We start from the raw sequence: 144,179 nt of genomic DNA on the forward strand, positions 1-144,179 counted from the left end.
AATATACTCATATGCTTCAGCAAATGTAGGGACCACAATGGAAATAAGTCCCTGACTTGATTGTGCAGTCCTGGTCACTTTTTAAATGATTTGTCTAAATATGTATATTTTTTTTACTGACAAATGAATTCAATCAATCAATCAGCGGCACAGTTGACATAAGTATTTGATACATCAGACAAGCAGAACTTAATATTTGGTAAAGAAACCTTTGTTTGCAATTACAGAGATCATACATTTCCTGTCGTTCTTGACCAGGTTTGCACACACTGCAGCAGGGATTTTGGCCCACTCCTCCATACAGACCTTCTCCAGATCCTTCAGGTTTCGGGGCTGTCGCTGGGCAATACGGACTTTCAGCTCCCTCTAAAGATTTTCTATTGGGTTCAGGTCTGGAGACTGGCTAAGCCACTCCAGGACCTTGAGATGCTTCTTACGGAACCACTCCTTAGTCGCCCTGGCTGTGTGTTTCGGGTCATTGTCATGCTGGAAGACCCAGCCACGACTCATCTTCAACGCTCTTACTGAGGGAAGGAGGTTGTTGGCCAAGATCTCGCGATACATGGCCCCATCCATCCTCCCCTCAATACGGTGCAGTCGTCCTGTCCCCTTTGCAGAAAAGCATCCCCAAATAATGATGTTTCCACCTCCATGCTTCACGGTTGGGATGGTGTTCTTGGGGTTGTACTCATCCTTCTTCTTCCTCCAAACACGACGAGTGGAGTTTAGACCAAAAAGCTCTATTTTTGTCTCATCAGACCACATGACCTTCTCCCATTCCTCCTCTGGATCATCCAGATGGTCATTGGCAAACTTCAGACAGGCCTGGACTTGCGCTGGCTTGAGCAGGGGGACCTTGCGTGCGCTGCAGGATTTTAATCCATGACGGTGTATTGTGTTTCTAATGGTTTTCTTTGAGACTGTGGTCCCAGCTCTCTTCAGGTCATTGACCAGTTCCTGCCGTGTAGTTCTGGGCTGATCCCTCACCTTCCTCATGATCATTGATGCCCCACGAGGTGAGATCTTGCATGGAGCCCCAGACCGAGGGTGATTGACCGTCATCTTGAACTCCTTCCATGTTCTAATAATTGCGCCAACAGTTGTTGCCTTCTCACCAAGCTGCTTGCCTATTGTCCTGTAGCCCATCCCAGCCTTGTGCAGGTCTACAATTGTATCCCTGATGTCCTTACACAGCTCTCTGGTCTTGGCCATTGTGGAGAGGTTGGAGTCTGTTTGATTGAATGTGTGGACAGGTGTCTTTTATACAGGTAACGAGTTCAAACAGGTGCAGTTAATACAGGTAATGAGTGGAGAACAGGAGGGCTTCTTAAAGAAAAACTAACAGGTCTGTGAGAGCTGGAATTCTTACTGGTTGGTAGGTGATCAAATACTTATGTCATGCAATAAAATGCAAATTAATTACTTAAAAATTATACAATGTGGTTTTCTGGATTTTCTGTCTCTCACAGTTGAAGTGTACCTATGATAAAAATTACAGACGTCTACATGCTTTGTAAGTAGGAAACACTGCCGATTTTGCAGGTTATCAAATACTTGTTCTCCCCACTGTATTTTATATCATTACAAATGTGGCATCAACATTTTTAAAATCTGATTCCCCCTAGCTGATCATTGTCTGCAACCAGTTCTGATCGTGAAGTAATGAAACAGGCAGGGCGAGTGAGCTCATCTGTGGTGGTCGGCTAACTCTGAACCTTCAGGCCGTAGCCCTGCCTAGCATCAACTGTGCCACAATAGCATGTTGCAAAGTTGATATCAACATTTTAAAACGTAGGGTCGCGACATTTATTGTTATTCGTGGTCGTAAACATTATATTGAGTTTATTACAAGGGGGGAGGGTCATGTGAAAATATTTTTCAATTTGGGGAGGGGGGTGATATTTATTTATGACAGCTTTAGTTCGACAAGCCCCCCCCCCCCCCCCCCCCCCCCTACATTAAAGATTGATTGAGGCTGCCTGCTCCCATTTTGTGGGAATCGGCTGTCTATTTTCCAAACCAGACTGAGGTTATTATTTTGCCTCCTGGCGTGAAGCAATACGAATCTACATCTTTAGGGGCCGATGAATAAACGAGATGATGAACGAGAACGACGAAGTCGCGCTTGTGGGATTGGGAGTTCACAATAACAGCTGGACTGTCCACTCTGTCCACGCCCGCTTGTCATTGAATGACAGTCACTGAGCGGAAGACAGAGAGAGGCGTCTCCACCGTGCGGCGCCACGATCGATGCGACACACTACACCTGAGGAGTGAACCATACCTGCGGAGAGTAGACTCTTCTCCAAAAGCAGCCCGCCAACATGGGGTTATCGTCTTCTAGTCTCCTAGATGAACATGGATCCAACTACATACGAGGTAAAGGAACACTTTTCCAAAATGATTATGTGTGCTCATACTTTGTCTGCTCCAGACGCGGTTGCGTGGTAGTCTATACCTTTTCCGCTGACAAATTTTACAAACCAATTTATTGAAGTTTTTTTTTATTCACACCGTCTTCAATATTTTGTTCCACTGTCGCATAGGCTGCTACCCACTGGGCACAGACGTGAGTATAACGTCTAGTTTTGATTTAGGTTCATTTGGTTGAGTTGTCAAATAAGGTTAATTCAACACAATCAACAAAAAATGTCGTCCTGTTTTTGGATTTAGGTTAAATTGGGTGTAAAAAATCTGAAATTCCCTTATGTTAATGACTTTTTAAAATCCAATCAGTTTTCCACATTGATTCAAAGACATCATATATTTTGGGGGGGTTGAAATGATGTGGAAACAATGTTGTTCAACCAGTTTTTGGCCATTGGTTAGCTTGATTTGGTCTTTCTCAGTGGAACTGAGATAAGAACTATCTTATCACCTGATATGCTTGGTCAAGAAAATACAAATACAGTGCCTTCGGAAAGTATTCAGACCCCTTGACTTTTTCCAAATTTTGTTACGTTACAGCCTTATTCGAAAATTGATTACCAAAAAAAAATCAGCACCAATCCACACACAATACCCCATAATGACAAAGCGCAAAAACATGTTTTTAGAAATTTTTGCAAATATATTAAAAATTAAAAACATAAATACCTTATTTACATAAGTATTCAGACCCTTTGCTATGAGCTTCGAAATTGAGCTCAGGTGCATCGTGTTACCATTGATCATCCTTGAGATGTGTCTACAACTTGATTGGAGTCCACCTGTGGTAAATTCAATTGATTGGACATGATTTGGAAAGGGTACACACCTGTCTATATAAGGTCCCACAGTTGACAGTGCATGTCAGAGCAAAAACCAAGCCATTAGGTCGGAGGAATTGTCCGTAGAGCTCCGAGGCAGGATTGTGTTGAGGCACAGATCTGGGGAAGGGTACAAAACATTTCTACTGCATTGAAGGTCCCCAGGAACTCTATCATTCTTAAATGGAAGAAGTTTGGAACTACCAAAAACTCTTCCTAGAGCTGGCCGCCCGGCCAAACTTAGCAATCGGGGGAGAAGGGCCTTGGTCAGGGAGGTGACCAAGAACCGATGGTCACTCTGACAGAGCCCTAGAGTTCCTCTGTGGAGATGGGAGAACCTTCCAGAAGGACAACCATCTCTGCAGCACTCCACCAAATCAGGCCTTTATGGTAGAGTGGCCAGACAGAAGCGACTTCTCAGTAAAAGGCACATGACAGCCCGCTTGGAGTTTGCAAAAAAAGGCACCTAAAGAAACAAGATTCTCTGGTCTGATGAAACCAACATTGAACTCTTTGGCCTGAATGCCAAGCATTGCGTCTGGAGGAAACCTGGCACCATCCCTACGGTGAAGCATGGTGGGGGCATCGTGCTTGTGGGGCTGTTTTTCAGCGGCAAGGACTGGGAGACTAGTCAGTATTGAGGCAAAGATGAATGGAGCAAAGTACAGAAAGATCCTTGATGAAAACCTGCTTCAGAGCACTCAGGACCTCAGACTGGGGCGAAGGTTCACCTTCCAACAGGACAACGACCCTAAGCACACAGCCAAGACAACACAGGAGTGGCTTCGGGACAAGTCTCTGAATGTCCTTGAGTGGCCAAGCCAGAGCCCGGACTTGAACCTGATCGAACGATCTGGAGAGACCTGAAAAAAATAGCTGTGCAGCAATGCTCCCCATCCAACCTGAGAGAGCTTGAGAGGATCTGCAGAGAATAATGGGAGAAACTCCCCAAATACAGGTGTGCCAAGCTTGTAGCATCATGCCCACAAACAAATTAAGAAGGAAAGAAATTCCCCAAATTAACTTTTAACAAGGCACACCTGTTAATTAAATGCATGAAGCTGGTTGAGAGAATGCCAAGAGTTGGCAAAGGGTGGCTACTTTGAAGAATCTAAAATCTAAAATCTATTTTGATTTGATTAACACTTTTTTGGTTACTACATGATTCCATATGTGTTATTTAGTAGTTTTGGTGTCTTCACTATTATTCTACAATGTAGAAAATAGTAAAAATAAAGAAAAACCATGGAATGAGTAGGTGTGTCAACTTTTGATTGGTACTGTATGTTTGACTAACACTTGAGGATCCTACTATGTAAAAAGATCAAATCACCAATTGCTTGGTCAATGTCATCTGAGAAAGATCAAAAGTTCAAAATCCGCAGGAGGCGTGGATGGTCACTGGTGTGATGTGATGTGGCTGTAGGATACGTCATGCTACATCACTAGCCTGAGACAGACTGGAGATATGGAGAGAACAGCAAATAAATATACATCGGAGCATAGGAGGATGTCATGGGAATTATACAGTAGCCTCATAGAACCTTCCTGAAATAACCTTTTGGAGTTTCACCCTAGTCCTGGTTCTGCTGTTTGTCTGTATCTGGCAGGGCTTTATCAAGTCAGGTCACCCTTTCTAGCCTTGCAGGCAGCTGAAAAGTGAGAAGCAGTCAAAAGGTTCCTGGACCTGTTTTACCTTTCTCTATTCAGGTTACCATGGTGTCTATTGAGAAACATATGGGTGGGGACTGTGGACAAAGGATTATTATCTCTCTCTTTCTCTCATTCATTGTTTGTGTGTGTGTGTTAGCAGGTGCTAATGGACAGTGCTTTCGGATGTTAAGCTTTGGCCATGTCATTCTCTACCATAAACAACTATCTGAAATGAATAATAACATAGATTTGCATAATTGTACATTAATAGTGATGCGCCGATATTACATTTTTGGCCGATACCGATATCCAATATTTTCCTTGCCCCCTCAAAAAACGATATCGATACCGTTAACCGATATTTATAATTTTAGCTGCCTTTTAAGCATTCTAGTACAGTTAAATAGTTAACACACACAGATGGACGCAGCGGTCTAAGGCATCTCAGTGCAAGAGGTGTCACTACAGTCCCTGGTTTGAATCCAGGCTGTATCACATCCGTCCGGGTTTGACCGGGGTAGGCCGTCATTGTAAATAAGAATTTGTTCTTAACTGACTTGCCTAGTTAAGTAATTTTACACACACACACACACACACACACACACACACACACACACACACACACACACACACACACACACCACACTGACCAAAACGTTATTTTGTTGGCATTTACATATGTCCCCATTACCAGTAAAACATAATCAAAACCTCTTTCTTTCACTTACTTGCGGTGCTGTTTCGTTGTTCATTTGTTCAGTCGTTTCATTCTCAACCAGGATTTCATCATACATGTCAAGCAGTGAAGTTTCAGCTCTGTCTGTCCGTGGCCTCTCTTCCTCGGTGTGCACTGTCACTGTGTCTGTTTCCATCTTGTCCAGCTGTGTATGTAACATTTCACATAAACCCTGTTTCTTGTCTGCATCGAAGTAGCGGTCCTTGTACATAGCATCGAGCATGGTGGCGACACAGTAAAGAGAGAATGCCACCGAATCGCTTGTGCACAGTCTGTCGGCAGTTTTGCTGAGCAGGCGTTTCAATGCCATGACAGAACGTATCACGTCTGCTGCAGGCACAGTTGATGAGCTTATTTCTCGAGTCAGTTATTCGAATGGAGCTAGCTAGTGTGTTCATGTTTCCATGTTTCAAACATGTTCTCAAATGCCATTGAAATGGTAGCAGCGGTATGACAAGCAGCACATTCATGAGCATGCAATACGACTTTCCTCAGTACGAAATCCTTGACGACCCACTGTGCTGTCAGACTCAGCATGCTCATGGGGCTGATATCGCTGGTCCAAATGTCAGTCGTGAAGCTAATAGCAGTTACTGTGTAACTCCGGTAGGACAACATCTGAAAAATAGCGCACTTGGTAGTGTGTAATGATGCTCGACCAGTCGTCGAAAGCCAACATCACCCACGACAGAGAATGGTTGATTGTCAAGGGCAATGAATTCCATTATCTTGGTGTTAATGGATTTCGCCTTTGAGTTGTCTCGCTGAAATTTTCTTTCTCTTTCAAATGACTGCTCGACTTGTTGACTGCTCCATCCACACAGCAGACATTGTGGACTAGGTTAGGAATGCTGTGTTGCAGGTGTAGCGCAAAATTTTACGTGGCGTCATTACGTCATGTACCGACGTTATATAGGTATGCACATCAGCTTTGACATTGGTTTTGCACATCGGCGTTAAACTAGACATCGGGCCGATTACGATATGTTAACCGATATATCGTGCATCCATTCAAATTGATGCTAAAGATTCCTTTACATATATGATATGACAAAGAAAAAAGGTCAGATGAAAGTATGTGAGTTAAGTCCGTCACTGATGTGTAGATCAGGGTTTCGCCCTAGCAATACACCGCTGATTCACAGGTTTTGGGAAACCCTGCTCTAGATCAATGTAAAGACCCATCCCCTGGAGAGTGAGATTTCTCCAAGGTTAAGGAAACATTCACTGTTGAAAGGCCAGGCCAATTTAATGACTGGCCTTATGTTCTCACGAGGTCATCGTTCTGAGCTCTCCCCACTTGGCGAGTTAAGACTATATATATATATATATATATATATTCAGAGAGAGAGAGAGAGAGAGAGAGAGAGAGAGAGAGAGAGAGAGAGAGAGAGAGAGAGAGAGAGAGAGAGAGAGAGAGAGAGAGAGAGAGAGAGAGAGAGAGAGAGGAGAGAGAGAGAGAGAGAGAGAGAGAGAGAGAGAGAGAGAGAGAGAGAGAGAGAGAGGAGGAGAGAGAGAGAGAGAGAGAGAGAGAGAGAGAGGAGGAGAGAGAGAGAGAGAGAGGAGAGAGGAGGAGAGAGAGAGAGGAGAGAGAGAGAGGAGAGAGAGAGAGAGAGAGAGAGAGAGAGAGAGAGAGGAGAGAGAGAGAGAACCATGTTTTGAAGCTATACAGTGTACAAACAATGGAGTAAACATGCCTATTTTGGGTTCTGATGGGGTAATACCGTTGATAAGCGAATGAAGCACTTATAAGTTAGATTCTTGTACTGTTCACAAATTGATAGCATAATTTATACATAATGTCTTAACACATTATCACAACCATCTACACAAATTATGTAACGTGATCACATATAACCATGTCTCATCACTGTTTTATTGTGACTAATGAGTCACAAGAGCTGGATAGTCTGCTGACGATTTTTTTCACACAAAAAGGGGTGTGTTTCGGCACTGCACAGCTTTAGCATTATCTGTGCCTGACTTACCTATCCAATTACGTCTACAATTGGGGTAGGTAAGGTGTCTTATTGGCAAGTTGAGAAGTACCAAAGATATTGCCTATGTGGAAGAATTTAGCAACCGACATTGTTCTAATCTATTCTGAATTCAGCTTTCATGTTCGTTGAACCGAACTAACATCATATGTGTAACTTCACATCAAGAAATGCTCATGTCAGAAAACTCCCCGAATTGCGATCTGCAATTACACCCTTCTTGAAAAAGTGGCTGTTTATAAATGAAAGTGACTCTGTTTTAATTTTGATTGAACAGAGCCAAACTACACTGATGCAGGTGAAGGGAGAAATCCTCCTTCTATAGGGCCAAACATTAAAGGAATGCCGGCTGGTATGTAAATGTCAGTTTTCCACACAGGCAAGCTGCAATGTGTTTTTGTTAACATGATGCCAATGTATGGTACTGCTACGACACAAGACAAATCAAAATCAAATCAAATCAAATTTATTTATATAGCCCTTCGTACATCAGCTGAAATCTCAAAGTGCTGTACAGAAACCCAGCCTAAAACCCCAAACAGCAAGCAATGCATGTGAAAGAAGCACGGTGGCTGGGAAAAACTCCCTAGGAAAAACTCCTGAGAAAGGCCAAAAACCTAGGAAGAAACCTAGAGAGGAACCAGGCTATGAGGGGTGGCCAGTCCTCTTCTGGCTGTGCCGGGTGGATATTATAACAGAACATGGTCAAGATGTTAAAATGTTCGTAAATGACCAGCATGGTCAAATAATAATAATCATAGTAATTGTCGAGGGTGCAACAAGCACGTCCGGTGAACAGGTCAGGGTTCCGTAGCCGCAGGCAGAACAGTTGAAACTGGAGCAGCAGCATGGCCAGGTGGACTGGGGACAGCAAGGAGTCATCATGCCAGGTAGTCCTGAGGCATGGTCCTAGGGCTCAGGTCCTCCGAGAGAAAGAAAGAAAGAAAGAGAGAAAGAGAGAATTAGAGAGAGCATATTTACATTCACACAGGACACCGGATAAGACAAGAGAATACTCCAGATGTAACAGACTGACCCTAACCCCCCGACACATAAACTACTGCAGCATAAATACTGGAGGCTGAGACAGGAGGGATCAGAAGACACTGTGGCCCCATCCGATGATACCCCCGGACAGGGCCAAACAGGCAGGATATAACCCCACCCACTTTGCCAAAGCACAGCCCCCACACCACTAGAGGGATATCTACAACCACCAACTTACCGTCCGAAGACAAGGCCGAGTATAGCCCACAAAGATGTCCGCCACGGCACAACCCAAGGGGGGGGCGCCAACCCAGACAGGAAGACCACGTCAGTGGCTCAACCTACTCAAGTGACGCACCCCTCCCATGGACGGCATGGAAGAACACCAGTAAGTCAGTGACTCAGCCCCTGTAAAAGGGTTAGAGGCAGAGAATCCCAGTGGGAAGAGGGGAACCCACAAGGCAGAGACAGCAAGGGCGGTTCGTTGCTCCAGCCTTTCCGTTCACCTTCACACTCCTGGGCCAGACTATACTTAATCATAGGACCTACTGAAGAGATAAGTCTTCAGTAAAGACTTAAAGGTTGAGACTGAGTCTGCGTCTCTCACATGGGTAGGCAGACCATTCCATAAAAATGGAGCTCTATAGGAGAAAGCCCTACCTCCAGCCGTTTGCTTAGAAATTCTAGGGACAATTAGGAGGCCTGCGTCTTGTGACCGTAGCGTACGTGTAGGTATGTACGGCAGGACCAAATCGGAAAGATAGGTAGGAGCAAGCCCATGTAATGCTTTGTAGGTTAGCAGTAAAACCTTGAAATCAGCCCTTGCCTTAACAGGAAGCCAGTGTAGGGAGGCTAGCACTGGAGTAATATGATCAAATTTTTTGGTTCTAGTCAGGATTCTAGCAGCCGTATTTAGCACTAACTGAAGTTTGTTTAGTGCTTTATCCGGGTAGCCGGAAAGTAGAGCATTGCAGTAGTCGAGCCTAGAAGTAACAAAATCATGGATTAATTTTTCTGCGTCATTTTTGGACAGAAAGTTTCTGATTTTTGCAATGTTACGTAGATGGAAAAAAGCTGTCCTTGAAGCAGTCTTGATATGTTCTTCAAAAGAGAGATCAGGGTCCAGAGTAACGCCGAGGTCCTTCACAGTTTTATTTGAGACGACTGTACAACCATCCAGATTAATTGTCAGATTCAACAGAAGATCTCTTTGTTTCTTGGGACCTAGGACAAGCATCTCTGTTTTGTCCGAGTTTAAAAGTAGAAAATTTGCAGCCATCCACTTCCTTATGTCTGAAACACAGGCTTCTAGCGAGGGCAATTTTGGGGCTTCACCATGTTTCATTGAAATGTACAGCTGTGTGTCGTCCGCATAGCAGTGAAATTTAACATTATGTTTTCGAATGACATCCCCAAGAGGTAAAATATATAGTGAAAACAATAGTGGTCCTAGAACGGAACCTTGAGGAACACCGAAATTTACAATTGATTTGTCAGAGGACGAACCATTCACAGAGACAAACTGATATCTTTCCGACAGATAAGATCTAAACCAGGCCAGAACTTGTCCATGTAGACCAATTTGGGTTTCCAATCTCTCCAAAAGAATGTGGTGATCGATGGTATCAAAAGCGGCACTAAGATCTAGGAGCATGAGGACAGATGCAGAGCCTCGGTCTGACGTCATTAAAAGGTCATTTACCACCTTCACAAGTGCAGTCTCAGTGCTATGATGGGGTCTAAAACCAGACTGAAGCGTTTCGTATACATTGTTTGTCTTCAGGAAGGCAGTGAGTTGCTGCGCAACAACTTTTTCAAAATTTTTTGAGAGGAATGGAAGATTCGATATAGGCCAATAGTTTTTTATAATTTCTGGGTCAAGATTCAACTTTTTCAAGAGAGGCTTTATTACTGCCACTTTTAGTGAGCTTGGTACACATCCGGTGGATAGAGAGCCGTTTATTATGTTCAACATAGGAGGGCCAAGCACAGGAAGCAGCTCTTTCAGTAGTTTAGTTGGAATAGGGTCCAGTATGCAGCTTGAGGGTTTGGAGGCCATGATTATTTTCATCATTATGTCAAGAGATATAGTACTAAAACACTTTAGTATCTCCCTTGATCCTAGGTCCTGGCAGAGTTGTGCAGACTCTGGACAATGAAGCCCTGGAGGAATACCCAGATTTAAAGAGGAGTCCGTAATTTGCTTTCTAATGATCATGATCTTTTCCTCAAAGAAGTTCATAAATTTATTACTGCTGAAGTGAAAGCCATCCTCCATTTGCGAATGCTGCTTTTTAGTTAGCTTTGCGACAGTGTCAAAAAGAAATTTCGGATTGTTCTTATTTTCCTCAATTAAGTTGGAAAAATAGGATGATCGTGCAGCAGTGAGGGCTCTTCGATACTGCGCGGTACTGTCTTTCCAAGCTAGTCGGAAGACTTCCAGTTTAGTGTGGCGCCATTTCCGTTCCAATTTTCTGGAAGCTTGCTTCAGAGCTCGTGTATTTTCTGTATACCAGGGAGCTAGTTTCTTATGACAGATGTTTTTAATTTTTAGGGGTGCAACTGCATCTAGGGTATTGCGCAAGGTTGAATTGAGTTCCTCGGTTAGGTGGTTAACTGATTCTTGTCCTCTGACGTCCTTGGGTAGGCAGAGGGAGTCTGGAAGGGCATCAAGGAATCTTTGGGTTGTCTGAGAATTTATAGCACGACTTTTAATCTTCCTTGGTTGGGGTCTGAGCAGATTATTTGTTGCAATTGTAAACGCAATAAAATGGTGGTCCGATAATCCAGGATTATGAGGAAAAACATTAAGATCCACAACATTTATTCCATGGGACAAAACTAGGTCCAGAGTATGACTGTGGCAGTGAGTAGGTCCAGAGACATGTTGGACAAAACCCACTGAGTCGATGATGGCTCCGAAAGCCTTTTGGAGTGGGTCTGTGGACTTTTCCATGTTAATGTTAAAGTCACCAAAAATTAGAATATTATCTGCTATGACTACAAGATCCGATAGGAATTCAGGGAACTCAGTAAGGAACACTGCATATGGCCCAGGAGGCCTGTAAACAGTAGCTATAAAAAGTGATTGAGTAGGCTGCATAGATTTCATGACTAGAAGCTCAAAAGACAAAAACGTCATTGTTTTTTTTTTTGTAAATTGAAATTTGCTATCGTAAATGTTAGCAACACCTCCGCCTTTGCCGGATGCACGGGGGGTTTGGTCACTAGTGTAACCAGGGGGTGAGGCCTCATTTAACACAGTAAATTCATCAGGCTTAAGCCATGTTTCAGTCAGGCCAATCACATCAAGATTATGATCAGTGATTAGTTCATTGACTATAACTGCCTTGGAAGTGAGGGATCTAACATTAAGTAACCCAATTTTGAGATGTGAAGTATCACAATCTCTTTCAATAATGGCAGGAATGGAGGAGGTCTTTATACTAGTAAGATTACTGAAGCGAACACCGCCATTTTTAATTTTGCCCAACCAAGATCGAGGCACAGACACGGTCTCAATGGGGAAAGCTGAGCTGACTACGCTAACTGTGCTAGTGGCAGACTCCACTAAGCTGGCAGGCTGGCTAACAGCCTGTTGCCTGGCCTGCACCCTATTTCATTGTGGAGCTAGAGGAGTTAGAGCCCTGTCTATGTTCGTAGATAAGATGAGAGCACCCCTCCAGCTAGGATGGAGTCCGTCACTCCTCAGCAGGCCAGGCTTGGTCCTGTTTGTGGGTGAATCCCAGAAAGAGGGCCAGTTATCTACAAATTCTATCTTTTGGGAGGGGCAGAAAACAGTTTTCATCCAGCGATTGAGTTGTGAGACTCTGCTGTAGAGCTCATCACTCCCCCTAACTGGGAGGGGGCCAGAGACAATTAATCGATGCCGACACATTTTTCTAGCTGATTTACATGCTGAAGCTATGTTGCGCTTGGTGACCTCTGACTGTTTCATCCTAACATCGTTGGTGCCGACGTGGATAACAATATCTCTATACTCTCTACACTCGCCAGTTTTAGCTTTAGCCAGCACCGTCTTTAGATTAGCCTTAACGTCGGTAGCCCTGCCCCCTGGTAAACAGTGTATGATCGCTGGATGATTAGTTTTAAGTCTAATACTGCGGGTAATGGAGTCGCCAATGACTAGGGTTTTCAATTTGTCAGAGCTAATGGTGGGAGCCGTCGGCGTCTCAGACCCCACAACGGGAGGAGCAGAGACCAGAGAAGTCTCGGCCTCCGACTCCGACTCGCTTAATGGGGAGAACCGGTTGAAAGTTTCTGTCGGCTGAATAAGCGACACCGGTTGAGCATTCCTACAGCGTTTCCCTCCAGAAGCCATGAGAAAGATGTCCGGCTGCGGGGACCGTGCGAGGGGGTTTATACTAACGTTACTATCTGTACTTGCTGGTGGCACATTCCCATTATCAATGACCAGGTTTGGTTCAGTAAGACTTTGTATGACAGTGGTGCCGTTGCGCTTTCTTCACCACACTGTCTGTGTGGGTGGACCATTTCAGTTTGTCGTTGATTGTCGAGGAACTTAAAACTTTCCACTTTCTCCACTGCTGTCCCTTCGATGTGGATGGGGGGTGCTCTCTCTGCTGTTTCCTGAAGTCCCCGATCATCTCCTTTATTTTGTTGACGTTGAGTGAGAGGTTGTTTTCCTGACACCACACTCTGAGTGCCCTTACCTCCTCCCTGTAGGCTGTCTCTTTGTTGTTGGTAATCAAGCCCGCTACTGTTGTGTCGTCTGCAAACTTGATGATTGAGTTGGAGGCGTGCATGGCCACGCAGTCGTGGGTGAACAGGGAGTACAGGAGGGGGCTGAGCACGCACCCTTGTGGGGCCCCAGTGTTGAGGGTCAGTGAGGTGGAGATGTTTCCTACCTTCACCACCTGGGGGCGGCCTGTCAGAAAGTCCAGGACCCAATTGCACAGGGCGGGGTTTAGGCCCACGGCCTCCAACTTGATGAGCTTGGAGGGTACTATGGTGTTGAACGCTGAGCTGTAGTCAATGAACAGCATTCTTACATAGGTATTCCTCTTGTCCAGATGGGATAGGGCAGTGTGCAGTGTGATGGCGATTGCATCGTCTGTGGGTCTAGGGTCTAGGGTGGCCGGTAAGGTGGAGGTGATATGATCCTTGAATAGTCTCTCAAAGCACTTCATGATGACAGAAGTGAGTGCTACTGGGCGGTAGTCATTTAGTTCAGTTATCTTTGTCTTCTTGGGTACAGGAACAATGGTGGCCATCTTGAAGCATGTGGGGACAGCAGACTGGGGTAGAGAGCAATTGAATATGTCCGGTAACACACCAGCCAGCTGGTCTGCGCATGCTCTAATGGCACGGCTAGGGATGCCGGCTGGGGCTTCAGCCTTGCAAGGGTTAACATATTTAAATATTTGACTCACGTCGGCCATGGAGAAGGAGAGGCGTGGCGCAGTTCTTGTTAGTGGGCCGCGACAGTGGCACTGTGTTATTCTCAAAGTGGGCAAAGAAGGTGTTTAGTTTGTCTGGAAGCATGACGTCGGTGTTCGTGACGTGGCTGGTTTTGTTTTAGTAGTCCGTGATTTCCTGTAGACCCTGCCACATACGTCTCGAGTCTGAGCCGTTGAATTGCGACTCCACTTTGTCCCTGTACTGGCATTTCGCTTTAATTGCCTTACTGAGAGAATAACTACACTGTTTATATTCAGCCATATTCCCAGACCTCTTTCCGTGGTTAAATGTGGTGGTTCGCGCTTTCAGTTTTGCACGAATGCCGCAATCCATCCACAATTTCTGGTTAGGGTAGGTTTTAATAGTCACAGTGGATACAACATCTCCAATGCACTTCCTTATAAATTCACTAACCGAATCAGCGTATAGGTCGATGTTATTCTCTGAGGCTGACCGGAACATATCCCAGTTTGCGTGATCAAATCAATCTTGAAGTGTGGATTCCGATTAGTCAGACCAGCGTTGAATGGTTCTAGTCACTCGTACATCCTGTTTAAGTTTCTGCCTATAAGACGGTAGGAGCAAGATGTTGGTTGGATTTGGTTGGATTTGTCGAAGGGAGGGCGGGAGAGAGCTTTGTATGCATTGCGGAAGTTAGAGTAGCAGTGGATTACCCCCGCACGCAGTGCAATCAATATACTGATAGAATTTGGGTAGCCTTGTTCTCAAATTTGCTTTGTTAAAATCCCCAGCTACAATACATGCAGCCTCAGGATATATGGTTTCCAGTTTACATAGAGTCCACTGAAGTTCCTTGAGGGCCGTCGGGGTATATGCTTGAGGGGTAATGTACACAGCTGTGATGATAACTGATGAGAATTCTCTTGGAAGGTTATATGGTTGGCATTTGATTGTGAGGAATTCAGGGTCAGGTGAACAGAAGGACTCGAGTTCCTGTATTTTGTTATGATTACACCATGAGTCGTTAATCATGAAGCATACACCCCCGCCCTTCCTCTTCCCAGAGAGGTGTTTATCTCTGTCGGCGCGATGCATGGAGAAGGCCGGTGGCTGTACTGATTCTGACAACATATCCCGAGAGAGCCATGTTTCCGTGAAACAGAGAATGTTACGATCTCTGATGTCTCTCTGGAAGGCAACCCTTGCTCAAATTTTGTCTACCTTGTTGTCAAGAGACTGGACATTGACGAGTAGTATATTCGGGAGTGGTTGGCGATGTGTACGTCTACGGAGCCTGACCAGGAGGCCTCTCCGTCTGCCCCTCCTGCGGCACCATTGTCTTGGGTCGGCTTCTGGGATTAGATCCATTGTCCTCGGTGGTGGTCCAAACAGAGAATCTGCTTCGGGAAAGTCTTATTCCTGGTCGTAATGTTGGTAAGTTGACGTTGCTCTTATATCCAATAGTTCTTCCCGGCTGTATGTAATAAGAATTAAGATTTCCTGGTGTAACGATGTAAGAAATAATACATAAAAAACAGAAAACTGCATAGTTTCCTAAAGGACTCGAAGCGAGGCAACCATCTCTGTCGGCACCATCTCACAAGTGATAGGCTAATATTGTCACTCATCAGACTATTCTTGATTTAATCTTGTCTTTACATTAGAGGTCGACCGATTATGATTTTTCAACGCCGATGCAGATTATTGGAGGACCAGAAAAAGCCGACGCCGATTAATTGGCCGATTAAAAAAAAAAATGCATTTGTAATAATGACAATTACAACAATACTGAATGAACACTTATTTTAAGTTAATATAATACATCAATAAAATCTATTTAGCCTCAAATAAATAATTAAACATGTTCAATTTGGTTTAAATAATGCAAAAACAAAGTGTTGGAGATGAAAGTAAAAGTGCAATATGTGCCATGTAAAAAAGCTAACGTTTAAGTTCCTTGCTCAGAACATGAGAACGCAGGACACGCTAGATAAACTAGTAATATCATCAACCATGTGTAGTTAACAAGTGATTATGTTAAGATTGATTGTTTTTATAAGATACGTTTAATGCTAGCTAGCAACTTACCTTGGCTTCTTGCTGCCCTCGCGTAACAGGTAGTCAGCCTGCCATGCTGGCTCCTTGTGGAGTGCAATGTAAGGCAGGTGGTTAGAGCATTGGAATAGTAACCGGAAGGTTGCAAAAACGAATCCCCGGGCTGACAAGGTAAAAATCTGTCGTTCTGCCCCTGAACAAGGCAGTTAACCCACCGTTCCTAGGCTGTCATTGAAAATAAGAATGTGTTCTTAACTGACTTGCCTAGTTAAATAAAGGTGTAAAAAAATAAATAAATAATAAATAAATAAAAATCGTCCACAATCGGTGCCCAAAAATACCGATTACCGATTGTTATGAAAACTTGAAATTGGCCTTAATTAATCGGCCATTCCGATTAATCGGTCGACCTCTACTTTACATACACTAAATAATAAATGTGTGACATTTATTTTGATTTAGAATGGACCATTATCATGCACCTGTCTCGAAACAGGGGCAGGGCGAAAAAAATGCATGCCATCTATTCACTTAAATAGCGAATGGAGGACACTATCCCCGTAGTTAATTTTCATGCCAGCCAGGTAGGCTATACTAATGTTATAAAGATAAGCGATGCTCTTAATATTGGGAAAGTTAATAAATATATTATGCCTAGCCTATAGAAAGCTCATGGGATCATTCTCCTTTTAATTGAAGCCACCACTCTGTTTTCTCTCGCAATTGCATAGCCTATAGAAATGTTGCGCAACATGAGCTCATGGGCTCTCATTAAGTGTTTGATTAGATTTTTGATTACATTTGCAATGCTGTCAGAGTGATTAGAGGGATAATAGAGTGCTGAGTACCAGGCAGTTAGCAAGTTTGGTAGACTAATAATGACCATCAACAGCATCAGAGCATGGAGGAGCCTTATTACCACAACTAAACGGTCACGCGGAATTTGACTGCCTTCATGACTTGTGACCTCCTGTGTGGCGGTAATACGGTCACCGCAACAGCCCTAGTTACACTACGTCATTTCAACATGGATAATTGGGTAATATTTTGATAAAGAAAAACCCTTGAATGAGTAGGTGTGTCCAAACTTTTGACTGGTACTGTACATTTAGGTGCAAGTGACCAAATCCATTTGAGATTCTGCGCAGATTATTACAGCAATTGTGATGATCTCCAGAGTCCTGTGAGGACCTACGTATGCTGTCTTGAACATGCCCACAAACTGGTTGAATCAACATTGTTTCGACATGGAGTCTATGTGGAACATACTTTGGATTTGAAAAAAGCATCAATGTAAACACTTGTTTAGAGGGTAGAATTTCAATTTCAATCATTCTTATGATAGCACATTGTCACTATTACAAATGTAATAGCTGGGCTGTGCTTGGTTTAAACCTTGGATGGGAGACCGAAGGCTATCTGTAGATAGAAAAATGATCCAGTAGGAGGTGCTGTCCAGCCTATTGTTATTTTCTGATAGTGGATAAAACATTGAAGATCTGACGTAGTCAAGGGTACGAATTCAACATATTTTATATAAAGTTTGTCTGTTGAAATTTGGTTACCATGACAGTCCTGTGTTTGAAATTTCACCCTCAATACAGGCGATGACTTTTCTCAAATCCAATGTATTTTCCAACAAGATTCCATGTGACAATACATTGACAAATTACATTGAAACAATGTCGATTCAACCAGTTTGTGTCCAGTGACCCCTTGAGCAAGAGAGAGAGCAAGTGTCAGAGACCCAGAGAGAGAGAGCACGCAAGTGTCAGAGAGACCCCGAGCGAGAGCCAGAGAATGGATGACCTTGGGCTCAATAAAGAGAAAATGTAAAGCTTCCAAAGCTCGTAGTGAAACCGGAAGCAGTATCACACCCCAAGAAATGTGAGCTTAGCAGCTCAGGTCTGGCTGTGGCTAGGACCAGGTGGTGTTTAACATATTTGTTCTCCACTATCCTGAACTACTATACATTGTCTTGCAGGTTGTAATTCTAAAGTTGTGCTGCATACAGTAGTTGTAAAGAAAATACACTTATTGTCCACAAAAGCCCTCTTACTCAACATCCCAGGCGTTTCCTCATTGTGAGGACAAAGATGTTTATTATAGTACACAGTGCAGAGATATTTTTCATTGGGGAAATATTAGACTTGCTTCTGGCTGTCATTCAATATCAATGTTCTTATTACACACATGAATCCCATGGCACCCTGCTTTGTCCTGTCTACCACTGTTAATGCCTGCAGTGAAAACATGTTGTCACAGTCAATACATCACTTGAGGTCACCAGTACAGCAACACTATTGCTAACTGATACTGAGGAGCAGGTCATGACGATAATAGAACACCTCACAATCTCATCTGAGCACAGAACCCTTTTTACTGTGACAACACCTACTCCACAGAATTAGGCTGCAGAACCTCCTTTCCATAATGCAATAAATGGGGTTGTGGATGGATGTAAATGGTATAGCCTGTTGAGCTTGCCCTCCTTCAACAGAATCAATTTACACACAGTTGAAAACTCCCCCCTGTGAGCCAGCTCTGGATTGGCCAGCCTGATCGCTGGAAGCTTAGTATGCAAAACCACGACTGGTTATCATTATTTTACCTTTCAAAGCTCAGAAGATATGCAAACGCTATGTGACAGGCTGGCAGCCAGCGGGGGAGTGTGACTAGTAGGGTTGCACATTGAGGAATATTCAGGTACAAACTTTCCCTGGGAATTAACAGAAATATGCAAAAAAAATATTTTTGCATTGGATATATTTCCATATCAAATGGAGACATACAAACCTTTTACCTTAAGTAAACAATTGCAAATGATTAAATCCTTCCAATAGAAATACATTTAGTTACAAATTGAACTTTAATGAAATTAGTTGACTCTTCACATGGGATGATTTCACTGAACAAAAGGGAATATTAAATGATCCATCGTATCTCCCAAAAACATTTTCAGCATACATCTGTTAAATGATAGTCTAGAAACTAAAGCTCTGGTTGTCTTCCTCTCAGGCTTCGATGTCTTCTCCCTGGACCTCCTCAATGTCCACCTCTTGAACATCAGACTGAGGCCTCAGCTTCACTGTCACTTTCCAACCTTGAGGATAGATCGTTGTCAGGCTCAAAAAGCCTCAAATATTCCCAGATGGCCACCAATTTTTCAACCCTTGTATTGGTCAGCCTGTTGCGTGCTTTGGTGTGTTCCCAAACAAGGACCAGTTGCGCTCTGAGGCGGCTGATGTTGGGATTTGGAGGATGATGGAGGCAACAGGGGAAAGAGCCTCAGATCCACCAAGTCCCTTTCACCAGGTGGCTGGTGAGATATGTTGGCACGACTGCCATATTGCATCTCCATCCCAAAGCCCTTGTGTTACGCACGCCTCTTGGAGGGAATGCAAAACCCTGCTACACTCACCTCCCCGTGGAGTGAAAGAGGTATGTGACTGTAGGTGCAGGAAAGGATAAGAGGCAGAATATATTACCGTTAACAGGGAATTCATTTCTTCACACGGTAATTTGGGGAAAAGGGTCTGGACAGAACCAAAGCAAAGAAAGTCAAAGAACCCCTTCTACCTACAACTCAACTAACTAGCACACTAACCAAGTACAGGGGATGGGCTGCCCAGGTCTTACCTAGTGTGCATAGACATAGTACATACTAGTATATCTATGCCCGCAGGCCTCCTGCCAAAGCACTCCCAAGGTGCCTTCCCCTTCCCCCCTGGGATCAAATGAAACAGAATACAAACTTAAAGTGAACAATTTCACTAATCAAAAACACAGTCCTATGGCATACACAAACATCAGCAGGACAGGCTACAAAATCATTTACAAAAATTCATACAGACCAACAACAAAATACAGGACATACCAAGAAGCTCCCTCCTCCTAAAAAAAAAAAAAGAACACTGGCTTTTAAAGCTGCAGAAGGAGTTGGTAATTGAAAACAGCTGTATCTCCTGATGAGAGGGCGGGGTCAGAGCTCCAATCATCAATGGGGCCGACCAATCAGCTTCTTAGGACTTCAGGAAGCCATTTCCTGAAATACACACATAAACACATACAAACCCACAACAACACAGAAACTGGGGAACGTAACACCTTGCTTGGAAGTGTACCTCGCCAGGCTGCCAAGAACCTTGCCCTCATCCAGGCCTAGGTGGCGCGAGACATGGTAGTGATGACACAATAGGCCTTGTTGATCTCTACACCAGACAGGATGCTCTTGCCAGCATACTTGGGGTCCAACATGTACAGTACACTGTGGCGTATATGGGCTTCAGGCAGAAGTCTTCATGCTATTTGATGTATTTCATAACTGCAGTTTCCTCTGCTTGGAGCAACAGTGAAGTGGGCAGGGCAGTACAGATTTCTTCTCTTACATCTGCAAGCAGAGTCTGAACATCAGACAGGATAGTATTGTCTCCCTCAATCCGTGCAATGGCTACTGCTATATGTTTCAGGCTGCTTACCACTCTCTCCCAAAATACATCATCCAGGGGGATCCTCTTGATGGGGCTGTCCATATCGGCAGACTGTGATATGGCCATTTCTTGGAGAGACTCCTTCCCCTCCAGGAGACTGTCAAACATTATGACAACACCACCCAACGGGTGTTGCTGGGCAGCTTCAATGTGGTGCTCTTATTCTTCTCACTTTGCTTGGTGAGGTAGATTGCTGCTATAACTTGATGACCCTTCACATACCTAACCATTTCCTTGGTTCTCTTGTAGAGCGTATCCATTGTTTTCAGTGCCATGATGTCCTTGAGGAGCAGATTCAATACATGAGCAGCACAGCCAATGGGTGTAATGTGAGGGTAGGACTCCTCCGCTTTAGACCAAGCAGCCTTCATGTTCGCAGCATTGTCTGTCACCAATGCAAATACCTTCTGTGGTCCAAGGTCATTGATTACTGCCTTCAGCTCATCTGCCATGTAGAGACCGGTGTGTCTGTTGTCCCTTGTGTCTGTGCTCTTGTAGAATACTAGTTGAGGGGTGGAGAAGATGTAGTTAATTATTCCTTGCCCACGAACATTCGACCACCCATCAGAGATGATTGCAATACAGTCTGCTTTCTCTATGATTTGCTTGACCTTCACTTGAACTCTGTTGAACTCTGCATCCAGCAAATGAGTAGATTAAACATGTCTGGTTGGAGGGGTCTATGCTGGGCGAAGAACATTCAGAAATCTCTTCCAATACACATTGCCTGTGAGCATCAGAGGTGAACCAGTTGCATACACAGCTCAAGTATGACATTCATCAGCATTTATCTGACTACGTTTCTCCATTGAGTCAAAAAAACTTCTGATTCCAGGAGGACCATGGGCTGTTGCTATCGATAAGGTGTCTGATTCATCATTTTTCACATCAAATAGAAGTAGAGGGACTTTTGGCAGAGGTTGCTTGTTGTGAGCGCTGAGGGAACTTTATGCACTTGGCCAGATGATTCTGCATTTGGCACAGTATTTGCAAATGTACAAAGCTTTTCCTTCTGAATTTGCTGCAGTGAAATGTCTCCACACATCAGATAGTGCTGTGGCATTTTCAAATCAAAGTGAAATCAAATTTTATTTGTCACCTGTGCTGAATACCACAGGTGTAGACCTTACAGTGAAATGCTTACTTACAAGCCTTAACCAACATTGCACATTTTAAGTAAAAAATAGGTATTAGGTAAACAATAGATAAGTAAAGAAATACAAAATAAAAGAAAACAGTAAAATGACAGTGAAAATAACAGTAGCGAGGCAATATATAGGTGGTACCGGTACAGAGTCAATGTGCGGGGGTACCGGTTAGTTGGGCTAATTGAGGTAATATATACATATAGTTAAAGTGACTATGCATAGATGATAAACAGAGAGTAGCAGCAGCGTAAAAGAGGGGGTTGGCGGGTGAGGGGTGGCGGGACACAATGCAAATAGTCCGGGTAGCCAATGTGCGGGGGGCACCGGTTAGTTGGGCTAATTGAGGTGATATGTGCGTGAATGTATAGTTAAAGTGACTATGAATAGATGATAAACAGAGAGTAGCAGCAGCGTAAAAGAGGGGTTGGTGGAGGGGGAGTGGCGGGACACAATGCAAATAGTAGCTATTTGATTAGCTGTTCAGGAGTCTTATGGCTTGGGGGTAAAAGCTGTTGAGAAGCCTTTTGGTCCTAGACTTGGCGCTCCGGTACCGCTTGCCATGCGGTAGCAGAGAGAACAGTCTATGACTGGGGTGGCTGGGGTCTTTGACAATTTTTAGGGCCTTCCTCTGACACTGCCTGGTGTAGAGGTCCTGGATGGCAGGCAGCTTAGCCCCAGTGATGTACTGGGTGATACGCACTACCCTCTGTAGTGCCTTGCGATCGGAGGCCGAGCAGTTCCCGTACCAGGCAGTGATGCAACCAGTCAGGATGCTCTCGATGTTGCAGCTGTAGAACCTTTTGAGGATCTGAGGACACATGCCAAATATTTTCAGTCTTCTGAGGGAGAATAAGTTTTGTCGTGCCCTCTTCACGTCATTTTCCTTTAAATATTAGAAGAAAATGAGTAAAAAAATGTACAGATAAATATTTAAGCAGTTAGATTAAACTACTCGTCTGTAAGATAAATGAAACATGTATGGAAAGCAGGCTCAAACAAGCTAAAACCCACATGGTAGCAAAAACTAACTAGCAGTTATTGTTAACAAGTTAGAAATGATTTAAACACACTTTGCTGTAGGCTGCTATTTACTAGTTAACAAAAAGTATGCATGTCATATAAAATATATTCACCCCATCCAGTATTGTAATCAAAATTTACCAGAACACATGTAGTCCTTTGCTCCAACAGTGTAATAGTGTGGGCTCAATAGCATCTCATTAGTGTGCAAGATCTTGAGAATCAGCTGTGCATGTGATGGAAGAGTGCACTGCACATGTGATGGAAGAATGCACTGTGCATGCAGAGGGTTACAATTCCATTGAATTGGGGATAGTTTAACCAAAATATGCCACAAGACCTAGAATTGCCTTATCCCACAAAAAATGTTCACTGTTATAAGCTAACTTTTTGATACATTTAAGCAAAATTCCCCCATATTCCAGGGCTTAACTTTGAAAAAATTGTGAAGATTTACCAGAAAGTTTCTGACTCTTTGCAACCCTAGTGACTAGCAGTTTGTCATGTTGACACAAGCACACACACACACACTACTTCAGAGGCTGAGCATAAGGTCTTCAGAATGTCGCCCACACAATGACTTTGAGACGTGACAGAAACATTCATTTGTGTGACATAAACATTCACTTTCCTTTACTGCTTGTGACATGAACGTCAAGTATGCTTTAGCATCTTTACTCTCTAGTCTAGGGAGAATGGCTTTATAGATTAGGTTATATGGATCAAGTGTTTGCGAATGTGACATGTCATGTAACCTACCTACCACTTGTGGGAGTTCATAGTCACACACTATTTACAATGCCATCAGAAAGTATTCATACCCCTTGACTTCTTCCACATTTTGTTGTATTACAGCCTGAATTCCAAATTAATTAAACCATCTACCATCTACACACAATAACCCACAATTACAGCTGTAAGTCTTTCTGGGTAAGTCTCTAAGAGCTTTGCACACCTGGATTTTACAATATTTGCCCATTATTTGTTGAAAATTCTTCAAGATCTTTCAAGTTGGTTGTTGATCATTGATATAGTGCCTTCCAAAAGTATTCATCCCCCTTGGCGTTTTTCCTATTTTATTGCATTACAACCTGTAACTTAAATGTATTTTTATTTGGATTTCATGTAATGGACATACACAAAATAGTCCAAATTGGTGAAAAAAAATTACTTGTTTAAAAAATAAAATAAAAAAAGGAAAAGTGGTGAGGGCATATGTATTCACCCCTTTGCTATGAAGCCCTTAAATAAGATCTGGTGCAACCAATTACCTTCAGAAGTCACATAATTAGTTAAATAAAGTCCACCTGTGTGCAATCTAAGTGTCACATGATCTGTCACATGATTTCAGTATATATACAACTGTTCTGAAAGGCCCCAGAGTCTGCAACACCACTAAGCAAGGGGCACCACCAAGCAAGCGGCACCAGGAAGACCAAGGAGCTCTCCAAACAGGTCAGGGACAAAGTTGTAGAGAAGTACAGATCAGGTTTGGGTTGTAAAAAAAATATCCAAAACTTTGAACATCCTACGGAGCACCATTAAATCCATTATTAAAAAATGGAAAGAATATGGCACCACAAAAAACCTGCCAAGAGAAGGCCGCCCACTAAAACTCACGGACCAGGCAAGGAGGGCATTAATCAGAGAGGCAACAAAGAGACCAAAGATAGCCCTGAAAGAGCTGCAAAGCTCCACAGTGGAGATTGGAGTATCTGTCCAAAGGACCACTTTAAGCCGTACACTCCACAGAGCTGGGCTTTATGGAAGAGTGGCCAGAAAAAAATACATTGCTTAAAGAAAAAAATAAACAAACACGTTTGGTGTTCGCCAAAAGGCATGTGGGAGACTGCCCAAACATATGGAAGAAGGTACTCTGGTCAGATGAGACTAAAATTGAGCTTTTTGGCCATCAAGGAAAACGCTATGTCTGGTGCAAACCCAACACCTCTCATCACCCCGAGAATACCATCCCCACAGTGAAGCATGGTGGTGGCAGCATCATGCTGTGGGGATGTTTTTCATCGGCAGGGACTGGGACACTAGTCAGAATTGAAGGAATGATGGATGGCGCTAAATACAGGGAAATTCTTGAGGGAAACCTGTTTCAGTCTTCCAGAGATTTGAGACTGGGACAGAGGTTCACTTCCAGCAGGACAATGACCCTAAGCATACTGCTAAAGCAACACTCGAGTGGTTTAAGGGGAAACATTTACATGTCTTGGAATGGCCTTGTCAAAGCCCAGACCTCAATCTCAATTATGACTTAAAAATTGCTGTACACCAGCGGAACCCATCCAACTTGAAGTTGCTGCAGCAGTTTTGCTTTGAAGAATGGGCAAAAATCCCAGTGACTAGATGTGCCACGCTTATAGAGATGTACCCTAAGAGACTTGCAGCTGTAATTGCTGCAAAAGGTGGCTCTGCAAAGTATTGGCTTTGGGGGAGTGAATAGTTATGCATGCTCAAGTTTTCAGTTTTGTGTCTTATTGTCACGGAATTCTAGGACCAGTGGAGATGCGGAATCAGGCGCAGGAGACAGAGGTCCGGAGCAACAGATTTTTAATGCCACGGTAAACAAAAATACAATAGCCGAAAGGCACAGGGCGCTTAAATAAGTCCGCCAGGAAAACACATTCCCAAAAGAAAGCACGAAGAAAAGCGCACGGGGCGCAGCCCGGCAATAAGTCGTACACAGGCCAGCGAAACAGGCCACACACAACTGTCCTGGGTGGACAATAAACAATCCCGCATGAGAACCAAAACTGAAAATACACACTAAATAACCCCCCACTAATGACAGACACAAAACAGGTGCGGGATAGACAGACAAAACCAAAAGACACAGAAACATGGATCGGTGGCAGCTAATAGGCCGGCGACGACGACCGCCGAGCACCACCCGACCGAGGAGGGGCGCCACCTTTGTTGGATACTGTGACACTTATTTTGTTTATTTCACAATAAAAAAATATGTTGCTTCTTCAACGTGGTAGGCATGTTGTGCAAATCAAATGATACAAACTCCCCAAAAATCCATTTAAATTCCAGGTTATAAGGCAACAAATTAGGAAAATTGCTAAGGGGGTGAAAACATTCGCAAGCCACTTTAGCCATTTTCAGGTCTTGCCAAAGATTTTCGAGCAGATATAAGTCAAAACTGTAACTCTGCCACTCAGGAACATTCACTGTCTTCTTGGTAAGAAACTCCACTGTAGATTTGGCGTCGTGTTTTAGGTTATTATCCTGTTGAAAGGTGATTTCATCTCCCAGTGTCTGGTGGAAAGCAGACTGAACCAGGCCTTCCTCCAGGATTTTGCCTGTGTATAGGTCCTTTCCATTTCTTTTTTATCCTGAAAAACTCCCCAGTCCTTAACGATTACAAGCATAGCCATAACATGATGCAGCCACCACTATGCTTGAAAATATGGGGAGTGATTCTCCGTAATGTGTTGTATTGGATTTGCCCCAAACATAACACTTTGTATTCAGGATAATGAATTGCTTTGCCACATTTTTTGCAGTATTACTTTAGTGCCTTGCTGCAAACAGGATGCATGTTTTGGAATATTTTTATTCTGTACAAGCTTCCTTCTTTTCACTCTGTCAATTAGGTTAATATTGTGGAGTAACTATGATGTTGTTGATCCATCCTCAGTTTTCTCCTATCACAGTCATCCTCACTATTTTTAACCACTTAAATGTAACTAAACATAATCAAAAATGTAATCTACATAATCCCCAAAAGTTATTATTTATCATGAGAGGGCCATTAACAATAGCTAGTAATGCTGCGTACTCCAAGAAAGCTTAAATTCTCACCTTTCTGATAAAATATTTATAAATTGCAGTCACTTTTGAGGACACAAGCTCAAGTACACAGTACAAATATGATAGAAATATGAAAACATGAAATATTTGATATTTTGTATTTCCTATTCAACAACACTGTATGAACAAGGCTTGAAAGTTTTTATAGTGCGGAAAGTATTCAGACCCCTTGACTTTTTCCACATTTTGTTTTGTTACAGCCTCATTCTGAAATTAATAGAAAACAATTCTTACAAATGTATTCAAAATAAATAACTGAAATATCAAATTTACATAAGTATTAAGACCCTTTACTCAGTACGTTGTTGAAGCACATTTGGCAGCGACTACAGCCTTGAGTCTTCTTGGGTATGACGCTACAAGCTTGGCACACCTGTATTTGGGGAGTTTCTCCCATTCTTCTCTGCAGATCCTCTCAAGCTCTGTCAGGTTGGATGGGGAGTGTTTCTGCACAGCTATTTTCAGGTTTCTCCAGAGATGTTCAATTAGGTTGAAGTCCGGGGTCTGGCTGGGCCACTCAAGGACATTCAGAGACTTGTCCCAAAGCCACTCCTTCGTTGTCTTGGCTGTGTGCTTAGGGTCATTGTTCTATTGGAAGATGAACCTTCACCCCAGTCTGAGGTCCTGAGCGATCTGGAGCAGGTTTTCATCAAGGATCTCTCTGTACTTTGCTCCCTTCATCTTTCCCTCGATCCTGACTAGTCTCTCAGTCCCTGTCGCTGAAAAACATCCCCACAGCATGATGCTGCCACCACCATGCTTCACCGTAGGGATTGTGCAAGGTTTCTTCCAGACGTGACACTTGGCATTCAGGCCATATGTTGGTTTCATCAGACCAGAGAATCTTGTTTCTCAGGGTCTGAAAGTCTTTAGGTGCCTTTTGGCAACTCCAAGCGGGCTGTCATGTGCCTTTTACTGGGGAGTGGCTTCCGTCTGGCCTCCATCTCCACAGAGGAACTCTGCAGCTCTGTCAGAGTGACCATTGGGTTCTTGGTCACCTCCCTGACCAAGGTCCTTCTCCCCCGATTGCTCAAGTTTGGTCGGGTAGCCAGCTCTACGAAGAGTCTTGGTGGTTCCTAACTTCTTCCATTTAAGAATGATGGAGGCAACTGTGTTCTTGGGGACATTCAATGCTGCAGAAATGTTTTGGTACCCTTCCCCAGATCTGTGCCTCGACACAGTCCTGTTTCTGAGCTCTACGGAAAATCCTTCAACCTCATGGCTTGGTTTTTGCTCTGACATGCTCTCTCAATTGTGGGACCTTATATAGACAGGTGTGTGCCTTTCAAAATCATGTCCAATCAATTGAATTTACAACAGGGGGACTCCAATCAAGTTGTTTAAACATCTCAAGGATGATCAATGGAAACAGGATGCACCTGAGCTCAATTTCAAGTCTCGTAGCAAAGGATCAGAATAATACGTATTTATTTTTGCAAACATATCTAAAAACCTGTTTTCGCTTTCTCATTTTGGGGTATTGTGTGTAGATTGATGAGGAATAAAATGTGTTTGATTCATTTTAGAATAAGGCTGTAAATAAACATTTGTGGGAAAAGTCAAGGGGTCTGAATACTTTGCAAATGCACTGTATATGCTTTTTTAAATATACCATAATCAATTTATAAATAAAAGGAATAACTATAAGATTTCACCTTCCTTATAACTGTAAAATACATATTTGTATGTTTAGTGTTAGAGAAAATGTCCGTATTTTCTAAAGTTCTTTCTTCATCAAAACGTCTGCCCCCATCGCTGTAAATGTCTCACGGACCTCAAGCTTGGATTCCTGAACTCGTCAGGAACGTGTGTTTTGTTAAAAATCTATGAATTGTTTTAGATGAATGGCTATAAATCGATCTGAATGTGTTACGGTGATGAAAGCACTCTCTCCTGCTGCGCTACAATGTAAGGATTACAGGCATGTGCTTTGTCAATGTGATTTAAGGTTCAGCCAGGAGTTGATGGAAAGTCGGAAGAGCGAATTAAATGGTAGGAGGGACATCCCATCTTTCGAATTTCACATCCTACGTCACACAGGCTCAGAAAATATACTACTGTGTCCGTGGAAACCAGGGCTATCGCTTAATGCAAGATCTTCAGTGTCCACAAATCGATTTTTAAACAGGGTACCTCACATCTATGCGTTAACGTCACCATTGGCCTCATGGTGAATCCCTTAGCAGTTTCCTTCCTCTCCAGCAACTGAGTTAGAAAGGACGCCTGTGTCTTTGTTGTGACTAGGTGTATTGATACACCATCCAAAGTGTAATTAATAATTTCACCATACTCAATGGAATATTAAATGTCTTCTTTTGTTATTTTTACCCTTCTGCCAATAGGTGCCCTTCTTTGTGAGGCAATGGAAAACCTCTGAAAAGTTGAGTAAACTAAAAAAGGCTGTGAAACCAGTTACTTAGTAATAATAATTAGTTAAAACAACTACATTTTTTTTACAGTGCAGCCTGTCCCAACACCAACATTATACACACCTGGAGAAGGGTGCCGCACACACACGTAGAGAGACACACCACACACACACACCTGAGAAAAACACTCACACAACTCAAACAGGTTGGCCTAGGTAAGTCAGGGACATCCAGGTATATCAGGTTGCAAGGTTATGAAATCTTGGTAGTAAGCTTATCATTTGTTTGATACAAACAATCTTTTCATTCACACTCTAATGTATCAATACGCACGCACACACAAACAAGAATCTTGAATGAAATGGAAGCAATAGCATTACAGGTTGGGTCATAGCTCTCGCCCACGAGGAACGGTAGGAAATCCACTCCCGTAGCCAGGGGAATTTGTATACCAGAAATTATTTATTTTACTTATGTGTGTGTAAAATGTTACTGTTCTCAGATGTTTTATTAATAGATGTTAGATTTCTTTGCTAAATGCGATGTCAATTTTTTTTGCTGGAATGGATTGTTCATATCCCGTATATTTGACTGATACGTGGTTGTCTCACCTAGCTATCTTAAGATGAATGCACTAACTTTGATGTTGATAAACCTAGCAGCACTACTTATTTCTGTAAAAGTGAGGCGGTTATATACTGTAGCGTTATGCAAAAAAACATGATTATTTGTCTCTCTAAAATGAAACCATCAAGTGATAGATTTGAACCAAATACATGTCTGTCATTGAACAACCCCATGTCATGATTAGATAGTGAAAAAACACCAATCTATTTCATAAGTTATTTAAACAATAAAATCTAATATGCCAACTTTAAATATATATATATATATATATATATTTAAAATTAATCAAATTATTGATTGATTTGAAGTAAACCTCACGAAGTGGCCCCTTTAGAACTTCCCCTTTTCCCGCTCAATTACAGTACTATTCTTAACACAATCACTATGAATTATCATTGCCATTACCAATTATTCTACTAGTCACTATACTGTATTACTATTACATCTGCTACTACATACTGTACACTGAATGTACAAGACATTAGGAACACCTTCCTAATATTGAGTTGCACCCCCTTTTGCCCTCAGAACATCCTCAATTCGTCGGGGCATGGACTCTACAGGGTGTCGAAAGCGTTCCACAGGGATGCTGGCCCATGTTGACTCCAATGCTTCCCACAATTGTGTCAAGTTGGCTGGATGTCCTTTGGGTTGTGGACCATTCTTGATTCACATGGGAAACTGTTGAGCATGAAAACCCAGTAGCGTTGTAGTTCTTGACACAAACCGGTCCACCTAGCACCTACTACCATACCCTGTTCAATGGCTCTTACATTTTTTTGTCCCGCCCAAATACCCTCTGAATGGCACACATACACAATCCCTGTCTCAATTTTCTCAAGGCTTAAAAATCCTTCATTAACCTGTCTCCTCCCCTTCATCTACACTGATTGAAGTGTATTTAACAAGTGACATCAATAAGGGACCATAGCTTTCACTTGGATATACTTGGTCAGTCTATGTCATAGAAAGAGCAGGTGTTCTTAATGTTTTGTATATTTAGTGTATAATGCCATTTACTGTATGTTTGGGTGATGTTGTTTGTAGGTTGTGCAGAGGCGGAGTTGAAAGAGTTCGGTCCCCACTACAGGACACAGTACTCTGTGGTCTTCTTCTCCCAAATCCAGGATGAGCTGGAGCAGCCAAAAGAGAAAATAAAACAGCTCCTCAAACAGAGGGTAAGGTGTGTGTGTGTGTGTGTGCTTGCGTGTTTGCTTGCGCGTGTGCGTATGTGTTCAATGGATCTCTCCATTGATTACCGCTGAGGACATGGTATCATGACATAATCTCTGTGTTGATCCAGGGTCCTCCGGAGGCGGGGGAGGTGCTGTATGAGGAACAAGTCCTTCATTTTGAAGCAGCCAGGAAGTGGGAAGAGAGGTATGTGGTGGTGCGTGGCAACTACTGTCTGGAGTTCCACAACAGCTTTGAGGTGAGCAGGACACTCTTATGACACTGTTTTTAACAGCCATAAGGAGGACATAGTCATTGGGGAGACATTTTGTCTGAATAGGGGAATGAATAAGCAGCATAAGAAAAATGTATACAGTATTTGAGCTAAATAAATAACAGAAAAATTGAAATAGCCCTTGTGCAGTGACTCCTTTCTTCCAGACCTTTGTGAAGGGTGTGCCCCCGCGCCACAAGTTGCTGCCAACAGGGGGCACAGTGCTCACCACAGAGGAGAAATACATGGCCATGGTGGACAAATGCTTCCCTGTTTCTGAAACCAACAGTGAGTATATCATGTAATAGGATGTCCGTTTTGGGCATCGCCTTGAGCTCCTCAATTTTATTATCCAGAGATTGGACATTAGCGAGTAAAATACTTGGGAGTGGTGGGTGGTGTGCACGCTTCCTAAGTCGGACCAGAAGACCGCCTCAAGTACCTCTTCTCCGCCAGCGTTGTTTTGGGTCAGCCTCTGGAATAAGTTCAAGTGCTCTGGGGAGAGCTAACAAAGGATCCGCTCCAGGGAAGTCGTAATCCTGGTCGTAATGCTGGAAGTTCTGGTGAGTTACAGCTGCTCTAATATCCAATAGTTCTTCCCGGCTGTATGTAATAACACAAAACAATTCCTGAGCTAATAACGTAAAAAAATTGTATGTAATCAAACAAAATACTGCAGAGTTGCTTAAGAGCTAGTCGCAATGCTGCCATCGCCGTCTGCGCCATCATCCGATGCAGGTCATCTGATGCAGCACTCCATCACTCTCCTTCTTGGTCAAATAGCCTTTACACAGCCTGGAGGTGTTTTTGAGTTATTGTCCTGTTGAAAAACAAATGATAATCCCACTAAGCGAAAACCAGATGGGATGGCGTATCGCTGCAGAATGCTGTGGTAGCCATGCTGGTTAAGTGTGCCTTGAATTCTAAATAAACCACTGACAGTGTCACCAGCAAAGCACCCCAACACCATAACATCTTCTCCTCCATGCTTCACGGTGGGAACCACACATGCGGAGATCATCCGTTCACCTACTCTGTGTCTCACAAAGACATAGCGGTTGGAACCAAAAATCGCAAATTTGTACTCATCAGACCAAAGGACAGATTTCCACCGGTCAAATGTCCATTGCTCTTGTTTCTTGGCCCAAGCAAGTCTCTTCTTATTGGTGTCCTTTAGTAGTGGTTTCTTTGCATCAATTTCGACAATGAATGTCACAGGTGTCGTAGGGTGTAGACCAAAACGCAGCGGGAAAATGTATACTCATCTTTTTATTTGTGAAGAAGGAAAAACACAAACAACGTATACAAAAAACAAACGAACTAGACAGTCTCATCAGGCAAAACAAGAAACAATCTCTCACAATTCCCAAAACAAACACACTCCTAAATATAGGACCTTCAATCAGAGGCAACGATAGACAGCTGCCTCCAATTGAAGGCCCCAATCCCCATTCCTAAACATAGAAATACAATACCCTAGCACAGACATAGAACTAACAACATAGAACTAACCAAAAAACCCCGGACTAATAAATCAAATACCCCTCTACATGAACACATACTCAAACACACCCTGAACCACATAAAACAAATACCCCCTGCCACGTCCTGACCAAACTAATTAGAACAAATAACCCCTTTACTGGTCAGGAAGTGACAATGAAGGCCTGATTCAGTCTCCTCTGAACAGTTGATGTTGAGATGTGTCTGTTACTTGAACTCTGTGAAGCATTTATTTGGCCTGCAATCTGAGGTGCAGTTTATTGACGATTTCTGAGGCTAGTAATTCTAATGAATGTATCCTCTGCAGCAGAGGTAACTCTGGTTCTTCCTTTCCTGTGGCGGTCCTCATGATAGCAAGTTTCATCATAGTGCTTGATGGTTTTTGCGATTGCACTTGAGGAAACTTTCAAAGTTCTTGACATTTTCCGTATTGACTGACCGTCGTGTCATAAAGTAATGATGGACTGCTTATTTGAGCTGGTCTTGCCATAATATGGACTTGGTATTTTACCAAATAGGGCTATCTTCTGTATACCAACCCTACCTTGCCACAACACAGCTGATTGGCTCAAACGCATTAAGAAGGAAAGAAATTCCACAAATTAACTTTTAACAAGGCACACCTGTTAATTGAAATGCATTCCAGGTGACTACCCCATGAAGCTGGTTGAGAGAATGCCAAGAGTGTGCAAAGCTGTCATCAAGGCAAAGGGTGGCTACTTTGAAGAATCTCAAATCTCAAATATATTTTGATTTGTTTAACACTTTTCTGGTTACTATATGATTCCATATGTATTATTTCATAGTTTTGATGTCTTCACTATTATTCTACAGTGTAGAACATAGTAAAAATAAAGAAAAACCCTTGAATGAGTAGGTGGGTGTGTGTGAGTATGAATGTGTATGGCTTAAGTTACACTCCCTGTCTGTTGCTACACTACATTGCGCACTCACAATGGTAATCCCTTCTCGCAGACAGTCTCTATGTAGGGTTTGCTTGGTTTCCTACTTGTCTAGTGAAATGTCAATGCAAATACCCTGGAAACTGGCCTAAAACCTGTTCAAACCTGCCTACAGGGACACAGATGCGTAGGGAAACCAGTCTTTATAGCCGGACTGATAATACCATTCCATCCACTGAGCACTGACACATGCTGTGTCTCTCTGTTGGCAGATTCTTTCATTTTGTTTCTGTTGCCATTCCGAACACTTATTTTGAAAGTTGCCAAATTTCAGTCGAATACTTTGTTGTTCCCAACTCCCACCTCAACTGCTTTTAGATGTGTAGAGAGCACAGTGAGTGGGTGTTCGTTTTTTAGTCCTTGCTACTCTGGGAGAAGCAGCATTACCTTTCCTATTACAGACGGTCACAAATGCAGATAAAGGCTGTTGTTTTTATCACATTTGATCATATGTTCTCTCATGAGAGATGAATACTACCTTAAAATAGATACTTGATCATCAAATGTTTCGTCCTTTGGAATAGCCAGTGTGTTCCTCTAGAAAAACCAGGCAGGCTGGTGTGCGTGTGTGTGAGTGTGTCTGTGTGGGTGCGTGTGTCTGGGTGGGTGGGTGTATGTGTGGCCCAGCATGATGTGTGTAATAGTAATAGCCAATGTGGTATGACCAACATGATGATGTGTCTTTCCATTGCAGATGTGAATGAAAAGTTTGCCCCTCCTATAATCGGCATGCCTGGACAGTTCCCTGTGTACCTCAGGCTTCCGTACCGTAGGGATTACTACTTCTGCTTCCGACAGGATGCTCGCCAAGCTGAATTCCTCTCCATCCTCTCCGACTGCATCCGGCACCAGAACCAAGGTAACTAACCAGCCAGAACGAATGGTTACCATGGTAGCAGGTTCGCCACACCAGCACTGAAGCAAAGATGCATAGGCATAACTTTTAATAACATTTTCATGTAGGGTTTCCTGAGGGAGGAGAGCAAACACAAAGCTCAGTCAGAACTAAGGCCAGGGCTGTGCTCCAATTCTCTACCGTTCACTCTGAAGTGTGCAGTCACTTACCCCCCTCTCTCGTGTGTATGGGACATTGGGACATAGTGGAAACTCCCTCTAGCCCATATTTTCACCATGTTTTGTTAGTGCACACTTTGTGGAGACAAGTAGGCAATTGGAACACAGCCCAGATCTGACTTCCTTGTTAAAAGACAGAGAAGCATCACACATTTCTTCCCACTCCTGTCTTCTCTCTACCTTTCTCTCTCTCCCTCTCTCTCTCTCTCTATCTCTCTTTCTCTTTCGTGCTCTCTCTCTTTATCTCTCCACTTTCTCTCTCCTTCTCTCAGACTTCCTAAAGAAGAAGACAGTTGAGGTGCAGGCCTTCCTCAAAGCAATCCACCTCTATAGACAGGAGAAGGGCAGCTATGACTCCTGGAAAATGCTGATTGGCAGTGACGTCAGGGTAGGTTACTGGGTCAGCCTCTATGCTTAAAACACTCACATCAGCAGATACTGATTCCCTTGACACTCTTTCTCTCTTTACCCCCCCCCCCAATCCCCTGTTAGTTGATGGCAGTATAATTGGGCAATTGTGTGGTCAGGGAGCATTTGTGATAGCTGGTTAGGCTACCAGGAAGTTAAGTTAGAGGTGCAGGAAACAACCCCTATTACTGCAAGGAGGCCGCCACTGTCCTACTGCACTCGCACACCTCCGCATTCACTTATTTGTGCGTGTTGTGTGTGTCTGTTCTCACACCTCTCTCATCATAGCTTAGTACATGCGTTGAATGTTTTCAACGCCAAGTGTAGAGATGTTGCTCCCAGAGAGTTTTGCTCTGTAGTTTCACCATGTGTTTGCAGTATTACTCACCTGCATGTTTTTCAGGGGTAAATCAATCTGCATGTTGTTTACATTTACATTTAGCAGACGCTCTTATCCAGAGAGCGACTTACAATGTTGTCATATGATTTGGATGTTTGATATGCATGGTTCGTAAGACTTGTACAAAAACATTGTGTGTTTGTGTGTGTATAGGTATTGGCCAACTTGGTTATGGAGGAGCTGTTGCCCTCTTTGGAGAAGGACATGCTTCCTCATCTAAAAGCCAGGAAGACAGAGAGGAAGAGAGTGTGGTTCGCTGTGAGTCACGCTACCAATACTAAAGTATGATGATAATGATGCGTGTGCGTGTGTTTATTTCCTTAAACCCTAACCCCTCTCTATTCTGCACCACAGACAGTAGAAGCGGCCTATTTCCTGGTGCAGGAGTGTCTATTTAAGGGTATGTCTGCTCTGAAGGAGGAGTGTAGGAAGGCAGCTCACCAGCAGGAGGTGCTGATACGCTCTGATATGGACCAGATCCTCAACTCCAGAACCTACCTGGAGGGAAAACTACGAGGTACCGACTAACCCTGGAGAGAGAATCAATCCAAAATCTTCCCCCATACTATACTCGTATACGGGTAGGGGTTAGGGGTTCATTTAGAAATCAGCAAGAGAGGTAGGGCTATGCAGCTCTCAGTCACTACAAGACAAACAAATGCAATCCGTTACTTGTAATTTGTCACATGATACTGTTTTACATGAATGCATCCATATGAGCATGAACATGGCAGGTTAACTGCATGTATTTGTGTGTACTTGTGTGTGTGTGTGTATAACTATACTTGTGGGGACCAGAAGCCCCCACAAGAATAGTGAACTAACAAAAAATTTGACTAACTGGGGACATTTTGTTTGTCCCCACAAGGTCAAATGTTATTTGTAGGGGGTATAAGGTTAAGGTTAGAATTAGTGTTAGGATTAGAATTAGGTTTAGGGTTAGTGTTAGGAGCTAGGGTTAGTTTTAGCGTTATGAGCTAGGGTTAGGTTTAGGGTTATAACGTTAGGTTTTCGGATTAAGGTTAGGGGTTAAGGAAAATAGGATTTTGAATGGGACTGAATTGTTTGTCCCCGCAAAGGTTAGTTATACAATAATGTATGTGCGTGCGCACATGTTCGTGCGTGCTTGCGTTTGCGTACGTGTGAGATTGTGTGTGTCTGATTTCAGGGGGCTGGGTAGGCCTGTTGGTGATCCAGCAGGGCTTAGGTCAGGGTGTGGTATTGGGGCGTTGGTGTACATTATTCTTTTGTTCTATTCAGTGTTGTTGACACTGATACCTAGCTAACTCCCTGTGAGAGTGAATGTCTCTGTGGGGACAGTAAATGCCACCCAGCAGATTTGATGACTGTACACTGGACTTTATTAAATATTCGTGCCCAGGCAGTTTATACATAAGCCATGCCAATACCCTCCATTGAACGAGTTACAATTATCCATTTTAGTCAGCAGCACTTAAGATAGATAACTTGTTTTATATACATTAAACGCTGTTTTTATTGCATTAATGGAACAGGTGCACTATAGATTAAATCCAGAGAGATCTTAAACTATGATTCAATGTACAGTACTGTATCTTGTTCTATTGACCAAGTCCTAGCTTGGGGTCTGATGCATGAACCTACGAATGTATCTGTCCTCCTGTAGCCAGTTTATCAGAGCAGCTAATGAATGTATCTGTCCTACTGTAGCCAGTTTATCAGAGCAGCTAATGAATGTATCTGTCCTACTGCAGCTAGTGTATTGGAGCCAGCAGAGAAGTTCTGTTCGGAGGGCGTGCAGCCCTACCTGGCCTCCGTACTGGAGGAGCTGATGGGACCAATCAGCTCAGGGTTCCAGGATGCACGGCTCCTGAGTGACAGCCAGATGGACCAACTGTGTCAGGACTTCCAGGAGGGCGGGGTTACCAATGAACTCAAGCAGGTGCAAACTTCCTCTCCTCTTCTCATAAACAGTCCTGTCTGAGCTATCATTTACTCAAACTATTGACCCCCACTTTCTGTTGATCCCGCTTGCTCTTTCTTCTCACCTTTTCCCTCTCTCCCTCACCCCTTTTTTCTCTTTCTCATCTATTCCCTTTTTATCAAACTCCATCACCCGTCCTCCCTTTCTGTTGCTTCCTTTTTTATCACCCTCTCTCTCCTTCCTCTCATCCCCCTCTTCCCCTCTCCCTCTCTCCAGGCCCTAGCTAAACTGAGTAGGCCCAATCTGTTGAGTTGTTACCAGAGGATCAATTCTCTCCACGACCAGCTGCACGACCTGCAGGAACGCTTTGGCTTCTCCAACATCAGCAGTCTGGTCCACAGCACCCAGATAGACCTACAGCAGGTAAACATTACGCACACACTAAGTGACTAACTAAGATTTTCCACACTTTAATACTCATCAGACAGTCTCAGTTGTTGTGAATCCGACAGACAGTGTTGACCTGTTGATGGTGATGAAAAATAATAGCTACAGAACCAGTAAAAAGTTTGGATACACCTAATCATTCAAGGGTTTTTATATATTTTTACTATTTTCTGCAATGTAGAATAATAGTGAAGACATCAAAACTGTGAAATATGAAATAAACACATATGGAATCATGTAGAGACCAAAAAAGTGTTAAACAAATCAAAATATATTTTATATTTGAGATTCTTCAAAGTAGCCACCCTTTGCCTTGATGACAGATTTGCACACTCTTAGCATTCTCTCAACCAGCTTCATGAGGTACGTACATACCCCAACCAGAAGCCATGGATTACAGGCAACATCCGCACTGAGCTAAAGGCTAGAGCTGCCACTTTCAAGGAGCAGGACTCTAACCCGGAAGCTTATAAGAAATCCCGCTATGCCCTCCGACGAACCATCAAGCAGGCAATGCGTCAATATAGGACTAAGATCGAATGGTACTGCACCGTCTCTGACGCTCATCGGATGTGGCAGGGTTTGCAAACCATTACAGACTACAAAGGGAAGCACAGCCAAGACCTGCTCAGTGACACTAGCAGACCAGATGAACTAAACTGATTCTATGCTCGCTTCGAGGCAAATAACATCGAAACATGCATGAGAGCATCAGCTGTTCCCGGAAGACTGTGTGATTACGCTCTCCGCAGCCGATGTGAGTAAGACCTTTAAACAGGTCAACATTCACAAGACCGCAGGGCCAGGCGGATTACCAGGACGTGTACTGCGAGCATGCGCTGACCAACTGCGAGCATGCGCTGTGCCCAAGAACACTAAGGTAGCCTGCCTAAATGACTACTGACCCTTAGCACTGAAGTGCTTTGAAAGGCTGGTCATGGCTCACATCAACACCATTATCCTAGAAACCCTAGACCCACTCCAATTTTGCATACCACCCCAACAGATCCACAGATGATGCAATCTCTATTGCACTCCACACTGCCCTTTCCCACCTGGACAAAAGGAACACCTATGTGAGAATGCTATTCATTGACTACAGCTCAGCGTTCAACACCATAGTGCCCTCAAAGCTCATCAATAAGCTAAGGACCTTGGGACCAAACACATCCCTCGGCAACTAGATCCTGGACGTCCTGACGGGTCGCCCCCAGGTAGTAAGGGTAGGTAACAACACATCCACCACGCTGATCCTCAACACAGGGGCCCCTCAGGGGTGCGTGCTCAGTCCCCTCCTGTACTCCCTGTTCACTCATGACTGCACGGCCAGGCACGACTCTAACACCATCATCCAACACCACCGGACGTGCTACCTGTCCCAGACCTGCTGTTTTCAACTCTCTAGAGACAGCAGGAGCGGTAGAGATACTCTCAATGATCGGCTATGAAAAGCCAACTGACATTTACTCTTGAGGTGCTGACTTGTTGCACCCTCGACAACTACTGTGATTATTATTATTTGACCATGCTGGTCATTTATGAACATTTGAACATCTTGGCCAAGTTCTGTTATAATCTCCACCCGGCACAGCCAGAAGAGGACTGGCCACCCCTCATAGCCTGGTTCCTCTAGGGAGTTTTCCCTAGCCACCGTGCTTCTACACCTGCATTACTTGCTGTTTGGGGTTTTAGGCTGGGTTTCTGTACAGCACTTTGAGATATCAGCTGATGTAAGAAGGGCAAAATAAATACATGTGATTTGATTTGATTAAGTTTTCCAATGACACAACAGTTGTAGGCCTGATCACCGACAACGACGACACACCCTATAGGGAGGAGGTCAGAGACCTGGCCATGTGATGCCAGGACAACAGCCTCTCCCTCAACATGATCAAGACAAAGGAGATGATTGTGGACTACAGGAAAAAGAGGACCAAGCATGCCCCCATTCTCATTGACGGGGCTGCAGTGGAGCAGGTTGAGAGCTTCAAGTTCCTTGGTGTCCACATCGCCAACAAACTAACATGGTCCAAGCACAGCAAGACAGTCGTGAAGAGGGCACGACAAAACCTATTCCCCCTAAGGAGACTGAAAAGATTTGGCATGGGTCCTCAGCTCCTCAAAAGGTTCTACAGCTGCACCATTGAGAGCATGCTGACTGGTTGCATCACTGCCTGGTATGGCAACTGCTCGGCCTCCGACCGCAAGGCACTACAGAGGGTAGTGTGAACGGCCCAGTACATCACTGGGGCTAAGCTTCCTGCCATCCAGGACCTCTATACCAGGCGGTGTCAGAGGAAGGCCCTAAAAATGGTCAAAAACTCCAGCCACCCTAGTCAGACTGTTCTCTCTGCTACCGCATGGCAAGTGGTACCAGTCGAGGTCCAAGAGGCTTCTAAACAGCTTCTAGCACCAAGCCATAAGACTCCTGAACATCTAATCAAATGGCTACCCAGTCTATTTGCATTGCCCCCCCCCCACACTTTTACACAGCTGCTACTCTATGTTGTTATCTTCTATGCATATTCACTTTAATAACTCTACTTACAGTTGAAGTCGGAAGTTTACATACATCTTGGCCAAATACATTTAAACTCAGTTTTTCACAATTCCTGACATTTAATCCTAGTGAAGATTCCCTGTCTTAGGTCAGAATGTGAAATGTCAGAATAATAGTAGAAAGAATGATTTATGTCAGCTTTTATTTCTTTCATCACATTCCCAGTGTGTCAGAAGTTTACATACATACATAGCATATGGTAGTATTGCCTTTAAATTGTTTAACTTGGGTCAAATGTTTCGGGTTGCCTTCCACAAGCTTCCCACAATAAGTTAGGTGAATTTTGGCCCATTCTTCCTGACAGAGCTGGTGTAACCGAGTCAGGTTTGTAGGCCTCCTTGCTCACACACGCTTTTTCAGTTCTGCCCACACATTTTCTATGGGATTGAGGTCAGGGCTTTGTGATGGCCACTCCAGTACCTTGACCTTGTTGTCCTTAAGCCATTTTGCCACAACTTTGGAAGTATGCTTGGGGTCATTGTCCATTTGGAAGACCCATTTGCGAGCAAGCTTTAACTTCCTGACTGATATCTTGAGATGTTGCTTCAATATATCCACATCATTTTCCTGCCTCATGAAGCCATCTATTTGGTGAAGTGCACCAGTCTCTCCTGCAGCAAAGCACCCCCACAACATGATGCTGCCACCCCCGTGTTTCACGGTTGGGATGGTGTTCTTCGGCTTGCAAGTCTCCCCCTTTTTCTCCCAAACATAACGATGGACATTGTGGCCAAACAGTTCTATTTTTGTTTCATCAGACCAGAGGACATTTCTCCAAAAAGTACGATCTTTGTCCCCATGTGCAGTTGCAAACTGTAGTCTGGCTTTTTTTATGGCGGTTTTGGAGCAGTGGCTTCCTCCTTGCTGAGTGGCCTTTCAGGTTATGTTGATATAGGACTCATTTTACTGTGGATATAGATACTTTTGTACCTGTTTCCTCCAGCATCTTCACAAGGTCCTTTGCTGTTGTTCCTGAGCGGTATGACGGCTGTGTGGTCCCATGGTGTTTATACTTGCGTACTATTGTTTAGTACAGATGAACGTGGTACCTTCAGGTGTTTGGAAATTGCTCCCAAGGTTGAACCAGATGTGGAGGTCTACAATTTATTTAGGTCTTGGCTGATGTCAGGATATGCGTGAATGGCTGTAGAAAGTCAGGCGCAGGAGAGCAGATAGTTGGTAGCAAAACAGAGCCTTTTATTTGGCGACCCAAAAGCACATGGCACAAACTAACACGAAATACAAATAAGGGTTTAACATAACACAGCTTAACCAGCCTACCGTGCGCATACATGAACAGATAAACAATACCACACAAAGACATGGGGAAAACAGAGGGTTAAAACACAACACATAATGAGGGAAATGAGAACCAGGTGTGTGGAAAAACGAGACAAAACAAATGGAAATGAAAAATGGATCGGTGATGGCTAGAAGACCGGCGACTTCGACCGCCGAACACTGCCCAAACAAGGAAAGGCGGTAGAAGTCGTGACAGCTGATTTCTTTTGATTTTACCATGATGTCAAGAAAAGAGGCACTGAGTTTGAAGGTAGGCCTTGAAATACATCCACAGGGACACCTCCAATTGACTCACATTATGTAAGTTAGCCAATCAGAAACTTCTTAACCCATGACATCATTTTCTGGAATTTTCCAAGCTGTTTAAAGGCACAGCCAACTTAGTGTATGTGAACTTTTGACCCACTGGAATTGAGATATATTTAATAATAGGTGAAATAATCTGTCTGTAAACAATTGTTGGGAAAATGATTTGTGTCATGCACAAAGTAGATGTCCTAACCGACTTGCCAAAACTATAGTTTGTTAAGGATACGCCCCTTTTTTCAATTTTTGCCTAAAATTACATATCCAAATCAAACTGCCTGTAGCTCAGGGCCTGAAGCAAGGATATGCATATTTTTGGTACCATTTGAAAGGAAACACTTTGAACTTTGTGGAAATGTGAAAGGAATCTAGGAGAATCTAAAATAATAGATCTGGTAAAAGATAATACAAAGAAATAACCAACTGTTCTTTTTAATATCTTTGAAATGCAAGAGAAAGGCCATAATGTATTATTCCAGCCCAGGTGCAATTTAGATTTGTCCACTAGATGGCAGCAGTGTATGTACAACGTTTTAGACTGATCCAAGGAACCATTGCATTTCTGTTAAAAATGCTGTATCAAGACTGCCCAAATGTGCCTAATATGTTTATTAATAACTTTTCATGTTCAAAATTATGCACTCTCCTCAAACAATAGCATGGTATTATTTCACTGTAATAGCTACTGTAAATTGGATAGTGCAGTTAGATCAACAAGAATGTAAGCTTTCTGCCAATATCAGTTATGTCTATGTCCTGGGAAATGTTCTTGTTTCTTACAACCTCATGCTAATCGCATTAGCCTACGTTAGCTCAACCGTCCCATGGAAGCGACACCGAACCAGGAAGAAGATAACAAGACATTTGTGGAGAGGTTGAAAAACAAGTTTTAATGACTCCAACCTAAGTGTATGTAAACTTCCGACTTCAACTGTAAAAAATAATTTTTAAGTGGCTGTCCCAGCCAAGTCTCTCATCGAAGGCATTGAGTTCCTCCAATGTAAGCATTGGCAGTATAGGTTCTGTACATGTACATATTACCTCAACTAACCGGTGCCCCCGCACATTGACTCTGTACCGGTACCCCCTGCATATAGTCTCACTATTGTTATTTTACTGCTGCTCTTCAATTACTTGTTACTTTTATTTCTTATTCTTATCCGTATTCTTTTTAACTGCATGGATGGTTAGGGGCTCGTAAGTAAGCGTTTCACTGTAAGGTCTACACCTGTTGTATTTGGTGCATGTATTCAGCACATAGGGGCGGCAGGTAGCCAAGTGGTTAGAGCGTTGGTCCAGTAACCAAAAGGTTGCTCGATCAAATCCCAGAGCTGACAAGGTAAAAATTTGTCGTTCTACCCCTGAACAAGGCAGGTAACCCACTGTTCCTAGGCTGTCATTGTAAATAAGAATTTGTTCTTAACTGACTTGCCTAGTTAAATGTACAATGTTTATTTTTAAATGTGACTAATAAAATTGGATAATTTCATAGTTTTGATGTTTTCACTACATTCTACAATGTAGAAAACAGTAAAAATAAAGAAAAACTGAGTAGATGTGTCCAAACTTTTGACTAGTACTGTATGCACAGTGTGTCATTGACTGATGAGCTCCCGGTTAATTCCTCCATGTCCTGTGTTCAGCTGGTGGAGAATGCAGCGTACACATTTCATCTGCTGCTCTACAAGGACATAGAGGACAACCCACGCAACGCATGCTCTGCCATGGAGAAGTCCAGGCACAGGGTGCTCAAGGTACACTGCTTATTCATGATTACACATCTGTGTCTAAAGCACAGTTACTTCACAGGCATACAGAGGAACTCACTGAGACGAGCACTGATCAAAATGAATGTTTATTTGCTGATTAAACTCTCTATGTGTTGCAGCAATATGACTATGACAGCAGTTTGGTGAGGAAAAGGATCTTTCATGAGGCCTTGGTGGGGATCACTCTCCCTCACATCAAGAAGACCCTGGCCCCCACTTACAAAACAGTGAGTCAATACACACACTTTACCCTTTAACCTAACACTAGAACAAATACACATAACCTGGCCCCCACCTTGTAGCAACTTATAATGTAAAAACTGCCAATGATGTAATAACAGTTAATAATGTAGTATATTTTGCATTTATAATGTAATACATGTTGATAATGTAATACATTGCCAATAATGTAATAAATATGCTCAATGCGTAACGTAATAGTTTTTCACATAATGTAATAATTCAATTATTATTATTACATTCTGCGTTGATTATAAAGTGGTAAAAAAAAAAGTGATCAATAGTGTAATAACTCACGTCAACACCCTTAAGGCAGTGGTCACCAAACCTTTCTGAGCCAAGATCACTCAGGCCGGGATCTACCGCTCAGAATTGGTGAAAAACGATTAAAAACAGTTTTGTAGCAATGAGGTTCGTGCAGTAGGCTATAGTCCCAATACATTATGACTGCGTATCGGCTATGCTTGAATTGCCCTGGCAATGTTGTTCTTCTCAGACCATTTCAAAATGATATTTCAAAACTTCAGGTATATGATCACACTGGTAATAGATCATAGTTTGTTATATTAGTTGTGATACACAGTTGAGTGATCATAAATTGAAGTATATCATTTGCTTTCATTATTTTACTGGACTGATGGTGCCTGCATCTGACGGTCAGTCTCAGCGGAGGGAGAGCATCAGAGGGTCCGCCTCTGCTTCGAACACACCGACTGTGTAATTGCGTTTTGGTACACCAGAAGTACATTAATTTCCAATGGAACGCTGCGTTTGCCTTGCAGCATTTCGTTGCAGAGCCAGTTGCAGTGCGTTCGGTGTGATACATACGTTCGATTTATCGAATATATGCATCAAATTGTATGCGCAGACTTGACAGAAAGTAGCAAAATGTGAATGTTGAATTTTTGTTGCACACATATACAGTAAAATATGTGGGATTACATAATAAAAACAGTTTGATTGCATAATTTCTTTACCTATTTTATTAATTTATTTGCCAAGTAGCATACATATTATTTATTCGATGACATCAAAAAATGTATTGTGAGAGCCTATAAAATAATTTCCCTTCAAAATGTATAATTTTGGAGCGAAATGCAATAACAAATAGCCAAGATAGCAGAGAGTAGTCTCTTTGAGACAAACGTTGAGGAAGTGGTCTTGATTGCGCTGTTGGGCCGGGACTAGCCCCGTCGAAAGTGCAGGTCTATGTGGGTCCAGAGATGGTTGATGTTCCGAAAGCAAAGTTCCACCGTCTCATCCAAGAGCTTCGATTATTTGGAGAGGAATTTCGAAGTTACTTTCATCTGGACCGAAGCCAGTTTGATCACCTGCTCCAGATGGTTGGAGGCTGGATCGCCCAGATGGATCCCAACTACCGGGAGCCCATCAGCCCAGTTGAAAGCCTGGCGATTTGTCTCCGGTAAGCTCAATTCTAGTGAATTTTTTAAAGCCTTTGATACTGTAATTGATTGATATTAGATATATTTTATGTGCAACCTAGCTAGCTAAAGGGCTCTCTAGTTAATAGCCCTTATGTTCATTAGGACTATAACTTTTCCCAAAGTTGGTTTAAAAAGATTTTTTAATGAGGCAATGTTACCAAATGAAAAGAAAGTTGGGGTGCCTTCTGCCCTGATGAAGGTAGGCTAGTCTTCTCCAGGACCACTTGTTGTTCAAGACAGTTACAGTCATTCATGACATTCTTATTGGAATCACATACACTCTTAGAAAAAAGGGTTCCTTAAAAGTGTCCTTCTTTCCCCATAGGATAACCCTTTTTGATTCCAGGTAGAACCCTTTGGGGAAAAGTTTATACATGGAACCGAATAAGGTTCTACCTGGAACCAAAAAGGGTACTACTGTACCTGGAACCAAAAAGGGTTCCTCAAAGGGTTCTCCTATGGGGACAGCCGGAGAACCCTTTTAGGTTCTAGATAGCACTTTTTTTCTAAGAGTATAGTTGGCCTGGGCTACAGTTTATTGATACAGTCATAGACTGAATTGTACTGTTTCAAGGCATTGTTAATGAGGGTTGATGAGTATTACAATATAATTAGTAGAGCATAATAAACTGTAATGAGGTAGGTACACTACTGGTCAAAAGTTTTAAAACACCTGCACAGATTAAGTTAGGTAAAGGAAGCAAACTAGCAATGTCGAAACTGACTACCTATGCTGTGCCTCCTTATTAATACATATACAGTACCAATCAAAAGTTTGAACACACCTACTCATTCAAGGGTTATTTTTTATTTGTACTATGTTCTACATTGCAGAATAATAGTGAAGACATCAAAACTATGAAATAAGACATATGGAATCATGTAGTAGCCAAAAAAGTGTTAAGCAAATCAAAATATATCTTATATTTGAGATTCTTCAAAGTAGCCACCCTAATGCGTTTGAGCCAATCAGTTGTGTTGTGACAAGGTAGGGGTAGTATACAGAAGATATCCCTATTTGGTAAAAAACCAAGTCCATATTATGGCAAGAACAGCTCAAATAAGTGAAGAGAAACGGCAGTCCATCATTACTTTAAGACATGAACGTCAGTCAATATGGAACATTTCAAGAACTTTGAAAGTGCAGTCACAAAAACCATTAAGCGCTGTGATGAAACTGGCTCTCATGAGGACTGCCACAGGAATGGAAGACCCAGAGTTACCTCTGCTGCAGAGGATAAGTTCATTAGAGTTACCAGCCTCAGAAATGGTCAATTAACTACACCTCAGATTGCAGCCAAAATAAATGCTTCACAGAGTTCAAGTAACAGACACATCTCAACATCAACTGTTCAGAGGAGACTGTGTGAATCAGGCCTTCATGGTCAAAATTCTGCAAGTAACCAATACTAAAGGATACCAATAAGAAGAAGAGACTTGCTTGTGCCAAGAAACACGAGCAATGGACATTAGACCGGTGGAAATTTGTCCTTTGGTCCGTAGTCCAAATTGGAGATTTTTGGTCCCAACCGCATGGGTGAACGGATGATCTCCGCATGTGTATTTCCCACCGTAAAGCATGGAGGAGGAGGTGTGATGGTGTGGGGGTGCTTTGCTGGTGACACTGTCTGTGATTTATTTAGAATTCAATGCACACTTAACCAGCATGGCTACCACAGATTTCTGCAGCGATACGCCATTCCATCTGGTTTGTGCTTTGTGGGACTATCATTTGTTTTTCAACAGGACCAGGCTGTGTAAGGGCAAATTTGCATAGAATTAGAGTGATGGCGTGCTGCATCAGATGACCTGGCCTCCACAATCCCCTGACCTCAACCAAATTGAGATGGTTTGGGATGAGTCGGACCGCAGACTGAAGGAAAAGCAGCCAACAAGTGCTCAGCATATATGGGAACTCCTTCAAGACTGTTGGAAAAGCTTCCAGGTGAAGCTGATTGAGAGAATACCAAATACCAGTGTGCAAAGCTGTCATCAAGGCAAAGGGTGGCTATTTGAAGAATCTCAAATATAGAATATATTTTGATTTGTTTAACACTTTTTTTGGTTACTGCATGTTTCCATATGTGTTATTTTACAGTTTTTATGTATTCACTATTATTCTACAATGTAGAAAATAGTAAAAATAAAGAAAAACCAAGGAATGAGTAGGTGTTCTAAAACTTTTTACCGGTATTGTATATGAGTAGATAGAATATGTGGGTGGAATTTCAAGTTCGTCACAATATTGATAATTGTTTTGAATTTTATTTCACATTCTTGGAGACCAACTGTCTGGATGGTGAATACATGCCTGTCCCCAAGGAGGAAGACTGGAGGGCCATCGCTGCCGAGTTCCTGGAGAGGTGGAATTTTCCCAACTGTCTTGGCTCCATTGACGGGAAACATGTAGTAATCCAGGCTCCACCGTGCTCGGGTTCGCAATTCTACAACTACAAAGGTACATATTCAGTTGTACTCTTGGCTGTTGTAGATGCCATCTACTTCCGTGTCGTGTTTCCGTGTCGTCGATGTTGGTACTTACGCCAAGGGAAGTGATAGTGGAACCCTCCGGGACTCTGCCTTTGGCCAGGCACTTCAGGATGGCACCCTGGAGACTCCACCACCTGCATCACTCCCTGGGGCTAAAGACCTGGGACCCGTTCCCCACGTCTTTGTCAGGGACGAGGCCTTCCCTTGAGATCCAACCTCATGAGGCACTACGCTGGACGCCAGCTGCCATTGCCAAAGCCTGTAATGATCTTTAACAAACAACGATCCAGGGCAAGGTTAGTTGTTAAATGCGCCTTTGGGATGCTTGACAGCCCGGTGGAGAATGTATTGGAGAGTGCTTGGTCTCAGCCCCTCAAATGTCAATGTCTGCGTGAAGGCCACATGTGTTCTCCACAACTACCTGCGGAGGTCATTCCAGGAGCCGCTCCGGATGGAGATGGGCACGCCAAATGGTCACCTACCTTATGTCACCAGGGCAGGTGCCAACAACGCCCCCAAACAGGTACTCCAGGTGAGGGAGAAGCTGACCACCTACTTCTCATCGCCAGCACGTAAAGTCCCATGGCAGTATGCCGTGGAGTGAAACAGCTCTTTTAAGAGCCCCCTAACACCAAGGTTATTTTAAGAACCATCCACCGTTGTCCATGAAATATAATTTTTTCCCCTGATTTTTTTTATGTCTCATTGTCTCTCTTCATTTGGAAGTTATATTTAAGTGAAATTTGGGAGTAAAGACCACACATTAAAGTGTAATGTTTTCATAGTCAGTTGTTTCATTTGTTTATTAATATCTCATTTAGACTTAATCTGTTTATTTCTTCCCTACACCTTTGCAGATCTAAGACCAGATTAAAGTAAAAACACACTCTCTTCCTAACCTGCATTTTGTCAGACCAGTGAAGATGGTGGTAAACTTTACTATTTGTATTGTCCCTAGGTTACCTACGGTCCATTGTTATCATACTAACTGTATGTCGTATAACCTTAATTAGAGCTCCTGCTCACCTGATGTACCATGCCAGGTGTGTATAATGCTGATTTTAATGGGAGAGGGAAGGGGTTAATACTTATTCAAGTACAGGAAAGAACATGACAGGTATGTGTGTTGTAAAAATGTTACCAAAAATAAAAACTATTGAAAGAGGTGTGTGTCCATGTATGTGCGTGTAAAAATACAAAAATGTATGTGTAGCCTGAAATCTGTAAGAGAACAACAACAGCATGTATTGTTGGCACAACTGCAGACAGATACAGGGACTACTCATAAAGCCTAGACAGTAGGGGAACTTCAGACATGGCCATAAAGAGAGAGAGGGCAGGGCTGTCTGAAAAAACTAAAAGTGAATGTGTAGCCACATTACAGGTAAACACACATTTCACCTTTAGTCTTGGAAAAGAACAACAAGAGCATCTGAATTCTCCAGTGTGTCAGTTTCAATTCAGTCAATTTTCATGCAATCTATGTACAACTAATAATGAATGCTGTCCTACAGTAAGTATTGAGAAACTATTTACTTTATGAATTCCATGAAGTTTATACTAAAAAGCCTACGAAGAAAGGACATAATAAGTGGAATAAGGACAGTTAGAAAATCTCAAGTGAGGACACTTGGAAAATATAATTAGCATTTCCTTGATTCCTTGCGTCCTCTCCTCACCTGCTCAAAACCCGTTGGAGGAGAAGGTCAAAACAACAACCAGACAACTCTCCTCTTCCTGTCCTTCATGTGAGCTGGTTGGCTAAATTGACTCCATCTCTGGAAGGGAAGAGAAAAACAACACTTACAAGCATTACATAAAATAACACCATAAAAGGTGAGATTTATGTTAACTAAATACTGCTTGTATAGTGTAGTTAGTGGCATAATATTGGAACAGTATGGTAACATTGGTAATTCTTGCTGTTTACTCATGGAATTTGTATTTCAGATCAAAAGATGAATATGACAGGCAAATATTTAGACAGCAAACTTGTTTTAGGATATTTTCTAACCCAGAAACAACAGCTTTACATTTGCCTCATATGAATCCTTTGATCTGAAATACCAATTAGCCTACATGAGTATACTGTAAAAAATTACCTACTTTACTTCACTGTCGCAATACTTAAGACACTACCTGTGTTGTGGAGACAAAAAACGTAACATTGAACTCGGCATCGAAAGCAGCTAATTAATGTTAACCTTGACTGCTGCTTTTCTTTGCTGAGGCAGCCTCTTTAGGGTTGCCACCAGGCTGATGGCAAAGAGGGTCTCTTCCTCCTCCTTCCTGTGAGCATCAGGTTGGGCTGCATCCCTCTCGACAGCTTGGAGGAGCCTCTGCTGAAATGAGTGGATCTGGGGGCTGGTACCTCCGATGGCGCCTGGTGTGACTTTGTTCCTCTTCGTGTCTCTCCTCGTTAGTCTCCATGGCCACACCCTGTTCAACAAGGTCCTCAGTGGTCACTTCCGTGAGGGTCATAATAATCTCAGGTGGTCCTTGATCCAGAGGTGCTTCCTCCATTTCATCATCTTCCATGGCTGCACTGGTGGTGGTCATACTTGTGGATGATGTAGACGTTGTAGAGGGTCTCGCTGCACCGGTGATGGTCACACTAGTAGATGCCAGAGGGTCTCGCTTGTATGGGTAAAAGAGAGTGAATATTACATTATTGGTTAAAGTAATTACACTATTACACATCCAAAAGTTCTTACATTAGCTCCTCTTCCATTATTGGCATTTTATTACATTATCAGTTGCTACACACCTGCAAAACAGTGAGTCTCTCAGCTAGCCTTCAAAACCCTCAAAAAAATGGGGGGAAAGCCAGCATAAATTAGACTGCCCCAAAAGAATAGTGTTTTGAGAGCACAACAAGCCTTTACATATTTTTTTGTGTCCTGAAATCTCATTATTGTTTAGAAAATCACAGGTTGAAACGGTTGTTTCTGTGTCTTTAGGAGCTGCAGGGTCTTAAACAGTTAGTCTATGCAGACTATTCCAACTTTGTCCATGTTCACAATATCTATGAGGGCATTTTGCTGCAGATTCTGAACAAGGAAGTCATCAAAGGTATTGTTTCTACTAGATATCGGAGTTATTCATTTTATCTTATTCAATTGTAATACACATTTTAGGCATTACTACAATGTTACTCTCTCTGCTCACCCACACCAATATTATTAGTGCGCTTGCTTTTAAACACGTCTCTGTTTGCTCTACAGTGGTGGAGGAGGCAGCCAGGCTGAAGAAACACAATCTGTTCACAGACACCAGAGACCTCCTGAGCCAGTCCAGCTGCTCCAGCCTCTTCTCCACCCCTTTCATCCCCAGCAACCCAGCCAGGATGCTAGGCTTCCACGGACAGCTCCAGACCCAGCCTGAGACCCCTACCTTTATCCAGACCCCCCCAGAGACCCAGCCCGAAGCCGAGGTAACAGCCCAGCCCGCCTCTCCTCTTCAGGGCAATGGCCTGGTGGTCGGTGGGGGTGCACAAGGGTAGGGCTGTGGCAGTCGTGACAATTTGTCAGCCGGTGATTGTCAAGCAAATAACTGCTGTTCTCAGTATTTGACCGTTAATTAACATAAACACATTTAGCATCTCCTGGCTTCCACACATACCCTACAAGCCACTGATGCAGACTTTTGGAACATCTACATTTTAAAAAGTCTAATAAATCCATGTAATATAGCCTACACCATCACAATAAATCCATTATTTATTTTAGACAGGTCTAAAGAAACATTTTACATTTACGTCATTTAGCAGACGCTCTTATCCAGAGCGACTTACAAATTGGGGCATTCACCTTATGATATCTAGAAAATGTAGTCTATTTCAGAAGAGCAGAATAGCATATTCTGAGTTGTCCTTATGTTAGGGCCTGATCTGGCAATGCCATATGTCTGTGGGCTACATTAGTTCATTTAGCAGACAAGATTTGCTTAGAATTTAGTGGCATTATTTTATATTATTCTATAGTATGAAGAATACAATTGAACATAGCTGAAGAAAATAGAAAGGATATTTTGTCCAAATGACTTGAGGCAGTGCGCACATGTGGCTATTCTGTGTTGAGCAGAAAACAAAGAAACAGGTACTTCTATATGCATCATTTGCGATTTGATTTTTAGCACATTCTAATGCTGCATAATGCAACTCTAATGATGATTTGAAAAAAGTTGCATGAAAGGTACATCAGTCGCTCATTCACAATTTGACAAGCACTTGATAATGCCTTGAATTTCCCGGCTACATCCCCTTTGTGTGGCCATAATGCCCTCTGAAAAAATCCATTCCTTTTGCGACCAGGGGCCGTTATGCCCTTGGGATGAATATTCTAATTATAATTCCCTTCTCCCTGCTGCGTGCTGAAGCACCTCTCATTCACATGGCTCTCTGTCACGTGATCGGGTCTTTATTACAGGCTACAAATGAAGACAGACACATCCGGCGAAGACAGACACATTCCGAGGCACATATTGGAGATATTGAAAGAACTGTCCACATTTAATTTTCTACAGCCAACAAGATGTGTAGGCCTAATGAATAGCAAAAGCACTAGCCTATGTCAATTTACTATCCCAATAATACAAAAGTTGACCTATTCTGTGCGAGAAATAAATATTCCAAACATAGTCTGGGACTGTTGTGGGAGGCGATAGATCCCAAATTAATACAACCACAAACATAAAAAAAGAAACTGTTTTAAGCAATGAGCCTGACGCAACAGATGAGAACTTTTAGCTTAAAGATGTTGATAAACTGTTAGGCTATTTCTTACATTATAAGCACAACAATGTGCACACGGCAGTAGGCTACAAATGCGATTATGCATTTTTATTATAGGTCTTATTATCAAGGTGCATTTTTATGGTGAAAATGATCTTCCCCAAACTTGACACATGCGCTGTGTGTGTATGCCAGTTAGGCTCTACACCCGTTGTAACGCGGATTAATGTGCTTAATTTTAAGAAGTTATTTGGCCACTTTAGTTGTGATACAAGTCTATAGGCGTATGGGCTAGGCTACATGAAGTGTGTGACCATGATTTTAAAAAGTTGCACTAAAAAAAGCATGTGCTGTTTCTTTTTTGCCTTAAGCTGGGCATCATTCACAAGTGATAATAAAACAGGGGCAGCGGGGAAAAAATACATGTCATCTATGCAATTTAATAGCAAATGGAGGACGCTTTTCCTCGTGGTTCATTTTCATGCCGGCTAGGTAGACTATACTCTTGTTGTATAGAGAACCAACTGAGATAGTTCAATGGGACTCTCCAGTCCCAGCCGAGACAGATAAAATGGCTAGTCCTGCTACAACGGAAACAGCTCAGGTGGACATCCCTGTCCTGAGACAGCTAAAGTGGACATTCCTGCTCTAACTTAGACCACTCATGTTGACACAGGCCCTCCGGCTGAGACAGAGAAGGTAGACAATCCAATTGCCTCTGAAATAGTGACGTTAGAAGAGCCAGTCGCTGTTTAAAAAGAGTAAGTAGGGACACCGACCGAGGCAGAGACATCCATTGAAGTAGACACCCAACCACAGTAGCACAACGCAAAGCTCCTTCCCCCAGTCCGGACCCTGTCCCTGACCTATCTCCTGTCCCTGTTTGTGTTGTCAACCATGTAGCTGTCATTGACCCTGTAGTTGTTGAAGATTCAGTAGCATGGCTTCTCTCACAATCACCACTACTGAGCCAAAGGCTGATAGAGAGAGCAGTCCTCCTCACAGTGACCCAGCAGTGCCCTCTAGTGGTGAGAAGCCTGTAACTGTGCCACCAGCAGACTAGACTTGCTGCAGCAGTAGAGACCAAAGATGTGGAGGAGCCTGTGACAGCCCCATCCATCCCCGATGATGGGGATGAGGACTTGGTTACAGATAGCGAGTCGGCCCCCGTCACACATTGAGACCCCTAATGATGATGTTACAGTGGAGTCAGGAGCAGCAGCCCCCGCTAAGGAGGTCAAAGTGTCACTGAGCAGCAGAGAGGAGATTAGCGTTTCTGTGACCTATGACCTTGCATTAGAGGTCAGTGTGAGTGAATCACCTGTCAGCATCACCACCGAGCCCCTTATAGAAGTATCAGAGGGTGGAACCTGTTCCCCCTAACCCTGTCGCTGAAGCAACATTAGGCATTAACGGTGAAGCTAGTGTTGAAGTCACTGCATGTTCTGATTCAACCATAGCATCAGCAGCCAATGTGAATGTAGTCCCTCCACAGCCCCAGCCACCCTCCCTGCTGAGCCAAAGAGGCCCTCCAGGCTGGGGAGCCCGCTGAGCCTGCCCCCATGGCCCTGGACTGTGTGAAGGAGAGCCGGGACCTGGTGGTGGAGGAGTTGGAAGTGAAGAAGATGGTGCAGCGTTACCCAGGTAGTCATAACCTATAAGAGAGTGGTAACAAAGTGAGGGGCCTGATGTCACACAGAGAATAAAGGATGACAAGGGCCCATTTTTTTTATCACTGTAATTGTGAGGAGTATGGACATGTGATAGACTATACCTGTGCTGTTGTAGAAACCGACTGAGATTACCTTCACTGTCAAAAAACAAAGTCATTTTTATACAAGCATAAAACTGTAAGTTTCCATAAAACTGGTCAAATATGAATGTATACAATTGTGTTTGTGAGAAGATCAATGTGGTGAGATCTGGGCATAACTGGATTATCAAATTCGGGACCAAGGAAAGCATCAAATTGACTATTGCAATTGTGTGGAATGAACTTTATTTGTGTCATAGATTTTTATATGTATTTTAGATGATTTGAGAACAGTTTGATATATGCCAATTTAAGTTGTTCAATATTAAATCAAGAACACTGCCGTATATTGAATCGGTCTGAGTAGCAATGGGAGGGTTCTACATATGGAGGGTTTAGGGATTTTCTGTTCTATGTACAGCTATCCCAACAAGAGATACATCCAAAGGCATCATGATTTGAGGAGCTAATGTTTTTTCCAAGTATATTATTATACTGTATACACGTAGGCCTACTGCATTGATTCCATGAAGAAGAATGAGCCATTTCCAATGGACGTGGTTGCTATGGAGACTGGTCTAGTGTCTTTATTTCTGAATGACCTTTAGCCGTGTTGAAATGTCAACACCATCCAGTGCCTGTACATTAACATTTTACACTGGCAGTTTGGGAAGGGGCTATGCATATTCACTGTATATTTAACAGTTAATTGCTAGCTAAATGTAATTAATTGATTGTTTTCAGCTAGTTTTGTGCTCCATAAACTCAGCTATTAACCCTTCAGTGCTAAAGGAAGACAAACACAGTAAATGTGTTGTATTGTTTTATAGTCAAATAAAAAGGTTATTTTATTTACACAAATAACACACTGGACGGCTGGCTGGTTTTTCTTGCCAATTATTGCCACCCTTGATAAAGCCTGTATAAATAAATAATACATATACTGACCTGAGTGTACAAAACATTAGGAACATCGGCTCTTTCCATGACAGACTGACCAGGTGAAAGTTAAGATCCCTTACTGATGTCACTTGTTAAATCCACTTCAATCAGTGTATATGAAGGAGACAGGTTATAGAAGGATTTTTAAGCCTCTAGACAATTGAGACATGGATTGTGTGTGTGCGCGCCATTCAGAGGGCAAGACAAAAGATTTGTGTGCTTGCTCTATTTCCTCTACGGCATAAGTACCTTATGGTTGAAGACTCTTCTTTGAGTCATAAAAGTGCATTGAAATCGCATACTTTGAAGAGGTGTGTGTCCACCTGGAGACACCAGTTAGTCCTCTTACTCAAACCCTTATGTTTTTGTCTTATGTTGCACCTACCCCACATTTTCCAGGAATAGTCTTATGTTACTTAATGTATCCAGAGTATTTTCAGATTTCATTATCAACAAATGCAGTGAAAAGTACAGTAAATGTAAAATGCACATAAAATCAACAGTGTAGTGTTTGGATTCAGTCTTGTGTCAGGTGAACTGTTGTGTACTCACCATTGGTCTAATAATTTCCCCATTATCTCCAAACTGTTCCTTTTCAATTGCTACCATGCTTATGCACTTAATATTTATTCTGTAAGAAAGATTTAAATGTATCCCTATAGGCCATTTCCCTCGAGTATAAATGGTTGAAATGAAATGAACTTTATTTATTTTACCTTTATTTAACTAGGCAAGTAGGTTAAGAACAAATTCTTATTTTCAATGATGGCCTAGGAACAGTGGGTTAACTGCCTTGTTCAGGGGCAGAAAGACAGATTTTTACCTTCTCAGCTCAGGGATTTGAACTTGCAACCTTTCGGTTACTAGCCCAACGCTCTAACCACTAGGCTACCCTGCCGCCCCAGTGCAGTTCTGTGTTTCATATATACTTACACACTATGAGGTTGGGATAATACTGTGAAATTATGATAATGCCCTTTTGGTGTAAGAGCTGTTTGAAAAGACCGCCTGAAATTGCTGCCTGTTTTGGTGGGATGTAGTTTTGGCATTCCATGGTGACATCACCATGCGGTAAATTAGTTAATAGATCAATAAGAAAAACCTCTGCCAATTTCCCTCCCCACTCAGACATCCCCCAGACAGTCCGAGCTAAATTCTAGCTTGAGAGCCCTTTGCAATAGTTAGATTTGTTTATTTTTTACTATTTTAATTGAAAACAATCATAGTAAGGTACTTAATTGTTATACAGTAATGATTTGATAGGGAGATTAAAATGGCTGTATCGGACATTTAAAAAAGTTGAACGTAATATTTACATTTTTAAAGGGTGCCATTAATTTTGACACGTATCTTTTTGATAATTGTTTTTATTATTTGTTAAACAAAATCTATTTATGAGCAATTGTACACGTATAAAATGTAATTTTCAAAACAAGTTGAGCATACAATATAGCTCAGTATTTGTATTATTTATTTTATACCCTTTTCTTTGCTCATCTTTATTGAGGGTGGCAAGGAATGGTCACATCAAACAATGTCCGTTTTTAACACTTTATTTTAAATATTGCACCACAGAAAAATGTGTTCTGATGAACACCAGGCACAATGAAGAGACAACACAACAAATTGTTAATTTATATAAAAGAAAACAATTAAATAAACATAAATTACTGAATGTTTGTACAAAGGCAAAGTAAAAGACGTAAAACGGTCAGTCTCGTGAATGAGGTCACCTATAAAAAGGACTGTCACAGCATGCAGCTGCTGGACTATAAGAATAAGACTCACACTGTGCAATACCAACCAACCACCTCTACTTCGGAAATGTAATGCGTGGAAAACATCCTATGGAAACAAAGCAACGCTCATCCTGTATAAGTTAAGACTAAAGTTAAGTAGGTGTGCTTACATTCTGGTACATGCTTATAGTGAACACATTTGAGATATATGCAAATATATTCCAATTAAAGCTCAAAACAAATTGCCATTAACTAGAAAAAGATTGTTTTCCAGAAAAGCATTTGGGTAGCTTAAGATGTAATGGTAGCATTCAATAAAACAGCAACATCATCACTGCTAGAGCTTGGGATAGAGCACTTGAAGCGACTAGCTGTTAAACACACAGTAGTAGTGTTGATACACTCATCTCTACACACCTTAGCGTAGCGAGCTACACAGGAGATAGCTGTAGTCAGTCTGTGCGGTGTAGTGAACCCAATTTGACCTGGTTGATCTGGAGGCTGATTCCAGCCTAGCTGTAGAAGAACTGCTCTTCTGGGCGGAAGCCGGAAGCCGTGGCGGGGCGCTGTCCAGAGGTCACCGTCGACTGTCTGAACGTATCGATATGCATACTGAAGGGTTAGAAACGCACACGTCAGCCCCACAGGAGTCGACGTCCCGTGAGATGGTTCTAAATACCACCACTAGGTGGCATTCTGAGACAGTGAAACATACAAGGACACAAACAAAACAAGGTAAAAGGCGTCGTAGAATAAATGGAACGTTAAGTAAAAGCTCTTTAACTTAATGCAATATTAAATCTGCTCTAATACAGGGTTCTGACATAACAATGAAGCTCTGTGACAGGGAACCTGTAGCTGCAGGGATAAACAGTGGAGGCAGCCAGTGAGCCAACTACATAAAAACAGCTAAAATGTCAAAACACAGCTCCGTTAGAGACCAACAGCCAGACCTGTCTAACCTGTATGCCCTCACTCCACCCCAGCCTATTTGGAGGATGATACAGGGGCTGTAGCTACAACCATACAAATCAGTTACCATGGGGATGTGAATACAGAGGAAGAAAGGCTGGACGATTTCACGGTTGGTCGTCTCTCTGCTATGACCAGCTGGTCGGACCGTTCAGCAGTGCAGTGGGGTCAGCACGACCGTCTTGTTACCTCGGACTGGGCGAGTTAACCAAACAGTGATGGATAAACTGCACCTCGACAAACGACAGCATGTCCCCTTCTCTTGGACTCCACCCTCAATCCTTCTCTCTCTTGGTCTATACACTGTCAGTTGCTGGCTGGCCGGGCCGACATCCTATGGCTCATTAAAATACGACCTGTTTGCGTTGCCCCTGTGAGCGCCCATAATGATGTGTTGTTTTTAGCCCAAATCACTTCCAGTGATCAGTTACACACTCTGTACCCCCTCTTCCTCGTGCCCCCTCCCAACCCCTACCTCACTGGACAGGAATATGTCTTTTTCATCTCCGCCCGGCTGTCAGGGGGGGATTTGAGAGGCAGGCTAAAGGAGGCTAAGAGAAACACTGGAGAAACACCAGAGCTCTGAGTAAGACAACCTGCTTGGATAGCTTGCTGCCTCACAGCCTGCCTTGATAGCACTTTCTGACTGCCTGCCTCACAGCCTACCTGGAAATCCTGCCTTCCTCACTGACCATCTGTCTGACTACATCCTGGGCCTGGGAGAAAGAGAGACAGAGACACAGCGGGACCTCAGGTCAGCGCCTGCAGTCTGGTTCTGGTGGTGATGAGGAAAGGATTAACACAGTGGTATTCAAACGTCGGGGTCGCGACGGAACTGCAGTGGGGTTTGAGTAAATGTATTTATTTTTATTTTGATGAGATGAAAATGCAATGAATTGAAGGTTGATGTAAAAATCCAAATTTACAGATTTTATGGTTGTGTCATTAGATTTGGGGTGTAGTGGGGTTTTTCTTTGGGGGGAAAAATGGGTTCCCAAAAAAGTTTGAATACCACTGGTTTAAAATGAGCACATTACGATAAAGAGGGTCAGTTGATCAACAATTCACTCACACACTTCCTCATACAGTAAGTAATATGAGACATGTAAATCAGCTCGTCTCTCACCTCATTCCAGGCATGCGTGTGTTGTGACATTTTAAGAGAGGGAGGGTTATGTTAGCAGACAAAGGGCCCTCGTTTTTTCCACCCTGGTACTACAGGCCCCAGTGAACCCAGGGTGAGGTATGGGGACACATTCTACAGAGATCATAGTGCACAGGAAGAGAAGCAGGCCTTTTTCCTTTTTTTGCTCCCGACCCTCTGCTCCCTCATATGTCTGTCCCCTCCCACCTCGCCCGAGATGCTTTGATCTCTCCCCTGGCTGTCACTCCTCAAGTTACAGCTACCCACTACACAAGTGCTAAATAACCAGCTCCCCCTTCCCCCCCTCTTTCTCCGTCTCACCTGATTGCAACGCCGTTCTGTTTTCCTTTAGTTTTACATTCCTTAACACTCTTGACTGTCAATCACTGACAGTCCTTTCAAAGCGCTCATTGATTTTCCTGTCTGCGTGTTGTGGGGGGGGTCAGAAACCCTCTAATCTCACGCTGTTGTGCACCTCTAGTGAAACCCAGACACTTCTCTTTCCACACGGGGACACGAACGGCGCCCTCGCTCAGCCTCTGTCGCCTGGCCCACTGTGGCTGCTGGGACTTATTTTTACTTTCTTTAAAATAAAGGACCCGCTCCTTCCCAACGACCCGGGACTAGAGACATTTTATATAGTTCATATAAAATAGCTCATTATGATATTTATACAAATAACAGTGATTGTACTAAACCCATTTAAAAGACCCCATTCACACCATGTTTCACACACAGTTTTAAATAAGCGCTGGAGCTGGCTTTGATTATTGTGTTAACCTGGACCACTCCAGAGTACACTGGCCAAATTAAAACACTCTTATAGATGCCAATTCCCCCAGCTTGCTCAGTATATTTAAAAGGTATCAGTTACAAAGAAATTTGGAAAAAAAAGCCTCCTACTCGCTTGCTCTCGCTCTGTTCCCTTCCCTCGCTCTTTGCTATCTGTTTCTCCTTCCCTCCCTCCCCTCTCCTTCATCCATTTGAAAGCTGAAATAACTGTTGCATGGATTCAGCGCATTGTCCTGCTATCTGCTCTACACAGCAAGCCTCTCAACAGCAGTCAACACAAACATACTCCGACAGGAAAAAACCTTTAATCGCACGCAAGATGTTTGATAATAAAAAAGACAAATTACTTTAAATAAACTCCCCATTTCCTCACCTATTCATCATTTTAACAGCATATCAAATTACTTAAACTTGACATATTAGGCCTGTTTAAGACAGCAAAAATCAAAGGATAATATTTGTTTTATGATAAATATAAATAATTATTTCATTGCAGGCTGTATCTGAGCCTCAACAGTGTAGAGCAGAGAGTGTGTTTATTCTCAAAGCTCCAGTATTGCTGTTGATGGCCTTCTGGGATAGTGGAGGACTGTTGACACAGCCCCTGCCCCTGGTTCAATAACAAAGATCAGCGAATACTGGAGAAGAATAACACCGTTCACCAAGCAGCAGAGACTGAGGCTGAGACTGGGATGGTTTTCTACGGGGTCATTGTCCTGCATCAGGACAGCCTGTCAGTCCCATGTGGCTCGGTAGGTAGAGCATGGGTTGTGGGTTCGATTCCCACTGGGGGACCAGCACGAAAAAGTATGAAAATGTATGCACTCACTACTGTAGGTTGCTCTGGATAACAGTGTCTGCTAAATTACTCAAATGTAAATGTTAATGCAGGAGAAAGACAACCAGCCCTGCTGTGGTTCTCCAGCCGATGGTGGGGTGGAGGGGGGAGAGGTGCAGCTCACCACCAAGAGGAGCCTCTAGGGGATGGGGATAGAGGTGCAGTCCAACCCCTGACCTACTCTGAGCTCACCTGCCTGGGAAGCCTCCAGCCTGGCCCATGTCTCCATTCTGGTAGTCTATGAAGAACTCTGGGCTGATGGTACTGTCTGCTGGGATGATCCCATCTGTGGAGAGAGACATACAACTCTTAAGTTAGAGACAAGTTTTCTATTGAGTGTCTCATCTCGCCCTCTCTCACTTCATCCATACATACCTCCCTCGCTCTCCGTACCTGCGCTGTGGAAGAGGTTGTCTCTCCAGTATCTCTCTCTCGCTCTTTACCCCTCTCCCACCCTCCTCCTCTTTCTCTCTGTACCTGCGCTGTAGAAGAGGTCAGGTCTTTGCCCCCCTTCCTCCTTCTCTACCTCCCTCCCTCTGTAGGGGAGCGTGGGGTAAGTTGAGCCAAAGGGGTAAGTTGAGCCACCCTTGTTTCCAGGAAACCATACAGAAAATAAATAATTTGACCAAATATTTAGGAAGAGGTCATCATTTCATGGAGTCTGTGAAGGAAAAAGTGGTAAGCAAGTTAGGTCCAAAAAACATATTTTTACCAAGTCAAATGAATTTGTGTTAGAGGTTTCATGATGCTTGTATCTAAAACCAAGTTGATCATATTTTTTTTTGTATACATCAGTTGGGGTCTCTATAAGCTTCAATATAAGGTCATAAACCTGTGTGGGTTAATATAGTCAAAATGTTTGCCTTGCGTAAGTTAAGCCAATGGCCATTGGGTAAGTTGATCCAATGGTTGAGCCAATGGCAAGTTGAGCAAATTGAAGTGTTTTCTTCTCAGGCGTAATGCAAGGCATTATCACTGGGATATGAGGTAACAGGACCTGGCCTATGTACGATAAGTGTTTAGAAAAAGTGTTTGTCAGGTGTTAAGCCTATGTTAAAAGATGCTTAAAATTATTAAATGACAAAAAGCGATTGTGAATGTATTGACTTTTGTTTGGGAACTAAAGATAGACATGGTTAAAACAAGGTAGTGGTAATATTTCATTCAGTACAGAAATTTGTAGGTGGCTTAACTTTCTGTTTAAGTTGTTCCAAGAGACCACTTTTTTTGGACAAGCTATGTTTTCAAAACTGTAATGTTGACATGACTTCTGATTATTTCCAGGGACACACAGCATCCTGAAATGTATGTAGATATCTTCGTTAGAAAAAAATACTATATTTCCCTTGACTAAGTGATGCTGAATGTAAAAAAATGGCTCAACCCCACTCTCCCCTACCTGCCTACCTCCCTCCGTACCTGCACTGTAGAAGAGGTTGAGTCTCTACTGAATGTTTCTGCTTCCCTCTCTCCTTCTCTACCTCCCTCCGTACCTGCACTATAGAAGAGGTCACGTCTCTCTAGAATGTCTCCGTTGTGCATGAAAGGTTCCCCATCGTCTCCGTACATGAATGGTTCTCCGTCGTCTCCCATGGCTCTGTTGTCCACCATCTCTAACCACTGGGAGTTGTGCCAGCGGAACTTCTCACTCTGGATCTTCCTCCCCCACTCTTCATCATACTCCTACAGCAGGGAGAGAGAGAGAGAGCGACAGAGCGCGCGAGAGAGAGCGACAGAGCGCGAGAGAGGAGTATGGGTTACTGGAGGTTCACACACACAGATAAAAACAGACCGAATCATACACATGAATACAAGCACACAGGCAGGCATGCACACACACTGAAAGCACTATAATGGAAATCCACCATCTTCAATTGATTGAATCCCAGCCTTAGTAGCAAACAGATACACTTCTGTGTAAACGGAGAGAGAATCCACCGAACTGGAAGTGTAATTGGCTGTAGAAGAGTGGCTGGCAGGGAGTCAGCTAAGGCTGGGGGAACCAGCCGGACCACTGACCGCCATATTGGTCCATCTCAGCAGGGAGGGCCAGATCCTCCACAGACTACTAGAGCATCCCACAATGCACTGCTCTGTGTGCCTGCACCCTACTGATGCTGTTACTAATAAAAACCTGGCGTGGTGAGATGGATGGGACTGCGATGGGGCTGTGTGTGTGTAGAGCTTGGCCGAGGAAGGCTGAGGAGGAACACAGATTCTGTTTTCCTTTCTCTGCGTGGGCCATTTGGGAGAAAGACCCTCTTTGAGCCGCTGTGCTCCACTCGGCCAAGCCCTGCAAATTAATCATCCAGACGCAAAGCAGAGCCCCCTGGGCACTGACAGCCACCCAAGGCCCAGGCCTCAAACGGGACCATTGTCACATCGCAGGGCCGCTCTCCGTCCCCAAAGTGGCAGTGACACTTTTTGTCAAGCTGCAGATTTATCACGTCTAAAATGGCTTAATGACTACACGGCTGACTTCCCCTGGACCATTAGTCTGTAGTAAGGGTTTTATATGAAGCTTAATCCATCATAACGAGAGAGCTGAGCTAATGACGTCTCAGAGGCAAGGAGCCAGCCGATATAAAACAGTACTCATGGCATTTCCAATGTTCCTCCTCAGAGAAAACCCGAATCTAAGAAATATCCTCATGAATTACCCTTCTGTCTGACTTAGTAGAACCATCTAAACGTAGGTTTTTCTTTCTCTGTGGGATGTGTGTGGACACAATGATCAAAGGGGAAATATTCAAGAACGTACAATAAAGGTAGCCTGCAGCTCTGCTAAGGTAGCCTGCAGCTCTGAAGACGAATGATTGTGTGTGTGTGTGTGTGTGTGTGTGTAGGGTCTGCTTTTTCACTCACGTACCGCGTCCTGCTACGACACTCTCCAGAGCCTGTCCTGGTCTTTCATGTGGTTCACATCTTAATAGTTCTCACTGATAATTTCAATGAAACACTTCCTCTCCCCCCCACTACCAGCTCCACAACCCGGCTGTAATCTATAGCTAATTACACTGATCTCAGGCCTGTGACAGATCACACCATGACTGGGACATAACCACACAGGAATTGAATGTACCAGTCCTTTCAATCTAAATGTTACAATTAGAGAGATATGTAATACATCTTTGTAAGTACATTGTTGATTATGCCATTATCTGGAGTTTTTCCTGGCTAAAACAGTTTTTCCGGGCCTGCATTAAACAGGGATGGATCAGGACAACATAGAAAATCTGGAAAACCAGAATTCTGGCCAGTTTCAGTTAGAAATGAATGGGAAGAAAATGTCAGAATAACCATACTTATGTTCTAAATAGTAGGCTTCTTGAGTATGCGAAAATATGTTTTATATTGTGTGAAATTTCTAAAATGTAGCATGCTTTAAATGCCAGGATTACAGTTGAAGTTGGAAGTTTACATACTCTTCCAAAATGGACAATGACCCCAAGCATACTTCCAAAGTTGTGGCAAAATGGCTTAAGGACAACCAAGTCAAGGTATTGGAGCGGCCATCACAAAGCCCTGACCTCAATCCTATAGAAAATTTGTGGGCAGAGCTGAAAAAGTGTGTGAGAGCAAGGAGGGCCTACAAACCTGACTCAGTTACACCAGCTCTGTCAGGAGGAATGGGCCAAAATTCACCCAACGTATTGTGGGAAGCTTGTGGAAGGCAACCCGAAACGTTTGACCCAAGTTAAACATTTTAAAGGCAATTCTACCAAATACTAACTGAGTGTATGTAAACTTCTGACCCATTGGGAATATTATGAAATAAATAAAAGCTGAAATAAATAATTCTCTCTAGTATATTTCTGACATTTCACATTCTTAAAATAAAGTGGTGATCCTAACTGACCTAAGACAGGGAATTTTTACTAGGATTAAATGTCAGGAATTGTGAAAAACTGAGTTTAAATATATTTTGTTAAGGTGTATGTAAACTTCCGACTTCAACTGTACATACTCATTTCGGCTTTTCATCTAGTAAAATTCACTGCACACTATTAAGGCAGAGAATTGTCTTTTTACACGTGTGTTTGACAACAGCTGATAATCAGAATCGGGGAAGTGTTCTACAAAAATTAACAAAATGGCGGGGAACAAGCACAATTGCTTACTGCATACGTTTTTACTACACAGATACTTACAGCGATGATGTCCAGTGTGTTGTCACAGACTTTGCGTATCTCTGCGTTCTTGTCATGCATCAGGTCAATGAGGTAGGCGGGAGCCTCTGGAGAGAGTGAGTCAAGGAGAGGACAACAGAGAAAGGGAGGGATGCATTCTACACTTTTTTGGGGGATCATTTTGCTGTTCCTTTTACTCAAACAGATCATTCAATAGTGTCTCTTTAATCAAGATCACAGTTACGGTATGGTATTTGAGGGAGAAAGAAACGAGAGAGAGGAAATACTGCTTTTGCACTTTAATTTATAGGAAGCAGACATGAGACAGTTGCCCTGTGGCCAAACGAACAACTCTTACATTTCCTGTGATGAGAGAGAGATACGGTAAAGCAGAATAACTCGCCCAAGGCAGACCACTTGGTAGAGATCCCTCTGTAATATTCTCCATAAAATTAAAACATTTATCAAATACAGTATTACTGCAAGCTATTTGTAATTTTATGCCTGTCACCTCAGATCCCGACTGTTCAGTGTGGAGCACTGAGGTCATGGATGGGGTAACTGAGCTTGCCGTGGAAACACACATTGAAAGAAGCAGATGGGAAATAGGGTGATACTATTGGTTACCATGGTAACATAAGCTATGTTACCCTGTCGTAAATAAATAAGGACTACATTGAAAGCCATTTAGGAAGATATTTGAGGGTTATTTGGGCTGTAATACTGAGGTCTACATCGAGGTAAATGTAGATATATTGTGGCATATTGAGGTAAACCGGAGTATACTGCAGTAAACGAGGCCATATTGAGGTAAACTGAGATAATTGAGGTAAACAGGGATATTTTGAGGTAAATTGAGATGTACAGTATATTGGGATAAACTGGGATAAATTGATGTAAAATTACAGTAGATATATTGATGTATCCTGAGGTATATACAGTTGAAGTCGGAAGTTTACATACACCTTAGCCAAATACTTTTACCCTCAGTTTTTCACAATTCCTGACATTTAATCCTAGTAAAAATTCCCTATCTTAGGTCAGTTAGGATCCTCACTTTATTTTAAGAGTGTGAAATGTCAGAATAATAGTAGAGAGAATTATTTATTTCAGCTTTTATTTTGTTCATCACATTCCCAGTGGGTCAGAAGTTTACATACACTCAATTAGTATTTGGTAGCATTGCCTTTAAATTGTTTAACTTGGGTCAAACGTTTTGGTTAGCCTTCCACAAGCTTCCCACAATACGTTGGGTGAATTTTGGCCCATTCCTCCTGACAGAGCTGGTGTAACTGAGTCAGGTTTGTAGGCATCCTTGCTCGCACACACTTTTTTAGTTCTGCCCACACATTTTCTATGGGATTGAGGTCAGGGCCTTGTGATGGCCACTCCAATACCTTGACTTTGTTGTCCTTAAGCCATTTTGCCACAACTTTGGAAGTATGCTTGGGGTCATTGTACATTTGGAAGACCCATTTGCGACCAAGCTTTAACTTCCTGACTGATGTTTTGAGATGTTGCTTCAATATATCCACATCATTTTCCTTTCCTCATGATGCCATCTATTTTGTGAAGTGCACCAGTCCCTCCTGCAGCAAAGCACCCCCACAACATGATGCTGCCACCCCTGTGCTTCACGGTTGGGATGGTGCTCTTTGGCTTGCAAGCCTCCCCATTTTTCCTCCAAACATAACGATGGTCATTATGGCCAAACAGTTCTATATTTGTTTCATCAGACCAGAGGACATTTCTCCAAAAAGTACAATCTTTGTCCCCATGTGCAGTTGCAAACTGTAGCCTGGCTTTTTTTAATGGTGGTTTTGGAGCAGTGGTTTCTTCCTTGCTGAGCGACCTTTCAGGTTATGTCAATATAGGACTCGTTTTACTGTAGATATAGATACTTTTGTACCTGTTTCCTCCGGCATCTTCATAAGGTCCTTTGTTGTTGTTCTGGGATTGATTTGCACTTTTCGCACCAAAGTACGTTTATCTCTAGGAGACAGAACGTGTCTCCTTCCTGAGCGGTATGACGCCTGCGTGGTCCCATGGTGTTTATACTTGCGTACTATTGTTTGTACAGATGAACATGGTACCTTCAGGCGTTTGGAAATTGCTCCCAAGGATGAACCAGACTTGTGGAGATCTGCAATTATTTTTCTGATGTCTTGGCTGATTTCTTTTGATTTTACCATGATGTCAAACAAAGGCACTGAGTTTGAAGGTAGGCCGAAATACATCCACAGGTACACCTCCAATTGAATTATGTCAATTATCCTATCAGAAGCTTCTAAAGCCATGACATCATTTTCTGGAGTTTTCCAAGCTGTTTAAAGACAGTCAACTTAGTGTATGTAAACTTCTGACCCACTGGAATTGTGATACAATGAATTATAAGTGAAATAATTTGTCTGTAAACAATTGTTGGAAAAATAACTTGTGTCATGGACAAAGTTGATGTCCTAACCGACTTGCCAAAACTATAGTTTGTTAACAAGAAATTTGTGGAGTGGTTGAAAAACGAGTTTTAAAGACTCCAACCTAAGTGTATGTAAACTTCCGACTTCAACTGTATTGAGGTTTATTGTTGTAAGAGGGAGGATACGTGTGTCCTTGATGATGACATCCCTGGTGGCTTGGTGGAACACCATCTTGTAGAACACATAGACGATCTGACACACAAACTCATCATCCTCCTGTTGGGCTACAGGCAGAGAGAGGTGAAACAGACGATCTGACGCACAAACTCATTGTCCTCCTGTTGGGCTTACATACACAGAAATACTGTATGTACATACAATCCCTCAACCAGCAAGCTAATACAAGTCGATGTACTGTATGTTGTATCATACATTTCACTCCATTTCATCATTACTCCTCATATTGTAGCTCACAAAGCATGTCAGTTTGATCATAACTTAAAGGCATTTTAGTAGGATAACCCTCCTTCTAGCATGTGCAGGCCTGGGCCTTATCTACTACCTACCATTGAGCAGCTCGATGAGGGCAGATATGATGCCAGACTTGGCCATCATGGCAGCACAGGAGCCATCCATGGACACCGTCCCTATCATGATTACCACCTCTAGGATCAGGTCATCCTCTGCCGAGCCTGGTGGGTTGGGGGGCAGAGGTCAGGGGTCACAGAGATTAAAGCTGAGAAGGGAAAAGTCACTGTGTGTGTGTGAGATTGCTGACATCATTCAATGATGTCGGATCAGTCAGTGAAACTGATAGAGTGATGAAGGTTATGGGTTAGGGGTTGGAGAAAGCCATGGGATAGAATTTGTTCAAATTGAAAACTTGTGGAATGTCCGTACAGTATTTGCTTGTCTCAAGTTCTTCAGGCTGAATGTACCTGCAGGTTGCAGCACCAGTCGTCCTTCCCCCCTTTTCTCGCTCTCCCTCCCTCACTACCTGGTTTGAGGCGGTCTTTGAGACCTACCTGGTTTGAGGTCTTTTTTTAACCTTCATTTAACTAGGAAAGTCAGTTAAGAACAAATTCTTATTTTCAATGACGGCCTAGGAACAGTGGGTTAACTGCCTTATTCAGGGGCAGAATGACAGATTTTTACTCGGGGATTCAATCTTGCAACCTTTCAGTTACTAGTCCAACGCTCTAACCACTAGGCTACCTGCCGCCCCACCAATGCCCCCTTTGAGGCGGTTTCTAAGCCTACCTGGTTTGAGGCGGTCTTTGAGGAAGGGCACCAGGTTGTACTCCTTCAGCACCAATTCCCAGTCCAGGTCAGGGATGGTGAGGTTAGCCAGGGTCCCCAGACACTCAATCACATACTCTTCCCTCTCCTCCACTCCCGTCTGAGCAGCCAAGTCACCTACGTAGTCCTGAGGGGGGATCAGAGGGAGGTCAGTTACCATAGAGACAGAGGTAAGGGTCCAACACCACAATGTTCTGTTCCAATAGAGCAGGGGTTCCCAAAAATGTTTTGTCCACGACCCCATTTTGATATAAAACTCTCACGAACCCAACCATGTGAAAAATTATGGAATTAACAGCCAATGTTTACTTTTTTAAAATTGGGGCTATGACAGTAAATTGCAAATTAGTCTGACATTTATCTTATCTCACCACCACTAATGAGATGGGTGTGCTTGATGCATGTTGCGTCAGAGCTTCTCAAAGTCAGGGTCCGTGGTCGACAGTGTGCACCTCATCTCTCCGGTCACATCCAACCTGGATCGATATTTGTTTTTAATGCAGACGAGAGCACTGAATAAGTATACCATGAGTTTTAATGCTCGGAGGGAGACGGAACAGTATTCCCTTTTGAGTTATGAACCAAAATTCCTTCATTGTGACCCATGAATGCGTTGTCTGCAGCATTCGGTCACTTGACAGCTTGATCAGCTGTTCGATTTCCCTTACCGGCATGTCAACTGAGCCAAGATCACAGTCAAACAGATTTTGCTGATTCGGTCACTCATCTGAATATTTGTCTGTTAACTAGGCAAGGAGACACATTTTCTTTTCATTACTCAGAAAGTCAACAAAGTCTGTTTTTTTTACATCCATTGACAACAGTTCCTCTCTCAATTTGAAAAATCTTTCCAACACTCCCCCCCGATAACCACCAAGCCTGGATGTGAAATATAACATTGTCATGCTCTGACCCCATATCTCCACATAGTTTTGTGTACAGGCATGCGCAATGTAGTTTGCAATCGAAGTTACCTGCCACATATCTCCGAGTTCTGTGCTCAGCTTTTTTACCACCAGTTGCTCTCGGTGTATCATACAATGCGTCCATACGGCAGAGGGAGCAACCTCAGCTGCCAGTGAAACGCATTCATAACTAGAGTGTAGAGGCCTGCCCATCGTCCCATCTGTGCAAAAGCCCACCATTTGATCCCATGGAACCTGTATCAATATAGCCACGGAGCAAACTGAACATCGCCTGTGCCGTTTCACGCTTGGGAATTGTGAGGCAGAACAATATGTCCTCGTGAATAGCATCTCCCAACATGTAGCGAACAAAAATCAATGCATCTCGGCCCTCACAGCTAACAAGTTTGAGTTGTTCAGTCAGTTTCCTCTTGATTGCTAGTTATACCATCAATTCTTAGTTTCACAGTGTTATCTGACAAAGGTATTGATGTGAGTTTCTGTGCATTAGCCTCCACACACATTGTTCTCACCATATCAATTGTGTCCGGTAATATCAAAGTCTCTGCAATAGCTTGTGGTTTCATAGCGTAGCGGGCTTAGCCATTCACTGTGGGAATGATTAAAGTGCAGCGGTCAAGTACGGCCTTTTACCGCGATTTAAGGGCGCTCTCTGGTTGAAATGTAACTTTTAGATTTTAATAATTTTCATTTAGATTTATTAAGGTCAACTACATTACAATGATTGAGAGACAAAGACGATATTATAATATTTTTTTATGGTATTATTTTTACCAGGATTTTTTTTAATTCTTCCACGACCCTGTATGGGGTAGATAGAGCCTAGCTATGGATTCAACTACTAGTATAAGAACAAGCATAGATATGGAGTCAGTAATCTACGAAACCCAGAACTAAAATCTTGCGTAATTGTGTCCGATGCTCAATTAAGTTCTGGGAGGAGACTAATGCGACTTGCAGTCTTCACCCTGAGAGAAACGCTCTGAAAGTTTCAAGTAGGGCCAAATGTCCCCTCCCCTTTCGAAATTTGAAAGATGCGAGAACCTGCGAAATCGTGATTTATCCAAATGATCAGTGACGAAAAATCACCGTACCGGAACAAGGTTCATTGTTCGTCTTGCATCCCACAGTCTGTTGACAGTCTCTATTACCATATTACGTGCATCTGTCCATGAGAGATTATGGATTCAGTGATACTATTATAAGAACACAGATCATGTTAGCCTGTCTAGCCTTATCTACCTATATCAGGGATGGGAGCTACAAAAAAACGGAACTCCTCACGAGCAGCAGCAGTGGCTCAGGGGTCTGCATATCCACATCCATACCCACACACATGCAGTCAGAGCCGGCCCTAGCCTTTTGCCCCCCCCACACCCCTTTCCACCCCACCTTGCGAGCAAGACATTTTAGTGGCCCTCTTGACAGCGGAGAGAACAAATGTACATTTTAGAGTTAATTTCCTGCCATTTTACACATTTTGCCATGGGGCGTAGAGAAAATGTTGCAATGTTATAACTCATTTCATGCAATTCTACTCATTTTGCAATGGGGTGGGGAGAAATGTTTGCAGATTTTAGTGATAATTAAGTGTCTGTCAGTGACTGACGTAAGAGAAAAACTGCTGAAGCAATAACACATTTCGAAATTGGCACATTGTGTATTCTACTATTCTAACTCGCAACAGTAAGAACCACGACTGAGTTCAAAATATATCTATATATTATGATCCGCAGGCCTACAAAAGGGGGGCCCCCAGGCGACAGTTGCCCATCCCTGGCCTATATCTATACTGAGCATGATTAAGCTCATCAGTGTTAAAGACTGAGTGTGAGTTTAGTACGCACTATGAAGAGGTTCTTGGTGGGTCCGTCGTGTTGAGAAACGTTCCTGATCATCTTCATGGTCAGAACATCCTTTAGCTTCAGACCCCTCTTCATCAGCATCTTCAGACCATTACCTAGGGACGGAAAAACAGGATTAGAAGTATGTGTGTGCGTGTGTGTGCGTGTGTGCGTGTGTGTGTGTGTGTGTGTGTGTGTGTGTGAGAGAGTGAGTGCGTGTTTTACCTTCACAGATGACCTGTGCATTCCTCTTGTTGGCAGCCAGGTTGATGCAGAAGGAGATGAGCTCAGGGTCCATGGGGCTCTCACCACAATCAAACAGCATCTTCATCAACTGTAAAGCAATCAAATAATACATAAATCAATCAATTCATCATCAATCATTATAGCTGGCCAGAAGTCAGTCAGTGTCTTATGGGTGTCTCTGTTCCCAAACCTTTCTCTCTATTTGAGGATGGATGCATGCTTGGTGACATCATTGGCTGAATGGATGAATGACATCACCACCATGTTGATGACACTGGTCTACATATCGTCCATACAGTCATTTAGTGGGTCGCCATGGTGACACACACTGTGTTAACCGCAGAGTACGGAAACAGGAAGGCCTTTGCTGAAGTGAGCAGATAAGTAGAGAGTATAGGCACAGTCATTTCTGTCTAATCAGGTCTGTGCCAAGACCCTGCAGGGGACTACTGAGAGGGCTTGCAAACAGATGAAGGAGAGAGGTGGACAGAGGGAGATGGAAAGAGAGGACATTCCATGCCTGCTTGCAATTTGTCCATTCCTCCACAATCCAAAGGCCTCTGATTCATATAGAGCATCCTACAGTCTCCTTCAATTACGTCAAAAGACAGTAAGCTTCAGGTCCTTAGTGATGATGATGGTGGATGTGTTTGTATTTGTACGTGTGTGGAGGGGGACGGTGAGGGGGGAGACGTGATGAGGGGAGCAGAAGAGGTGGCTAGGCCACCAGTTAACGTCCTGGAAGTCAACTACAGAGAGAGGTGCAGGTCCAAAAAGGAGTTGCCCCCAGCCCTTGCCCTCTGCTCCCCCTCTTTCCCTGCCCAGTCTCCCAGCACTCCTGCTCTGATTTAACATTAAACAGGAAAGGCTTTAAGCAGGGGCACTACAGGTCCGCTCCCTGTGAGGAGTCAGTAGTGTGCAATCCTACTAACACACACACACACACACACACACACACACACACACACACACACACACACACACACACACACACAGGCCTCGCATCGGGTATCACATACCAGGGGCCCTGGACCCCAAATCAGCCCCGTCTAGACTGTCTGGCACCTGCCTCTGCTTATTTACCACAGCATAGCCAGAGGAGGCTTAGCGCCACACTACACAGCACAGCAGAACCTCCATCACTCCCCTCCAGCCTCCACTCCTTCCTTCCCTCCACCCCTAACCCTGCACACCCCTAAAGCCCCTTCCTCTCCCTCATAACCCCATGTCTGGCCTCTCCCTCCCAGCCCATAGCTGACCACACCAGAAGTGGAGAAGGGGAAAGGATTGGGTCAGGTCTTGCCCCAGGCCCAGGGGGAGAGGTAGAGAGGAGAAGGGCAGAAAGTAAAGGAGTAGGGGAGGCAGAGAAGAAAAGGTTGAGCTGGCCAAAGGGCAGGGACAGAGCAGAGGTAGCCTGATGAGGAAGCCTGCCCAGCAGGAAATAGGGAGGGAGGATGGAGAGGAGATTGGCTCCTGGTAGGACTGGGCGATATGTCCAAATTATTCATCATATTTTCCACATTTGACGGTATGACAGTATTTGAAGGTATTTTATGTTTTTGAATAATAAAAATTCTAAATATGCTTTGAGTAGTGCATGACCCTAGGGTGGCAACACATACATTATAAGTGATTTTGATGGGGCTTTCTCCATTCTAATTGTTGTAGTGTTCAATCCAACTTCAAACAAAATGATTATCCGTATTTTCATACATTTCTGCATCTCCTGCACTTTTGTTATCATTTCCACAAAGTGACCTGCAGGGCTGCATGATATGGGCAACATTCTATAGATGGAATATAGTGGGCAGCACCTTGAATATATTGATGTTTGACATGATAACAAATGAATAAGCCAGGAAATAATTATTGGGTAGGAACCAAAAGTGCTGGTCAGTGTTTCCAGGTGACCCTTAATTAGAAGTGACATGTATTCTTACCTCATGTAGCTAGCAAACATTAAAGACAGTACAGTATGAAGATAGGCAGAAACTGCTTCTCCAATAGAAATCCCCGATCACACTTGTAGGCGATATCATGGTGACGTTGGCTAGCTAAGCTCATGCACAAAAATACGTAATTTGGGTCTAACATTCGCCTCGCGGCAAACTGCGGATGAGCAGGCCGTCAAATCAAAGCCTTTCCTTAGATACAAAGTTGTTTTTGACAGAAATGAAAACGTGTCAGTTTGTCACATTCACGAGGCTAGAGTAATAACATGTTCAACTACTTAAGACTTTGCTCGAATCTAGGTTCTGATTATTATTATTTTAATTAACAACTAAGGAAGAACGTTTCACTTCTCATTGACTTCCCAAACTGGTCTGCTTTGTCTGTTTCGCAAGCGTTCCCGGAAGTCTCGCAATGATGCGCCTCTGGCTACGTTTTCTCTGACTATTAGTACATTTAGCTAGCCAGCTAACTAGCGATTAGCGGCTAACGACATTTATTTTAGTCACAACTTTGCTAAGAAAAGACAAACTAGCAGACAGTAAGATAAACAAACTAATAGTCTCATTATAGAATGCTTGGGGAAAGCAGCATGTCACCAACATGTTGTTGCATCTATCTGACCATGCAGACTGCAGGGCGAACAGCACGAAAGTGCTCGTTGACTCTGGTCAAGCAACTGCTCTCTTGAGTGACAGGGGGGCAGGGATTGGTGTGGGAAGTGGCATGCAGCTGGAGGGAGAACAACAACTCAAGTAGAAAACGGAGTAAACAAAAAATGTGTTTACATTACACACATCAAAGTTGCGTATCATATTTAACAAACCAAACACTGATATACCATTATAGAAGGCAAAGTAAAAATCCAAACCGGTCTGTACATCAATACCCATATATAGTAAAATACTGTAAACTGCCCAGCGCTAGCTAAAGGACCATCCCTAGAAACAGAGAGAGAGCCTGGGGTCAAAGGCCACTTTCCAGTCATGCTGTTACCCAACATCCCCTCTGACACTCTGACCCCGCGGGGCAGATCTACTGGCGACATGACCCACTAAACAAACAACCCTGTTTATGAGCATCTGGCCCCCATTTACACTCAATCTCACAAGACAAACAGAATAAGCATTTAACTAATCTACCCATGATGAAAGACAGGCAATCAGACTTCACTCAATCAATATGACATCAGTTTCATCCTGACATCACTAACATCATGTACACTTAAAATCTAGATATTCCCTATTAGTGCAATCTACGTACACTAAATAGGCCTATACTATAGAGAAGATGGAGAGAAAGTCCTTTTTCACTGAGGGCTGGTTAGATGAATGACGCAAGGCGTTCTCCAGCGCTCCAATAAGTGGAAATAAATAAAAAAACATGGAGCTGTCATCAGTGAGACTGAAGGCTGAGCAGCCGCCCTTTGGCGATGTGGGTTCAAATGTAGCATGCCCCCCCCCTATTCCTACCACTCTATCCATTCCTCCTGCTCTCTATTCCTTCCGCTCTCTCCATTTCTCCCACCCTCTCCATCCCTTTCTATCCCTCCCTCTTTCCATCCACTCTTCCCTCGCTACACCCCTTTTTCTCGTGCATAATTCCAAGGCTGTTAGCCTCGATGCTAATGCTGTCTGGTCTGTGGCCCCAGCCCCCGACCCTTGAGTATACACTACCCAGTCTTACCTGTGGTATGCAGTCCGTGTAGGCAAACATGGACTTGAATCTGTCGTCCACACTGATGTGGTACAGAATGCACATACACAGCTGTCTCTGGCTCTCGTCAGCTGAAACATAAACAGAGAGAAGAGAAGCACAGAGAGGGGTAAATGGATGAATGAATGAGGAGCTGTACTTACTTTCTGCTTCATGGAGATTCAAATGTCCAAAAGTCTTGGACGAGGCTAGTGCACAACATACAGTACGTCCATTACAATACAGCTTAAAACCACCTCTCTAGGATGATATGGTTTAGGAGTAGATCTAGTCATTTAAAGACAATGAACACATTTTCTTATTGCAGGTTTATAAGAGGTTATTTTACAGCAGTCTAAAGAACATGGCTCTGACTCTATGATTCAGTGCTAATCTGTCAGGCAGCTCCAGAGAGGCAGCTCACCAACATCATGGGGTTAGGAGTCTGAAGGCCTAGGACCTTGTTTCATGAACACTAGTTTCTAGAGGGAGAGTGACTGCAGTGACCGACCACACTGGGTAAGAACTAGGGTGATGAAGGACCACAGATCTAACAGACCAGACCGACCCAGTCCAGTTCTAACTAGTCCCAACCTAACCCGTGGTCAGTGACCATGCAGGGCAAGCAGCCTTATCACATACAGTAGCAGCCTACTGGTACCAGATGTGCTCACTGAACCCCTGGAAACAAGAGAAAAGAAACGGCTTGGAGGTTTAATTGGGAAAACAGGAGGAAGCATCAATTTTACTGCCTTTAATAAGTTAAAGCTACACTGCTCAGGCCCTAGCAGTGCTGCGATTGGCCCACACGTGCTTCTCATTAGTGGAGCCCTCAACCTATACCTTAACACATACGCTCACACACTTGTTGCCTCACATGAGCTCTCTCCCGCTCTCTCTCTCTCCCCCCCTCCTGACCTGGAAAAGTCCCTCACTACACCGGTAGGAACATGGAGGATCCTTTATTGGGAAGGAGAGAGACGCCATTAAATGTTCTTAACACCACTAGAACCCCACTGAAAAAAGAGCGGAGAGCCGTTAACAATTAACTTGAGTGTTCAGGGGCAGTTAGTGAGAGAGCTAAACTCCAATTACACCCTGCTCTGATTTAAAACCACCCAACCTTCATAAAATCATACCACCATGCATTAGTGGCGCCTGGGGCAGGTCTGTGGACAGTATACTATTCTGTTGTTAGTGCAATTTACTGAGAAAATAAGAGTACTGGTTCAGTCTTCAAAGAGAAAACCCATAATGCACATCAAATGGCTTCTAAGAAAAGGTCCATTGTGAAATTGTCCAAATGGAATGATTCTGGAGTAAATTGGGAGTAAAACGTGGTAGTCTCTGGAGACAAGAGGGATATCTCTGGACAGTACTTCTACACAGAAAACAGGACAGAGCCAATAGGATGATTAAGAGGACTTCAATTCTACGCAGTTTGAAAACCACACTGACACACATACTGAACACCCACACACATACTAGGGATGTGACAAATGGGAAAAGATTCTTAAGTTTAAACTGCCATTTGTGGGGGGGCTTCTGTGAGAGAATTAAATTTTTTTGAATTCCAAGTGAACTCACTATGCAGCTGCACTGCTGCCAGCAATGGTTTGTGTCTCATGGTGCATCCCTTTCAGATGGTTAAGCATTGCACCTATAATACCTTTACTGTACCTCAATTCCACCTCGCAAAGTTTGCATTTCCTTTACACCCCTAACACATACTGTGAGTAGCCCAACGTTTAAGAGAAATTGGAGAGAGTGAATCTTACAAGCGAACACACCGGAACACGCTCTAAATGATATCAAATTGTATTAGTCACATGCGCCGAATACAACAGGTGTAAACCTTACAGTCAAATGCTTACTTACGAGCCCCTAACCAACTGTCAAATTTTCCCCAAAAATAAAGATAAGAATAAGAGATAAAAGTAACAAGTAATTAAAGTGCAGCAGTAAAAAAATAACAATATATAAAGGGGGTGCTGGTACAGAGTCAATATGCGAAGGGCACCGGTTAGTTGAGGTAGTACGTACATGTAGGTAGTTATTAAAGTGACTATGCATAGATGACAACAGAGAGGCAGTGGTGTGTAGGGGGGGGGGCAATACAAATAGTCTGGATAGCCATTTGACTCTAGATGTTCAGGAGTCTTATGACTTGGGGCTAGAAGCTGTTTAGAAGCATCTTGGACCTAGACTTGGCACTCCGGTACCGCTTGCCATGTGGTAGCAGAGAGAACAGTCTATGACTAGGGTGGCTGGAGTCTGACAATTTTTAGGGCCTTACTCTGACACCGCCTGGTATAGAGGTCCTGGATGGCAGGAAGCTTGGCCCCAGTGATGTACTGGGCTGTTCGCACTATCCTCTGAAGCGCCTTGCGTTCGGAGGCCGAGCAGTTGCCATACCAGGCAGTGATGCAACCAGTCAGGATACTCTCGATGGTGCAGCTGTAGAACCGTTTGAGGATCTGAGGACCCATGCCAAATCTTTTCAGTCTCCTGAGGGGGAATAGGTTTTGTCGTGCCCTCTTCATGACTGTCTTGGTGTGCTTGGACCATGTTAGTTTGTTGGTGAAGTGGACACCAAGGAACTTGAAGCTCTCAACCTGCTCCACAGCAGCCCCGTCGATGAGAATGGGGGCGTGCTCGGTCCTCTTTTTCCTGTAGTCCACAATCATCTCCTTTGTCTTGATCACGTTGAGGGAGAGGTTGTTGTTGTCCACACAGCCAGGTCTCTGACCTCCTTCCTATTGGCTGTCTCGCTGTTGTCGGTTATCAGGACTACCACTGTTGTGTCATCGGCAAATTTAATGGTGTTGGAGTCGTGCCTGGCCGTGCAGTCATGAGTGAACAGGGAGTACAGGAGGGGGCTGAGCACGCACCCCTGAGGGGCCCCAGTGTTGAGGATCAGCGTGGCAGATGTGTTGTTGCCTACCCTTACCACCTGGGGGTGAACCGTCAGGATGTCCAGGATCCAGTTGCAGAGGGAGGTGTTTAGTACCAGGGTCCTTTGTGGGTACTATGGTGTTGAACGCTTAGCTGTAGTCAATGAATAGAATTCTCACATAGGTGTTCCTTTTGTCCAAGTGGAAAAGAGCAGTGTGGAGTGTGATTGAGATTGCGTCATCTGTGGATCTGTTGGGGCGGTATGCGAATTCGAGTGGGTCTAGGGTTTTCAGCATGATGGTGTTGATGTGAGCCATGACCAGCCTTTCAAAGCACTTCATGGCTCACTTATGTATATGTTACATTTCAGTTTTTTCATTTGCAAACATTTCTAAAAACCTGTTTTTGCTTTGTCATTATGGGGTATTGTGTGTAGATTGATGAGGGGGGAAAACGATTTAATCCATTTTAGAATGAGGCTAAGGTAACAAAATGTTGGAAAAGTCAAGGGCTCTGAATACTTTCCGAATGCACTGTATAGTAAGGATATGTATCTTTCCCTTTCAAGTCGATTGTATATGTATCTAGATACACAGGCTCCGATACAATACAGGAAGTTACGGTTTAGTTTGAAACAATTCGGTTTGATTAGAGAATGAATTGATGCGAATCGGTTTGATGCGATACACTAAGATTTGTTGCATAAACACATTCATTTTCCATTCTAAATTAAAATCTGCTGCTCATGGCACTCATGAGCTGGGGTTCTCTGAGCTGTATCTGTCTGGGCTGACTTCTGTGCGTGTGTACATTTTGTATGTGTGTGTGTGTGTAAGTGATGTATGTCTATGGTGTATGCATTATGTAGGCACCTGAGCTGAGCAATAAGGAAGACTAGGCATCTACCACCCCACTACCACCATCAGATTAAGGGAGAAATGTTGCCTGTTTTCCGCCCCTTCCACTTCGGTTCTGAAATCCCCATCACCCACTAATTAACTTGTCATTTTTGCAGATTAAGTGTTTGAGCTAGTAATAACATAGCCAATGAATGAGTGTACAAAACATTAAGAACACCTTCCTAATATTGAGTTGCAACCCCCTTGGCCCTCAGAACAGCCTTCATTCGTCAGACATGGACTCTACAAGGTGTTGAAAGCTTTCCACAGGGATGCTGGCCCATGTTGACCCCAATGCTTCCAACAGTTGTGTCAAGTTGGCTGGATGTCCTTTGGGTGGTGGACCATTCTTGATACACACAGGGAATTGTTGAGCGTGAAAAACCCAGAAGCGTTGCAGTTCTTAACACAAACGGGTACGGATTGCACCTACTACCATACCCCGTTCAAAGGCACTTCAATGTTTTGTCTTGCCCATTCACCCTCTGAAAGGCACACATACTCAATCCATGTCTCAATTGTCTTAAGGCTTCAAAAAAATCCTTCTTTAACCTGTCTCCTCCCCTTCATCTACACTGATTGAAGTAGATTTAACAAGTGACATCAATAAGGAATCATAGCATTCACCTGGTCAGTCTATGGTCATGGAAAGAGCAGGTGTTCAGTGTATAGCACAAGTTTGGATTTCACCCACATCGAAAAATCAAATGGTTATTACGTTTTTATGGAGTGAGCTTCTTTTCTCCTCCCGCTTTGGCCATGCACTGCGCCTTCGCAAAAGTGATTGCTGTCCTCGTTATAAAATGATAAATCAACTTTACCCTATGTATCTAAAAATGACCATAGACCCTGTTTAAAACAAAACTATCAAAACTATTACTGTAGGTGAAAATTAACAATCAAAATAAAATATATTGTAAGCCCCGTTCACCAGGTACAGCCAGATGAGAGTTGTCTTCAGTAGCGCATGTCAATTCCGGGACACCACCATTTTCAACAGCGCATAGATAATAATGACCTAGAAAATTACATAGGTTGTCACTCAACAGGGACTAGCTTCAGGGGGAAGCTTGTTCCAACATTTGTGGTGCCAGGACAGAGAAGAGCTTCGACTGGGCCGAGTGGGAGCTGCCCACCCATATGGGTGGGAGGGCCAAGAGACCAGAGGTAGCAGAACGGAGTGCTCGGGTTGGGGCGTAACATACCCTCTCTTTGCAACCCTAATTTAGACAGTGACTCCAAAATGACATTTTTTGTGTCACTTTTATTGCAAGTAAGAATAGAAAATGTTTGAACATTCATTACATGAATGTGGATGCTACCTTAATTCTGGATAATCATCAATGAATCGTGAATGAGAAAGTTAGGAGGGACAAAGATCATACACCCCCCAGAAAATGCTAATCTCCCTCATTATTAGTAACAATGCACCTGCATTTGGGACGGCAGGGAACCTCGTGGTTAGAGCGTTGGGCCAGTAACCGAAAGGCTGCTGGATCGCATCCCCAAGCTGACAAGGTAAAAATCTGTTGTTCTGCCCCTGAACAAGGCAGTTAACCTACTGTTCCCTGGTAGGCCGTCATTGTAAATAAGAATTTGCTCTTAAAACCTGTTGAGGATCTTATCCCGATCTTATCCCGGTATTGGGATTCATTGTCATGTGACCATGGCGGGGAATTCAAAACTGCAAGAGTAATCATTTCAAAAAATCAAATAATCAACTATTTTCCTCCATTTGAAAGATATATCTCCTAAATCTAACCACGCTGTCCGATTTTCAGAGGCATTACGGAGAATGCATAAAGTTAGGTTATGTGAGGAGAGTACATTGACAATAGCTGCGTGTAATGTTTAGCCAATTCAAAGAAGGGCATCAACAGACAGAAAACTAGCTAGAATTATGCACTTACCTTTGACAATCTGCATCAGATGACACTCATAGGACATTATGTTATACAATACATGCATTTTTAGTTCCATCAAGTTCATATTTATATCCAAAAACAGCATTTACAGTCGCGGTGAAATTCAGAATTTTTTTCGGCTCGAATGCACCCAGTGAATCCAGCATTACAAATCACGGAATTACTATTCGAAAACATTGGTAAATTATAATATTGTCATTCAAAGAATAATATATTATCATCTCGTAATTGCTACCGAAGGGCCAGATCTCAAAATAACTTTACTGGGAAATCACATTTTGTATAAACTGGGTACTATGCTAACAACAATAAGCTATATGCTAAGCTAAGCTAAGCTATACCGTTAGCATTAGCATCATCTAATATCGATAATAACATTCTAAATATCCCCTTACCTTTGATTATCTCCATCAGAAGGCGCTGCCAGAGATCCCAGGTCCAGAACAAATGTGGTTTCTTTTGACAAAGTTCATAATTTATGTCCAAATAGTTAGCGTTCAGTAGGCTCCCACAAAATGAGGTGGGCAGTGTAAAGTCACGTCGAAAAACTAAAGAAAACCTAGTAAATAATCTATTTACGTTTGTTTAAACATGTCAAACGTTGTTTAGCACTAATCTTTTGTTCCATTTTTAACGTGAAACATCAGTAAACATCAGTAATATTTTCACACAACCTATCAAGTGTCTAGAATAAACGATAATGACAAAGGCACTCTTCTCAGATTCATGCGCAGGCGCAAAAAATGAAGTGATGACGTGTCAACTTGTAAGCTTTCTAATTCGGTGTGTATTTATCACAGATGCTTCAAACAACTTTCTAAAGATCGTTGACATCTAGTGGAAGCAGTAGGAGTTGCGAACTGAATCCTTTCTCACTGTGGTATCTTTAAAACAATGACACTAAATAGTACAGTCACAAAATTCTCTTTTTTTTAAATCTATTTTTCACAGGTTTTTGCCTGCAATATGAGTTTTGTTATACTTACAGACACCATTCAAACTGTTTTAGAAAATTCAGAGTGTTTTCTATCCGAATGTGTTAATAATATGCATATCCTAGCTTCTGAGTTGGTGTAGGAGGCAGTTAAAAATGGGCACATATTTCTTTCAAAATTCTCAATACTGCCCCCGTGGCCCGTAGAGGTTAACTGACTTGCCTAGTTAAATAAAAGAAACTTTCTCACCATTAGTCATGATCCATTCATTATTTTTCTTAAACACTGCATTATCAGGATTGGTGTTCAGAGACATCTTATATACTCAGTTAGAAAGAAAATTACTTCAGTCACCATTCACCACCAAAACAAACTGCAAATGCATCCAACATGTTTGTAGAGTCACGCTTGATTTAGTCATTGCGTGCTAGAATATGTGACCTACACTATTAAGTGAAATTTGTCCAAATACTTATGACATTTTCAAATGCGGGGACTAGATGTAGGCTTTAAAAAGAGCTTTCATTTCTAAACAGTAAATCAGATATGTATGAAAATACGCTCAAATAAGACAACATTCTGTACCGTCACCTAATAGGAAACATCTGATCTCAAATAAAAAATGCTGGAGTAGAGGCAAATCAACAAAGAAAATGCATCACTGTCCAAATACATACGTTGGGGAATGTATTCGGCTATGTTTAGCCTAAGCGTGGACTGGCATGCACCTGCATATCATGTGTGTGCACACAAGTGCGTGTCTCGTTCATAAAGTAAAAATCCTGTAGACCCCTCAGCCTTTCCGGACAGATTCTGCAAAAACAACATTTATGCTGCGGCCCAGCGTATTATTCTAACAAATATATTATATTAATTATGCACATTACCCAACCTTCCCTGAAGAGGTTTTAAAAGGCCCATTACAGATGCTCCCAGCCGTGCCACATGACCCCCTGGATGAGCTAACACACCAGTCACACACAGGATCTAGTTTCAGGAGTAAGCCTCGCTGGCTCTGGTTCTGCTGGCCATTACACACATGTACAACACATACACAGTTGTGTCAGTGAGTAGTGTACCTAGCAGTGAGGAGAGTTTGGGGATGAGTCCAGCCTGAACCATCTGGCTGCGGAGGCCTGTGTCAAAGGAGAGGTTGAGGAGCAGGCGCAGTGTAGTGTTCAGTAGGTCTTCATGCTTACAGGGCAGCAGCCTGGCCAGTTTCTCCACAGCATACGTCTCTGCCTGAACACCAGAGAACAGAGGAGAGGAGACAGTGAGGGAGACATTGTCACCAAGTCATTTAACACAACCCAATATAAATGTGCACCGATACACACCCTACTTCAACAACCAATCCCACCATGAGACCACAATGATACTTTCTTTGACGTCAGACAAATCAAATCACATTTTATTGGTCACATACACATGGTTAGCAGATGTTATTGCGAGTGTAGCGAAATGCTTATGCACAGTTTCCTAAGGACTAGAAGCGAAGCTGTCATCTCTATCGGCGCCAACTTTAACAACACAGACTTCACCTGTGTTGAGGGTCAATTTCATTTTAACTCCGTTCATTCAATGAATTACTTAAAATGAATTCAACTTATTTTGTAATTTGGTAAGAATCTTGCCGTGAATGTACAGAGATAGCAGTGTTGACTAGATACACAGTGTTGACAGGTAGGTGCAGGTGTTGAGCAGACGCATCAAGGACCAGTCTATAAGGCACCACGAAGAGTAGCAAACCAGATGGCCTGCACACTGGAGGTGTGTGTGTCAATTACACTGCTACTGTGTTCAAAGGTAATCCACTGACACCAATACAAATTGTCTGCACAGTAATCAACTACAGTCCTAAAGCCATCTTACAACTGTTATCTGGTGTTGAATACAAACGTGTAATAAGTAGAATGATGACAAATCACTAACCAATTATCTTTTTGTAGCTAATCAGCCTGCAACTAAAACCGTCCCCTGAGATAAAGTGATACTCTGTGAATAACATGTTGAGAGCACTACTCTTCTGTTCTGCTGGACTCATGTAGACAATGGGCAAGAACCCCGAAGGGTTCTTTTATCAGAGTCAAAGATACACTAAAAGGAAACAAAAAAATAAAATAAAATAAAAACTGTTCCTAACTGAGTCTGGCTTTAATAATAAAGGCACACAAACTGGCTGAGATTGGATCCAGGTGGGACTGCAGTAAGACAGGGAAGTAAAGCAATGATCACTGAAGTCCTACAACTGTACTAGAGAAGGCATCAAAAGTAACTAACTAAATGTAAACTAGTACAAATCTTTAACAAGTACCACAAAATAAAATAATAATATTATTATACATTCTCAATCTACAGTAAGTCAGAGGACCTGAGACTTTGTATGTACAGTGAGCTTCAAACGTATTGGGACAGCGATACATTTGTTGTTGTTTTTTCCTCTCTACTCAGGCACTTTAGATTTTAAATGATTCAATGACTATGAGGTTAAAGTACAGACTGTCAGCTTTACTTTGAAAGTATTTTCATCCATATGAAAAACCATTTATAAAAAACAGCACTTTCTGTACATTTGCCCCCCCCCCAATCAAAAAGTTGTTGGACGCATTTCCTGTTTGTTTTGGTTGCGTTTGATTATTTTGTGCACAATAGAAATGAATGGTAAATAATGTAGTCACTTTTATTGTAAATAAGAATGTAATATGTTTCTAAACACTTCTACATTAATGTGGAAGCTACCATGACTATGGATAGTCCTGAATGAATCGTGAATAATAATAATAAAAATAATAGAGTGAGACGCACAAATATCATACCCCCCAAGACATGCTAACCTCTCACCATTACAACAGGGGAGGTTAGCATTTTTGGGAGGGGGTATGATATTTACAATAAAAATGACAATACATTTTTACCATTCATTTCTATTGGGCACAAAATAATCTGAAACACAACCAAAACATTCAACAACTTTGTAGAGTCACAAGCTTGATGTAATCATTGTGTGCAAGGAATATTGGATAAAATACTAAAAACATTTGACTACTTTAATACACATAAGTAAACTTGTCCCAATACTTTTGGTCCCCTACAATGGGGGGGACTATGTACACTGAACAAAAATATAAAAAGCAACATGCAACAATTTCAAAGATTTTACTGAGTTACAGTTCATACAAGGAAATCAGTCAATTGAAATAAATTCATTAGGCCCTAATAATCTATGGATTTCACATGACGGAATACAGATATGCATCTGCTGGTCACAGATAATAATAAAAATATTTTTTTTTTTGGTGTGTATCAGAAAACCAGTCAGTCTCTGGTGTGGCCACTATTTGCCTCATGCAGCGCGACACATCTCCTTCGCAAAGAGTTGATAAGGCTGTTGGTTGTGACCTGTGGAATGTTGTCCCACTCCTCATCAATGGCTGTGGGAAGTTGCTGGATATTGGCAGAAACTGGAACATACCGTCATACACGTGGATCCAAAACATTCCAAACATGATCAATAGGTGACGTGTTTGGTGAGTATGCAGGCCAAGGAAGAACAAGGACATTTTCAGCTTCCAGGAATTGTGTACAGATCTTTGCGACATTGGGCCGTGCATTATCATGCTGAAACATGAGGTGATGGCGGCGGATGAATGGCATGACAATGGGCCTCAGGATCTTGTCACGGTATCTCTGTGCATTCAAACTGCCATCGATAAAATGCAATTCTGTTTGTTGTCCGTAACTTATGCCTGCCCATACCCTAACCCCACCATGGGGCACTGTTCAAAACATTGACATCAGCAAACCGCTCGCCCATATCTGCCATCTTCCCGGTACAGTTGAAACCAGGATTCATCTGGGAAGAGCACACTACTCTAGCGTGCCAGTAGCCATCGAAGGTGAGCATTTGGCCACTGAAGTCAGTTACGACGTGGAACTCAGGCCAAGACACTGGTGAGGACAACGAGAACGCAGATGAGCTTCCCTGAGACGTTTTCTGACAGTTTGTGCAGAAATTCTCCAGTTGTGCAAACCCACAGTTTCATCAGCTGTCCGAGTGGCTAGTCTCAGACGATCCCGCAGGTGAAGAAGCTGGATGTGGAGGTCCTGGGCTGGCGTCATTACATGTGGTCTGAGGTTGTACGTACTGCCAAATTTTCGAAAATGCCGTTAAAGGCGGCTTATGGTAGAGAAATGATCATGAAATTCTCTGGCAACATTCTCTGGTGGACATTCCTGCAGTCAGCATGCCAATTCTACGCTCCCTCAACTTGAGACATCTGTGGCATTGTGTTGTGTGACAAAACTGCACATTTCAGAGTGGCCTTTTATTGTCCCCAGCCCAAGGCACACCTGTTTAATGACCATGCTGTTTAACCTGTTTGGGATAGGGGGCAGTATTTTCACGGCCGGATAAAAAACGTACCCGATTTAATCTGGTTACTACTCCTGCCCAGAAACTAGAATATGCATATAATTAGTAGATTTGGATAGAAAACACTCTAAAGTTTATAAAACTGTTTGAATGGTGTCTGTGAGTATAACAGAACTCATATGGCAGGCCAAAACCTGAGAAGACTCCATACAGGAAGTGCCCTGTCTGACAATTGATTGTCCTTCTGTAGCATCTCTATCGAAAATACAGCATCTGTGCTGTAACGTGACATTTTCTAAGGCTTCCATTGGCTCTCAGAAGGCGCCAGAAAGTGTAATGGGGTGTCTGCAGTCTCTGGGCGAAGAACAGCAGGAGTATTTGTTAGTGGTCAGGCTGGGAACAGTGACACTGGAGATGCGCGTCCACAAAACAACTATTTTTTTTTCTTTCAGCCTTTGAATGAATACAACGTCGCTCGGTTGGAATATTATCGCTATTTTAAGAGAAAAATAGCATAAAAATGTATTTTAAACAGCGTTTGACATGCTTCGAAGTACGGTAATGGAATATTCTGAATTTTTTTGTCACGAAATGCCCTTGCGCGTCACCCTTCGGATAGTGACCTCAACGCACGAACAAAACGGAGCTATTTGAATATAACTATGGATTATTTGGAACCAAAACAACATTTGTTGTTGAAGTAGAAGTCCAGGGAGTGCATTCTGACGAAGAACAGCAAAGGTAATCCAATTTTTCTTATAGTATTTCTGAGTTTAGTGAGCACCAAACTTGGTGGGTGTCAAATTAGCTAGCCTGTGATGGCCGAGCTATCTACTCAGAATATTGCAAAATGTGCTTTCGCCGAAAAGCCATTTTAAAATCTGACACCGCGATTGCATAAAGGAGTTCTGTATCTATAATTCTTTAAATAATTATGTTTTTTGTGAACGTTTATCATGAGTAATTTAGTAAATTCACCGGAAGTTTGCGGTGGGTATGCTAGTTCTGAACATCACATGCTAATGTAAAAAGCTGGTTTTTGATATAAATATGAACTTGATTGAACAAAACATGCATGTATTGTATAACATAATGTCCTAGGAGTGTCATCTGATGAAGATCAAAGGTTAGTGCTGCATTTAGCTGTGGTTTTGGTTTTTGTGACATATATGCTTGCTTTGAAAATGGCTGTGTGATTATTTTTGGCAGGGTACTCTCCTGACATAATCTAATGTTTTGCTTTCGCTGTAAAGCCTTTTTGAAATCGGACAATGTGGTTAGATTAACGAGAGTCTTGTCTTTAAAATGGTGTAAAATAGTCATATGTTTGAGAAATTGAAGTTATAGCATTTTTGAGGTATTTGTATTTCGCGCCACGCTCTACCATTGGATATGGTAGAGCGCTAGCGGAACGTCTGTCCCTAAAAGGTTAATCAGCTTAATGATATGCCACACCTTTCAGGAGGATGAAGTATCTTGGCAAAGGAGAAAAGCTCACTAACAGGGATGTAAGAAAATGTGCGCACAACATTTTAGAGAAATAAGCTTTTTGTGCTTATGGAACATTTCTGGGATTTGTATGAAAATACCCTGAAATTAAAAATGACAGTCTGCACTTTAACTGAAGTGCTATGGTAGAGCCAAAACAACAAAAAAGGGGTCACTGTCCCAATACTTTTGGAGCTCATTGTATTTTCCTCACCTTGTTGCAATTCCTCTCTATCCCTCTCCATCCATCCCTCCCTCTTGCTCTCTCTCCCCCTCTCACTCCATCACTCACCATGTCTTGTTCTCCAGGAAGATGCTGAGCTTCTTGAGGAAGGAGACCACCAGCTCCTGTACCCCTCTCCCTACATCCCTCCCTCTTCTCTGCCCCTCTCCCTCCGTCTTTCCCTCTCTTACCATGTCATTCTTATTCTCCAGGAAGATACTGAGCTTTTTGAGGAAGGAGACCACCAGCACCAGCAGCTCCTCGTCTTCCCGGTCCAGGGTCTTCACCAGGGTGTGGACGATGTTCTTGTTCCTCATCTTCAGCTCGGTGCGCGTGTCCTCAGCAAGGTTCAACAACAGGTGCAGAGCCACTGGGAAGCAATAGTGAGAGGGGACTGTAGAATCAAATAGTGATCAACTTGATATTACCATGTAATAACCAATGTAGTTGGTAATTACATCACTGCATTATCAAGCACTAATAGTGCTGTCTGTAATAAACATCACTACCCCTCTGCTAGACATGGTAGTGTGCTACACCGTTACTGTACCTCGTAGAAGCTGCTCCTGCTTGATCAGTAGACCTTGGTACTTCTTGAAGGCTTTCTCATGCTCCTTCTTCACATTCTGGTTCTTATGGTCATCGTCACGTGAGATCAGTCAAGGAAGGAGTGTTACTGTATCGAACCAATGAACTCACTATATAGTCGTGTTTTATAATCAGCCAGCACTGAGGGCAGAAGGAACCCTGAGGCATTGACCCTCTGTCTATGTTGTTTTCGTTATGTGTCGGACCCCAGTAAGACTAGCTGTCGCCATTGGCGTCGGCTAATGGGGATCCTAATAAAATAAAATCAAGCAGCAAGATATGTAACATCATTTAGGTGACCTTTGACTTCAGCTAAAGGATATAGGCTGCAGCCTTCTTCTGCAGTTCGTCCTGCCAGAGGTCGTACCTCTTCAGCTCGTGTTCAATTATGTTCATACAGAGGGCTCCGATCTTATAGTGGGTCACCTGCCCATGGAACTGGGAGAAACTGGGAAAGGGAAGAGAAAGGGTTTACAAGGCTTCCACTTATTCAAAAGTGCATTTCGTTCATTGTTATGCAACACCTATTTTTTAGCACAGTCGGATGCTCAGATTGAAATGATCCTATCAGCTGAGAGCTTAGTCCAAAACGTCAACTGCAAAAAAAGGACAAGAAAGATTGCGTAAAACAGTATCTCATCTCCTACTCATAATCAGACAGACACAAACCAAATCATTTCAAAACCAAACAGCACTGCCACGGAGCAGGGCCAAGAAGGACTATCAGCTTTCAGAACTACGTAGATCCTCTCACAACTCAAATCGCTCTTGACAAGTAGTTTAATTATTATTCTATCGAGGGTAATTAGTGTTTCCCAACCCCCAAGGTTGGAAAGTAAGGTTTTGTCATATGTTGTCATAGTTGTGTGATTGCTGTCAGAATGAGAGAGAGCAGAACATGAAAACAAAAGAAGAGGTTCTGGCGAGGGAGTTGTATACCTGGAAAAGCAAAAGAAGACGTAGATGATGGTGGTTGCCAGGTCAACGCTCTGTTTCCAGTCCTCCCTCAGAACTCTGGCCAGGGCTCCCAGGGCTGTCTCTGATGAGCAGCAGACACCACACAGGTCAGAGAGAAAGCAAGAGAGAGGTGGGGAGGTGAGAAGAGAGAGTGAGGAAAGTGATATATATATATATATATGTGATGTGTGTGTGGGGGGGTGGGGGGGGCAAGGGGAGTGATTGAGGAAGAGGAGGGGGATTATTTGAAGTATGTTAGGATTTGAAAGGGAAGTATGCAGTTGGGGTGGAGGTGGGCAGGTAGTGGAAAGAGTCTAGCATGGAGATGACAGTCAGCTTGGGGTGGGAGGTTAAGGTAAGGAATCTGGGGGAATGTAAAGGGTTCCAGGCTCCCATGGCTTGAGCTATGGGTGATCTTCATTGTAAAGATACATATCACATTGTTCCATTTCCCCTGGCCATCTCCACTTTCATCACTGACCCGAGGTCTCATGGTTCACATGCACGTTCTACCGTTGTCAACGTCTGACCATGTGATCCGTTACGACAGACAAAGTGAGCCTGTGATGCATAGTGACAGTTACAAAATGAAGCCATGCCATCATTTGACAGCTGTAATGGATGAGGACCCTGTGCTGTTGTGAGAGAAAACAGCTCTGTCGTCAGGGAAGGGAATAGGAAGGACTAGTGCTAGGCTGTGTTTTCTTATGAACGGGATGGGCTGGTGAGAGAGTCTGTAGATTATATCAACCAATGACACTAGAGTTTGTCTAGCCTGGCCTGTACAGCTTTTAAACACCCAGCAGAACAGAGAAGATGATTTCTCGGGAACGTAGCATTGTGACAGATGGGAAAGGAACGTACCATTCTGCAGGAGCTCCTCCAGGTTGTCTGGGTTGCGGGCGAGGTGGAGGATGAGGGTGGCACCCCTGACCTTCTCTGGGATGTCCTCATACAGCAGCTCCACATAGTGATCTATCCTGTTGATGTTGGCCTCCTCATCCAGCTGAGAACAGAGATACAGTATAGGTGAGGAATGGCGAGGGTTAAAATCATACCGACATAATACTGTGATAATCATGCTACAAACACACAGAAACAGACTTGGACACGAACAGCCACACAGTCAGACACGTACACACATTTGAAGATGCTCTGCTTACCTCCAACCCCTCAAATGGTGCGAGGTCTCTCGGCGAGTGTTTCTCCCGTTTGTCTGTGAGGAGGACAGGACAGCATGTGCACTAGTAAGCATGATAAAGGTGTATTTACACAATGAATCGCGGGCAAAGTCATTCAGATCAAATCAACTTTTATTGTTCAAGTACACATACTGTATTTTGCAGATGTTATCGCAGGTGCAGCGAAACGCTTATGTTTCTATACTTCTATCCAACAGTCTCCCACACCTACTCATTCAAGGGTTTTTATTTATTTTTACTATTTTCCACATTGTAGAATAATAGTGAAGACATCAAAACTATGAAATAACACATATGGAATAATGTAGAAACCAAAAAAAGTGTTATATAAATCTAAATATATTTTACATTTGACATTCTTCAAAGTAGCCGCCCTCTGCCTTGATGACAGCTGTGCACACTCTTGGCATTCTCTCAACCAGCTTCATGAGGTAGTCACATGGAATGCATTTCAATTAACAGGTGTGCCTTGTTAAATTAATTTCTGGAATTTCTTTCCTTAATGCATTTAATCAGTTGTGTTGTGACAAGGTAGGGCTGGGCGATATGGCCAAAATATTATATCATGGTATAATTTTTTTTTTTTTTTTTAAACGGACGGTATTTTTGGTTTTTAATAATAAATGTTCTACATTTGCTTTATGAGTTGTGAGTGATCCTAGGGTGGCAACACATATATTCTAAGTGATTTCAATTAGTCTTTTATACTGTTCAATTCAACCAAAACAAATTTCAGCACTTTTATAATTTCCTGCACTCAACTGCAGTGGTGGAAAAAGTACCCAATTGTCATACTTGAATAGAAGTAAAGATACGTTAATAGAAAATGACTCAAGTAAAAGTGAAAGTCACCCAGTAAAATACTTTGAGTAAAAGTCTAAAAGTATTTGGTTTTAAATATACTTAAGTATCAAATGTAAAAAAACAGATGCCACCATTTTCTTATTTACGGATAGCCAGGGGCACACTCCAACACTCAGACAAAATTTACAAACAAGGCATGTGTTTAGTGAGTCCTCCAGATCAGAGGCAGTAGATTACCAGTAATGTTCTCTTGACAAGTGCGTGAAATTGACCATTTTCCTGTCCTGCAAAAAAATCTGCATGTAACGAGTACTTTTAGGTGTCAGGAAACATTTATGTAGTAAAAAGTACAGTATTTTCTTTCGGAATGTAGTGAAGTAAAAGTAGCCAAATAAAAATAGTAAAGTACAGATACCAAAAAAAATGACATAAGTAGTACTTGAAAGCATTTTTTACTTAAGTACTTTACACCACTTTACACCATTACTGGTAATCTACTGCCTCTGATCTGGAGGACTCACTAAACACATGCCTTGTTTGTAAATTTTGTCTGAGTGTTGGAGTGTGCCCCTGGCTATCCGTAAATAAGAAAATGGTGGCATCTGTTTTTTTACATTTGATACTTAAGTATATTTAAAACCAAATACTTTTAGACTTTTACTCAAAGTATTTTACTGGGTGACTTTCACTTTTACTTGAGTCATTTTCAATTGAGATCATTTCCACACTGCCACATAGGGCTGCATGATATGGGAAAATAATCTAGGACTTATTTTTAACCTAATGTTGCAATTGTGATTTGACTTGTGAATTAGAGCAAAACTGTTGGAATCATGGAAATAGATTGACTATTCTAATTCTATAGTTAGAATATAATAGTGGGCACTTAAAATACAGTGTAGTTTGAGATGACAACGAATTAAAATGCCAGGGAGGAGTTATTGTGACAGGGTTGGAACTAAAGTGTTGATAAGTGTTTCCTAGGGGACCATATAAGCTTTGGTTACATTGCATGTTCTCTCTTAGCTAGATCATGTAGCTAACATATTCCTATTTGATTTAGAAGATACTGTTGCACAAACAACATGCTGATTTAGGTCTACACCATCACTGGTATTATCAGGCTGTATTAGCTAGCTACGTTTGCTCTTACTCAGTACATTTATTAGCTATTAGCCAACTTATTGTGGGAAGCTTGTGGAAGGCTACCCGAACATTTGACCCAAGTTAAACAATTTAAAAGGCAATACTACCAAATACAAATTTAGTGTATGTAAACTTATGACCCACTGTGAATGTGATGAAAGAAATTAAAGTTGAAATAAATCACTCTCTCTACTACTATTAAACTGCTGTTTAATTATGTTACTTGTATTTTACATTTTTTACTTAACTCTTTTTGTTCTTAAAACTTCTTAAATAATTGTTGGTTAAGGGCTTATAAGTAAGCATTTCACTGTAATTCTACACTTGCTGTATTCGGCACATGTGACAAATAAAATATTTGATATATGCAACCTCTATTTGGTAAAAGACCAAGTCCATATTATGGCAAAAACAGCTCAAATAAGCAAAGAGAAACGAGAGTCCACCATTACTTTAAGACATGAAGGTCAGTCAATCCGGAAAATGTCAACAACTTTGGTTTTTGGCACTCATGAGGACAACCACAGGAAAGGAAGACCCAGAGTTACCTCTGCTGCAGAGGATAAGTTCATTAGAGTTACCAGCCTCAGAAATTGCCTCAAGCCAATTGAGATGGTTTGGGATGAGTTGGACCGCAGAGTGAAGGAATAGCAGCCAACAAGTGCTCAGCATATGTGGGACCTCCTTCAAGACTGTTGGAAAAGCATTCCAAGTGAAGCTGGTTGAGAGAATGCTAAGAGTGTGCAAAGCTCTCATCAAGGCAAAGGGTGGCTACTTTGAAGAATCTCATATAAAACATATTTTGATTTATTTAACACTTTTTAATTACTTTATGATTCCATATGTGTTATTTCATAGGTTTTGATGTCTTCACTATTATTCTACAATGTAGAAAATAGTAAAAAATAAAGAAAAATTCTGGAATGAGTAGGTGTGTCCAAACCTTTGACTGGTACTGTATGTCAGATGTCAATACTGGCCGGGAGGCTGTCTTCTCTCAAATGAGCCATTGATCATATTTTTGCAATATTCCTACTTGAGGTCGACCAGCATGGCCGATTAATTAGGGCTGATTTCAAGTTTTCGTAACAATCGGTAGTCAGCATTTTTTGACGCCGAATATGGCCGATTACATTGCACTCCACGAGGAGACTGCGTGTCAGGCTGACCACCTGTTACGTGAGTGCAGCAATGAGCCAAGGTAAGTTGCTAGCTAGCATTAAACGTATCTTATAAAAAACAAATCTTAACATAATCACTAGTTAAACTAATAATATTATCAACCATGTGTAGTTAACTGGCTTGTCCTGCGTTGCAAATAATCATTGCGGTGCCTGTTAATTTATCATCGAATCACAGCCTACTTCGCCAAAACGGGTGATGATTTAACAAGCGCATACACATAAAAAGCACTGCCGTTGCACCAATGTACCTAACCATAAACATCAATGCCTTTCTTAAAATAAATACACAAGTATATTTTTTTAAACCTCCATATTTAGTTAAGAAATTCATGTTAGCAGGCAATATAAATAGGGAAATTGTGTCACTACTCTTGCGTTTTGTGCAAGCAGTCAGGGTATATGCAGCAGTTTGGGCCGCCTGGCTCGTTGCGAACCGTGTGAAGACCATTTCTACCTAAACAAGACCGTAATTAATTTGCCAGAATTTTACATAATTATGACATAACATTGTAGGTTGTACAATGTAACAGCAATATTTAGATTTAGGGATGACACCCGGTTCCCTATTTCACTGAAAGAATAAATGTTTTGTATGTTTTCGAAATGATAGTTTCCGGATTTGACCATATTAATGACCTAAGGCCCGTATTTCTGTGTGTTTATTATAATTAAACTAGTGTGTGGGATTACTGACGACAGGATACAAATACGCTTGTTAGCAAAGCCTAATCTCATGTTTGAGAATACACTCAAACTGGCCCAGGCCATGGAGTCCGTGAATAGAAATGCACTGGATTTGCAGGCCATACTGCATGCCATACAGTAAAAGAGAGCAGCTCTGAGCTCGCTGAGTTTCAAAGAAGGGAAAGCCGCGGGGCAGCACCTCCGGTTAATAGAGACTGTTATAGTTGCAAAGGTCAACACAAAGCGTTTGAATGTAAATTCAAACATGAAAAGTTTTATGCATGTTGGATAATATGACACATTGTGAGGGCGTGCCACAATTAGAAAAAGCTACGGGCTACAGAAAATAAAATGAACAGAAGAAAACCGAATACCTCGCGATGCTCTAACTACCGCTCAAATTAAGTAATAGAAAGTGAGTGCGCAGACACAGAGCAAACGCTCTCAATGTACAGTGTACAGGGGGCGATTATGAAAAAGGTGAAGCCTTTTATTGTGGAAATGGGAATAAATGGATTTAAGGTACCGTTTGAAATAGACACAGGATGTAGCGTCACACTGATGAACAGATCCCAATTCAATGAGAAGTGGAAAAAAGGTGAAGTGGACAAACTGAAAGACAAACTCAAAACGTACACAGGGGAGAAAAAAAAAAAACTCTCCTCTCCTTCTACGTCATTTCAGGTCACAACTTGCAGACTTGTTTACGTGCTGCTGTGCGTTTTTGTTGCCAACCTTACTTTGCTACCTGACAACTTTACGGTTTTTAATTACCGTTTATATTTTTTGTTTTTCCCTCACTCAACTTTTTTTCATTCAACTTTTTCACTCCGGACGTTTTATCTGGACATGGTTCGTCAGGACTTCCAACAGCCAAAGCTAAGTAACATTAACATGATGCCTTCTAATTGCAGTCGCTGTACTCATAATATACAGGAGAACGATCGCCTTACGGCGAGGATAGCTGTGCTGCAAGCCCAGCTTCAGGCGCAATCGTTAGGCAAGGGTAATTTCAGTGTAGGAAAGGATGAAACAGCGTCTGTGCCACCAGTAAGTACAGATAGTAACGTTAGTATAAATCCCCTCGCACGGTCCCTGCAGCCGGACAACTTTCTCATGGCTTCTGGAGGGAAATGCTGTAGGAATGCTCAACCGGTGTCGCTCATTCAGCCGACAGAAACTTTCAACCGGTTCTCCCCATTAGCATGAGGCTGTAAGTAACAAAAAAAATCCCAGGACATAAGCTTTCTGCCCATATCAGATTTGTCAAAATTATTGTTAATCTAACTGCACTGTCCAATTTACAGTAGATTTTACAGTGAAATAATACCATGTTATTGTTTGAGGAGAGTGCACAATTATGAACTTGAAAATCTATTAATAAACCACTTAGGCACATTTGGGCAGTCTTGATACAACATTTTGAACAGATATACAATGGTTCATTGGATCAGTCTAAAACCTTGCACATACACTTCTGCTATCTAGAGGCCAAAATCTACAGAATCAACTTCCGGTAGACAGGTGTATCGCCAATATGCTCAACTGAAAGGATACTGTTTGTTTACAGTATACTAAAATGACCTAAAAGTATGTAGTATGTACTCATTAAGTATGTAGTATTAGTATGGGTATTCAAGCACAGCTTATGTCTGTCGGCACCATCTTGCAAGGCCAGGCATTACCATGATGGAACCATTACCTGACTTTTTGCGGTTCAGCAGGTAGAAGAGCAGTTGCTCCACCTCGGGTAGTTTAGATGGATGAATAAGCCTGCATTCTTCCACCACTTTCCGAGCTAGGGAGGCAATGTCCGTGTTGGCGTTCAAGCTTTTTAGGCGGATGCTGCAAATAGAAAATACAGATGCAACATCATTTTGAGACATTTTCTAAGAAACAACATTGCTAGTTCCAATAACTCTTCCATGTGACAGGGAAGGAACGATAGTTTTGGTCTGTGTTTCCCCTGGGACCCTACTTAGTGGTGAACATGTAAAATGGTACAAAAGCACCCCTTTTCAGGTGAGTGACTGAAAAACAACATTAATCGTAACTAGTAGCTTAGTAACATTAAGTTACGTTAGGTTAGCCTCTTTTAGAATCCAAGAGTGAAATACTTACTCTCGTTTCTAACATGTAGGCTCAGCATTCCCGAACAGTCCCGTTAAAAGTCAGAATGTTGAACAAACTTTATTTCAAATTATTTTACCTGTTGTCTGCCGATTCTGGCCCTATGTCGGAGGTAATCTGAGACAAAATATCCACAGGGAAGTGTTATCAACCCGACCTTCAGTACACTGGTCTGTATATTGGTTTTTCACACGTGACAAATACTTGCCCAATATGGCCAAGCCTAAACAAACCACAGCCCGAACATTGTCCGAGGCAATCAGCTGACAAACACTTCCAGCTGATTGTGAGGAAACGTGATTTGGTTGACTATGTTCAGTTACATTCGGCTATTGTTTACATATATTGCATCATGTGCAATCCGTTAGGTGATTGAAAATACAAGTGACAGAACCTACCAGCACCGCAAAAAGCACCACAACATTTTTGGGGTAAACAACAATTTCTTGTGGATACCCTATCTCCATCTCCTACCATCAAAAGGACCAACATCACAGAAAACCGGTAAAGTGTAAATATAATTTTTTTCAACATTCTGGCTTGTAGAGACTCTTGCTTTTTTTTAGGCAGTCTCTTTCAGACTGAATAGCCATGGAGTAACCATGGTAACAGTCTGATGTTTAAGCAAACATCAGACATGTGTGTAGCTAGACCCTTGCTTACATTTTCTGACACTCCTTGCGTTCCCCAACCATCGGGTCTCCCATCTCACCGAGGATAGTTGCCTCCAACTCATACTGAACGATGAGGGCTTTCTCTGTCGGGTGGACATCCAAACTCCCTCCTTTCACTTTCCTATGGAATTAGATAAATGGCCAAGTGTCACATGAAGTGATCATGATGGAGAACCGGATGATAAACCGGTTTTGATTTACAACATTTAGTTTCAACTACTAAATTGTTAGCTAGACAGTAAGCTTGAAGCATATACTTAAATACAACATGTATTTTTTCATATCATTTTAAGACAATTGTCACATTGTTAAATGTCAATAACAGCTGATTGCTAGCCATAATTTGGGTGTAATCATTATTCCAAACAGTTGCATTTTCAACAAAAAACAAAGTTTCTATTGGAAAAATTCAGGTAGGTGCAGCAATGGCTAGAAGGGATCCAGCTTTTGTCAGATTTGACTTACACAGCAGGTTACGATAATTAAAGTAGCCGGTTAGGAGAATTCGGTTAAGGTTAGGAAAAGGGTTAGTTAGCTAAAATGTCCACCCAAAATTGAATTCATTTAATTTAACATAAGCTGAATCCCTTCTAGCCATGACCGGTAGGACCCTCCCCGTTCAATTTAAGAAACGTTTCGCAACAGAATAGGCGTAATGAATACGCCCCTGGGTGGGTATAATTTGTGGAACGTTCCAACAGGAATCTGTTCCAAAAACTTCGTAAATTACAAGGTTGCCCACAAACAACGCATACACATGATCATTCACCTAGCTAACTAGCTGCCGAATAGGCATCAACTCACCACGTAGCTTATTCTTAATGTTTGTCCATAGGCTACCAGAGACATTTTTTTTTAAATAAACGTGGTGAGTGAAAACTTAATGAAATGGCCCCCTCCCTGCCCGGAATCTTACTCGGCCGCTATACAACTTTGTATGCGTTGTTTGTTGGCAACCTTGTTATTTGCGAAGCTTTTGGAACAGATTCCTGTTGGAACGTTCGACAAATTATACCCACCCTACGCCCCTGGCTAGCTAACGTTAGCTGCTAGTTAGTTGCTTGCAACCGTTACCTTTTCAAATACCGTGCATCTTCTGCTTGCAATTTTTCCATTTCGGAAATAATGGAAAACTCATATAAAATGTTCTTTTACAGTAATTTCAACAGAACGACTGGATTTGTTAGCTAAATGTAGAGCTCTCATCGTTTATGCTTTTGCTTTGTGTTGCTAGGGTGAGACTGTCATCCCAGCATGCAAAGCAGAAATGAGAGAAAAAGCATAGCCCGTGAAATGCGGACAAGAGAGCAACTTATCGCCATCTGTAGGTCTGGAGGAGAACATGTACAGCTGGAAAGGGATTCAGTTACAGGTGGGTGACTTCAGGTTTGTTTATCCGTTGACTGGGTTTAGCAGATACTGTATGTTATCCATTGTCCAGTCCACATATATGTTGTTCCAGCCAGAGACCTCATGAAGGAACAACATGCATTATGTTATCTCTGGTATGACATAGTCAGGTAATGGATTCTTCAATTTCACACTTTTGTTGGATCTGATTTGTCCAGTTTTTCTAATCAGTGAAATTGAGTGCTTTTCCTTTAATCTAAGGAAACATCTTCCATATGTAGACCATTTCCTTTGTAACCAGCTGGTGATCTATTTTAATCCTTTTTTTATTAAGTTCAAGGCTGTGTTTGATTGGTTGGACATCTTTTTTAAGTAGCGTAGCTAACATGATGGACGTCCCAACAGAAAGTTCTGGTCACTGAGGTCACAGGGTTAGGTGACATTGACAATGGAATATACAGTTCAGGATGTAAATATGTGAACTTAGTGGCTAAATGTTATGTAACAGCTCAGAGCTAGGGAAAATGAAGTATTCAAATCCATTTTCTCATCTGGCTATTACACTGGAATGGACTCCTCCAACCCTGTTTTAAGATACATTGTGTATAACAATTCAACAGTCTGAATGCAGTCCATAAATAATGATTGCACATATGAAGGGTACAGAAAATGAGATATAGTTGAGTTATACTGTAAACCCTTTATCATCTTAACAGTCTGAACAGTCTAGTCAACAAGTCATTAATATTGACAGCACATGTGTTAAAGGGACAGAACATGTGATTGCACAACTTGAGCTAGCTGATTTTAGCCTTTCGAAGTGACAGGTGATGTCATCACTCTGAAATTTGAATCCGTAGGCGAGAAGGCTACACTGGTATTTCTTTTCTGATTGAAACAGAATTTACTGGCCATTGGACAACATATGAATTCTATGGGCAACACATTGCCTTTTACTATAAAGTCACCTGAAGTGAGTGAAAGGATGGGCGATGTTTACAGTTTGCCAATGCACATACGGTTATGTGCTGGCCAAGACTAGCTTACTGTAAAATATATGTAGGAGTGTTTAATGAGGAGTGTTTGATACTATTTACCATAAAGCCATTTGCATAGGATTGGCCATGCAGACTTGTTCTTTTTCTGATATCCTCTGCAGATCATGGTGCATCAACATCCAAGTCATTATTAAAGGCTATGTACAGTATGTGAACACTCGCAAGGGACGATAGTGCTTCTTTTTGGGATCTGAAATGTTGATTGAGCATGGTGACACGTACACATTGGGGATCTCCCTGGAGACATATGAAGGTAGATTCTTGAACCATAAGTCAGACTGACTGACACATATCTGGACCAGAAGTTCAGAGACAACAAAAACTGAGAGGCTAGGGCGATGCTTCAGCATCTGACTATAGGCAGAAAATAAATGTCAAACAGTTTGAGTTTTGGACCGGGTGTGCCTTATCATGTGTTATGTCCAAATGTCTCTATTCAAAGCTTTAAATATAAAGAAATATTTACATGTTGTTGAGTAAATGCATGCATGGTCTAACATACATTTAAATGACTTATCACTCACTGTGTAAATTAGGCTTCTTGAGACAAGAACACTGCATATGCAGTGCATGCTATGTATAGATACAAACATGAGAAGACATTTCTGAAAATAACTGCTACATTATATGGCTGTAAGTGCCGGGTGAATGTATGGTCCGTCTTGTGTGTTTCTGGTACTTGTGGGTTGAAAGTTCTAATACCACTCGGCATGCCTGCTGTTTTGAGGGAGGAAGCTTCTTCTGAAACAGATAGCTAGCGCCCCTCCCTCTGTCCCTGGCTCCTCTCTCACCCCTCCCAAGCCAAAGGCTCAAGCAGGTGACCCGTTAAGCCGGTGTCAGTTTTCAGCACCATCTCAAGAGGGGATCCCAGCCTATCCCTTTTTTCCACGCTGCCTGAAGCTACCACCCGACACCAGGATCCACAGACATAGCAGCACCACAGAAGCAACAACACTCTCACACTCGGTTCACACACACACTACTCGCTCGCTCGACTGGACACACACAGAGTAGGGACACTGCCACAGACACACTAGGTCACACACAGACTGTTGGTTCACACATAGCTTGCTCGCTGTGCTGGACACACACACAGGACAGGGATGTCTTCCAGCCTGGAAGACACACAAAGAGCAGGGATGTCTTCCAGCCCTCAACCTAACATGGAGTTCCAAGCTCTCCACCAGGTCCATCGGAACCGCTGTAAGAACACAGATGCGTCCATGTGATCCAAGTACAGTGTGTGCTTGCTGGCTGTCTGATATTGCACCATACTGTCCAGCTCCTATAGCAGAGATAATGTGCACCTAATCTAATTTATAGCCCTCTAAGTTATAACCCTGATTCAGATCCTATAATCAGTTGAAAATGTCTCCACCATCTAACCATACTGACCATCCCACCATTATTATGATCAAACAAGAGATGGAACATATGCCTCTAAATGACTGATACAATACGAAAAAGATAGTAGCACTCTGTAATGGGATACTACTACTGTACTTACAGTGGCCTTGCTTAATGAAAACTTGATTTCTCCAATGAGTGTTCAGTGGGTAAAACCAACCTGTCCAAAACAAGCCCTATCAATGGCATGGTATGTGACGTGTGTAAGCATTAACTCTGCCCTGTCATGAAGTGTGTAATTCACAACAGTCAGTTTCATAGTCATATTATTTACACATGGCAGCCAGGAATTTTTATGGGTTGAATAAAGGCCTGTTTTTATGTCTTCATAAATGTTACATTTACACAGGCAGCCAAATCTTTATTTTTTACAAATTTGACTTTTGACCAATCAGATCCTCTCTGAAAAGTAGCTTATGTGGAAAGAACTGATGTGATTGGTCAAAATACCAATTAGTGTGAAAAAATATCATAATTGGGCTGCCTGTGTTTGAGACAATTTCATATTTTCTTGAAGGGGAACAGAAACCAATAGTTGTCATATTAATCTTGTTATCAGATAGAGGTACAGACAGCAAAAAAATGTATTCCATACAGCTCTGTAGTCTCATAGTAGATTGATTGTTTCAACAAGATGAAGCGGACAAACTCAGAACAACAGTGAAATTACAAATCTGCATGTAAAAACAGTACAGACCTTTTGTACAATATGTGGTGAAATTCAGGCCTTTGGTAAGAGAAGACATATACAATGTGTTTGTCCAAACAGATGGAGGTACACAAAGTCTAGTAAACAGAAACACTATCCTTCCACTAATGAGATTAACAAATTAAGGGTGATGATAGGGTAAGGTGGCCGTAAAATGGCAGCTGACTGACAGAACGACACCTTTAACACACACATCTCTTCCACACTCTCTCTCTCTTTCTTCCCCTCCTCTGAGATGTCTTGTCCTTGTAACTATACTTAACCCTCTTTCCTCAAGGCGTCCCTATAAGGTCAGATGACTGAGTGTGTGTGCACGCCAATATTGTATCAGAATACAGTCTCTGTGCCAAACCTGATGCCTTGTGATCCTGAAACATTTCTCGGATAAAATGGTCTGCCAAGTGAACCCCTGATTCCAGAGGTCATGAATGTGCTTGGCATCCCTCTGGGCACACACTGGTTGTTTCAACGTACTGTGAAGTGGAATCAATGTGGAAAATAAGTCATCAATCAGTACTGTTTTCATCCAATGTTGTAGAAATTGAAAAAAGGGTAAAACTTAACCTTAAATACATTGACTTACCCTGACTAACATGTTGTTACATTTATCTAATTTCAACATAATCATCAGAACTACAGTATGTACAAGTTGAAATTGTTAAATTCCACATAGAAATGTTAAACATATTTTTCATCATATAGTCAATATACATATATTGGGTGGTTGAAATTGTTTAATTTGAGATTTTATTAGATATATTTTATTAGAGTTTCAACGTCATATCAACCTAAAAAAAAGGAGTACAGATAAAGTTGGAAGTTTACATACACCTTAGCCAAATACATTTAAACTCAGTTTTTCACAATTCCTGACATTTAATCCTACAAAAAATTCCCTGTCTTAGGCCAGTTAGGATCACCACTTTATTTTAAGAATGTGAAATGTCAGAATAATAGTAGAGAGAATGATTTATTTCAGCTTTTATTTCTTTCATCACATTCCCAGTGGCTCAGAAGTTTACATACACTCAATTAGTAATTGGTAGCATTGCCTTTAAATTGTTTATCTTGGTCAAACATTTTGGGTAGCCTTCCACAAGCTTCCCACAATAAGTTGGGTGAATTTTGGCCCATTCCTCCTGACAGAGCTGGTGTAACTGAGTCAGGTTTGTAGGCATCCTTGCTCGCATGTGATTTTTCAGCTCTGCCCACACATTTTCTGTGGGATTGAGGTCAAGGCTTTGTGATGGCCACTCCAATACCTTGACTTTGTCGTCCTTAAGCCCTTTTGTCACAACTTTGGAAGTATGCTTGGGGTCATTGTCCATTTGGGGGACCCATTTGCGAACAAGCTTTAACTTCCTGACTGATGTCGTGAGATGTTGCTTCAATATATCCACATCATTTTTCTACCTCATGACGCCATCTATTTTGTGAAGTACACCAGTCCCTCCTGCAGCAAAGCACCCCCACAACATAATGCTGCCACCCCCGTGCTTCACGGTTGGGATGGTGTTCTTCGGCTTGCAAGCCTCCCCCTTTTTCCTCCAAACATAACAATGGTCATTATTGCCAAACAGTTCTATTTTTGTTTCATCAGACCAGAGGACATTTCTCCAAAAAATACAATCTTTGTCCCCATGTGCAGTTGCAAACCGTAGTCTGGCTTTTTTATGGCGGTTTTGGAGCAGTGGCTTCTTCCTTGCTGAGCGGCCTTTCAGGTTATGTTGATATAGGACTCGTTTTACTGTGGATATAGATATGAAGATGCTGGAGAAAACAGGTATCTATAAGGTCCTTTGCTGTTCTTCTGGGATTGATTTGCACTTTTTGCACCAAGTTATGTTCATGTCTAGGAGACAGAACACGTCTCCTTCCTGAGCGGTGTGACGGCTGCGTGGTCCCATGGTGTTTATACGTGCATACTATTGTTTGTACAGATGAACGTGGTACCTTCAGGCATTTGGAAATTGCTCCCAAGGATGAACCAGACTTGTGGAGGTCTACAATTTTTTTTCTGAGGTCTTGGCTGATTTCTTTAGATTTTTCCATGATGTCAAGCAAAGAGGCAGTGAGTTTGAAGGTAGGCCTTGAAATATATCCACAGGTATACCTCCGATTGACTCAAATTATGTCAATTAGCCTATCAGAATCTTCTAAAGCCATGACATAATTTTCTGGAATTTTCCAAGCTGTTTAAAGGCACAGTCAACTTAGTGTATGTAAACTTCTGACCCACTGGAATTGTGATACAGTGAAATAACCTGTCTGTAAACAATTGTAGGAAAAATATCTTGTGTCATGCACAAAGTAGACATCCTAACCGACTTGCCAAAACTATAGTTTGTTAATTAACAAGACATTTGTGGAGTGGTTGAAAAATGAGTTTTAATGACTCCAACCTAAGTGTATGTAAACTTCCGACTTCAACTGTATATTGAAATACAATGTGAAGCCACAGTCCAATGATTTCTGCCTGAAAAGTGACTCCTACTGGTATATGAGCTTTGGAAACAAGCTGTGGTCGTTTGAGCTGAGCTATCATGTCAACACATTTAGACAATGATCAGCTTCCGTACTCATTTGCGTAGAATAGATTGTCTGTTATGTGTTATTCATAATATACAGTGTATATACTATGCAAGCAGAAGATACATCTCCTTCAAATGTTGATATTTGGTTGCATTTACACTTCAATATCCAGTTTGTCTACAAATGAATGATTGATATGTTGGATTCAAGTCTCCATCTCAACCAAAAATCTAATTTAAAGAATAGCACTTAATCAAATCAAACATGAAATGCACTTCAAATAAAGTTTGATTTGAGTTAGTCCTATTCTTCAACTTCGATGTCTGTTTGAGATGGAGACATGAATCCAACATATGAATAACTTACAGATAAAATTTGAAATCAACCAACCATCCTTCATACAGAAGACCATATCCAAATGTAAAAGTGTATTATTCATATCATGAATTTGACATCCTATGTATAGGGCTAATGGTAACTACTTCTAAACTTCCAAAGATCCAATCAACCTTGAATGAATGACAGTAGCTACAAGTTGAAATGATGCTGTCCTTTGTTGGGCAAATCAGATATCAATGTAGTCCACATAAATCCAACCTCACTCCGGATTTACTTTCCCATCAGCTTGTGTAAGAAAAGTTAGAACTGAAGTTAGAACTGAATTTGGTAAAAGGGCTTTTATGTACTCTGCACCATCGTCTTGGAACGCCTTACAAAATACTTTTAAACTGGAAGAACTTGTCCCGATTGATATTTTTAAATCACTGATGAATGATCTTGAGACTGATTCCCTGACATGTCAATGTTTTTAATTTGCTGTTTTGATTTTGTTATACTCTTGTGAATTCTATGGTTTTTACTAGATTACTTGTAGTTTTTCATGTTGTTTGTCTGTAATTTTTGTAATGACTTGGTGCTGCCTATCTTGGCCAGGACGCTCTTGAAAAAGAGATTTTAAATCTCAATGAGCCTTTCCTGGTTAAATAAAGGTTAAATAAAAGAAAAGAAAAAAATACAGGAATTACTTTAATTCTGGTATTTTGGTAGTCTACACAAATTAGTATGTAAGATGATCAATGTTTAAATGTGTTTACATGATAGCTCAGCTGAATCGAACACAGCTTGTTTGCCAAGGGGGGTACATAGAGGTAGGCATCTGGATGGTAGACTTCTCACTGAAGTGCACTACCCCTCATATACCAGTAGGAGTCAATGTTCAGATTGGAATTGTAGGACTGTGACTTCGCATTCTATTTCAATATACCTCTTTATTTAGGTTGATGGCATGACGTTGAAACAATGATGTTGATTCAAACATACCATTTTACTATCAACATTGAAACAAGGTCAAATAGAATATGATTAATCAAATATGAAATTCAAAATCATTTCAACCACCCAATATTGAATATAGGGTGACAAATATTTTTCCGTTTCCTATTTGGAATTTTCAACACAATTTCAACATATTCATAGTTCTGACGATTATGTTGAAATTAGATTGATGTAACAACCTGTTCGTCAAGTTAAGTCAATGCAGTTAAGTTTAAGTTTTACCCTAATTTCAATGTTTACAACGCTGGTTGAAATGAGATGAAACAGTACTGAACTAAAATACAAACGCAACATGCAGCAATTTAAAAGATTTTACTGAGTTACAGTTCATATAAGGAAATCAGACATTTTATATAAATTAATTAGGCTGTAATCTATGGATTTCACATGACTGGGAATATAGATATGCATATGTTGGTCACAGGTACTTTAAAAATAAAACAGCAAAGCACAGGTACTCACAGGCACAACGGACATTAGAACAATAATCGACAAGACAATGGTGAACAAAGGGCACACTTAAACAATTACTAATCAGGGGAGAATATGGGGACCAGGTGTGCATAATGACACAATTCAGTTCCTAGAGGCCGGTGACATAGACCTCTGAAACTAGTGCACGGAATGAGCAACAGTACCAGTGCGGGTCGGAGTTGCGTGCAGTCGTCAGACGGACCAGTTGCGGCGGCGTTGAACGGACCAGTTGCCGCGGCGTCAGACGGACCAGATGTGGCGCGGCGGACCGGCCATTTGCAGCTGCTGAAGTTGCGTAGTCGGACGGACAAGTTGCAGCTGCTGAAGTTGCGGCGGCGCCGGACGGACCAGTCGCAGCATCGTTGGACGAGCCATTCCCGCTGTCTCCCTTAATAGTCGATTTATTCTGTCACGAGGGTATAAAGGGATCGGGAGACAGGCGCAGGAATGCGCAATAATTTTTTTTTATTGACCCAAATTACAGTGTGGCATGTAAAGGCACGGGGACAAAGACCAAACAAACACATATACAAAACCAGGTAGGCAAGTTGAGAAGAAGTTATCATTTACAATTGCGACCTGGTCAAGATAAAGCAAAGCAGTTCGACAACATACAACAACAGAGTTACACATGGAGTAAAACAAACATACAGTCAATAATACAGTAGAAAAAAATACGTCAATATACAATGTGAGCAAATGAGGTGAGATAAGGGAGGTAAAGGCAAAAAAAGGCCATGGTGGCAAAGTAAATACAATATAGCAAGTAAAACACTGGAATGGTAGATTTGTAGTAGAAGAAAGTAGAAATAGAAATAATGGGGTGCAATGGAGCAAAATAAATAAATACAGTAGGGGAAGAGGTAGTTGTTTGGGCTAAATTATAGATGGGCTATGTACAGGTGCAGTGATCTGTGAGCTGCTCTGACAGCTGGTGCTTAAAGCTAGTGAGGGAGATGAGTGTTTCCAGTTTCAGAGATTTTTGTAGTTCGTTCCAATCATTGGCAGCAGAGAACTGGAATGAGAGATGGCCAAAGGAGGAATTGGCTTTGGGGGTGATCAGAGAGATATACCTGCTGGAGCGCGTGCTACAGGTGGGTGCTGCTATGGTGACCAGTAAGCGGAGATAAGGGGGGACTTTACCTAGCAGGGTCTTGTAGATGACCTGAAGCCAGTGGGTTTGGCGACGATTATGAAGCGAAGGCCAGCCAACGAGAGCGTACAGGTCGCAGTGGTGGGTAGTATATGGGACTTTGGTGACAAAACAGATGGCACTGTGATAGACTGCATCCAGTTTGTTCAGTAGGGTATTGGAGGCTATTTTGTAAATGACATCGCCAAAGTGGAGGATCGGTAAGATGGTCAGTTTTACGAGGGTATGTTTGGCAGCATGAGTGAAGGATGCTTTGTTGCGAAATAGGAAGCCAATTCTAGATTTAACTTTGGATTGGAGATGTTTGATGTGAGTCTGGAAGGAGAGTTTACAGTCTAACCAGACACCTAGGTATTTGTAGTTGTCCACATATTCTAAGTCAGAACCGTCCAGAGTAGTGATGCTGGACAGGCGGGCAGGTGCAGGCAGCGATCGGTTGAAGAGCATGCATTTAGTTTTACTTGTATTTAGGAGCAGTTGGAGGCCACGGAAGGAGAGTTGTATGGCATTGAAGCTTGTCTGGAGGGTTGTTAACACAGTGTCCAAAGAAGGGCCAGAAGTGTACAGAATGGTGTCGTCTGCGTAGAGGTGGATCAGAGAATCACCAGCAGCGAGAGCAACATCATTGATGTATACAGAGAAAAGAGTCGGCCTGAGACTTGAACCCTGTGGCACCCCCATAGAGACTGCCAGAGGTCCGGACAACAGGCCCTCAAATTTGACACACTGAACTCTATCAGAGAAGTAGTTGGTGAACCAGGCGATGCAATCGTTTGAGAAACCAAGGCTATTGAGTCTGCCGATGAGGATGTGGGGATTGACAGAGTCGAAAGCTTTGGCCAGGTCAATGAATACGGCAGCACAGTATTGTTTCTTATCGATGGCGGTTACGATATCGTTTAGGATCTTGAGCGTGGCTGAGGTGCACCCATGACCAGCTCTGAAACCAGATTGCATAGCGGAGAAGGTGCGGTGGGATTCGAAATGGTCGGTAATCTGTTTGTTGACTTGGCTTTCGAAGACCTTAGAAAGGCAAGGTAGGATGGATATAGGTCTGTAGCAATTTGGGTCAAGAGTGTCCCCTCCCTTGAAGAGGGGGATGACAGCAGCTGCTTTCCAATCTATAGGAATCTCAGACGACACGAAAGAGAGGTTGAACAGGCTAGTAATAGGGGTTGCAATAATTTCTGCAGATAATTTAAGAAAGATAGGGTCCAGATTGTCTAGCCCGGCTGATTTGTAAGGGTCCAGATTTTGCAGCTCTTTCAGAACATCAGCTGAATGGATTTGGGAGAAGGAGAAATGGGGAAGGCTTGGGCGAGTAGCTGTGGGGGGTGCAGTGCTGTTGACTGCAGTAGGGGTAGCCAGGCGGTAAGCATGGCCAGCTGCAGAAAAATGCTTCTTGAAATTCTCAATTATAGTGGGTTTATGGGTGGTGACAGAGTTTCCTATCCTCAGTGCAGTGGGCAGTTGGGAGGTGTTCTTATTCTCCATGGACTTTACAATGTCCAATAACTTTTTTGAATTTGTGTTGCAGGAAGCAAATTTCTGCTTGAAAAAGCTAGCCTTGGCTTTTCTAACTGCCTGTGTATATTGGTTTCTAACTTCCCTGAAAAGTTGCATATCACGGGGGCTGTTCGATGCTAATGCAGAACGCCACAGGATGTTTTTGTGTTGGTTAAGGGCAGTCAGGTCTGGGGAGAACCAAGCGCTATATCTGTTCCTGGTTGTACATTTTTTGAATGGGGCATGCTTATTTAAGATGGTGAGGAAGGCATTTAAAAAAATAACCAGGCATCCTCTACTGACGGGATGAGGTCAATATCCTTCCAGGATACCCCGGCCAGGTCGATTAGAAAGGCCTGCTCGCTGAAGTGTTTTAGGGAGCGTTTGACAGTGATGAGTGGAGGTCGTTTGACCGCGGACCCATAGCAGATGCAGGCAATGAGGCAGTGATCGCTGAGATCCTGATTTGAAAACAGCAGAGGTGTATTTAGAGGGCAAGTTGGTTAGGATGATATCTATGAGGGTGCCAGTGTTTATGGCTTTGGGGTGGTACCTGGTGGGTTCATTAATAATTTGTGTGAGATTGAGGGCATCAAGCTTGGATTGTAGGATGGCTGAGGTGTTAAGCATGTCCCAGTTTAGGTCACCTAGTAGCACGAGCTCAGAAGATATATGGGGGGCAATCAGTTCACATATGGTGTCCAGAGCACAGCTGGGGGCCGAGGGTGGTCTATAGCAGGCGGCAACGGTAAGAGACTTGTTTTTAGAGAGATGGATTTTTAAAAGTAGAAGTTCAAATTCTTTGGGAACAGACCTGGATAGTAGGACAGAACTCTGCAGGCTATCTCTACAATAGATTGCATCACCACCCCCTTTGGCCGTTCTATCTTGTCTAAAAACGTTGTAGTTAGGGATGAAGATTTCAGAGTTTTTGGTGGACTTCCTAAGCCAGGATTCAGACACGGCTAGGACATCCGGGTTGGCAGACTGTGCTAAAGCAGTGAATAAAACAAATTTAGGGAGGAGGCTTCTAATGTTAACATGCATGAAACCAAGGCTATTACGGTTACAGAAGTCATCAAAAGAGAGCACCTGGGGAATAGGAGTGGAGCTAGGCACTGCAGGGCCTGGATTCACCTCAATTCATCTGGTGATGTTGAGAAGGATGAGGATAAGGGTACGGCTAAAAGCTATAAGAATTGGTCGTCTGTGACGTCCGGAATAGAGAGAAAAAGAAGCAGGTTTCTGGGGTTGATAAAATAGCTTCAAGGTATAATGTACAGATAAAGGTATGGTAGGATGTGAATACAGTGGAGGTAAACCTATGCATTTAGTGATGATGAGAGAGATAATTTCTCTAGAAACATCATTGAAACCAGAAGATGTCATAGCATGTGTGGGTGGAGGAACTGAGAGGTTGGATAAGGTATAGTGAGCAGGGCTAGAGGCTCTACAGTGAAATAAGCCAATAAACATTAACCAGAACAGCAATGGACAAGGCATATTGACATTAAGGAGAGGCATGCTTAGCCGAGTGATCAAAGGGTCCAGTGAGAATTAGATAGCTAGCCAAGCCATAGGTAGCAAGCTGGTAGAAGATGGAGGGAGGTCTGTTTTTAGCCACCTTGTGCGTTTCCGTCAGTAGATTAGTGGGGTTCCGTGTGGTAGGGGGGACCGGTCCAATTGGCAAAATAGTTATAGTTATAGTGGCCCAAGAAAGTTGTCCGATAGACCTATTCAGACAGCAGCCGATAAGATAGCTAACGAATTAGCGGGCCGCAGATGGGCGTTCAGGTTACGTCGCAACGGAGGGGCCAGTTGGATAACTCCCTCGGGCAGATAATGTCGGCAGTCCAGTCGTGAAGGCCCGATGGGGCTCCGCATCGGCAGTAAAAACGGGTCCAGATAGGTGGTTGTAGCCCAGGAGTGGCTGAAGGAACTCTTCAGCTGGCTAGCTCCGGAATAATTTATGTTAGCTCCAGGACCGACGTTTGCCAATAGTCACTCAGGTAGCAGCTAGCTCGCTGCAAGATCCAGGTGTAAATGTCCAGAGCCTGCGGTAGAAATCCGGGGATATGGAGAGAGAATAGGTCTGGTATGCTCTGGTCTGAGTCGCGCTGTACAAAAACTGGCGATAGCTTTTCGAGCTAATGGATAGCTGAGGACCGCTAACCGTGGCTAGCTGAACTCAAACGTTAGCCAGTGAAATGGCTAGCCTCTGGCTAGCTTCTGTTGTGGATTTCAGATTTTAGTTAAATAAATACTATATTTTTTTAAGTTGGTGAGGCGGATTGCAGGAGAGTGTTTTGAGGTTGAGTTTTTAAAAGAAAAAAAATGTAAAAAGATATGCGAAGAAAGTATGTAAATATATATATACACGGGACACGACAGGAGGAGAACAAAGAACGTCTGAACTGCTACGCCATCTTGGAACGGAATGACGCCATACCAGGATTCATCCGAGAAAAGCACACTTCTCCAGCGTGCCAGTGGCCGTCAAAGGTGAGCATTTGCCGACTGAAGTCGGTTATGACTAAACTGCAGTCTGGTCACGGCCCTGGTGAGGATGACGAGCACACAGATGAGCTTCCCTAAGACGGTTTCTGACAGTTTGTGCATAAATTCTTCGGTTGTGCAAACCCACAGTTTCATCAGCTGTCCGGGTGTCACGACTTCCGCCGAAGTTGGTCCCTCTCCTTGTTCTGGCAGCGTTCGGTGGTCGACGTCACCGACCTTCTAGCCATTGCCAATCCACTTTTCATTTTCCATTGGTTTTGTCTTGTCTTCCATCACATCTGGTTCCAATTCCATCAATTACATGTTGTGTATTTAACCCTCTGTCGTCCCCCCCCCCCCCATGTCCTTGCCCGTAATTGTTTGTTGTAGTGCTTGTGCACGGTATACTGGTATGTACTGGGTTTTGTTTGACCCATTTATTTGTATTATTCTGTTGACGCTGGTTTATGGTTATTAAACACAACCATTGGAAATCAGTTTCCGCTCTCCTGCGCCTGACTTCTCTGCCGCCAGTAGCATCGCATTACACCGGGTGGCTGGTCTCAGACGATGGGCTGGAGTGGTTACACGTGGTCTGCGGTTGTGAGGTCGGTTGAAAGGGCTGCCAAATATTTAAAAAATTATGTTAAAGGAGGCTTATGGTAGAGAAATGAACATTCAATTCTCTGGCAACAGCTCAGGGGAAATTTGAGACATCTGTGGCATTGTGTTGTGTGACAAAACTACACTTTTTAGAATGGCCTTTTATTGTCCCCAGAACAAGGTGCATCTGTGAAATGATCATACTGTTTAATCCGCTTCTTGGCAAAGGAGAAATCTATTTGAGCACCAAATTTGAGAGAAATAATATTTTTGTGCATCTGAATAATTTCTGGGTTCTTTTACTTCAGCTCATAGAACATAGGACCAACACTTTACATGTTGCGTTTATATTTTTATTCAGTATATTTTACATGTTTGTTTCACGTCAAACTGTACTTTGAAAAATTACATTGAAACAATATTGATTCAAACAGTGTCTGCCAGTGGGATGGGCCGACCCTCAAATTGTCTGCTTTGTCTTGGTTTTAACCCCTGATTAACTCCTGATTTTTTTGTAGGTGGCCATGGAAATCCCATTCCTGGAACTCTGCCCAGTCAGGTGCCTTTTAGTGTTTTGGAGACCATCCAGCTGCATGGAGGTAAATGACGTTATAATGAGACGACAGAGCAATGTTGCATCATGGTGTCATAAATTTAGCCGTGGCACGTCTTTAGCTGCCAATCGCACCGCCCCCTCTGACCCACATCCTCTTTAAACGTGTCACTTAAGCCCGGAGAAATGTCTGTTGATTCTTTTGGATTTAATGAGCTCTTAGAACATAGGGCAAAACAAGTTCCCTCTCACTGTAAAGACTCTACTCACGAAAAGCTACAACACATACAGAAAAATATACATTTTACTGAAACTGGTGAGAAAAAAAAGCATACTTCAGTGTCAAAGTTCATGCAACAACAGCATGGGCTTGAATAACAAAATGTATAGTAAATGTGTGTACTTATTTACAGTGCATTTCTTGCCATTGGGCTCATACAGTACATACCAGTGGCGGTCGGTGCCATTTAAGATGAGGGATGATGATTATTTTGTTATGTTTATGAACATGGCCTTATTTCTATTACAGTACTTAGCTATGGCCATGTGAAAAGGTCAATGATGTGTAACAGACTCTTCAACTAATGTGTGTGTGTGTGTGTGTGTGTGTGTGTGTGTGTGTGTGTGTGTGTGTGTGTGTGTGTGTGTGTCACAGTCAAGTAGAGAAGCAGTTCTAGTACAAAGCGCAGAAGTTCTACGAGGACGTGGAGCCGTCAGAGGGAATGATGGGAGATTTCATTGAGATCTCCCACGTCGACCTAGAAGGCTCCAGGTACTTTCTGAGCAGGTTTACTGTAAGTCTACTAAAGAACACGTGTCACTGAAATGACACTTCTAGCTTGGATTCTTTTTTTTATGACATTTTTTTTGCCTTTATTGAATACTATATTGTAGTGAATGCTGTATCCGTGCACACAACAGAGCTTATATGTGTCACAGAACCCAAGATTATATTTCTACTGTTATCTGTGTATTGCATGAAATGCATAATCTTTCTGATATAAAAATACCTTCTCCCATGAGCCAAACCTTTTGTCATCTACAAAGGTGGACGCACCTTCGCCCAAAACACATTATGTACTGTAGCTAATGGTCATCTTGACCACCTGCCAGACCAGCTGTATAATAATACGTGCCCAGATCCCAGATGTTAATCCCCATGTACCCCGTGTAAATGTTACACTCATCTACATTCAGTACGCATGGTCTTAGAGTGTGTGTGTGCGTGTACTTACATGAATGTTAATGGGAATGTGTGTGACATGGAAACAGGTCTATTTATAGTGTCATCTGGTGTATTTCTCATTGTGATCTGCTGGGATTTGGGGGTTAAAGGAAGTAGAGAATACATGGGGCGGACTTTGTGAGCCTAATGTTAACACACTCATACCAATTTTACACAGCACCTAAGATATCACTGCTACTGTCCAGAATACTGCTACCGTACATGACAGATGAAGGAGGATACTGTCCATTGTGATGATCTGGCCTACACCTGTCTACTGTACCTTTTGTTGCCAGCAGAGTTCTATACTGATTCCTGGAGAAGACTATAATAATCTGCAAACAATGTTTACATTTCATTTGTTACATTTAAAGGAGCAATCCATTTTGGATGTATAAATTAATGATATTTACCCAGTGATTCTTGAATAATATAACTTAGAAATGCCTCATGAGCTTCGTTCAACCATCAGAACCCAAAATATAATCTTGTTTAACTCCAATGTTTGTAAACAAAGTAATTATAAACAAACACTGAAAGCCCTCAAAACATGATTTTAAACTATAATTTTGATATCATGGATGGCCAGTCCTTGCATCCATAGCTCTGTCTTTGAATTTGAATGTGGTTAGATTTCTCCAGCCCCATCCTCCCCACTTTTTACCGAAACAGTAGTGGGAGGAATCTTTCTTATTATTTTAACTGCTGATTGCCGCTTTAATCAGTCACTAGAAAAATCTAGGCAAAGCAGGGTGACTTTGACAATGATGCTTTTAGGTAACAGACTCGCTGTTTCCATTCAGTAATCAGACTAGTGATGTCAGATGTCCTCACACAAATGCCACACTGCTTTGTCCAAATGTCAAAGGTCCTGCAGATGACTGATATAGCGTTACTTACACAACACACTGTCTCAATTTACACATCATGCATAGGGCTGTGGCGGTCATAAAATCTTGTCAGCCAGTGATTGTCAAGCAAATAACTGCCGGTCTCATGGTAACTGACCGTTAATTAACAAACACATTTAGCATCTCCCGGCCTCCACACATAGCCTACAAGCCACTGATGCAGACCTTTGGAACATCTACATTTTAAAAAGTCTAATAAATCCATGTAATATACCCTACACCTTCACAATAAATCCATTATTTATTTTAGAAAGGTCTAAAGAAACATGATATGAAGAAAATGTAGTCTATTTCAGAAGAACAAAATAGCATACTCTGAGTTGTCCTTTTGTTAGGCCCTGATCTGGCTATACCATATGGCCAGTGGCGATTTTAGCATGTAAATCTTGGTGGGGCAAGCAAAGCCACTACACAACACAACACTAAACAATACATTCATTAGACTATAATGGTGACAAACGGTTCCCACAAATTGTTAGGGCCTACATAAAGCTGTCCCAACAGCAGAGTCCCATCAGCAGTCCCAACACCTTACCACTGTTACACCTGGCTATCAACGGAACCTTGTCTGACAGCGAAACAGTTCATTTTTTGACTCACTTGAACAGGAAGGTGGCGCGTCGGTCCTTCGTGGGCAAATTTTGTCTTCAAGTCTGGCATTCTCTGGATTTATGGTGCTTTCAAGACAACTGGGAACTCGGAAAAAACAAGATTGAATCATGATGTTAGTGATATTCAGGTCGGAGCTCTAGAAAGAGGCCTGAGTTCCCGACTTGGAATTCCGAGTTGGATGACTGTTCAAAATGTAATTTCCCAGTTCCTAGTTGTCTTGAACTCACTGAAGTCTTGTCACGACTTCCGCCGAAGTCGGTCCCTCTCCTTGTTCAGGCGGCGTTCGACGTCACCGGCTTTCTAGCCACTGCCGATCCACTTTTCATTTTCCATTTGTTCTGTCTTTGTCTTATCACACCTGGCTTCACTCACTAATCACTTGTTTATTATTTAACCCTCTGTTCCCCATGTTGTATTTGTGAGTGATTTTTATTTTGTTACGTGGATTATTGTCAGGCGTTGCACTTTTGTTTTAGACGGTGTTTTGGCACTTGTATGTGTTATGTGCTGTAATTTAGTAACCGGTATTAAAGTGTGCCTGTTTATATCACTCCGCTCTCCTGCACTTGACTTCGCCTCCCATATACACGCATTACACGTCTGAGATTTCCAAGTTTCCAGATGTTTTGAAAGCTTCAAAATTCATGCTGGATTGACAGCATGGCCAATGTTGAATGTTAAACCCAGAATTGGACCACACATCCACTTCACTGAATAGCAGGCTAGTGATTGTTTTACAATGCTTGCAGTTAGCCACTGAGTCCTTCCAAACCACTCATTGTTGAATTGGCGATTTCCAACTTGTTGTGTAATGTTCATGGCCGATGAGCACCGATACGTTTTATCTATAATTTATCTTCATATGACAAGGATTGAAAAGGATTGAAAAGGATTTGCTAATATTTTGAAATTATGTTGATCAATCAGTCCAATCTACTGTAGATATAACGTGATTTGACGTCATTTTATCTGTGGCCAATGACTTTGAGCCTTCTTAGATGGGCACTTCAAATGTAACTACACTGTATGACAGCATCCAAGGGGCTTGAATTTTCGAGCTCTCCCTGTAGATTTTGCGATGACGTAGTGTCCCCATGAGTGACTGAACACTGAGCCAATCATGGTGCAACTAGAGAACATTACCAACCCTTAAGCTCCCTATTTTCTGCTGGCTGCCCCACCACCACAGAAAGCACAGAGTTAGGCTGAAACACCTGCATTTTGGAGCTTCCTTCCTCAAGAAATAAAAAAGGAGACCATGTTTGTATGTGGCTTTATTAACTCAATGATAACATTTTTTTACATTGTTTGCAAACTGATATGTGACACGTATTAATGCCAAAATAACATGCAAAACAGGCACACAAAAAATATATATTTAAAGTACCAGTCAAAAGCAAGATGGTGCCGACAGAGATGGTTGCCTAGCTTCACGTCCTCAGGAAACTATGCAGTAATTTGTTTTTTTATGTATTATTTCTTACAATGTTAGCCCAGAAAATCTTAAGTGTTATTACATACAGCCGGGAAGAACTATTGGATATACGAGCAACGTCAACTTACCAACATTACAACCAGGAATATGACTTTCCCGAAGCAGATCCTTTGTTCGGACCTCCACCCTGGACATTGGTGATAATCCCAGAGGCCGACCCAAAACAACGTTGTCGCCGCAGGAGATGCCTCCTGGTGAGACTTAGAAGGCGAGAACACCATCCACCGCTTCTGAGCATACTACTCGCCAATGTCCAGTCTCTAGACAACAAGGTGGACGAAATTATGAACGAGTTAACTTCCAGAGAGAAATCAGAGATTATAACATTCTCTGTTTCACGGAAACATGGCTCACTCGGGATATATTGTCAGAGTCGGTACAGCCACTGGGTTTCTTCATGCGTCGCGCCGACACAAACAAACATCTCTCTGGTAAGAAGAAAAGCGAGGGTGTATGCCTCGTGATTAACGACTCCTGGTGTAATCATAACATACAGGAACTCAAGTCCTTTTGTTCACCTGACCTAGAATTTCTTACAATCAAATGCCGACCGCATTGTCTTCCAAGAGAATTCTCTCTGATTATAGTCACAGCCGTGTATATCCCCCTCCCCCCAAGCAGATACCTCGACGGCCCTGAAAGAACTTCAATAGACTTTATGTAAACTGGAAACCATATACCCTGAGGCTGCATTTATTGTAGCTGGGGATTTTACAAAGCTAATTTGAGAACAAGGTTACCCAAATTCTACCAGCACATTGATTGTTGCACCCACTCGAGCAAAACATTGGACCACTGCTACGCTAACTTCGGTGATGCATACAAGGCCCTCCCCCACCCTCCCTTTGGCAAATCTGATCATGACTCCGTCTTGTTGCTCCCTTCCTATAGGCAGAAACTAAAGCAGGTTGCACCTGTGCTTAGGTCTATCCAACACTGGTCTGACCAATCGGATTCCATGCTTCAAGATTGCTTCGATCACGTGGACTGGGATATGTTCTGGATAGCCTCAGACAATAACATCGACATATACGCTGACTCGGTGAGTGAGTTATTAGGAAGTGCATTGGAGATGTTGTACCCACTGTGACTATTAAAATCTTCCCTAACCAGAAACTGTGGATTGATGGCAGCATTTGCGCAAAACTGAAAGCGCGAACCACCGCATTTAATCATGGCAAGGCGACTGGAAACATGACCGAATACAAACAGCGTAGCTATTCCCTCCACAAGGCAATCAAACAAGCAAAGAGTCAGTATAGAGACAAAGTAGAGTCGCAGTTCAACGGCTCAAACACAAGACGTATGTTGCAGGGTCTACAGACAATCATGGATTACAAAAAGAAAACCAGCCACGTCGTAGAGATTAACGTCTTGCTCCCAGACAAATTAAACACCTTCTTTGCGCACTTTGAGGACAATACAGTGCCACCGACACGGCCCGCTACAAAAGCTTGTGGGCTCTCCTTCAATGTGGCAGACGTGAGTAAAACATTTAAACATTTTAACCCTCGCAAGGTTGCTAGCCCAGACGGCATCCCTAGCCGCGTCCTCAGAGCATGCTCAGACCAGCTGGTTCGTGTGTTTATGGACATATTCAATCAATCCCTATCCCAGTCTGCTGTCCCCACATGCTTCAAGACGGCCACCATTGTTCCTGTTCCCAAGAAAGCTATGGTAACTGAACTAAATGACCATCGCCACGTAGCACTCACTTCTGTCATCATGAAGTACTTTGAGAGACTAGTCAAGGATCATATCACCTCCACCCTACCTGATAGCCTAGACACACTCCAATTTGCTTACCACTACAATATGTGCACAGACAATGCAGTTGCCATCACACTGCACCCTGCCCTATCCCATCTGGGCAAGAGGAATACCTATGTAAGAATGCTGTTCATTGACTACAGCTCAGCATTCAACACCATAGTACCCTCTTAACTCATCATTAAGCTTGAGACCCTGGGTCTCGACCCCGCCCTGGACTTTCAGATGGGTCACCCCCAGGTGGTGAAGGTAGGAAACAGCATCTCCACTCCGCTGATCCTCAACACTGAAGCCCCACAGGGTGTGTTCTCAGCCCTCTCCTGTACTCCCTGTTAACCCATGACTGCATGGCCATGCACGTCTCCAACTCAATCATCAAGTTTGCAGACGACACTACAATGGTAGGCTTGATTATCAACAACGACAAGACAGCCTACAGGGAGGAGGTGAGGGCCCTCAGAGTGTGGTGTCAGGAAAATAACCTCTCAATCATCAAATCAAATCAAATGTATTTATATAGCCCTTCTTACATCAGCTGATATCTCAAAGTGCTGTACAGAAACCCAGCCTAAAACCCCAAACGGCAAGCAATGCAGGTGTAGAAGCACGGTGGCTAGGAAAAACTCCCTAGAAAGGCCAGAACCTAGGAAGAAACTTAGAGAGGAACCAGGCTATGAGGGGTGGCCAGTCCTCTTCTGGCTGTGCCGGGTGGAGATTATAACAGAACATGGCCAAGATGTTGAAAGGTTCATAAATGACCAGCATGGTCAAATAATAATAATCACAGTCGAGGGTGCAACAGGTCAGTACCTCAGGAGTAAATGTCAGTTGACTTTTCATAGCCGTTCATTCTGAGTATCTCTACCGCTCCTGCTGTCTCTAGAGAGTTGAAAACAGCAGGTCTGGGACAGGTAGCACGTCCGGTGAACAGGTCAGGGTTCCATAGCCGCAGGTAGAACAGTTGAAACTGGAACAGCAGCATGGCCAGGTACTCTAGGGACAGCAAGGAGTCATCATGCCAGGTAGTCCTGAGGCATGGTCCTAGGGCTCAGGTCCTCCGAGACAGAGAAAGAAAGAAAGAGAGAATTAGAGAATTAGAGAGAGCATACTTAAATTCACACAGGACACCGGATAAGACAGGAGAAATACTCCAGATATAACAGACTGACCCTAGCCCCCCGACACATAAACTACTGCAGCATAAATACTGGAGGCTGAGACTGGAGGGGTCAGGAGACACTGTAGCCCCATCCGATGATACCCCCGGACAGGGCCAAACAGGCAGGATATAACCCCACCCACTTTGCCAAAGCACAGCCCCCACACCACTAGAGGGATATCTTCAACCATCAACTTACCATCCTGAGACATGGCCGAGTATAGCCCACAAAGATCTCCGCCACAGCACCACCCAAGGGGGGGCGCCAACCCAGACAGGAAGACCACGTCAGTGACTCAACCCACTCAAGTGACGCACCCCTCCTAGGGACGGCATGGAAGAGCACCAGTAAGCCAGTGACTCAGCCCCTGTAATAGGGTTAGAGGCAGAGAATCCCAGTGGAGAGAGGGGAACCGGCCAGGCAGAGACAGCAAGGGCGGTTCGTTGCTCCAATCAACATCAACAAAACAAAGGAGATGATCATGGTCTTCAGGAAACAGCAGAGGGATTACCGCCCTATCCACATCAACACATCGACTTCAAGTTCCTCGCCGTACACATCACTGACAAACTGAAATGGTCCACCCACACAGACAGCATGGCTAAAACACTCACAAACATCTACAGATGCACAAACGAGCGCATCCTGTCGGGCTGTATCACCGCCTGGTACGGCAGCTGCACCGCCCTCAACCGCAAGGCTCTTCAGATGGTAGTGGGACAAACTACCTGCCCTCCAGGACACGTACAGCACCCGATGTCACAGGTAGGCCAAAAAGATCATCAAGGACAACAGACACCCAAGCCGTTGCCTGTTCACCCCGCTATCATCCAGAAGGCGAGGTCAGTACAGGTGCATCAAAGCTGGGACCGAGAGACTGAAAAACAGCTTCTATCTCAAGGCCATCAGACTGTTCAACAGCCATCACTAACATAGAGAGGCTACTGCCAACATACAGACTCAAATCACTGACCACTTTAATAAATGGATTTAATAATGGTATCACTTGTCACTTTAAATAATGCCACTTTAATAATGTTTACATATCCGACATTACTCATCTCATATGTATATACTTTATTTTATATCATCTATTGCATCTTGTCTTTGCCGAACGGCCATCGCGCATCCATATATTTATATGTACACTACCAATCAAAAGTTTGGGGTCACTTAGAAATGTCCTTGTTTTTGAAAGAAAAGCACATTTTTTACCATTAAAATAACATCAAATTGATCAGAAAAACAGTGTAGACATTGTTAATGTTGTAAATGACTATTGTAGCAGGAAACGGCAGTTTTTTTAATGGAAAATCTACATAGGCGTACAGAGGCCCATTATCAGCAACCATCACTCCTGTGTTCCAATGGCACGTTGTGTTAGCTAAACAAAGTTTTCTATTTTAAAAGGCTAATTGATCATTAGAAAACCCTTTTGCAATTATGTTAGCACAGCGGAAACTGTAGTGCTGATTAAAGAAGCAATTCACCGTATCTGCCTATGTCGGCCTTGTGCATCTGCGTTGGAAAGTGGCATAGCTAAAGAGCTGTTTGTCAGACCAGGAGACATCCTGAAAATCATTCTTCTCACGAAAACGTTTGAATCGTACGAACGGTTTGGCCTACAAACTAATATGACCACTCTATGGAAAGAGGAACCTCTCACGAACACGATGCTGTTCTCCATTTTACTCTAGTTCCCCACAGGACTCATCTGAATGTAACCCAGTACCGGTTTTAAAAAAGAAGAGAAGTATTTGTGTCAAAACAAAGTGTTAAATATGTGTCAAGAAAAACTAAAATATTTCCTGAGCTTTCTTATATCTCCTAAATATAGGACACTTCAAAATTATTTGTTTTTTACTGTCTGTTTTGAAATTATGACTAGGCGTTGTAAAGTTATGAAACTAGGCATATGTCACACGTCACTACTTCACAGAAGAGGCTTTTGAACCCAAACATAAATTTTTTGGGGCAGAAATGCCTTCTTGAACATGTGAACTTTCATGTGCCCAAATAACAAACTTGTATTCCATCTGTAAATACATATAACAATTTTCAATTACGAGCCTAGTTGGTTTAGCCACAGAAAAAGACAGAAATCTTCCCGCTAGCCATGACTGGCTGAAATAATCGATGGGCTGGATATACCGAGAGATGAGTTTGGATTGGTCTGCCATGTAGCATGCTTTTGTTTATAACGTGAGCTGCTCAGAATGCGTTGATGCAGTAGTGCTTTCTACCGCACCGTTTTTTAAATATATAACGTTAGCTATCAAAAACTACAAAAGTTTTGCTACTTTTCTTAACAACATTGATGCCCTGAATTCCAATTGATCTATCAAAAGATCAGTTGGAAAAAGTGACATGCTACTTTCTGCACACGCCACGGTCAGTGTGAACTGGAGTGACTTGACACAACACTGGCCAAACAAGGTAGCTACAAACAAAACAAAAAGTTAAATGGTTCCTGTCTGCCGTGAAGCGTTCATCAATGTATACAGGTAAGAGTCTAGCTACATTTTCAGATATTATACGTTTCTAATTTAGTCAGAAAGTCATTTTAATTGCATGTTAAATCATACTGTTAGATAGCTAGCTAACGAACGTTACCTTGCTGGCTCGCTAGCTAACGTTAAACATATGATCTGTCTAGTAATATTATTCAAATCAGAAATCCATTTGCATTCTTAGATATAGCCAAATATTAGCTAGCTAACATTGTACATTTACATTTTAGTCATTTAGCAGAAATTCGCTTATCCAGAGCGACTTACAGTAGTGAATGCATACATTTCAATTCATTTCATACATTTTTTTTTTCTCGTACTGGCCCCCCGTGGGAATCGAACCCACAACCCTGGCATTGCAAACACCATTGCAAACACCATGCTCTACCAACTGAGCCACAGGGAGGTGTACCTAGTTGGTTAGCTTTAGCTACCTGCAGATTCATACTACAGCTATGAGAATGTTTGTATTGGTTGGTAGTAGTATGAGCTGGGATAATGCCGGTTCATTGTTAGCTACATGTTTAAACAAAATACTACATGTCTAAACAAAACACTTCGCTAAATGATTACATGACCCATCAATTTAGACAAGTGTGTCAGGTAATAATAATTATGAAATATTTTTATCTGGACACTTTGTTTTTTATGTTGTTACTATGCAAGTAACCATTCAATGTACTGTTTACACCATCTGTATCCTGTGCATGTGACAAATCAACTTTTTATTTTATTTTACTTAGTGTGTGTTTACCAAAGACAGTAATGTGAAGAACAACATGACCTGCTCCAAAGTCAGATTAAGATATAGGCCAAGGACTAGATAAAGTGTATTTTTACCTGGTGTTTTTCCTTATTGTAGGCTACTACCTTTACCACTTTTAGTCTTGAAATCTTTGGTTGTTTAGTGAACTAATCACTCTGTTTAGCAAATTACCTTACATGTGAATACTTAAAGAGATGGGTGGAGCTAAGGCTTAAGAGGGTGTGAACGATGTTGAATGGGTGTAGACAAAGAAGAACTCTCCAGCAGGTGTACCAAATCACTCAAGGGCCATTTCCTCAAAAGTGGGGTTACAAGTTTAACTTTCAAGCAGAATTACTTTCCCATTGTTCTTTAACTGCAGTGTATGATATACACTTTTCTAGCTCTGAGTCTCTACTTTTTTCTAATATAAAAAACACAATTTCAAATTTTGCTAAGACCGAATCGAGGTGTTCGATCACCTTTATGAATGTGTTATTCAATGCGTTTCCATGGGCTATAGTAGTAAAGGCAAAACATGTTTTACCATAGACTCTCAGGCACTTCTCCTGGGGGATGGGGAGTGGAATGTGCAACATGTTTTATTGATTGACGTTCTATAGTTTAGTTGAAATGCAGTATGTTGTGCTGACTTTAAACTAAAGAGTTTCATGGCAAAATAAGTAATATAATATGGCACGCTGATGTATGTTGCATTCAAGCTTATTAAATGAAACTGTACAATGTAAACTCTGGTCTCGCTGTATTTCTTTGAGATCATACAAAACAATTCAGTATAATTCATAGTTTGGACTCTGAGAAGTTCCTAAGAGCAAGTTTTCCTATAATTGCATACCTTAGTAGGCTAGCAACTATACGGAAATAGTTGTATGAATTTAGTTTTTGTAAATGCTTTCACTCAGAGTATGTTTCTCATTATATTACTGAAACAAAAGCTAATAGGATTAGAGATGGGTAATCATAGTTGGCTAATGTAATCAGGTCTAGGATGTAAACACTGGACCATTTACCTCAAAGTAGTACAGTTACACTACATCCTCCCAGCCAAGCCATCAACTGACCAAGCTGCAATCTTACTGAGCACAGCACAGAGAACAAGAGATAATTGAGATCCCCTCAAATGGTTATGATCATGCTCCTAAGTATTATTTTTTCTAGCTAGCTATCAGTAGAAGAACGGCATTGTTTAAGTTAATGACTTTCAGCTGGGGCCCTAAGGAGGAAGGGGAGTTGAATACTTCCAGATTGGGGTTTGACGGATAGACAGTGCTCACTTTCATATCTGTCTTGGCGTCGGTTCAAGTCTGTCAGGTTCTGTTGGCATAAAACAAATCCAGGAGTCGCTTTGAATATTTAGCGTGTACGGCTAGTTGACTACACAGGAGTGAGTTTGGGTTGTACAAAAGTTGCGAGGAGCTGTTCCTCCTTAAAGCTGTATGAAAGGATGGGTTGTCAATGACGAGTGACTGAGACCCTTGAAAAAGAAAAAAAAGAAATGTATCAAAGTGTTGAAGGCAAGAACTCCCATCTGAAAAGTGATGGCGGGGATTATCTATACGGCTTTTTTGGGGGGGTCAGAAAGAGTCTTTAGAGATATGAATAGCCCATATACATTCCCCACATCCCGTATGAATTAAAGATCAAAATGCCTCATCGTGAAATTTTGATGTATTTTTTTTCTCTTTGGCAAATAGCAGCCAAATGTGCTGTCACCTTGTCAGAAGTGGTTAGCGTCTGTGACAGTCAGGGCTATCATTCCTAATACTTCTCAATATCCTCTGTGGTGGCCCAGCAGCAGTTTTAATATATTAGCTGAACTAACACTAATTTGTCCAGTCACGTCAGCAGTGGAGAACATTGGGCCCTGGTCCAGACTGACTATATCTAACCCAGCAAAACTCAGACACAATAAAGGGCATGGGGGTTTACTCACTAAAATACCATGTTTGGGAAAAGCCTAATGACCGAGAGACACATGCCACAGCAGAGAACAATCCACGTCCAAGCCAAAAGCTGCTGTAGTGGGGAAATGTCAAAATATGAGTAATAACAAGAATGATGTTTATGCTGTTATGAAAGAGTGGTTTCATTTGAATTATGCAATAGAGACTTAAATAGATGGTGTGGTGGTTAGAGGAGCTACAGTGTCTTTCGTCAAGTGAAGAATCCGACAACAACGATAGGGTCATTTTTCTAGTTTCCAGAACTGGTCCCATGAAGTGCCAGACGGTCTGTGCTTTGATCCTGAATAGAGTGAGCCTTTGTGCGTTCTACACTGAAGGGAAAGTTCAGCCCTCTGAGCCCAGCCAGGATGCTCAACCAGGGATAGAGAGAGACGGGAGAGGGAAGGTTCGCCTTGCTTTCCCTCTGAGAATTCAGACCAGAGGAATGTGCTTTTTTTGCATCACTTGTTCTCAGTAAATCAAGTTACAGAAAGAAAGTGGACCAATGATTTTGGCCCGGCTCTTCCTCTATGGTGAGACAACAATATTTCTCCAGTAAACCACTGGCGTAGCGGAAACCCCCGCAAGGCGGGGGGGACCACGAGTGCCCATCATCTCACACCTATGTCAAAATTCTATAAACATTTTTTATATATCATTTTGACAGTAACCATCCTTTTTAATTTCCACATGTAGCAAGCAAAGTGTTTGTGTTGTCCAGTCTACATAGGTAGTAGGTGAGTCAGACAGACAATGTAGTTGTCATACATGTAATTATCTATTTCTCAACGGCGCTGCCCGCAGTCCGCCTCGGCCTCCTCACCTAACTGGCTATTAAGTGAAAAAAATTTAGGCGAATCAAGTTGAACTTGGATGAAGAGTGAGTGCGTTGTTCAAAATTGATAATCAAAAGGCAAGAAAAATAATCACAGTTCCTTTTTAAGGACTCCTAACCAACTGTGATATTTAGTTTGTTTTTTCGCATTGTTTGTAACTCATTTTGTACATAATGTTGCTGCTACCGTCTCTTATGACCGAAAAGAGCTTCTGGACATCAGAACAGCAATTACTCACCTCAAACTGGACAAAGATTGTTTCTTTAATGAGTCCGACTCGAAGGATATACTGCTTCCCGGAGACCGGGTCCAAATCCCTGTCATTAGCGTGAAGAAAAGACGGAAATACAGGGGGCGGAGGGCTGGGTGCCTTGTGAGAATTTGTTGGCAAGTGAGTAAACCACCACTACCCTCTGTATTATTGGCCAACGTGCAATCATTGGAAAGCAAACTGGACGATCTACGATTAAGGCTATTCTACGAACGGGACATTCAAAACTGTAATATCTTATGTTTCATCGTGACTTGGATGAACGACGACACGGATAATATAGAGCTGGCTGGCTTCTCTGTGTATCGGCAGGACAGAGCAGCTACTTCTGGTAAGACGAGGGGCGGGGGTGTGTGTCTATTTGTAAATAACTGCTGGTGTGCAATGTCTAATATTAAAGAAGTATCGAGGTATTGCTCGCTTGAGGTAGAATACCTCATGATTAGCTCTAGACCACAAAAGCTACCAAGAGAGTTCACATCTATATTATTCGCAGCTGTCTATTTACCACCACAAACCAATGCTGGCACTAAGACCGCACTCAACGAGCTGTATAAGGCGATAAGCAAGCAAGAAAATGCTAATCCAGAAGCGGTGCGCTCCAAGTGGCCGGGACTTTAAAACAGGCAAACTTAAATCCGTTTCATACCAGCATGTTACATGTGCAACCAGAGGAAAAAAACTCTAGACCACCTTTACTCCACACACAGATTGATGCATACAAAGCTCTTCATTGCCCTCCATTTGGCAAATCCATAATTCTATCCTCCTGATTCCTGCTTACAAGCAAAAATGAAAGCAGGAAGAACCAGTGACTCGCTCAATACGAAAGCGGTAAGATGACGCGGATGCTACGCTACAGGATTGTTTTGCTAGCAGAGACTGGAATATGTTCCGGGATTCATCCAATGGCATTGAGGACTATACGCTCATCGGATGTGGCAGGGCTTGAAAACTATTACATACTACAAAGGGAAACCCAGCCGCGAGCTGCTCAGCGACGCGAGCCTACCAGACGAGCTAAATGCCTTCAATGCTCGCTTTGAGGCAAGCAACACTGCAGCATGCATGAGTGCACCGTTCCGGACGACTGTGTGATCATGCTCTCTGTAGCCGATGTGAGGAAGACCTTTAAACAGGTCAACATTCACAAAGCCGAGGGGCCAGATGGAATATCGGATGTGTACTCAAAGAATGCGCGGACCAACTGGCAAGTTTCTTCAATGACATTTTCAACCTCACCCTGGCCAAGTCTGTAATACCTACATGTTTCAAACAGACCACCATAGTCCCTGTGCCCAAGAAAGCGAAGGTAACCTGCCTAAATGACTACCGCCCCATAGCACTCACGTCGGTAGCCATGAAGTTCTTTGAAAGGCTGGTCATGGCTCACATCAACACCATCATACCAAAACCCTGGACCCACTACAATTCACATACCACCCCAACAGATCCACAGATGACGCAATCTCAATCGCACTCCACACTGCCCTTTCCCACCTGGACAAAAGCAACACCAATGTGAAAATGCTGTTCATTGACAACAGTTCAGCGTTCAACACCATAGTGCCCACAAAGCTCATCACTAAGCTAAGAACCCTGGGACTAAACAACTCCCTCTGCAACTGGATCCTGGATTTCATGACGGTCACCCCCAGGTGGTAAGGGTAGGTAACAACACATCTGCCACGTTGATCCTCAACACTGGGGCCTCTCAGGGGTGCGTGCTTAGTCCCATCCTGTACTCCCTGTTCACCCATGACTGTGTGGCCAAGCACGACTCCAACACCATAGGCCTGATCACCGACAATGATGAGATTTCCCTATAGGCTGAGGACAGAGACCTGGCAATGTGGTGCCAGGACAACAACCTCTCAATGTGAGCAAGACAAAAGAGCTAATCAGCCCCCATAAACATCGAGGTGACTGAAGAAGAGTGGGTAGAGAGTGTCCACATCACCATCAAACTATCATGGTCCAAACACACCAAGACAGTTGTGAATAGGGCATGACAACACCTTTTCACCCTCAGGAGACTGAAAAGATTTGGCATGGGTCCCCAGATCTTCAAAAAGTTCTACAGCTGCACCATCGAGAGCATCCTGACCGGTTGCATCACTGCCTGGTATGGAAACTGCTCGGCATCTGACCGAAAGGCGCTACAGAGGGTAGTGCGTATGGCCCAGTATATCACTGGGGCCAAGCTTCCTGACATCCAGGACCTATATACTAAGTGGTGTCAGACGAAGGCCCAAAAAATTGACAAAGACTCCAGTCACCCAAGTCATAGACTGTTGTCTCTGCTACCTTATGGCAAGCGGTACCGGAATGCCAAGTCTAGGACCAAAAGTCTCCTTAACATCTTCTACCCCTAAGTCATAAGACTGCTCAACAACTAAACTAATCACATGGCCACCTGGACTATTTACATTTGTTTTTACACTGCTGCTACTTGCTGTTTATTATCTATGCATAGTCACTTTACAAATTACCTGGACTAACCTGTACCCTCGCACATTGACTTGGTACCGGTTCCCCCTGTATATAGCCCCGTAATTCTTATGTACATTTCTTGTGTTACTGTCTGATTGATTAGATTTTTTTTACTTTAGTTTATTTACTAAATATTCTATCAACTCTATCAGTTGAATACCGATTGTTGGTAAGTAAGAATTTTACGGTAAGGTCTACACCTGTTTTATTCAGCGCATGTGACAAATAAAATTGGATTTGTTTTGATTTTAAATAATGACAGTTCCTCTAGTGAGATTGCCGGCTCCTCCTTCTCCTCCTCCTCTCCCAGAAAACCAAATTAATGACTGCCAGAGACCCAGCAACATTCATGGGAGCGACCTCCTTCTATTCTACCCACAGAAACGCATACAAGGCCCTCCCTCGTACTCTCTTAAGCAAATCTGACCATGACACCATTCCCCTGCTTCCTGTTAACAAACAAAAGCTCAAACAGGAAGTACCAGTGATGCGCTCAATACGGAAGTGGTCAGACGATGCAGGCATGAAGCTACAAGAATGTTTTGCTAGTACAGACTGGAATATGTTCTGGGATTCATCCGATAGCATTGAGGAGTTTACCACAACAGTCACGGGCTTCATCAATAAGTGCATAGACAATGTCATCCCCACAGAGAGTATAAGAACGTATCCAAACCAAAAAACATGGAGTATCTGCACTGGGCTAAAGGCTAGAGCTACCTCTTACAAGGAACGGGACAAGGACGCATACAAGAAAGCCTGTTACGACCTCCAACGAGACATCAAACATGCAAAAGGACAATATAGGAGGAAGGTGGAATCCTATTACACCAGCTCTGATGCTCATCGTATGAAGTAGGGTTTGCAGAAGATAACGGATTACAAAGGGAAACGCAGCCATGAGTTGCCCAAGGATGCAGAACTCACAAACAAGCTAAATTCCTTTGATGCTCGCTTGAAGGAATACAACACTGTGCCTTGTGTGAAAGCACTTTTTTTTCGGATGACAGTGATCTTGCTCTCCATTGCCAATGTGAGCAAAACGTTTAAACAGGTTAACAATCACACATGGAATACCAGGGCGCGTTCTCAAAGCATGCTCAGACTAGTTGGCCAGTTGCCCATCCCTGCCCTAGACCCACTCCAATTCGCATACCACCCCAACAGATCCACAGATCATGCAATCTCAACTGCACTTAACACTGCCCTCTCCCACCTGGAGAGGGGAAATAACAATGTGAAAATATTGTTCATGGACTACCAAGCTAGAGACCCTGGGACAGAACCCCTCCCTCTGCAACTAGATCCTGGACTTCCTGACGGCCTGGCCCCAGGTGGTGATGTTCGGCAACAACACCTCCGACACGCTGACCCTCAAAACGGAGGTCCCTCAGGGCTGTGTGCTTATTCCCCTCCTGTACTCCCTGTTCACCCACAACTGCGTGGCCACGCACAACTCCAACACCATCATCAAGTTGACGGCACAACGGTGGTAGGCCAGATCACCAACGGCGATGAGTCAACCTACAGGGAGGAGGTCAAAGACTTACCAGTGTGGTGCCAGGAAACAATCTCACCCTCAACGTTAATAAGACCAAAGAGCTGATCTTGGACTATAGGAAAAATTGCCAAAGACTCTAGCCACCCAAGCCATTGACTGTTCATTCTAATACCATCCGGCAAACGGTACCGGACCAACATGCTCTGAGACAGCCTTCTACCCCCAAGCAAAAAAACTGCTAAATAGCCAGACTGCTAAAAAGTAAATGAATGGTCATCCAACTATCTGTACTTACCCTACACACACTCAATAGACTATATACAGTGCCTTCGGAAAGTATTCAAACCCTTTGACTTTTTCCACATTTTGTGACATTACAGCCTTATTCTACAATGGATGAAATAAATAAAACATGCCCAGTAATCTACACACAAAACCCCATAATGACAAAGTGAAAACAGGTTTTTAGAAATTCAGACCCTTTGCTATGAGACTCAAAATTGAGCTAAGGTGCATCCTTGAGATGTTCGTACAACTTGGAGTACACCTGTGGTAAATTAAATTGATTAGACATGATTTGGAAAGGCACACACCTGTCTATGTAAGTTGTCACAGTTGACAGTGCATTTCTGAGAAAAAACCAAGCCATGAGGTTGAAGGAATTGTCCATAGAGCTCTGAGACAAGACTGTGTCGAGGCACAGGTCTGGGGTAGGGTACCCCAAAAGATTCTGCAGCATTGAAGGTCCCCAAGAACACAGTGGCCTCCATCATTCTTAAAAAAAAGAAGTTTGGAACCACCAAGATTCTTCCTAGAGCTGGCCGCCCGGCCCAAACTGAGCAATCGGGGGAGAAGGGCCTTGGTCAGGGAGGTGACCAAGAACCTCATGGTCACTCTGACAGAGCTCCAGAGTTCCTCTGTGGAGATGGGAAAAACTTCCAGAAGGACAACTATCTCTGCAGCACTCCACCAATCAGGCCTTTATGGTAGAGTGGCCAGACAGAAGCCACTCCTCAGTAAAAGGCACATGACAGCCCACTTGGAATTTGCCAAAAGGCACGTAAAGACTCTCAGACAATAAAAAAAAAAATTCTCTGGTCTTATCAAACCTAGATTGAACTCTTTGGCCTGAATGCCAAGCATCACTTCTGGAGGAAACCTGGCACGATCCTTATGGTGAAGCATGTTGGTGGCAGCATCATGCTGAGGGGATGTTTTTCAGAGGCAGGAACTGAGAGACTGGTCATGATTGAGGGAAAGATGAACGGAGCAAAGTACAGAGAGATCCTTGATGAAAACCTGCTCCAGATCAGGACCTCAGACTGGGACAAGCACACAGCCAAGACAATGCAGGAGTGGATTTGGCTTTGTCATTATGGGGTATGGTGTGTAGATTTAAATCAAATTTTAAAGCAAGGCTGTAACGTAACAAAATGTGGAAAAAGTCAAGGGGTCTGAATAATTTCCGAATGCACTGTTGCTATCTTTTGGTAAACACACTGACAATCAATTTCACATGCCATGGTAGTCACTGCTACACTGGTAGCTACTTTCAGCAGAGTAAACATATTTGTTTGTTCGTTCTATCTTTGACTGACATTAGCTAATGTAAGCTAGCTCATGTTACCAAATAAAGAGAGTATCTCAATTTATTCCACCCTTGTCTAGAAGTAGAATTGTCGATATAGCTAACTCACTCTCTGTTTGTGTTGGTAGCAATAATGAATGTGTATAAATCGTCTGTGGTTGTTTGGTTGGTCAGTTGGTTCTCAGCCAGTCTCAGCTATCTTGCAATCTTGCTGCCAATTTAGTGACCTTAGTTAGCTAACAGCAAGCTGACAATATTGAAATGTCCATGTTATGTATGCTTAGCTAGCCAGTCTGATAGATATCAACACAATTAGTGGGTGGTTAATTTATGTATGGTTGTGTATTTTGTTGTAGGTGATACAGAAACTGATTCCACCAACATGCCCTTCCAACCCCTAGCTCTGCACAAGGTGAAGGTAAGTTGAACAAAATATGTACAAGCTGACGGCTAAGTTAGCTCAATTTACAGTAAGCATGGTATAAACATGAATTGGTTTCACGGATTCCCCCAGTACTGCTACTCATACCGTTCACCAGCTCCGGAGGTCTAAGTCACCGGCCTTCTAGGTGTCACTGAACTGGATCATTACCACCAACCCCGGACTGTCTTGTCTCATTACGCACACCTGGTTCCCATTCCCCCTGATTAGTATGTGCATATATGTGCCTTCTGTTTCCCATTGTCCTTGTTGATTATTGTTCCATGTCCGTTGGTCTTGTGAGTACCTGTGCTCTGTTGTATCGGCTTTCGTGTTACCTTGTTAGTGTGCACTAGTTATTACGGGTCTCGTCCCGTGTATTGTTATTACAGGTCTTGTCACGTGTATTTATTAGAGGTTTATACCTCGCTCTTTGTTTGGGTTGCAGCCCCGTGATATATATATATATACACAGTGGGGCAAAAAAGTATTTAGTCAGCCACCAATTGTGCAAGTTCTCCCACTTAAAAAGATGAGAGAGGCCTGTAATTTTCATCATAGGTACACTTCAACTATGACCGACAAAATGAGAAAAAAAATCCAGAAAATCACATTGTAGGATTTTTGATGAATTTATTTGCAAATTATGGTGGAAAATAACTATTTGGTCAATAACAAAAGTTTATCTCAATACTTTGTTATATACCCTTTGTTGGCAATGACACAGGTCAAACGTTTTCTGTAAGTCTTCACAAGGTTTTCACACACTGTTGCTGGTATTTTGGCCCATTCCTCCATGCATATCTCCTCTAGAGCAGTGATGTTTTGGGGCTGTCGCTGGGCAACACGGACTTTCAACTCCCTCCAAAGATTTTCTATGGGGTTGAGATCTGGAGACTGGCTAGGCCACTCCAGGACCTTGAAATGCTTCTTACGAAGCCACTCCTTCGTTGCCCGGGCGGTGTGTTTGGGATCATTGTCATGCTGAAAGATCCAGCCACGTTTCATCTTCAATGCCCTTGCTGATGGTATTCTTTGTTACTTTGGTCCCAGCTCTCAGCAGGTCATTCACTAGGTCCCCCCGTGTGGTTCTGGGATTTTTGCCCACCGTTCTTGTGATCATTTTGACCCCACGGGGTGAGATCTTGCGTGGAGCCCCAGATCGAGGGAGATTATCAGTGGTCTTGTATGTCTTCCATTTCCTAATAATTGCTCCCACAGTTGATTTCTTCAAACCAAGCTGCTTACCTATTGCAGATTCAGTCATCCCAGCTTGGTGCAGGTCTACAATTTTGTTTCTGGCGTCCTTTGACAGCTCTTTGGTCTTGGCCATAGTAGAGTTTGGAGTGTGACTGTTTGAGATTGTGGACAGGTGTCTTTTATACTGATAACAAGTTCAAACAGGTGCCATTAATACAGGTAACGAGTGGAGGACAGAGGAGCCTCTTAAAAGGAGAAGTTACAGGTCTGTGAGAGCCAGAAATCTTGCTTGTTTGTAGGTGACCAAATAGTTATTTTCCACCATAATTTGCAAATAAATTCATAAAAAATCCTACAATGTGATTTTCTGGATTTTTTTTCTCATTTTGTCTGTCATAGTTGACGTGTACCTATGATGAAAATTACAAGCCTCTCATCTTTTTAAGTGGGAGAACTTGCACAATTGGTGGCTGACTAAATACTTTTTTGCCCCACTGTATCTGTTTGCAAGGGCTTCGTCCCCGTCATGTCCATGACGTACGCTATTTTGGGTAGAGAAATAAAAAACCCGAATTCATATTACTGTGCCTGTCTCCTTTCATTATACAACGTGACAGAGGAATCAACCCTTCTAATGGAGACAGCGGGAAAGGCCGAGCTGGCGACCATCGTAGGGACAGTCCAGCATCACGAGGACTGTCTCCAGACTCGGCAGCACCATGGACAACATACTGGCAACCATCCTGCGTTTGGAGGGGAATGTGCAGTTCCTCCAGTCTCCAGCACCGCTTCCGGCAACCAGCTCCATTACCTGCCTCCGTCCCATCTGAGCAGGTCCGCGGAATAACCCTGTCCATCCCAGAGCGCTTTGACGGCGCGCCAGCGTGATGCAAGGGAATCCTTCTGCAATGCAACCTGTACCTCGCTCGCTACATCGAGGCTGTCTCCGGGAGAGACTGGGTTGCCACCATCATCTCGGCACTGACCGGACATGCCCTGGACTGGGGTGCTGGGGTCTGGGAAATGGGCGGACCTGAGGTCGAGTCCTACGAGCGCTTCACCATCCTCTTCTGCTCTGTGTTTGATCATCCTGTGGAGGGCCGAGAGGGGGGTGAGAGCCTACTCCGATTTCAGAGTTCACTCTTGAGTTCCGTACCATCACGGCCTCCACTGGATGGAACGGTCGGCTTTGGTAACCATTTTCCACAGCGGACTGCGGGAGGGGGTACAGATGGAGTTAGCCGGCCGTGATGACAACCTGTCACTCGACCAGCTCATCAGCATGGCGATCCGATTGGACAACCTCCTGTGGTCCAGATGAAGAATCTGGAGCCCATGGCTACACCTGCTCTGTGGCCAGAGCCGATGGAGGTGGGCTCTGCACGTTTGCCAGAGGCAGCGTGTAGGAGAAGGAGGAATCTGGGCCTCTGCTCCTATTGTGGAGAAAAGGAACATTTCTCCCAACCTGCCCTCTATCCACTAATAGGTGAGGAGGTGAAAAGCCATGGAATTCCCCTGCTCCAACCCAGGGAGGATGCAAGATCTCCTCTCCTTTTCTGTCAACTCAACCAGTGTGTTTTCCCATTTAATTCCCTGAATATCCTAGCCCCTTCACTCCCGTTAGCTCTGATTGATTCCGGAGCTGCCTCTGCATTACGCATTCCTTTGGTTCCCCTACAGTCACTCATTCCGGTTCGAGCCATGGAAAATCGTCCAATAGGGACAGGGCTCGTACGTCACATCACTGTTCCAGTTTTTCTGCTGACCCACGACACTCATTTAAAACAGTTCACCTTTTTCATTAACTTCACTAGGGTAGGGGGCAGTATTTTCACCACCAAATGAAAAGCATGCCCAGAGTAAACTGCCTGCTACTCTAATTGGTAGATTTGGATAGAAAACACTCTAAAGTTTCCAAAACTGTTAAAATAATGTCTGTGAGTATAACAGAACTGATATGGCAGGCGAAAACCTGAGACAAATCCATCTAGGAAGCGGGATTCTTTTATTTTTGTAGTTTTCTATTGAAAGCCATTACAGTATCCATTGACTTAGGACTCAAATTGCACTTCCTATGGCTTCCACTAGATGTCAACAGTCTTTAGAAATTGTTTCAGGCTTGTATTCTGAAAAATGAGGGAGTAAGACCACTTTGAATGAGTCGACACTGCAGTGTCCCAGAGGTTTTTCATGAGCGTGACCGAGAGCACGCCTTTCTTGTTTTCCTTTTATATTAACGAAGCTATTGTCCGGTTGAAATGTTATTGATTATTATGACTAAAAACAACCTGAGGATTGATTATAAACATCGTTTGACATGTTTCTACGAACTTTACTGATACTTTTCGGATTTTTCTTCTGTCTGTTGTGCCTGCCTTTGAGCCTGTGGATTACTGAACAAAACGCGCAAACATAACGGAGGTTTTTGGATATAAAGAGGGACTTTATCGAACAAAATTAACATTTATTGAGTAAATGGGAGTCTTGTGAGTGCAACCATATGAAGATCATCAAAGGTAAGTGATTAATTTTATCACTATTTCTGACTTGTGTAACTCCTCTACTTGGCTGGTAACGGTTTGTAATGATTTGTCTGCTGGGCGCTGTTCTCAGATAATCGCATGGTATGCTTTCGCCGTAAAGCCTTTTTGAAATCTAACACCGTGGTTGGATTAACAAGAAGTTAATCTTTAAACCGATGTATAACACTTGTATGTTTTATGAATTTGTATAATGTGTATTTCTGTTTTTGAATTTGGCGCTCCGCAATTTCACTGGATGTTGGCCAAGTGGGACGGTAGCGTCCCACACCCCCTAGAGAGGTTAAAGACACCCCCACGCACCCCGTTATTTTAGGTCTTCCCTGGTTGAGTTGGCATAACCCTGTTATTTCCTGGTCCGAGAGGAGACTGCTGGGTTGGTCGCAGGAGTGTCAGGTGAGGTGTCTCGTGTCTGTCAAGACCACTACGGTGGAAAGTCAGGATCAGGTTTTCTCTAAGACCCAAGGCTACACGCTTGCCTCCTCATCACCCCTGGGACTGTGCCATTGACCTGCTGTCTGACGCAGCCTGTTCATGGAGGCGACCTATGGAAAATGGCCTTTTCCACGACCATGGGGAATTACGAGTATCTTGTAATGCTCTTTGGCCTGTCTAACGCTACTTCAGTCTTCCAGGCCTTTATTACGAAGTGTTTCGGGAGATGCTGTGATGGGGCGTTGTGGTTTATATCGATGACATTTTGGTCTATTCTGCTGATCACACCCAGCATGTCTCGTTGGTCAGGTCTGTGCTGGGAAGTCTTTCGGAGCATCATCTATATGTTAAACAAGAAAAAAGAAATTCCACCGGTCCATGTCCTTGTTGGGCTACCTCATATCCACGGAGGGAGTGGAGATGGAGGAACAACACATCAGCACAGTCAGGTCATGGCCCATCCCCAACTCCGTAAAAGCAGTCCAGCAGTTCCTGGGGTTCACCAACTATTTCCGGAGGTTCATCTGGGGCTTCAGCACGGTGGTCGCGCCTCTTACCTCCCTGCTGAGAGAAGGTCCCCAGCAGCTTTGTTGGACGGCGGAGGTGGAGAGGGCGTTCGAGATGCTGAAGGCATGCTTCACCACTGCTCCCGTGTTGGAACATCCCAACCCCTCACTCCCTTTCATCATCGAGGTGGATGCCTCCGAAGTAGGAGTCAGGGCAGTGCTGTCCCAGCGCACTGGAACCCCTCCAAAGCTGCGGCTTTGCAAGCAGATGAGCTCCGCCCAGAGGAACTTTGACATAGGGGACCGGGAACTCTTGGCGATCAAGAAGGCTCTGAAGGCGTGGATGCACTGGTTGGAGGGGTCCAAAACCCTTTCCTGATGTGGACGGACCATCGCAACCTGAAGTACATCAGGGCAGCGAAGAGGCTAAACCCGAGACAGGCCAGGTGTGCTATATTCTTTGCCAGGTTCCAATTCATGCTTTCCTGTAGGCCAGACTCGAAGAATGTGTTACATTCTCCTACATTAATTTCACATTTCCACAAACTTCAAAGTGTTTCCTTTCAAATGGTATCAAGAATATGCATAAAAAAGATGTCCACATTTACACTATCACACATACACACATCTGACCACTGATGGTTCAGATAACTGAGAATCATGTCCAGTGAGAACTGACATTGACTATGTACTCCTGAAAGGAAAGAGGAGAAAGAAAACTTAGGCTATAGCACTGCTATAATATGAATGACATGGCTGTATAAGCTAGCATAGGTAAGTATATAACAGCAAGGGCTATAGACTACAGTAGGCATAAGGCAAAGTCACATGGCAATAGACTAAACAGCATATTGGACATGTACACATTAAACTCAGATAAATGTGCTCAAATAAACATTACAGTAATGTTGAAATGTTGACATAATATATTTGCAATGAGCATGAGTTATATACAGTATGTATAATAGAAAATATCCTACCACCATAAATAAGCAATGCTAACAAACTGCTAATCGCTAACAGTCATGCAGAAATGCTCATGCATTCCAATGCAAAATGCTAACAGTAGTGCTAGTGGGAGTCCAAGCTAGCTAACAAGCTCAACATATGGTAACTGTACACAATAAACCACAAAACTTAGCTCCACATAACATGACACAGATCTCAAGGCACTTACATTTGATGCATGCACAATTAAACATCAGACATACAGGGATTCAGTCCACAGGAGGAAAAGTTCAGCAGGAGGGAAACTGTGGAAGTGCTCATCAGGATGGGGAAAGCACGTTTCTAACCACACAGCGTGCTGGGGACATAGACCAACTGAAACTGAAGTCCCAGGAATCAAGGCTGGCGATAGGCTGAACGAAATGTGGTGATAAGTATTTGGCAAGACCTTGACCAATAAGACACTAACGAAAGTGGAGGTCCTCTGAATAGGAGACTAAGTTGCCCGACTAGAACTAACCATAAAGGATGGCTAGAATCTAGCTGACTGAAGCTGGCCGTTTTACCAGGCGTGTTACCCTACGTCCCTTCCACAAAAAGTGTAAAATGCTAAGACAACGACTATGTCTTTCCAGGAGACATGCAGTACCAGCAAATCTTCTGCAAGTGGACCAAACAGTTGGTGGTTAAGAAGCCCTAGACCACTTTCAGCAGAGTCTTATCGAGCTGGCCGTTCACCGCAGACAGGACAAGCACATCGCCATATGCAAAAGAGTCTCAGCTTCCCTAGCCCACCATTGCCAGTGTACCGAAGCCGGATAAAGGACTATGGTTGCGTTTACACAGGAAACCCAATTCTGATATTTTTTTCAAGAATTGGTCGATTGACCAATCAAATCAGTTCTGAAAAATATATTATGTGATTAAGACCAATTAGTTTAAAAAATATCAGAATTCGGTTGTAACCCTGTTCCTGGCGAGCTGCTGTACCCTCCTGTAGGTTTTTGCTCCAACCCCAGTTGTAACTAACCTGGTTCAGTTTATCAACCAGCTAATCATTAGAATCAGGTGTGCTAGATTAGGGTTGGAGTGAAAACCTACAGGACGGTAGCTCTCCAGGAACAGGGTTAGGGAGCCCTGATGTAGAACCACCATAAAATAAATATGGATCTTTTCTATCAATTTTCAAAATGTGTCTGCCCTTATGGATTCACAAAATATATTTATATAAGCTGTACAGTGCTCTGTAACATCAAACAGATGCTAGACATTCAGATAGCCAAGGAATGTTTGATTATTTGTCAAAATCAAAAAAAAACAGGAGAGTGTACATTATTTAATGCTAACTCAAGAGAACTGGATATTCAACATCAATGTTATATGGTAACTGTAACATACCAAAAAAAATTGTATGGACAGTGTAGTACAGCTCAGTGTGTCCGAGTGAGTCTCAGGTGTAGAGACACACAAGTGCAGAGAACTGTACTGTAGTTACAGATTGTTACACCAGATAATGTGATTTACCCAAAATCTTGTCTATTTCAAGTCTTCTCTCATTAATTGAGACAGTTGGGTGTCCACCCTAAAGTGCTGCATGTCATGATGGCAGAGACCTTGATCAATGAGTGAGAAGACTTGAAATAGACACGATGGCGGCGCACGTATTGTTGGATTACTTTATGGAGCAAAACAAGTATTTATTTTAATAACAGAGCATTTTATAAATTCAAACTGACTCCTTGCAACTGACACTCCTGTTTCCCAGAATTGAGGACAAAGACGGCATCGCTAACATTGGTCGAAAATAATCTGTGCTACACCAAACAGTACCTATCCTGTAACTCCCAGTAATGGATACCAAATCACATTATCTAATGTAACAATCTGTAGCTAAGAGAACTGGTGATCAGCAGATGATGGGAGAGGAGGTCATGATGAAATTGCCATTCCTAATAAACATACAGTAAGTTCAGGGAATAATTGTAAAGCTTTGGGAGGAGTGTTGCCATGATCAAACTGCCATTCAGCTCCTCATGAGTCATCTGCTTGAAATCCAGCATAATGTTGAATCCCTCAACAGGGATACAGTTAGCAGGATACATTTCTTCTACTAAACTCAGCAAAAAAAGAAACGTCCCTTTTTCAGGACCCTGTCTTTCAAAGATAATTCGTAAAAATCCAAATAACTTCACAGATCTTCATTGTAAACGGTTTAAACACTGTTTCCCATGCTTGTTCAATGAACCATATACAATTAATGAACATGCACCTGTGGAACGGTCGTTAAGACACTAACAGCTTACAGACGGTAGGCAATTAAGGTCACAGTTATGAAAACTTAGGACACTAAAGAGGCCTTTCTACTGACTCTGAAAAACACCAAAAGATGCCCAGGGTCCCTGCTCATCTGTGTGAACGTGCCTTAGGCAAGGAGGCATGTGGACTGCAGATATGGCCAGGGAAATGTCCGTACTGTGAAACGCCTAAGACAGCGTTACAGGGAGACAGGACGGACAGCTGGTCGTCCTCGCAGTGGCAGACCACGTGTAACAACGCCTGCACAGGATCGGTACATCCGAACATCACACTTGAGGGACAGGTACAGGATGGCAACAACAACTGCCCGAGTTACACCAGGAATGCACAATCCCTCCATCAGTGGAAAGACTGTCCGCAATAGGCTGAGAGAGGCTGGACTGAGGGCCTGTAGGTCTATTGTAAGGCAGGTCCTCACCAGACGTCACCGGCAACAACAACGCCTATGGGCACAAACCCACCATCGCTGGACCAGAAAGGACTGGAAAAAAGTGCTCTTCACTGATGAGTCGCGGTTTTGTCTCACCAGGGGTGATGGTCAGATTTGTGTTTATTGTTGAAGGAATGACCGCTACACCGAGGCCTGTACTCTGGAGCGGGATCGATTTGGAGGTGGAGGGTCCGTCATGGACTGAGGCAGTGTGTCACAGCATCATCGGACTGAGCTTGTTGTCATTGCAGGCAATCTCAACGCTGTGTGTTACAGGGAAGACATCCTCCTCCCTCATGTGGTACCCTTCCTGCAGGCTCATCCTGACATGACCCTCCATCATGACAACGCCACCAGCCATACTGCTCGTTCTGTACGTGATTTCCTGCAAGGCAGGAATGTCAGTGTTCTGCCATGGCCAGCGAAGAGCCCGGATCTCAATCCCATTGAGCATGTCTGGGACCTGTTGGATCGGAGGGTGAGGGCTAGAGCCATTCCCCACAGAAATGTCCGGGACTTGCAGGTGCCTTGGTGGAAGAGTGGGGTAACATCTCACAGCAAGAACTGGCAAATCTGGTGCAGTCCATGAGGAGGAGATGCACTGCAGTACTTAATGCAGCTGGGGGCCACACCAGATACTGACTGTTACTTTTGATTTTGACTCCCCCCTCACCACCCCCTTTGTTCAGGGACACATTATTCCATATCTGTTAGTCACGTCTGTGGAGCGTTTTCAGTTTATGTCTGTTGTTATGTTATGTTTGTTATGTTCCTACAAATATTTACACACTTTTTTGGTTACTACATGATTCCATGTGTTATTTCATAGTTTTGATGTCTTCACTATTATTCTACAAAGTTGAAAATGGGAAAAATAAAGAAAAACCCTTGAATGAGTAGGTGTGTCCAAACTTTTGACTGGTACTGTAGCTAATAGATGCTCCATCATTGAATTTGTGTTGATGAGAAGAATCACTTGAAGCCATTCCATTCGCTCCGTTCCAGCCATTATTATGAGCCGTCCTCCCCTCAGCAGCCTCCACTTGTCTGCTTGTATATTTAGCAATGAATCTGGCGATAGGAACATCGCTGAAAGATGTCTAATGGCACTGTCGAACAAGGACAACCATATATCTACACCTACAGAAACGTATAGTGCAATCAGTATAGCAGAGAGTCTTTGCAAAATTCCACAAAGCAGGACTACATGTATTTTTAGATCTCCCCCCATCAATACACCGGAAGCCATCACAAGGTGTATCACGCGAAGACCTGACCTGCCTTGCTCCTGGGCAATTATGTGTGAAACACATCTCAGTGTCCTAAAAATGCCTGGAAAACAAGCCCAGATTCCCCCAGGGTGAAATTCCCCTTTAATCCAAGTCAAACAAACAGTGACAAATGACAGCATCCTGGCTGGCAGGAAAAGAGTGGTCAGGTAGTTAAAAGCTACTTCTCTCTTCCCTAACTGCTCTTTGTTGCATTGAAGAGAGTTTACTGTAAGGGTAACTGTTTTTATTGAAATGTTTGACTTTTTCGGAAAGCACAGGCTTAGGGAGTTATTGGAAAATATTGCTCACAACAAAAAGAGGGAATTATTTCCCATCTGCGTCTGGCATGGCTCTATTGGAGCTGAGCACTGTGTGCTGTACTGTGTGACTGGGGCATGAACCTCAGGCTGATTCACCGTGACTATGTTTGGGTCACGGAGGGCTAGAGTGTTCTTGGCTGCAGCAGAAGGAAGGAATAACCAAGACCGACAGGACAGCAGGGTTGGGCTCAATTCCATTTTAATTCAGTCAATTCAGGATATAAACTGAAAATCAATGACCTCGACCTTACAGGGCAGCCTTACCACCAGAGCTTTCCTCTGATCCACGGAGGGGCAAAGAACAGGGAACCACAGGGCGAAGGTTACACAGGGTGTACATGCATGTTCCTATTGTGAATCTGCGAGTCCAGGAAGGAAGCGGCCATGGCCACAGTAGAGTATGAATGAATACATACATACGTCTGGCACTTCATTTCTTTCTAGCTGCTAGTCTCAAGGCTGTGTTTTAGCCACAAAGCCGCTCAAGCCTTTTGGAGGCCCTAAACTAGATTTGGTTGGGGGGCCCCCCACCTCACAGCAAAACATTTTTTTTGTGGTCCCCCTCTTGACAGTGGACAAAAAAAAGTAAATTTCCTGCAGTTCACATTTTCTTGCCAGGGAGAGTAGAGAAAACGTTGCCGTTTTAAAGGCTCAGGACAGACAAAAATAAGATATTAGGTATACCACCCCGTTCATGAAAATGGTTCAATACTACAGACAGTGAGTCACTTGGCTTGCTATATAAAGCAGGCAGACAGGCATCAAGGCATTTAGTTACTGTTCGAATTAATGTTAGAATGGGCAAAACGAGTGACATAAGCGACTAAGCGTGGTATGATCGACCGTGCCAGGCACGCAAGTTCCAGTATCTCAGAAACGGCTAGCCTCCTGGGCTTTTCACGTATGCCAGTGTCTAGGGTTTATCGAGAATGGTGCGACAAACTAAAAACATCCAGTCAGCAGCAGTCTTGAGGGCAAAAACAGCTCATTGATGAGAAGTCGAAGGAGAATGAAAAAAATCTTGCAAGCTAACAGCCGGGCCACAAACAGGCATGGGTGTACCTAATATACTGGCAAATACAGCAGCCGTCCACATCTCCCTCATATCTGCATTTGCCCAGCTCTGTTTTCTCAGTTTAGGCATCTTATTTTAATTAAAAAAACATCACTTGTTGCTGTGGTTGTATGTGCATGAACTGTGCGTGTGTGTGCATGTAAATGTGTTTAGTCCAATAGTAAAAGCTAAATGCACATTTCCATTCGTCCCTCTTATCACAGCTGGAGGCCAACAGCAGTGGCAACGGTGGAGGGGAAAATTATACATGTACAAGTGCATACATTAATTAACTCTAATTTGGCATAACAAACACCTCATTTAATTACACAGAGCAAAGTTTAACAGTGGAGCCACCCAATTAGATTAAAATGAAGGGAAGTAGAGAGAGAGAGAGAGAGAGAGAGGAAAGCCAATCCCTATTTTTATTCTGCTAGTGTGTTGTTAGTGAAACATGTGGAGCCAGCTTGTAGGCCATAGTTATTTGATTCTCTGTGCCCCTGAAAGCCCCATCCCTCATGCTGGTTTCAATTCCATAACCTTTCAGATCACAGCATAATGAGTCAAAATGGCTCACACATGCACATTATTCCCCGACGAATCATTTTTCCACCCAACCAATTTACTCCCATGATTCAATATTTTTTTCCAATGTGAGTCAGAGCCAGGGGTGCCAGGCAAGGCAGTGTTTTGGAGTGTGAGTGTGTGTACATGCGCATTGGGTGTTTAGACCATGGTTCTGGGGAGCCGTGTATGGGTGTGTGTGTGTGTGTGTGTGTGTGTGTGTGTGTGTGTGTGTGTGTGTGTGTGTGTGTGTGTGTGTGTGTGTGTGTGTGTGTGTGTGTGTGTGTGTGTGTGTGTGTGTGTGTGTGTCTGTGTGTGTGTGATGCTATATTCATGCAAGTGAGGGTGCACAGAAACACGACCCTGCTCTGGAGCCATTAGCTGTTCTATTAAATCTCAGGGGAGTTAAAAAGACAGGCTTTAACAGCAGGTATTTCCTGTCTCTTGATCTTGGGAGGCAGAACTCATTTCTGCCAGTGCGGGTTCAGCCTTCATAACAAGTTGCGGTTTGATGCCAACAGTTTATTATTCAATTTTATTTAGGGTGTGTGTGCATTGGGGGTGGGAGGGAG

At 42.9% G+C, this 144,179-nt stretch overlaps 2 protein-coding genes and 1 long non-coding RNA gene across 8 annotated transcripts; 2 read left to right on the forward strand and 1 right to left on the reverse strand.

Moving 5' to 3' along the window:
* Positions 1–2,063: 2,063 nt before the first annotated feature.
* Positions 2,064–51,423, forward strand: LOC115192195 (protein Niban). Its single transcript, XM_029750414.1, has 14 exons — positions 2,064–2,379; positions 30,612–30,742; positions 30,868–30,996; positions 31,179–31,299; positions 34,171–34,335; positions 34,823–34,938; positions 35,512–35,616; positions 35,713–35,875; positions 37,092–37,279; positions 37,538–37,684; positions 43,520–43,630; positions 43,765–43,872; positions 50,781–50,892; positions 51,045–51,423. Exons 1-14 carry the CDS (start codon positions 2,325–2,327, stop codon positions 51,320–51,322), a joined length of 1,929 nt encoding a protein of 642 aa, XP_029606274.1. The 5' UTR covers positions 2,064–2,324; the 3' UTR covers positions 51,323–51,423.
* Positions 51,424–56,784: 5,361 nt separating this feature from the next.
* Positions 56,785–98,587, reverse strand: LOC115192196 (kinesin-associated protein 3). 6 transcript variants are annotated; one of them, XM_029750420.1, is made up of 21 exons: positions 98,420–98,587; positions 97,335–97,466; positions 96,244–96,386; positions 90,685–90,737; positions 90,386–90,527; positions 89,504–89,603; positions 88,888–89,012; positions 88,527–88,625; positions 88,168–88,346; positions 82,973–83,135; positions 75,231–75,331; positions 71,574–71,682; positions 71,352–71,464; positions 68,540–68,705; positions 67,846–67,971; positions 67,465–67,563; positions 64,884–64,969; positions 62,226–62,415; positions 60,925–61,018; positions 58,625–58,674; positions 57,460–57,682 (listed from the first exon to the last, which is right to left on the reverse strand). In XM_029750420.1, exons 1-20 carry the CDS (start codon positions 98,458–98,460, stop codon positions 58,662–58,664), a joined length of 2,274 nt encoding a protein of 757 aa, XP_029606280.1. In that variant the 5' UTR covers positions 98,461–98,587; the 3' UTR covers positions 57,460–57,682; positions 58,625–58,661. The 6 variants fall into 6 exon arrangements, with proteins under 6 accessions (XP_029606276.1, XP_029606275.1, XP_029606280.1 ...); XM_029750421.1 differs by having other exon boundaries at positions 57,475–57,598; XM_029750416.1 differs by lacking the exon at positions 58,625–58,674 and having other exon boundaries at positions 56,785–57,598; positions 60,929–61,018.
* LOC115192197 (uncharacterized) lies at positions 96,940–114,781 on the forward strand. The gene is made up of 4 exons (XR_003877894.1): positions 96,940–97,175; positions 98,580–98,717; positions 112,487–112,567; positions 113,177–114,781. It is a non-coding gene; the product is annotated as an uncharacterized LOC115192197 (long non-coding RNA).
* The last annotated feature ends 29,398 nt before the right edge of the window (positions 114,782–144,179 follow it).

The sequence above is a fragment of the Salmo trutta genome, chromosome 4, assembly GCF_901001165.1.
Source record: "Salmo trutta chromosome 4, fSalTru1.1, whole genome shotgun sequence".
NCBI classification, from domain to species: Eukaryota; Metazoa; Chordata; class Actinopteri; order Salmoniformes; family Salmonidae; genus Salmo; species Salmo trutta.

Bases quoted from the DNA above. Each gene is read 5' to 3' on its own strand.
- LOC115192195 (XM_029750414.1), top strand. From the start codon at position 2,325: ATGGGGTTATCGTCTTCTAGTCTCCTAGATGAACATGGATCCAACTAC. The intron at 30,743-30,867 runs GTAAGGTGTGTG...GTGTTGATCCAG, and splicing joins AACAGCTCCTCAAACAGAGG to GGTCCTCCGGAGGCGGGGGA. The intron at 31,300-34,170 runs GTGAGTATATCA...TTTCCATTGCAG, and splicing joins CCCTGTTTCTGAAACCAACA to ATGTGAATGAAAAGTTTGCC.
- LOC115192196 (XM_029750415.1), bottom strand. From the start codon at position 98,460: ATGGAAAAATTGCAAGCAGAAGATGCACGGTATTTGAAAAG. The intron at 89,013-89,503 runs GTATACAACTCC...TCCCTTTCCCAG, and splicing joins GTCTTCTTTTGCTTTTCCAG to TTTCTCCCAGTTCCATGGGC. The intron at 61,019-62,225 runs GTACGGAGGGAG...CTCTCTCCACAG, and splicing joins TGACCTCTTCTATAGTGCAG to ATGGGATCATCCCAGCAGAC.